Consider the following 117,791-nt stretch of genomic DNA (forward strand, 5'->3'; position numbering starts at 1 on the left):
GGCCGCTGGGGTGTCCCAGTGGAGGAGGGAAGGCAGAGGGCCCTTGAGTCAGGGGCATAGGGCCGCTCAGGCAGTAAGTCAGGAGTCGTGAGAGTGCACAGCCCTGTGCCCAGTTAGGGGCACACATGCTCCCCTCTCAGGCCTAGTCCACCTGCCTGGCCCTGCTCTGGCCTAGAAGAGGGTCCTTCCTGAAAGTGACCCTGGAACAGAGGAGGCGGGGAGAGCAGGAGGGAGGGGCAAGAGAGGCTGGCTGACCCCATTTCCCACAAAAGAGCCTTCCCCTAGGGCCACACCCAGGCTGCTGTCTAGAACAGGGACTTCAGAGCCAGCAGAGGACTCACTGGGCTCTGGCGCCCACACTCTTCTGAGGCGACAGAGCCGGGGTCTGTGCTGGGCAGGCCCTGAGGACAGAAGTTTCCAGCAGCCAGCTCTTGATCTAGGTCGTGCCGCTGCCCTGATCTGAGCTACTTAGTGTCCTGTGGGCTCCCCAGGCATAGGGTGTGGGCCTGTCCTGCGCATCTCGCTCACCGTGGTCTGTGGCTCACCCCAGAAACAACAGTAAGTGCTTCCTGAGTAAAGGATCAGATGAAGGGACTCGGGGCGGGGGGCAGCCAGGGCCTCCCCAACCGGGGGCCTTGGGCACGTGGCTGTCAGGCAGAGGAGCAGACCTGGTGGCAACCAGTCCTTGTTCTGGGTGGTTTTGCAGAACGAATGGGCACCGGGAGGTGGCCCGAGGCTGAGGACTACTCTGGCTTGGAGCAGGGGCCACCCGGGGGGAAGGAGGGCCTGACCTTGACCTCAGCGGTGCCAGGCCAGAGGGGAGACCACTTTCATGCCTCAAGCCGGGACCCGGGCACCTCCTAATGGGCAGATGTCCACCTGTCTTGGGGAGGTAGGCGCTGTGGGTGTTCAGCCTCACCTGCATGCCCGGCAGCCTTCTGAGCTCCAGAAGAAGAAGACAGTCCCTCGCAATAGAATACAATTAGCAAAACAAACAAAACAGAACTGTACCCCTCGGCAAATCAGACTCCCCCCCTGGCTGCCGCTAGACCCTTTGTGCTGCCGAGGTCACACACACTCCTGCAGCACGAGTCCAGGCCAGGATGAAGTGACATCAAAATCATGGTGACAGCTGACACTGATTTGCTTACATGCATTTTACACATACTCTCTCACTTAATTCTCAACCCCACAAGGCATATACCATTATTGTCCCCGTTTCTCTAGATGGGACAGCGGGGAGACAAAGGTGAAGTCACACAGCCAAGAAGTGGCTGGGACTCAACCCCCCCCTGCCCCCGAGACCCTCCCTTGTCTTGTTTATTTTCACACACATCACGCATGCACACACAGAATACACACTCACATGCACACATGCACACGTCCTGCAGCCCTGGGCAAGGGCACAGCAGCATTCTGGGTGGTCTGTGTTGAAGTCCCTCTTTTCTCTGGTTGGGGAGGCTGCCGGAGACCAAGTTTCCCGAGAAGTCAGGATCACTACAGGGGTGTGGCTTAAGGCCCCTGTTTTACTCCTGTCAGGAGCTGGGGTTCCCCCAGGTAGCCCCTCGTCTGGGCTGGCGTGTTCCAGGAGTGACGTGGAAGGACGCAGAGGAAGGCAGCCAGAGCGGGCTGATCAGGGCACCACAGCGTGGAGTGGTTGAGCTACCAAAGGGGCCCAGGCTACCCCTGCCTACAGAGCCCAACCCCCCACCCCACTCGCAGAACAACCTACTCTCCGCCTCCGGACTCAGAGAGCTCCTCCCCAGCAGAGTAGAGAGCTGGAAGGGAAAAGGGCTCCCAGCCATGACTCCTTCTGGTGCCCCAGGCCCCAGAAGCCCTGTCATCAGGCTCCGTCCCCCCAGCCCTCCTTCAGGAAGGGCCCTCTTCCACCCGCACCCCCGCATCATCTCTGCCTCCCACCTTATCCTCTCTAGCTGGTCTCATCGGCAAGGAGGGCTCTCCCTCCCAGGTGGCAGCTGGGGCGGGTGTGGGGAATATCAGTTCTGGGAGGTTATTGTTAGGACAGTCACCATGGCAACAAGCATCACATCTGCAGAGCCAAAAGTGCTGCACGTGGGGCTCATTTTCCCAAGGAAAGACACAGCCTTCCCTGTCCCCCTCACCTCCAGGAACCGATGTCACTGCCACCACTTCTCCCAGGCCCGGCCATCTGCCTGGAAGAGCAGGCTGTGGTTTCCCAGAACAGGAAGACCCTAATCCATCAGTCTCCAATCACCTGGCCCTTGACATGGCAGCAAGACGCTACGGCAGGTATGTGGAGGGATGATGGTAGTGATGGTGGTGAGAGTGGTGACGGTGATGGAGACGGTGGTGATGGTGATGATGGTGGTGATGGTGGTGATGATGGTGGTGATGATGATGGTGGTGATGATGATGGGGTGGTGATGATGGTGGTGATGGTGGTGATGATGGTGGTGATGATGGTGATGGTGATGATGATGGTGGTGATGATGGCGATGATGATGATGGTGGTGATGATGATGGGGTGGTGATGATGGTGGTGATGGTGGCAATGATGGTGATGGTGATGATGGTGATGATGGTGATGATGGTGGTGATGATGGTGATGGTGATGATGATGGTGGTGATGATGGTGATGATGATGATGGTGGTGATGATGATGGGGTGGTGATGATGGTGGTGATGGTGGCGATGATGGTGATGGTGATGATGGTGATGGTGATGATGATGGTGGTGATGATGGTGATGATGATGGGGTGGTGATGATGGTGGTGATGGTGGTGATGATGGTGATGGTGATGATGATGGTGGTGATGATGGCGATGATGATGATGATGGTGATGGTGGTGATGATGGTGGTGATGGTGGCGATGATGGTGATGGTGATGATGGTGGTGATGATGGTGATGGTGATGATGATGGTGGTGATGATGGTGATGATGATGGGGGTGGTGATGATGGTGGTGATGGTGACGATGATGGCGATGATGATGGTGATGATAGTGATGGTGATGATGGCGATGGTGGGGATGATGAAGGCCACAGCTACAATTTACAATGCACCTGCTACATGCTGGAAACTTCTAAAGTTTCAACACCCACCACTTCATATAAACTTCCTAGCAAGATACGGTTATCATTTAACCTCCTTTTACAAGTGAGCAAACTGAGGCACAGAAGGACTCTGTAACAGGGCTCAGGTGACACTGCCAGGCTGTGGCGAGACCAATATTGCCATTCAGATCCACATGACTTTATGGCTGGTGCTTTAACCACTGTGCTCTGCTCATGGGTGACCACCGGCTTTGTTGGTGTGGCTACCGGCTCTACCCAGGCACTGGGTCACACCAGGGAATGAGGTGGACAAGTGTGCTGCCTTTGCAGCGCTTACGCCCAAGACCAACAAGACGCAAGTCAGAAACCATTGAGTAGTCATATGTAGATTTAAAACAGAGTGGTTTGCTAGATTCTGACAGGGTGGCAACTTGAGAGTGGGTGCTTGGGGCCGGGGCAGAGGGGGACCTCTCAGAGGAGGTGACATTTCTGCTCAGATCTGAGTGACAGAGAAGGGGTGAGGGGAAAGGGCATTGCAGGCAGAAGCAGCAGCTGAGCAAAGGCCCTGTGGCTGGAACCAGGAATGAAGAAGGTGAACAGGGGGCTGCCAAGGTACCACACCCTGCCATTTGTCCATCTGCTCAGCACCTGAGTCCTGCAAGGGGGTGTGAGCCATCTGAGCGACTGACGAGCAAAGAAACAAAGCTAGCCAGTAAGCCAGCAGGACATGGGCGATTTCCCTGGGCCTGCACAAAGTTTCTGCCCAGGGCCCAGAGAGCACAGAGCCTCCAGACCTCCTCCTGCCTCACGAGGCATCCGAGCACAAGGTGGGTGGCACTGTGTGTCGGAAAGATGCCCACTCTCTGGGCAGAGGGCATCACTCCCCGAACTCCTACTGAGCCCACTCCCAGGCCAGGGGGTGGCCCTGCTCCTGCTGGCTTCCTGGCACCCCTCTCAGGCCTCTGGCTGGCCCCCAGCAAGGGGCCCTTCTTGTCTAATTTCCTTCTAGTTGGTGCCACTGCCAGCCTCCTAGAAATGCCTCAGGCCCTGGGCCCCAGAAGGCCAGGGATGGTCCCAGCCCAGTGCCCCAACCCGGTGTCCAGCTTGCACAGGTATCCCCAACAAGCGGGGCTGCTTAGGCCAGCAGAGACAGGCAGCATGGCACGGGTGCCCCCAATGGCCAGGAGGGGCCAGGGACGCACCCCCAGCTGCTGTTTCCCTCACCCTGAACACCAGGGACTTGTCGTGGGAACTGCCTCCAGGCATGAGTCAGGCCCTGCCCCGTGCCCACCTGCTCACCATCCACCCTCAAGCTTTGTGGGCTCGGGCTGCAGGCCAGGGGGTCCCCATGCGGATCGGCCTGGGGCTTCTATGAGACCGACAGAGGTGGCACCCCTGCGCACAGCCGGCTGGGCTCTGACCCTGACCCCAGTTAGGAGACTCCGCGTTGTCAGCATTTACCAATGTGGACAGATGCAACACATGATAAAGAAGACGTGCATCAATACGGGACAGCCTCTCTGGAGAACCATTGGCTAGTTTCTTATAAAACTAAACAAATACCTTCCCCGCGACCCACTAATTCCTCTCTTAGGTATTTACCTGAAAGAAGTAAAAACATAAATCTAAAAAAAAAAAAAAAAAGAAATTTGTATATCAGAGTAGCTACAACCAGAAGCGAGGTAAGTGCCCGTAAGCAGGTGCGTGGCTCAACAAATCGGTGTACATACATGAGAAAGAAGGACTCCTGGCTTACACAGCAACACGGGTGAGTCTTCAGAAGGAGCCAGACACAAAGACCACACACTGCAGTATCCCATTCCCACGTAATTCCAGGATAAGCCGTGGCTGCCGAATTCGGAACAGTGGCTGTGCCCACAAGGGGCTCGGGCTGTGCTGGGATTGACCCCGAGCGCCCAAGGGAAGCTCCTGGGGTGGGAGAAATGCGCTGTGTTTTCGACGTGGATACGTTTGTCAAAAGCCCAGCACGCCGCCCAGGTACGGTGGGTGCGTTTGTGTGTAGGTGTATTTACACGCCGGTTGCATTGGTGTCGGGGTCCCTTGCGGAGGAGAGCCCTCCCCCCAGTCTCGTGGAGGACGCTCCGTGCTTGGCCTGGCATTACGAGACAAAGGAAATCTCACAAAATCCTACAAAGGCAGGCATCAGTGACAATCGCGCATTGAAATAAAAAATAAATAATCAAAGGAAGCCAAATAAATCCACCCAACAGGAAATTTAAATTTCAAACTTTGGAAACTATCAAAATGTAACTTAGGAACGGACCCAAACGAGACCACCAGGCGCCATGTGTGATGGGGGCGCAGCCGCGCCCCACTCAGGGCGACAAGCCAGCTTGACTTAGTAGCAAACAAGCAAGACTGAAAATAAACCAAGGTTTACAGCTGAAGAAACTGGGAAAATATAACAAAATAACCCCAAGAAAGGTAAAGGGAGGAGTTTCATAAAACCAAACAGAAATTAGTGAAATGAAAAACAACCAATAGCACAGCGAACTTCTAAGACCAAAAGCTAGATCTTTGGGGAAAAAAAAAATTTTTTTTAAGCTTTTCTTTTTTTAACTCATCTCCACCCCCAACGTGGGGCTTGAACCCATGACCCCAAGATCAAGAGTCTCACGTTCCTCCAAATGAACCGGCCAGGAGCCCCTGAAAAAAATTTTTAAACAGTAAAATAGATCTTGGACAAGTCTGGTTAGTAACAAAAATAAGCCCCCAAAGTAGGTATGAAAAGGGGGGCAAAAGCAAAACAAAGAGATGAAGATTATAAAACAACACTATGCACAGCATTTGCCAATAAGTGGGGGAAAAAACATAGTTGAAATGGAAATTTTTCTAGGAAAATATAAATACTCATATTGACTCAAAAAGAGTAAAATGCCGTAGAAGAATGTAGAAGCCGTTAAGTGTGCACCACAAGAATGTCTTCACTTATTATATTTGTAAAGAGTGGAGAGTGTGGATGAAGGAGGTGAGCCCGGACAGCCTGCAGCTGTGAGGAGGGAGCCCGGCCTCTGCCCAGGGGCGCCGTGACCTTCTCCTGAACGTGGACGAGTACAACGTCAGCAGACCCGGGGTGCTTCTCCTTCACTGTTGATTCACGGCCACGTGTGCCCATGAACCTGGAAGAGCCTGCACTCCTGGCCCCCCACCTCGGTCCAGCCCCGCAAGGGGTCCGCACAGCGCGGGAGGGAAGGGCCAGGAAGCTGCGCTCGCTGAGTCCTAGGCCCCCCGGGCGGGTGGGGGAGGGCTCAGTTATTCAGGGTTTCAGAGGAAAAAAGGATTTGTAATAAAGACATGAACAGAGGTGCTATTTATAACCAGGAAAACTGGAAACAACCCAAATCGCCCCCACAGGGACTGGCCTGGCAGATCCACAGAGGGGGGGAAGGAGGTTCTGGCCACGTGACGCGTGGGGAGGGGGAGCTCAGTGGCGACAGGAGCCTCGTGCGTGGGGGGAGCCAAATATGATGCAGTTTGCACACAGCGACCGTAATTACGGGACACTGCAGGCTTGCGCTGCCTTACAGGTGTCAGGCCAAGGCCGAGCCGAAAACAGCCTGAGCAGCTCCAGGGGCGGCCCTCAGCCCGCAGGGACCTTGTCACCTCGCCGCTTGGCAGAGGCGGACACGGGGCTCTAAGAGGCCGGGTCAGGGGGCGTGGGAGGCCGGCGGTGTGCCCCGGGCAGCCCCAGCCGAGCCACGGGCAGGCCAGCGAGCGGCTTGTGCAGCATGCCACCGGCAAGGGCTGCACACGACGGAAACAGAAGTTAAGATCATGGGCCTCGGCTCAGGGAGGCAACGCCCGCCTCTGAGCGCCCCGCCGCCTCCCCGGCAATGGGGATGGTGGGTGTCCAGCAGCAGGAGAGGAGGTAAGACTTGAGGCTCCCCTGGAGAGTCTCCCACCCCCCCCCCGCCACATCCTGCTGGAACTCCCCCTGCTCTGAGGGGCACCCCAGGCTCAGAGTTTCTGCTCTGACGGTCTTCACCCAGGGACTGCAGGCTTCTGGACATGCGTCCATCAGGGGTCCTGAGGGCCGTGGTGGAGAAGGGCCCGGCAGGTGGACCCCAGCCAAGGTGTCTCGGCCTCTGCTGGCTGCTGCGTGCAGTTGGCCTCCCCCCCGGGCTCAGCGGAAGCTTCCCACGTGGACACAGCCCCTCCTGCCCCAGTCCCCAGGCCCTGCCCCAGCCGCACCCCCCTACCTGGCAGGTGCCACACAGCACAGCTGCAAGAGGAGGGCCTCCCTGGGAAGGTGACAACACAGCCCTTCCGCACACGGCTGGAGGGGTCGCTCTGCAGTCCTGACCGGGGGCCACCCTGCTGCCATCACCCCCAAGCCAGCTGCCGTCACAGCACCACGGCTCCTGGGCCTGGCGGGCAGGGGCAGCCCCTAGCCCCCACGGTCAGGCCTCTATCACAGTGTAGGCAGGGCTCTCTGCCCGGCTGCTGACCTCTGCGGGGACCCAGGGTCTCCTGAACGCTCCCTGCCTTCCCTAACCCTCCCCTGTCCCTGAGGGAAACCGGCGGGCGGCCTGCAAACCGCAGCCCTCACCTCCTTCATGGTGCTGCTGTTAAGACTAATAACAGGGGGTGCCTAGAAGGATCCGTCTGGAATTGTACTTTGGAATCAAGGCTTGGGGGCTGTGCAGCTCAGCAGTGAGTGTGGGGTCCTGCTTTGGGCAATGGGGTGGTGAGAGAGCAGTGAAGATGGGAAGCAAAGGGATGCACAGGACCATGGGCATGGGGTCAGGAGCCACAGCGCTGGGTGCCACCAGCAGGAGGGGGGGCGCCCGGGAAGCTGGCGTGGAGGCGAGGCCGCAGGAAGGGGCGGACGGAGGACGAGGGAACCAGGATGGACGTGCACGGGGAGGCCAGGCGGAGGCGTCTCTGGGCGGTGGGGCCGGTGCTGGGGCGCAGTGGGTCCAGGGCGCATGGGGCAGTGGGTGGACACAGAGCACTTTCCTCTCCGGCACGAAGCGGACGCGTGACTTTCGCTTACAGACATTACGGATTCGCTGGTACCAGACCGGCCCTCCCGCGGGAGGGAACCATCACCCGGGCAGAATGCAGGAGATCCCTGCTTTCAGGCGTGAACGCCAGACAGTGCCCGACTGGGGGACCCAGGGGGGGCAACTTACAAATGCTGTCGCCTGGGGCCAATCCCTGGCGGGGGAGTGGGGGGGCTCGCAGTGCCGGAGGGCAGAGGTCATGTGGACCGTGGACCAGACAAGGACCAGACGAGGGGACGTGGCAGCAGTGGGGTTGTGAGGGGCAGGACACCGGGGAAAGGGTAGCTGTGGGCGGGGTCCCCAGATCCTACGTGGGGACCCGTGAGTTCTCAGCTGCCCATACACCAGGTAGATCTGGGTTGCGCCAAATTACAGGGCCCGGGAAGCACCTCAAATTTACTGGGATCTGCAAGAACAAAGCACAGAGCCAAGTTCAAGGTCATCAGCCAGGACTGAACTACCTACAAAAGCAAGCATCAACAGTCTTCAGAGGAAGTTAACAGAATCTTGAGCTTCACAACGTTTCAGCCACCACGTCCATACACTGTTCAATTAAAAAAAAAAAAAAATCACTTAGGAATACAAAGAAACAGGAAGTTGAGAGCCCCAGGCAAGAAGAAAGTCGTCTACAGAAACTGAGACACTAACCCAAGATGACCAAGATGTTGGACTTTGCTGACTTTAAGGCCATTGTTACAAACCTATTTGAAGAATTGGAGAAGCTGCAGTCTTAGTGAACGGGTGGGAAATCTCAGCCCCCACACAGATCAGTGGGAATGATGTAACCTGCAGATGAAGGAGCACACGGGCTGACCTTGAAAAACAAGGTCACCCGGTCCCATGCGAGAGTCCCTGGAATCTCCAGACAAAGTGTGAAATTGAGGCAGAATAAATATTTGAAGACACTGTGTCTAGGAAACTTCCCAAGTTTAATGGAAAACATGCATTTACATATCTAATAACCTCCACAAGCCCCAGTGAGGGTAAATATAAAAAGAACAACAGTCACAGAAAGTTCTGAAAAGCAGAGAAGATCCTGGAGGCCGCCAGAGAGAACAGACGCATCACTCCCAGGGGATCCGTAGGAATCAGAACTGACTTCTCACCAGAAGCCGCCAAAGCCAGATGGTGACAACAGGGCATCCTCCCAGTGCCCCCCAAGTTCTCATCCAGTAAAAATGTCCCTAAAAAGCAAGGTTGACATAAAGGAGGCTAAGAGAAGGTACTAAGCGGGCAGTGCAGTCCAGGCCGCGGACGGCCCTGGCTCGAGGTGCACCTGTAGGAAGGAACTTCGCTGGGAGCAAGACAGAGGGACAATACCACCACTGATGAGGAAACGCGGGGGACGTGAAACAGGACTCGTCCACTAGGCAGCTGACCTCCGCCCTTCAAAGCCCATGAGGCCCGCGAGGCCAGGACAGCTGCCGACTCACAGGACAGCCATGTGCAGCGCGGGGTCCTGGGCTGAAAGCTGAGCTTGTCAAGGTCACAGTGAAGGCAACACTGATCCTGGCGTGGGGTCTGCGGAGCTGATGGTGATAGCGGAGCCAGATTCGTTCCCGATTTTGACCCTTGTACTGTGTTTATAAGGGAGAGGACCCTTGTCCCACACGAGGGCGTGAATGAATAATGGGGCGTCATGCCCACAGCTCATCGTCAGATGAGTCAGAGAAATGCTCACCCACAGAGAGAAGGACTTGCAGGGCAAATGTGGGGAGATGTTAACAGTTGGAGGGTTTGGGGCAAAAGCATATGGGAGCTCGTCTGCATTTGCAACTTTCCTATACATTTGAGATTATTTCAAAAGAAGGCATTTCACAAAGCAGCAGCTTCCTTGGGGCAAGAAGGAAGAAGAGACAGCAACAGAATGGACCAGGGGCCACAGAAGGGTATTTTTGCTGAGGTCTAACGTCTGCACAGACGAGTGCACAAGTCACTGACCCTCCGCCTGCTGGTCCCGTCTGGGAGAGCTGAACAACTGGAACTGCATTTTCTCTCGTGTCTGGCTTTTCCTCCTCAAAGTTATGTTCATGACATGCAGACGTGTTTCTGTGTCTAGGAGCCGCAACATTTTTGTGTTGGTGCAAAGTGCCTGATCGTGTGACTACATTCATGCATCCGTTGTGCTGCTGGGAACATCCTTGCTCATGTCTCAGGGAGCACACATGTGCAAACATCTAGGCGTGAGATTTCAGGGTCGCTGGGCACGAGTGTGCTCACCTTTCACTGACCCGGCAGAAACTTCCCGAAGCGGTGGCACGGGGTTACGTTCCCACAACACAGTGTGGGCGTCCCGGCCACCCCACCGTCTGGCCCGTGAGTCCTGGCGCTGCCGAGGTTGGGACATTCAGCCAGGTATATGTCACATGGCGATCTTAGCTTCCATTTCCCCAATAACTCGAGGGTGAGCACCTTCTCATGGTTTTGGACCATTCGGGCCTTTTTGTGAAGTGAAGCTGACGTATTTATTTGACAGAGAAAGACACAGCAAGAGAGGGAACACAAGCAGGGGGAGTGGGAGAGGGAGAAGCAGGCTTTCCAGTTTGTTTTTTAAGTGGGTTCCACGCCCAGCACGGGGCTTGAACTCACGACCCTGAGGTCAAGACCCGAGCTGAGATCAAGAGTCGAATGCTCTACCAACTGAGCCACCCAGGCGTCCCTGTTTCTCTTTTTCTTATTGACGGGTATGACTTCTTTATATAGCGTGGATCAGAGACAGTTGTCAGATGTATCTACTGCAGATGCTTCTCCCAGCTCTGTGGTTTGCCTTTTCACCCGCTGGCACATGATGAGTCACTGTTGGACATATATAAGTTCTTCATTTCAATGGGATCAAATTCACCAATGTTTTCCTCACTGGCACTGCGTTTGTATGTTCTATCTACCGACCTACTATCTGTCCTCTAGGTCTTTAAAGACACTTTTTTTAAAGATTTTATTTATTTATTTGACTGAGAGAAACACAGCGAGAGAGGGAACACAAGCAGGGGGAGTGGGAGAGGGAGAAGCAGACTCCCCGCTGATCATGGAGCCCGATGCGGGGCTCGATCCCAGGACCCTGGGACCATGACCTGAGCCGAAGGCAGACACTCAACGACTGAGCCACCCAGGTGCCCGTTAAAGACACTCCTAAGTGTTTTCCCTACTGCTTTATTGTTTGTGCCTCCTATTGACTTCTGTGACCGTTACAAACGAGGTGCGTGCCCATGTGTGTGCATGGGTGTGTAGTAAGAGTCGGCTCGAGAATTGCTTCCCACACATGTACTCAATAATTTTGCAAAAAACACTTCTTCCCCAGTTATAAGCGAGTGTCAGCTTTGCCCACGTCTGGATTCCATTCCATCGGTCTCTTGTCTATCCTTGACCAGGGACCAGTGCCGCCTTGTAAATCACTGTGGCTTTGCTGTGCGATGCCTGCCGGCCCCCGGCCTTCAGCTGAGCGGCTCTCGTTCCTCTTTACCCCCTAATCCATCCTACCTATTCTTGGTCCTCTGCAGTGTCAGGTAGATCCTCGTATCAGCTTGTCACGGAGACACACACACACACACGCCAGTATTCTGGGGGAGTAGTGTGCATTAAATTAGCTCAGGTGGTAGAGAATTAAAATTATTTCCATATTGAGTCTTCCAATCCACAAGCCTGGGATATACCCTTCCATTTATCTAAGTGAACTTCAGTTTACCTCAGTAAAGTTCATAATTTCCTGTGTAGAGGTTTTGCACATCTTTGTTAGATTTATTACTAGGTAGTTTACATTTTTAAAATCGTATTATAAATAATTCCTTTTAAGTTTTTTTTTTTTAATTAAGTAAACTCTACATCCAACATGGGCCTCGAACTCATGACCCCAGGATCAAGAGCTGCACGCTCTACCAACTGAGCCAGCCCGGCACCCTATTATCAATAATTCTTAACACATTTATAATTATTGCTGGTACATGTAAATAAAAATTTCAAAAGACTTACATTATAAACAGCAGCCTTCCTAATTTCACATACCCTAATAAGTTGCCTAAAATTTTAGGGGTGTTCTATGTACACAATAATGTCATCTGCAAGTAATGACGATTTTATTTCTTCCTTTCCAAACTTTTGGTCTTTTCCTACATTTCCTTTCGCACTGGCTACATTCCCTAAAACAATGTTGAGTAGTAATGGTAAGAATCTCATCGTGAATCTCAGGGGGAACATTTTCAGAATTTCATCGAGACATACACAGAAGGAGCCACGACATATGTGGCTCATGTTTTCTACCCCTTTATTGCCAACCTCTCTGCGCCTTCTATTTAGGGTGGCCCCTCATAGCAACGCACAGTGCACTGTTTAGTTTTGTTCCAATACAGTCTGTCCCCAGCCTTTCATTGAAAGTAATTAGTCCACTTACATTTAATGTTGTTCCTGATATACTTGAGTTTACACCTACTGTGAGCGCTTGTTTTCTATTTATCTCACCCGTTTTATATTTTAATCCTCTTTCCTGCCTCTCCTTGGATTGTTTTTTATTATTCCAACCCCCCAACTAGTAGCCTAATAGCTATGCACCCCTTTGCTATTACTTCACTACCTACTGTGCACATTCTTTTACTACTCACTTAGTGGTGGATGAGAACATGCACCCTTTACTTACTAGGGTCTGCCACAGGCCGGCATGCTTTTTTTAACCTCTTCCCAGGCCCTAGAACATTCTATTGGCTGCATTTACATCCTTCTCACTTCTGTTGTTGCTAGTGTCACACATTGTATTTTTACATATTTTCCACCACAGGCGGCATTACTATTGTTAGAGAATCAATATTCATCTCTGTTCACCCTTTCTGTCTGCTGCTCTTTATTCCCTCCTGAATTTCCACCTCCACTTTTGGGAAGAATATTTTTGCTGCAGAATTCTACAGAAGTGTACATTGTCAGGGTTTTTCCCTGGTTCTTAAAAAGTGTCATTTTATTGCCTTCTGACTATGCATTCGTGTTGGAGAGTCTGAGCTGATTGTTACTCTTTTGAGGCTGCTTTGTAGTTCTTCTTGTCACTCTAGCTCCTCTGAGACAACTTTGTGCTTCTCCTGGTGGGGTTCATGGAATTTCTTGAATCAGGGAACTCACGGCATTCTCTGGTTTTCAGAATTCTCAACCATTATGTCCTCCAACATTTCTTCTGCTCCAGGAAGAAATCTTTCTTTTCTTGCTTCTTTCTGGGACCCAGGACTTTTCAACATGTTCCACGATCTCTTACACTCTTCTCCATATTTTCTCTCTCTCTTCCATCTCTATGCCATCAGCCTTGAGACTTCCTCCAGTCCCATCTTAAAACCACTCATTGCATTCTAAATATAAATTACTGTTTTCAGCTCTAGAATATATGTTATTGAAATTCTTCATTTTATTATTTTCTTTAAAATATTAATAGCAGGGCACCTGGGTGGCTCTGTCGTTAAGCGTCTGCCTTCGGCCCCAGTCGTGATCCCAGGGTTCTGGGATCAAGCCCCACGCTGGGCTCCCTGCTCGGCGGGAAGCCTGCTTCTCCCTCTCCCACTCCCCCTGCTTGTGTTCCCTCTCTTGCTGTGTCTCTCTCTGTCAAAATAAATAAAATCTTTAAAAAATATATTAATAGCAATTATTTTAAAGTCTGTCTGATAACTCCACTTATCTGTGTCATCTGAGAATTTTTTCCCCTGTTTTTTTTCTTGGTGTGTCTAGTAATTCATAATTGAAACGTGGACAGTGTCCATGAGAAATTACAGAGGCTTTCTCCAGAGAGGGTCCACCTCGTCCTCCAGGCACAGCTGGGTGTGGGCAGACTCCCTCAATCCAGGTACATGAGGCAGGACTGCAGTCCTGATGTCTCAGTCTGTCCATGGCTCATGTCCCTCCCTAATGTGTAGCTGTCCCCAGGTCCCAACTCAGTTCCTGAACTCCAATTTTTATCTCTTCATAAGCATGAAATCATTGAAAACACCACTCAGCTTTTCATCGGCTACCTTATTAGCTTCTTATAATGTGTATTTGATATGCAGGTGAAGGCTTTGGGGGAGAAATGCCTGAGTTTGGGGCCTCCAGTCTCTTCAGTCCTGGCCATTTCAGCAGTGTAATTAAAATCATCTCTCCTCCTCCATGAACTTCCTCAAGCTCTGCTGGCTTCTTTACGTCTTGCAGGGGCAGCCCTAGGCTCAGCTTCCTACCTCTCTAAGTTAAGAATCAGTAAACACCCGGAGAGGTAGATAGTGTGCAAAATGTCCACTCACCTCTCTCCAATTCTCTCCTCTTTGGAGACTGGGCTCCTCAACTCCTGATCATCTGCAGCTGTCTGATTATCTAAACCAATTTTTTTTTTTTTTCCTCATCTGGGTTTACTAGTTCTTCTCTGTGGAAACAGTGATCAGCCCAACTACTCCACTGTAACTGGAAATGGAAACTCAAGGAAGGGTCATTTTATAGATAACACAAAATTGGATGTCTGTCTAGACAGAGTAAAAATAATAAAAATGATAGGGGCGTCTGGGTGGCTCCATTGGTTGAGCGTCCGACTCTTGGTTTTGGCTCAAGCGTTGTGAAATCAAGCCCTGAGTCAGGCTCCATGCAAGGTGGAGAGTCTGCTTGAAGATTCTCTCCCTCTGCCCGCCCCCCAGAAAGAAGTAAATATTTTTTAAAAAAGATTTTACTTATTTATTTGAGAGAGAGAGAAAGTGAAAGAGCACAAACAGGGAGAGCAGCAGAGGGAGGGGGAGACACAGGCTCCCTGCTGAGCAGGGAGCCCAATGCGGGACTTGATCCCAGGACCCCGGGATCATGACCTGAGCCAAAGGCAGATGCTTAACAGACTAAGCCACCCAGGTGCCCCTAAAAGAAATAAATCTTTAAAAAATTATAATAATAGGGGCACCTGGGTGGCTCAGTTGGTTAAGCGTCTGCCTTCAGCTCAGGTGGACCCGGGGTCCTGGGATTAAGCCCCATGTTGGGCTCCCTGCTGAGCAGGGAGTCCGCTTCTCCCTCTCCCTCTACCTGCCGCTCCCCCTGCTTGTACTCTCTCTCTCTAATAAAAAAATTTAAAAATCTTAAAAAAAATAAAAAATGGTAATAATAATAATAATAATAATAATGACAGTTCTTATGGTGTCCTTATCACATAACAGACTTTGTGTAAGTGGTTACATGTGCTATGCTATTTGATGTGTACAGTAACTTCATGAAATAGGTAATACATCTGTTCCCATTTTACAGAGGTGTAAACTGCAAGGTAAATTATTTTGTACAGGCAGTCTGTCTGTTCCCAAGAGCCAAAATACACAGGAAAAATTTCAAAGTCTTTGTTATTGTGATAAAACAATATGTAACCTAAAACTCGCACTTTCAACCATTTTTAGGTGTGCAGTTCAGTGACAGTAAGTATATTCACGGTGTCATGTCACCACCACCACCTCTTTCCAAAACATTTTTCTTGCCTCAAACAGAAACTCCTCACCCCTTCCCCCATCCCCCCAGCACCTAGGGGCCTCTAACCTACTTTGTCCCTATGAAGTTGTCTGTTCTAGATATTTCGGATAAGTGGAACCATGCAACATTTGTCCCTTTGTGTCTGGCCGATTTCCCTTTGCACAATGTTTTCAAAGTTCATCCATGTCACAGCAGGTGTCTGAAACGTAGTCCTTTTTATAGCTAAGCAATATTCCATTGCATGTCTACACCACGTTTCGTCTTTCCATTCATCAGTTGATGGACATTTCAGTTATTTCCCCCTTTGGGCGACTGTAATTACTAGTGCTGTGAGCAATGATGTGTGATCATCAGTTTGAGTCCCTGCTGTCGGTCCATTTGGGTAGAAACCTAGAAGTGCAGTTGTTGGGTCACAGGGTAACTCTGTGTCTAACTTTTGGAGGAACCACAACGCTGCGCCATTTTCACCACCAGCAGCCCACAAGGGTCCTGATTTCTCCAGGTCCTTGCCAACACTTTCTTTTCTTTTTTTAAGATTTATTTATTTGAGAGAGAGAGAGAGAACCAGAGAGCATGAGCAGGGGGAGGGGCAGAGGCAGAGGGAGAAGCAGGCTCCCCGCTGCGCAGGGGGCCCAATGCAGGGCTCGATCTCAGGACCCCGGGATCATGACCTGAGCCGAAGACAGATGCTTAACCCACTGAGCCCCCCAGGTGCCCCTGTATTTTTACTTTCTTGATAATGCCTTTTGATGCACAAGAATTTTAATAAAGTCTATTCTATTTGTCATTGTTGTTGCTTATGCTTTTGTTGGCATATATAAGAAGCCATTATCAAATCCAAAGTTAGGAAGATTCATGTTTCCTTTTAGGAGGTTCATGGTTTAACTCCTATATTTAGGTGGTTGATCCATTTTGAGTTAATGTTTGTGTGTGGTGTGAGGTAGGGGTCCAACTTCATCCTATGAAACAGGTGGATTCATAGGGACAGGAATTAGATTAGTGGTTGATCAGGCCTGTAGGTAGATGGGGTGATGGGAAGAGACTGCTGATGGGTGTGAGGTTTTTTGGGGGGTGATGAAAATATTCTAAACTTAGACAGTGGTGATGGTTGCATAACTCCGTGAATACATTAAAAACCACTGAATTGTACACTTTAAAAGGGTGAATTTTATGCCATGTGAATTATACCTCAATAAAGCTATTATTAAAACAAACAAACAAACAAAATAGAACAGCTGGTGGCCCGTAGGAGGGGACAGGCCTGGCAGCTCCCACCTCCTGCTTCCAGGGGAGCAGACATGCTGCCCTCCCGTGGCCCCTGTGGCTGCCGGCCAGGCTCCTGCCCTACACCAAACACGTGGCCCAGGCCCGAGTCTTCCTCCTCCTCAGTGCCACATGTCAGGCAATAAAGGGTCTTCTTTCATGAACTTTCCTCCCACTTTGGCCCCAAGCCCAAATGCTGTCAGCCCCATTATCCTGGCAACTCAGTCCAGAGAGTGAAAGAGGCCACAGGCAGCCGCTCCCGTGCCTGCCTCTCTTCCTGGGGCGTGGATGGAGTCCCGAAGGAAAGGCAGGGGCACCGGTGGTCCGCTGGATTCCTGGGTGAGGCGAGGCTTGGCTGGGCCCCGTGACCCATCTGTGCAAGGCGGGGCTGGGACTCAGTCTGTCCCCGGCCGTGAACAGAGCTGGTGAGCTATCTGTCTTCCTGCTGCCAGGGCAGCCTGGGACTGGGCGTGGGTTCAGTTTGTGACCAGGCCACCTTGAGTTCCAACTGGGCTCTGAGCATTTGGATTTGTGGTCGGGAGCCCGCACTTGCACCGGTCAGTTGCATGAGGCCTCTCTGTGGGTGCTTTTGGGGGTGGGAGGATGGGAAGTTCTCTCTGTGAAGGGCACAGCGCAGCCCCTGGATGTCGAAGGCACGGACAACCCACCGCCTTCCTGCACTTCAAGGGGCGGGGGCTTGGGCAGGAGTCGGCATTCCCCACCCCCCCGCCCCGGGCCTTAGCAGAGCCCTGGAGAGGTGACGCTGGTGGCTTCCTGGGAAGAGGAGGCTGACAAGGGCTAGAGAGGAGGAGCTAGGGCGCTGGGTGAAGACTGTGGTCAAGAGACCGTGTATGGCCCCGGGCACACACTGACCCTCTTGGCGTGGCAGAGGCCCTGGGGTGGGAGCAGAGGGCCCGAGCCAGCCTAGCTGGGCACTTCCCTGCCAGGCCGCAGGGGTTCTGAATTGTCTCAGACGTCCTGCCTCCCAGCAGGGTGAGGTTCCGAGGTGGTGCAAATGCAGGCTCAGGGAGGAGGTCCTAAAACTGCCCCTTAAGGCCTGTGAGGTCAGAAAGGAGAAGCGGGGAGGGCTGCTGTCCCCAGCCCCAGGCTGGCTCTGTGTCTTTTGTCTCCAAGCACCTGCTGCTCTTCATCTGGGTTCAGCAACCGGCTGGCCGCTATGGACCTGCCTTGGCATTTTAATTGCAGTCATTAAGATGCCTCCCCTTGCTGTGGCCACGTCGGCAGTTCCTGGCCTTTCTGTGCAGAAGCCACAAGCACCGCAACCTCAGCGGCCCCCCCGCAGGGCTCCTGACCGGAAGCACCAGCCCCTCCGGGCACAGGCTGGGTTCCCAGGCACAGCGCCTGGTGCACCTTCCCTGCCCCCGTCCACCCTGAACATTGCAGGGGTCAGGCCCTGTGCAGAGGCCACACTGACTGGCTGAGTGCAGGAGCACTTTCTTCTAGAAGGTTCCCTCAGTGGTGTGCCTCGTCCACTGTCTGCCTCGTCCCTCTGGCCTTAGGACCTCTGCTGGAACACATAGCCCCCAGGGGTGCTCAGTGTGGTGTCCCCTGCCCCTAGCCCACCCGGCCAATCTGGATGAGACACGTGCCCCTGCCTGTCTGATAGGGAAAAATAACCAGGATGTCCCTCTGAAAGGTGATGAGCCAAACGCCGGTCTCCCTGTGCCCCCCTCTAGGGCCTGGGCCCACAGCTGAGCGTCTCTCAGGAAAAGTCGTTCAGCCACACTTAGCACAAAATGGCAGTTCTGGGGTTGAACTCTACCTAGCAACAAGATTAGCAGCTGATTTTGCAAACTGTTATTTTTATCTCGGGGACTGGCACGGCTGAGACGAGTGGCCTCCTCCTGCGCCACCTGGGGACTGCGCCACCTGGGGACCCCGCCCCCCAGACACTCCTCCTGGCCCCATGCCCGCTCTGCCTCCCTTTTTCACTGGTGGGGATCTGTGAGTCCCAGGATGCGGAGGGGGTTCCCGAGAGCCTCCAGAGAGGAATGCCAGCCCCCAGGTCCCTGCCCTGCTCCCCTCCCACTCCTCAGCCCCCGTGTCCACAGCCCAGAGCCTCCTGCACTGCCCACCCAGTGTCACAACAGCCCCGGTACTTTGTGCTCCATGGACAAGGGGTCTGTGGGGCTGGGGGCCTCATCCCACTGCAGGATGCTCTGGAGCACTTCCTCACCCACTGCCTTCCTTCTTGCCACTGCTGTGGCCTGCATCCGCCAAGCTGCCTTGCAGGAACACAGAAAATACCGTGAACTTCCAGTTCTAGAAGAGGGTGCTGCAGGCAGTGCTCCCAGCTCCTCCTCCCTGTACACAATCCAACAGACACTACAAATGGACCCTGACATAGAAAAGAGAAGGCAGACAGGCCGGGGGCCTCGGGACTTGAGAACCGGGTGCCATGTGGTGCTGGGCACAGAGGCCTGCACCCCAAGCTGCCACCAGGCATCCACAAGACAAACAGAGGACAGGAGAAGCTGCTCTGGGTGAAGTGGGGGAGGGCAGGCAGCATCTGGGAGCCCCAGGCCCAGCCCAGCAGGAGTTCGCCCACCCTCGCAGGCGGCAGCATGGCAAGGATTCTGAAAACCAAACACCAGGACCACAACCCACAAAAGGAGGCCAAAACCCACATGTAGAAGCTGAGAAGGGGGGCTGCCTTGCTAAAATAGTGAAGACTGTCCTCACATAGCAACCAAAATATCCAGGATACAAGGGAAAATCTTGCATCCCACCAGAACTGGGAAAGCACAGTTTGAATGAGGAAAGATTATCCACTGATGCCAAGGCCAAGACAGATCAGATGCTGGGATGACGGGGCAAGGGTTCTAAAGCAGGCATCACAGAAATGCCCCAACGAGCAATTATAAATTCTCTGGAAACAAATGAGGACATAAAAAATCTCAGCAAAGAAGTTGCATGTTTCTTCTCTCTCTCTCTAAAAAAAAAAAATGTTCTATAAAGTAAAAATTAATGGAACTGAAAAATACACTAAAGAAGTTAAACACGTTGCCAGGCGAACTTGACAGCAGAGTAGAGATGGCAGAAGACAGAACCAGTAAACTTGGAGACAGAACCAGTAAACTTGAAGACAGACCGACAGTTTACTCATTCTGAACAACGGAGAGAAGGCAGACTGAGAAACAAGATGGACAGAGCCTCAGAGATCGTAGAACAAGAACACAAGATCCAACATTCATATCAGCAGAGTCCCAGAAGGTAGAAAGAAGGGGGGGAGCCAGAAAAATAATTAAAGAAATCATGTCTGAAAATGCCCCAATTTTGACAAAAGACATAAACCTACAGATTCAAGAAGCTGAGCAAACCCCAACAGGGAAGCCTAAAAAGATCCACGCTAAGACGCATCATGATTAAAGTTCTGAAAACCAGGGGCACCTGGGTGGCTCAGTTGGTTGGGCATCCAACTCTTGATTTCAGCTACAGTCATGATCTCAGTGTCATGAGATCGAGCCCAGAGTCAGACTTCCTGCTGGGCATGGAGCATGCTTACGATTCTCTCTCTCTCTCCTCTGCCCCTCCCGTCCTAAAAAAAACCCAAAATACAAAACAACTTCTGAAAACTGAAGACAGAAGAAAAACATCTTAAAAACGGCTGGGGCGCCTGGGTGGCTCAGTCGGTTAAGCGACCGCCTTCGGCTCAGGTCATGATCCTGGAGTCCCGGGATCAAGTCCCACATCGGGCTCCCTGCTCAGCAGGGAGTCTGCTTCTCCCTCTGACCCTCTTCCCTCTTGTGCTGTCTCTCACTCTCTCTCTCTCAAATAAATAAATAAAATCTTTTAAAAAATAAAAAATAAAAAAAAATAAAAACGGCTAGACAGAGTTGACGTATTTCTAGCAGAGAAGCACCATTCAAATGATGGCAGGTTTGTCCCCTGGAGCCATGGTGGTCAGATGTGAGTAGCCTAGTCTGCGCCGTACCACCCTGAACATGCCCAGTCTCATCCAATCTTGAAAGCTAAGCAGGGTCAGGCCCACTTACTTGGATGGGAGAAGTGAGTAGCCCAACATTCCTCAAGTGTTGAAAGAAAGGAATTGTCAATCACACACTCCACAAGCCAGTGAAAGTAGGGAGTGCCGGGAAATAAAAATATTCCCAGATGAAGTCTATCAGACTTATCTTTAGAGAATGGCTGAGGGAAGGTCCCCAGACAAATATTCTTTGGGGAAAGAATGATCAAAGCATGAAATGAAAGGCATACATAATAGACAGCTTCCCTTCATGAATTTCTGTAATCCTGTCCTAAGACTGAAGTTCTCACACCATCTGATGGGGCTCCTCAATAGAGAACAAAGACAACTACAGAACTGAAAACAGCTATACTTCAAAATTTTGGAGGCTAAAGGACATTAACAGAAGTAAGGTTTCTACACTCACTCAAAGTGACAGCAGTCATATGTGTATATGGAGATGCCTATGGCAACCCCCAAAAAACTACACAAGGCGATATACTAAAAACGTGACCGATAAATCAGAAGAGAATTGTAAAAAAAAAAAAAGGGGGGGGGCTCAAGAAGTCCACAGGAAGGCAAGGAAAACTAAACAGGAATTAGATGTGAAGAGAACAAACAGGAAGTGAATAATAAAGCAACAGAATAAAGCCTAACATAGCAATAATTACTTTAAATGTATGTGGTCTAAATACACCAATCAAAAGACAGGCTGGCAGAATGGATAAAAACATGCCCTAAATATGTGCCATCTCCGAGGAACCCAGTTCACAAAAAGGCTGAAGGTAATAGGCTGGGAAAAGATATATCATGTAGACGTTAATCACAAATTATAGCAGGAGTGGCCACGTTACGTTGAGGTAAAGTCGACGTCAGAGCAAAGAAAACTACCTGGGACAAGAACGGACATTACATAAGGATAAAATGACCAATCTAGCCAATAGGTACAACAGTCCTAAATGTGTGTGCACCAAACAACAGAGCTTCTGAATCCATGAAGCAAAACCAGGACAGCGGAAAGGAGAAGCTGACAAATCCAGAGTTAAAGTTGGGGACTTTCAGCAACTGATAATGCTACAAAATCAAGAATGGACCAGGATAGAGCAGAGTTGAACAACAACACCATCAATCATCAGGACTGAATTAATGTTTATGGAATACTCTCTCCACCCAGCAGCAGAATACACCTACTTCTTAAGTGCCCACCGACGCTCACTGACATAGACCATACCCTGGGTCCTAAAACAAACCTTAACACATTTAAAAGAATTGCAATCACACAGGCAATAATGGAATTAAAGTGGAAACCAATTAGAGAAAGACAGAAAAATCTCCAAACGCTTGATTGGAAATTTAACAACGCGTTTCTGAAAGAGGAAATCTCAAGGAAAATTAAGATATATAGAAGTGAATGAAAAAAAAATCAAAAGTTGCTGGATACAACTAAATCAGTGCTGAGAGGTAAATTTATAGCATTATGCTTACATCACAAAAGAAGATCATAAATCAATTACCTAAGTTCCCACCTCAAAAAACTAGAAAAAGAGCAAAACAAGCCTAAAGAAAGCAGGAGGCAGAAGGTACAAAAGATAGCAGAAATCAGTAAAATAGAAAACAGAAACTATAGAGAAAAATAATGAAATGAAAAGCTAATTCTTAAAAAAACAAAACCAAGAGACTTAATAAGCCTCTACCAAGATTGACAAAGACAGAAAGAGAGAAGACACAAATCATCAGTGTTAGGAATGAACTGGGATATGATGACAGATCCTGAAGCCATTAAAAGGAGAATAAGCGGGTGGTGTGGGCACTTTTACCCTCAGAAATTAGACAACTTAGAAGAAACGGATCAATTTCTTAAAACTCACAAACCACCAAAACTCATATCAAATAGACAACCTAAACAGTCTTATAACCATTTAAAAAACTAAACACACACACACAAGAAAACCACAGACAAGGGCGCCTGGGTGGCTCAGTTGGTTAAGCGACTGCCTTCGGCTCAGGTCATGATCCTGGAGTTCCAGGATCGAGTCCTGCATCGGGCTCCCCGCTCGGCGGGGAGTCTGCTTCTCCCTCTGACCCTCTTCCCTCTCGTGCTCTCTATCTCTCATTCTCTCTCTCTCAAATAAATAAAATCTTAAAAAAAAAAAAAAAAAAAAAAAAAAAAAAAAAAAAAAAAAAGAAAACCACAGACAAATCTCTCATGAACTGCTACACATAAACAGAATTCTCAATAAAATATCAGCAAATTGAATCCAACAGTGTATAGATCAAATGTGATTTATTGCAAGTATGCAAGGCAAGTTCAGTATTCAAAAACCAATCATTGTAACACACCGTATCAACAGGCTTTAAGGAGAAATCATATTATCATATAAACTTAGGCAAAAAAAAAAAAATTGACAAGATTCACAACCCATTCAAGAAAAACCTCAGCACACTAGGAACAAAGATGAATTTCTTCAACCTCATAAAGAGCATCTACCGAAAATCTAAAGCTAACATCATACTCACTGGTGAAAAACTGGACATTTTTCTAAGTTCTGGCATGAGGCAAGGAAGTCTGCACTCACCACCCTTAGCCAGCATATTTTCAGCCAGCACAGACACTGCAATAAGGAAGTAAAAATAAATCAAAGGCACCCAGATTGGAAATAAATAAATAGAACTATCTTTATTTGTAGATGACATGATTGAACACAAAGAAAATAGAATCCCAAGGAATCTACAAAAAACTCTTATAACTAACAAATGAATTTAGTAAGGTCACAGAATATAAGACCAACAAAAGTCAATTCCATTTTATATAGTAACAACAAACAAGAGGAAACCAAAATTAAAAATACAGTACCACTTACAATTGGCCCAAAGAACACAAAATGCTTAGGTATAAACCTAACAAAACGTGTACAGAGTCTACATGAGGAGAGTTACACAACGCTCATGAACGAGATGAAGGATCTAAATGCTTGGGAGAGACATACCATGTTCATGGATCGGAAGACTTAACATGGCAAAGAGGTTGGTTCCTCCTAAATTGACCCATAGGTTTGATGCAATTCTTACCAAAAGCCCAGTGAGATGTTTTTGTAGACACAGAGGGGCTGTTAGGAAAAGGGAAAGACTCCAGAATAACTGAAACAATGATGAATAACATCCACAGTGTCATGGCTAACCACACAGCTCGAGGAATGAAGACAGGGTGGTGCGGGTGGGGGGCAGACACGTAGATCGGTGGAACAGAGATGAAAATCCAGAAGCAGATCCACAAAAGTGTGTCCAATTAATTTATGACAAAGGGGCAAAAACAATTCAGTGGAGGAATGACAGTCTTTTCAATGAATGTTGCTGGAGAAATTGGTCAATCATAGGTCAACCTGACCCTAAACTTCACTCTTTACACAAAAATTAATTCAAAATAGATCATGGACTTAAGCGAAACACAAACCATAAGACTCTGAAAGAAATAAACTGGAGAAATCTTTGAGATCTACATGAAGATTTTTTTTAGATTTTTGGAGACCCTGAAAAGCATAATTCATAAAAAAAGTTTAAGACGTTGGACCTCAAGACATTAAAAGTTTTGCTCTGAGAAAGAGTAAGTTAAAAGGATAAGACTAATTACAGACTGCAAGAAATGATTTGCAGATCACACGCCTTACAAGGGACTTTTATCTAGCATATATTTTAAAGAGTTAAAACTTGACATTAAAACAATCAATCCAATTAGGAAACAGGCCAAGGACGGGGCAGACATCTCACTGAGGAAGACACGCTGGCTGGCAAAGGCTGTGACGAGGTTGACCATCTGGCCACTGGGGAAATGTAGATCACAGCCTGGCCAGGTGCCAGCACACGCGGGTCAGGAAGGTCCCCAGCATCAGGGTCCTGCTGCTGTAACGGGGCCCACTGGCCCCAGGGCGCGTAGCTGACCGTCCCAGAGGGCAGAAGCCCGAGACGGGTCTCAGAGGGCTAGAGTCAGTGTCCGCACGGCTGGTTCCTTGTGAGGCTCGGGGTGAGAACCCCTCTCCTCACCTTTCCCACCTTCTAGAGGCGCCCATACTCCTTAGCTCACGGCTCTGTCTGTCTTCAAAACCAGCCGTGGCCTTGCACCTTAGGATTTAAAAACCCTTGTGATTACGTTGGGTCCATTCAGATAATCCAGAATATTCTTATCTTAGGTCAAGGAATTCCTCCTTCCTTTCACCTGTGACCTTAATCCCCTTGCACGACCTATTCTTGGGTTCTGAGGACATCGCGGGGCCCTCATTCTGCCTGTCATGGCACCAAATGCGGGCGAGGACACAGAGGAGCTAGATCTCTCCTCCACGGCTGGTGAGAACATGAAATGATACAGCCTCGCTGTTTCTTGTGAAAGTTAAATGTGCATTTACCTGACCCAGCAACTGCACTCTTGGGCATTTAACCCAAAGAAAGGAAAACTTAGGTTCACACAAAAAGCCTACACGTGAATGCTCATAGTGCTTTATTTGTACCAGACACAGACTGGAGACCACCCAAGTGTCTTGGGATGGTGGGCGGCCCGTTCACATCCTGGGCCTGGCAGCCGGCAGGGACAGGCATCAGCAACCGACACGCCCTGAGCTCGGATGAACCTCCAAGTACATGAGTGGAAACCCGACCTCAAAGACACGGACAGCGTAATCCGGGAGCACGGCCTTCGTTTTGCACGGGACTGCAGGGGCGGGGAACCCATGAGGACTTGCAGGGGTTAGGAACAGGGTCAGCACGCCCGGGGAGACCCCGCGGTTCTGCGTCTCCACGGTGGCAGCAGGTGCACACCCGCTGGGGGCCCGGAGAACCAGCCTCTGAATGAGTTCTGTGGGCTGTCCCGGGGTCTGTCCCCTAGCTTGCCGTTGTCCTGCAGCCACGGGGGGCTGGTGGGGGGTGTCGGGCTGGCCACAGGGAACGGGGACACTTCACAACTTCCTTGACTCTACCACTGACCCCTGAACAACACAGGTTTGATCCCAGAAGCTATCCCAGACCCCGTTTGCTGAAGTGAGGTTATGTGGGGCCCCCTCCCAGTCTCCCCTCCAGCTGGCCAGCATGGACGCTGGGATCCTGCTTCTCGGAGGGGTCAGCCAGTAGGAGGGGGGTGAGGGTGGCCGGGGCCCCCTCCCCATCCTGGGTCCCCCTACACAGGCTCTGCTGGAGCCGCCCCTCCCTCACCATCCCCACAGGGCCCCTTCACCTGCCACACCCCCGTCAACACCCCCCAGGCTCTCAGGACCCGACTGGACTGATGGAGGCTCCGCGGGACTGAGCTGAGACCGGCCAGGGCCACGGGGCAGGTGGGGGTCTGGACCTCAGTCCTGGGTCAGCGGACGACCACTGGACAGGCCGGGCCTCACCGGCTTGGGACTTGGCAAGACGGGGTCCAGGACAGAAGCCACCGCCGTGGGGGGCAATCCCTCCACGACATGACCCTCGTGCCCCCAAAGCCACAGCCCACCCCCGGAGGAGTTTCTGGGGGTGCTGTAACCAACAGGCTCAGGGACTTCACACAGATTTATCCTTAGTTCTGGGGGTGGGAAGTCTGACATCAAGGTGGGGGGCACTCCGCTGCCTGCTCCACCCTCGGGGCACATCGCCCGACCACCCGTTCTGTGGCCACGTCCCCTTCTCTGACCCTGAGCCTCCGGCCCCTAAGAGGCCGCCAGTGAGGACCCGTGGTCTGCAGTCCGTTACCACGTAAGGGGACACAATCCAGGTTCTGCGCAGGCGGTGTAGACCTCTCCCGGAGACCCACCGCCCCCTGCAGCCCTGTCGTGGGGGCCGAGATGCAGGGCCCAGCCAACTCTTCACTCTGGGCGGCCCCTCACCCGTCCTGGGTGGCCAGCTAGGACCAACAGCACCTGAAACGGAGCTCCAGCCTCTGTGGCTGCAGAGTGGGACCCGCCACCAATGTCTGGCCCAGCCCCTCCCTCTGCCCAGGACCTAAATCCCGGAGCAGAGCCCTGTCTGCACTTGGCATCCGAGGCCCCTCCCTCTGGCCCCTGTGCCCCAAGCACATTCCTGCCCTCGGACCCAGCCTGGGCCATCCCTCCGCCAGGGCTCCTGGCTCAGCCCCGCGTGGGTGGGTCATAGGGGAGCCCATGGTGAGCAAGTGGCGTGGTGGGGCCGTGGGGGTCAGCTCTGCCCCCGTCACAGCCACAGCCGGCCGGGCCCTCCACCCCACACCCCCCAGCGCTGGCCGGCTCCCCAGTTTACAAGAGAGCCCAGAAACTGGAACGTCGGTAAAATCTCGTTTTCAACACCAGCAACCAACGAAAAGATACTTTAATGGGCATGGAGTTGTGCTCTGCGGAGATGTGACGGTTCCAGAGACGGACGGTGGCGGCGGCGGCTGCACCATGGGAATGTGCTCGATGCACCTGAACGTCACTTTGTACCCCGTGTCAGTCTCTTAAAGGGTGTGGGCCTCCTGCAGCTGAGGCCCCCAGGTCACCTCCTGCCTTGAGATGGGGGAGGAAGGGAGGCCTGAGAGGTGGGGAGGGGGAAGGTCACTGAAGGAGGGCTGGTGGTGACAGCTGAGACACTCTGGTGGCTGGGTCAGGAAGACACGGCTGAGGAGGGTGGGGGCCAGGGGTCTGCAGGGTCTGGCTCCTGAGGCCCCTGTGTGGGACCATCTTGCAGCCAAGGACACAGAGGAGCAGAAGGCCCTCTCCACACCTCCATGGTGCCCTCCGGCTCGGGGTGAGGTCAGGAGCCCCGCAGGCATGCCCAGCTCTCCGGTGTGGAGGTCTGCGGGGTTACAGCACCCCCAGAGGGGTCGACAGGTGCCTCTGCAGGACCTGCCATCCCTCACACCCGGGTGCTGCCCTACACCTTCCCGCCAGGCAGGGGCCGCTCCTCTCCAGTGCACATCAGAAGCTGCTCCCTGCCGGAGACTTCAGGAATTGGGGTCAAAGCCAAGGCCTGACCCTCACCTTCAAGACCTGAGCTGGCTGGACCTCTCCAATCCCTGTCCCGGCCCTGGGGTGCACAGGGCACTGGGGGCTCTGCGTGGCCTGCTGAATCCACCCCCAATCCCATCACTAGCCCAGGTCACCCGGGGTTCTGGTGACTGGGCCGCTTACCTCAGCTGTAAGCCGGGGGTGCGCACTGTCTGTGACTGGCATCAGGGGCGTTGACAATCCCCGCTGAGGCCAAGGGGGTACCCAGGATGCCCTTCGTGACCTCTGATGATGCGTCCGGTGCTCCACAAACACTGCCTGCCTCCCCTTGACTGAGGGGTTGACACACCTGGCCCGTGGGGGCAGTCCTGAGCCAGCCAGGTGTCCCCAAGGGAGACTTCACAGCAGCTGCCGCTCAGAGAGAGTCAGGGTCCCCAGGAGGTGGGAGGTGAGCCCCGCCACTTTCCCCACCAGAGAGGTCTCCAGCGGTGTGCACCCAAACCCTACACCCGACATCTTAGCAGGAGGGTGGTCTGGACACAGGGTCCAGACGCCCAAGCACCTGGGGGTTTAAGCGGGGAGGGGTCTGGGTGAGGGAGTAGCCCACGGAGCTGTGTGGCAGCATGTGGGACCTCTCCCCGGGCCCTGTGGCTGCTTTCACAGCGGGGCTCAGACGGTTCTCTCCTCCATGTCCCGGCCCCCCGCTTCCCGCGGCCCCTCCGTGGCCCGCTCAGCCCTGACAGCTGACAGGTGGTTGGGGGCTACGGCACCTTCCCCACCCCATGTCCAGGCTCCTGCAAACCCAAAACCCCTGCGGGCCAAGCACACGTTGGAGGGCTGCTTACTCCCCTGCCGCAGCCCCCGGGAGACACTCAGCCAGCCACGGGATGGTCCTGACCCCAGTCTTTGGAAGGTTACCACCTGGGCAGGTGCCTTGCAAGGGGTGGGCTCGGCTGCCCTGTGGGAGGAACCTCCCCCAAGCCTCCAGCCGTTCCATCTCTACACCCACACAGGGCCCCTCCTTGGGGAGGAGCGCCTGGGCTGCTTGGGTTCAGGTGGCAAACGACGCCGGGGTCCTACCCCCCCACCTGCAGAGCGTCCGCCAGTGCCAGGCCTGTGCCACGCGGATGGCAGAGGCAGGGGAGCCCCACTGGGGCAGGAACAGGGTCCAGCTCAAGCCTCAGGGGCATCACTTCCTCTGTGGCCCTCACACAGTGTTTGGGTCAAAACATCCCCAAAGGTCCATCCAACCCTGGCAAAAAAGCGCGGGAAGCGGCAGGACAGAGAATGCAGGAGGCCTAGCCTGGTTTCCTTCTCCAGGGAACACAGTCTCAGGCCAGCCCGCGGGACACCACTTACCCAGGACAGCCACGCCAGGCTGCTGGGCAGGCTGTCCACAGCCGGGGCGTGACGGTCCCAGGTCGTGGGGGGGGGGCCCAGACTCTCCCAGCACCGGCTACAGGGTCCCTGAACCCGGGCCTGTCCCCCGACACTGTCCAGGCAGGCGGCAGCAGCCCAACCCCTCAGGGCAAGCAATGGGCAAGGGCTGTCGCCGTCCACAGCAGATCTGAGGCGGCGCCCAGCACTGAGGCCCGGCACGCAAGCAGACCCCGGAAGCCAGGCCAGTCGTGAAGAATCACGGCGACTGAGACCACCACCAGGCTCTGGCAGACGGCTGGGTCCCCACCCAGCAGAGCCTGAAGGGACAGGATATTGGCGCCCGACCATGTCCACACGAGCGTCCCCCGCCTGTGGAGCAGACCCGGGTTGGGTGGCCTTGGGTCTGTCCCCAGGTGGGCAGGCCCGGGCACACACGTCTGCATGGTGGCAGCCGCCTCCCCGCCACATTTCCCTACAGAACACGGAGACTGTTTGCCCTCCCACACGCTTCAGGGCAAACTGTTAAAGATGGGGCCTCTCGTCCCTGGCAAGCTGTTTCTGGTCCCAGACATTTGTGCGCTAACACCGCCCTGCATCCTCCGTTCATTCAGGAAGCACCACCAGGTCCTGCCCACCGAGCACAGTCCCCGGGGACGGGGGCGCGGCAGACCCACTGTGCCCGGGAGGGTGCAGGCAGATGGGTGAGCCCAGCACCGCGGGGCCAGCACCACTACACAGGGCGCGGGGGGTCCTCTGGCAGAAGCTTCAGGATCCTGTGCTCACCTTGGGTTTTCAGGACCTGCTGGAAACCCATGTGGGCTCTGCAGCCACACTCCGTCGTTCTTCTTGATCAAAAGCTCTGATCTTCTGAAAACCCACAGGTTGAGACAAGCATAGTTCAAAAGACACAGGAATCCCCCTCTCTGGGGTTTGCTTTGTATGAGAGCCAGGGACCTCGTGGCTGGAGTTCCAGAAACGTCCACACGCACACACACGCACACATAAAAAACAGCCTCAGCAGCTGATGACACACACGGATGCCGAAGTGCTTAAATACAGATTTATTGCAAACCGACACTGGAGAGGGACTTCGCAGGCAGGCACCCTGCTCTCCGCGGACCTCGGCTGACGGAGCTCAGTGGCCAATCTGCAGCGGCCGCGTCTAGAGAGAGAAAACACGCAGGCTGCACCAGCTCCAGGGCCCAGGCCGGCAGCGAGGGGCAGAGGACGCCCGTGAGGACAGCCCGCCATCAGCAGCATGGACTAGGGAGCTGGCCCCGGCCCACCACTCCCAGACGCTGGTGAGCCGCTATCACGACAGGCGGGGCAGGGCAGAAACACAACACTGAAAATGACGTCGGGCAGAGGAAGACAATGGTCATAGAGTCCACGGCTCCCCGGTCTCCCAAGTAGCCGGGGTGCAGGTGCACAGCCCCCCTCATCACACCAGAAGACCCTCACGGCGTGGCCCAGGAGCCCGAGACCATCAAGAACAGTTCTCACACGAGACGCTGGTGACGTGGGACAGGTGTGCACATCCTGGGGGCCCCCGAGGACGGGTCTCAACAGCTCCACGACCAGCCTCAGTGCCAACTACAGGGTACAGGGCTGCACGCCCCCCGCCCAGCGATGCTCCCACCAGCCACCTGGTGTCTGCACCTCCCTCGATGTCAGCGGAGCCACCCCATGCTTCCCAGGGACTGGGTATTCAGGCCTCCATGAGCCACAAACCTGCCCCCACACGACTGACAAGCCTCCACCCACCTACTCAGGTGAAGGGGGGGCAGTTTCCGGAGGGACCATCGCCCAGAAAGGAGTCCTTGTCCGCCCCGAGGACAGAGTCACGAGGGGAGGTCCCGGGAGACCTGCCGTCTGACGGCCCAAGAGGGCAGGGGCGGGGCTGCCGCGCTCTGGTCTCCTGGGGGCACCCGGTCAGCTCTTTGACAAGAACCGGATCCCACGAGAACACGTCGAGGCCAGTTCCTGCTGCGCCTGGGGCCCCTTGGGGCTGTGTCCCCACATCCAGAAGCGGCGACCAGGACCCCGCTTTCTGCTGCTCCTTGACGGGGTTGAGCAGGCAGAGGACGCATACAAACGCCAAGCGACACCACACGCGCATGTGGGCAGGGAGAGGTCAAGGCTAGGGCTTCCCCGCCCCCCCGCACGTCAGCAGCTGGCCCAGCACCCACTCCCCGCCCCCAGCACGAGGAAAGCAAGCAGAGCGTGCGCACGGCAGCAAGAGGAGAGCGGGTGGCCGGCGCCCCGCTCGCCCCGCACTGCTCCCCGCAGTCTGGAGATGCAGGGCCGGGTGCCGCGGGTTCACCCTTGAAGGAAAGGATGGCAAGGGCAAACCCGCCAACGAGTCCCTGGCAGGAGGGAGCCGGGGGCACGGCCGCCACCCCGCCTCCCGGCCGGCGGGCACTTCCTTTCCTCCGGGCATTAAAACTGCACAGCCCCTGGGGAGATGTTGAACATGGCCGGGTCGAATCGCTGGCCTCGGAAGGGAGAGCCTTCAGCATCCCACCCCTTCTTCAGCATCTCATGGACTTTCTACAAACAGAAAACAGACACAGAGGTTAACGCAGGGCCCAGAGCAGGGCTCACTCTGCCTCCTCCGCACGAGGACCTGCTGTCCCTCCTGCCCGCGGCCCCTCTCCCCTGGCGTTAAGCCCAGTGGTGCAGCCGCGAGCACGGCGGACATGGGCCCGGTTAACGGATCACTGCCGACCTGGGGCGCATGGCACAGCCTGCGCCGAGGGCCTAGAAACCAGCCCCGCCCAACACACGCCCCACCCACCCCTCCTCTCCAACTCCTGCCGCCCCCTTCCAAGCCCCCTCCCCGCCAGTTCCTCTCCGGACAGAAGCCCCGTGCAAGCCCTGACCGCTGGTGAGGACTGTGTACCAGGGCCGTCCAGGGCCGTCAACTCCTGCTCCCCACACAGGCCCTGCCTCCTCGGGAGCCACCAGCCAGTCCTGCTGACCCCCTAGCCCCACATTTCCTCCTCCTGGGGACCTGTTCGAGCGTCCACAGCCATGTGACCTCAGCACCTCTGAGCTTCCCCAGATCTGGCTCCCTCACCACCAGCTCCCGGCACAGTCCTCCTGCCTTCACGCTCTCGTGGTCCGAACCCACTCCCCACACGGCGCTTCCCTCACAGCTGTGTGTGAAGACGGTCTTCCCCAAAGCCCCGCCGAGCCCAGAGGAGTCCTGGACAGCAGTGCTGGTGCCGCTCATTCAAGGGCAGGTCACCCGGGCAAGGCGCACACCCAGCCTCTGGCTCCTGCATGTCTGCTCAAAGTGCCCGGAAAGCACCGCTCGGCCCAGCACTCACGTCCCCCAGGGCCTCACGCTGTCCCCCAGCACGTGGCAAGTCCTTCCGGAGTCCCTTCCGACTCGAGGCACAAAGGCCCGTCTGTTAAGACTGCAGCATCTTTAAAGCTCTTCTTCGGATATGTCCCCATCGGCTGTCTGTCCCCGGGCCCGTTGGCGAGGGTCTCCTGCTCCCCATGCGGGCCTGGGTGCCCAGGCGGTGGCGCTCGAGCCCCTCCGTGGGGCCCAAGCTCACACTTTTTCTTCTGGTGGCCACAGGCAGCTGCCCCGTAATGGACCGCGGCTGCCACCCAACGCCCACAAAGGCGAGGCCCCCATCTGCGAGCTCGGCTGCGCCAGCCGGAGACACAGGCCACCTCAGCCCCCCAGCCCTGTAGGCCCAGGTGGTCAGGGAGCCCAACCAAGGGTAGGTTTGGAGACTCGGGAAGGAGGACAGAGGCAGGGACCAACTTGGGATTCAGGCCCCAGCCCTGCTGCCCGAGCCACCTTGACCGTGACCTGGCACCAGCACCCGATGCTCCTCTCATGACCCAGCCAGCCCTGCCCGACAAGCGGGCCGTCAGCGCTCCCTGAGTGACCCTCGCAGGAGCAAGGCCGTCTGCGTGGGGCCTGAGGAAAGGGCAGCAGGAGGGAAGACCAATGAGAACACCTCGGAACCCCGAATGGCATCGGGGGGGGGGCTCCCGTGTCAACACACGTGGAACAAAGACGACGCCCTCCCCTGCAAGACTTGACTTGGCCGGTGCCCACCACACCCGGGAACCAAAATTAACCTGATAAAACTGACCCTTCTTCCCCTCAACAGACACTCTTGGGAGCACTGAGCACAAAGAAGAATGAACACGCCCGGCAAATCTGCGTTCCTTTCCCCAGCACGTGCTGCGCGGTGCGGACCTCTGCCCGTGCGGAACCCTCATGTCCCCTCCCCGCTGGCCACCCGGACTTCTCTGGCCTCGGATGTTCCCAGGTGACTTGGAAGGATTCTCTCTTCCCATGGGCCCTGCAGCAGGGCTGGGCCTGGCTCCCCACAACTCTGCCGAGGGTCCTCGGAGGTTTGGGGGAGGGGCTGTCTGGGCACCGTTCCCCCCGCCCCACAGCCCCGGAGAGCCCCGATCACGTGCGACGTCCCACGTCTGTGTGGACCAGCTGCACATCACAGCCCTGCCACCTGGGCTCTGAACAGGGGCAGAACCAGTGCCCCACCCCAGAGGGTGACAGGCGACCAGGCCAGAGCCACCTGCGAGGACCCTGCTGCAGACTCCCCCTGCTCGCAGTGTCCCCCACCGCCCCCGCCCAGCACGCCTCCTCACCAGCTCGTGGCTCTGCGGCTTGCCCTGCAGCTTCTGGTGGTAGTCAAAGGTGAGCCTGTCCAGCACAGCATGCTCCTCCTCGTCCACCGTGGCCATGGAGCGCTCCTTGTTGATCTTGTCGATGTCGATGTGCTCCTCGCCCTCCAGGACAGCACTCCACCAGTACTCGCCCACCTTGTTCAGGCTCACCTGGGACACACGGGCAGACAGTGTTCTGTGTGGGGGCAGCCCTCATCCCCCCCAACCCCAGGTTCTTTCGGAGGCCAAGGACCCACATGTGTGAGCGCCCCACACCCGCTCAGCAGCCAGGACCCCAGCCCAGCCCCCACTGCAGCCTCCCTGCACCACCGGGGAGACGAGCCTCTGTCCACAGGCTTCTGCCCGCCCCTCCCCAGCTTGCCCACCACACACCCAAGGACCTCCCTTGCCTCCAGGACGCCCCGCCCGGGGTCAGGGGAGCGCATGGGGGAGGCGGGGCCCAGACGGCACACGCCTCCCTGTGGGCTGGTGGCGGAGCTCCTCGGGGGGGCTGAGAACGGACTGGTGGGCGGACCACAGTCCCTCACACTGTCCACTTAGTCTCCAAAGGCACAAAAGCCCCAGTCACACCCCGAAGGCCAGGAGGCAGGGCCTGCAGCCGGAGCAGCTCTCACTCAGAGCAGCCCCACCCCCACCCCGCCCCGAGCAGAGGGCTCCTGGCCGGGGCGTAATCATGACTCCACAGACCCGGGACCGGCCCCCACCAGTGACGTCTGGGAGGACCAGACGTGCCTGAGCACCCCCCAGCACAGCAGGGCTCCAGCCCGGTCCCGGAGGACTCGGGGTGTGGGATACGGGGCAGGCCGCACGGTGAGAGGGTGTCTGGGTGACAGCATGGCGTCAACATCTGCAGGACGGAAATAAGCCTCCCCGCAGCCGACTACCCCGGGGGGGGGGGGGGGCGTGAAGACGGGGCGGCCCAGACCGCAGGCTCAGAGATGAAGGACTTCTCCCTGCCAACGCCATGGCTGACGTCTGGGGTAGATCTGGTTTCCAGATGCTCCGGTCAGCTGCTTCTCATGGACTCTGCTCCCCAGTTGGTGTGCGGGGACCTGACCTGGCCCTCTGAGACCCCCATGTCGAGAGCGCGGCCCACCCCCGCCGAGGTGCGGACCTGCGTTCCAACACAAGCAGCACCTTCTGAGGGGGAGGGTGTTCCCGGTCTTCCTATATCCCCGTTATTCCTGGAGAGCGCTCCGAGGCACTTACAGGCCTCTCTGCCTCTGGGGACAGAGACCCTCAGGCCCTTCCCACCTGTAGGACCTCCTCACCACGGAGGAGCTCTGCACACACCCAGGAGCCAGCGGACCGCAGGGCCAAGGGCAGAGCCACTCTGGGCCCATCAGCGCCCCTCCCCCAAGGGCACAGCAGGGGTCAGCCCCGCACCACCAGGGGCGCTGCCGCCCGCCCCTCCACATGAACCGCCAACCACACACAGGGTTTCTGGGCAGGACGGGCTGATCCTGCAGACAAGGAGCTACTGGGCCTTGCTACCCACATGAGCCCTTCGCAAACCCAACAAAAATCAAGATGAGCTGAGCATCACTTTTAAAAACACTGTGTTTTGAGAGGCGCCTGGGTGGCTCAGTCATTAAGCGCCTGCCTTTGGCTCAGGTCATGGTCCCAGGGTCCTGGGATCGAGCCCCGCATCGGGCTCCCTGCTCGGCGGGAAGCCTGCTTCTCCCTCTCCCACTCCCCCTGCTTGTGTTCCCTCTCTCGCTGTGTCTCTGTCAAATAAATAAATAAAATCTTTAAAAATAAAATAGAAACACTGTGTTTTGAGGGAAAACTCATGTAACACAGTCGATCATTCTAAAGTGAACAATTCAGTGCATTTAGCACATTCAGTGTTGGGCAACCACCACCACTATCTGCTTCAGAGCACTGTCCTCACCCCAAAGGAGCCCCGTGCCCACGACCAGCCCCTCCCCACAGTGTCGTTATGCTTCCCGGCTCCCCACTGCACACACCAGGTGTCCTTCTGAGCCCCCACTTCTTGCACTCAGCGTGCTGTCCCCATGGTACGTCCACGCCGCCCAGCAGGTGGCAGGAGGTGGCGTTACTGCTGTGGCTCTGCTTCGTGGTTCCGTGACCAAAGACAACGCCATCCTTCCGTGTGCTCATTTACCATCGTGTTTTTCTGAACATTTTATTTGGAATAATTTCAAACATACCCGTGTGTGTTTGTCCTGGGCTCCCCCACCAACATGCTACCCCTGCTCCGTCATGGCACGTGCGTTGGATGACATGCATAACTCACAGTAAGTTACACAATCTTGCCCGGAACCACCCCGATATCTCAACGTGCGCCTCTTCCTGGGGACAGGGATGCTCTTTTCTTTCGCAGAACTTTCCCTCCTGCAGAGGATCCAGGCTGGGGTCCCAAATGCACCTTAGTGGTCCTGTCCCCGCTCATCTGGAACATTCCATGGCCTCGTACTTAAAGACCGTTCTTCATCTGGGGTTCGTCTTGTTTCCTCCTGATTAAGCTCAGGAAGGCGCCCCCAAGAGCGTACTGCACAGGTGACGCCGTGCCCCGTCCAGGGTGTCACTCCACCACATCCACCGGCTTCCTCCCTGAGCCCGTTTCCCCACAATGGCGGCAGGGCCCTCCTCCCCCACGGTGGAGCCATTTAACCGCCGTCAGCACCCACTCCCGGGTGCCCAAAATCTTGGTGGCTCCCGCTCAATCCCATCCCTCATTACGCAGGTGTTGAGAGTATCCTAACTCGCCGCCCACCTTACCTGGCCTCCCTCCAGGACCCTCACATCGACGTGATCCCAGAACTCAAATCAGTTTCCCAAAGCGTCCTCGCAGAAACTTCCAACCCCGCGTGAGTGAGCTCAGCACCCGCACAACCTGTGCGATGACTCAGCAGCCTCTGCCTCCCCTCCGACGACGACTCAGCAGCCTCTGTCCCCCTCCCCCCTGCCTGGCAGAACCACATCCAAGCAGGGTGGCCTTTTGCCTGACGAGGGGGACACCATGAGAGCTGAGGACGGTGCTGGCCACGAGGCAGACGGTGGGACCTGCTCCCTGCAGGCACCTCCGGAAGGACATGGGTCTGCATCCAACCACCGACCCCGGAGCCAACCAGGCGCAGCAGGACGACGGGCAAGCGCCTGGTGTTTTGTGCCGTCAACGAGCTTTTTAAGCTCAGAGGTCAGAGCACTGTGTGGGCCGGACAGAACAGGGCCGGGGCGTGGCTGTGCCGGTGGGGAACCCTGTCTGTGCTCGCCTCGCCCCAGGACGGAGGGACGACCCTGTGTCCCCTGGGAGCATAGTCCACTGGTAGTGCCCGGCACCTTCCTGCCGCTCGCCCCCCAGAGCCACAACTCCTCCCTGCTGGGACTCAGGGACTGCCCAGGGACAGCGCCACAGTGCTGACCGTCCCAAGAAACGCCCAGGGTCCTGGGAGATGAGAGCGCCAAAGGCCATTCCACAGACTGGCTTCCAGGCTTCCGGCATTTGCCAGAACACTGAGGTTATGGAGCCCGCAGCTGGGATGGAGGATGCGCTGTGACTCCGCGGGAAACACACATCCTCATCAGCACATGGAGAGGGACAGAGCAAGGAGCGCGGGCAGGGCAGCCAGGGTGAGTTTGGGTCGGCAAGCCCGCGCTGGCAGCCACACGAGGACCTGGCCGCACACACACAGGGCGCAGGACAGCGTCCCCTGGCAGATGGCCAAGGACTACGGTGAGCCTGCAACTCCCGGCTGCTGAGAACTGAACTCCAGGAGAGGATGCGGGGGCACAGCCCGCACGCACACACTCGGGGGAGCGCTAAGCTGGGCAGGGACCAGCCCAGGAACACTTCGCCCCGGCAGAGGGGGCCGTCAGCACCGCGGGGGGGGGGGGGGGGGGGGGGGCGGGGCAGGGACAGGGCGCCGGTGCACCTCTGGGACAGCATGGCATGGGGGAGGCGCTGACTCCCCGTCTCTTAGCCGAGAAAGGAGCCTGCCTGAGAGACAAGGAGCCTCGTTTAACACTCTCGAGTGTGGGAGGGAGGGAGGTAAGAGCTGTCATCCGGTTTTAGCTGCCACCCCTGCCCGCTCTGAACGCCTGCTGGGCGCGTCTGAGGCGCACGCCCTCAGGGGACGACGGGGGCTGGGAAGCCAGTGGCATCACCCGCTGGGAGGTCAGGCGCAGACCAAGGACTCTGGGGAGGTGACAGGCAGCTGTGGGGTCGCCCCTCATGGTCCATGAGGCCCTCAGAGCAGTCTCACCCCTCAGGGCCTGTCCTGGTGCCCTGGGGCAGCCAGGGGCCTTGATTCTCTCCGTCTGGAGGCCGACAGGTGCTGCAGGGCTGGGCTCCCTCCGGAGGTCTCCGGGGACCGGCTGTGGCTGTGTCTCCCCAGCGTCTGCCTGTCTTCACGTCACTCCTCCTGCCTGTGTGTCCTCCTCTGTCTCCAACCGCCCTCTCGCTCTCTCGTAAGGTCCCATTCGCAGGTTCCAGGCTCTGGCGAGGACACTGAAGCCCTTTCTGGCCCTCTGCAACCCTTGGGACGTGCGCCCTTGACCGTGTTCCTCAGTCGCCCTGGTGCCCAGCACAGGGCCTGGCCCTGAACCGTCAGCAACCTACAGACGTCTGGGGCTGGACCAGCCAAGGCTTTCAGCCTCACCCTAAGGGTCAGAAATGCAGTTCCCGTGCAGCCGATGGGACTACCCGAGCCAGGCAGTGCCGAGCGGAGCGGAGGCCCAAGGGACGTGGTGTGTGCCCCCAGCAGCAAAGGCGACCAGGGTCTTCATGCGTCATGGCAATGCACTCACTCGGCTGCAGTATCATCTCAGATATACGTGACCCCAAACGTCACATGAACCGCGACGCCCAGAACATGGCCCGTGGTCGGGAGGGGAGGCAGGGGGAAGCCCCACACCCCATGGGCAGGGCACGCTGGCTGTGCCAACGGGTGAGCTCAGGGGAGGGCGTGCGAGAGCCTTCCCCACGTAACACCAGCTGCTGATGGTCAAGCCGCCCCGAGCACTGCGGGCAGTACTCGTCCGGCACCCACGGACCCAAGGGCTCCCACACGGACCTGGCTGGCAGGGGTTCAGCGGGAAAACTCCCAGAAGCCATGTTCACGGGCAGCGCCAAGTGCACCTCCGCCCGCGGCCAGCTCTGCACAGCTGAACTCACCGAGCGGCAGGGGCGTGGCAAAGGCAAACTAGGAAAGTCAATGGCAGCGGGCATGGTGCGGGCGGACGGGAGGGAGGCCTCCCACAGGCTGCACACATGCTCCCCCCCCACCCCCTCCAGGGCACCCCGCAGCTGGGAGGCGGAGAGGCAGGGAGCCGGCGGGCTCTGGGGCAGGCGTGGGGCTCCGCCTCGGGCGAGTCACGTCCCATGGACGAGCTTTGGAGAGTTAAAGGGGCCCTGAGCGTGCTCACAAATGGCAGCCTATGACAAGGAGTTACCAGTCTGCCACGAGCCACAGCCGTGTTCAAGCACTCGCACACAGAACACACAAAAAGGCAACGTGGCTGTGAGGATGTCAGTCACGGCTACCAACTGAAGCCCCCATAAGACGAGCTCAGGGATCACGTTTCCACAGCGGACACGGAAACTACACGGGCGATAACCCTGACGGACGCCAGGGCAGCGGCTGGGAGCCCTCAGAGCACCAGCGAGCCCTCGGCCAACCTGTCCACGCAGGGATGCGGGCACACACATCCTGGCGGGGGCGTCAGGCAGACTGCGTGCTTCCCGGGTGGGACTCCCGCTGGGGCGCTGCTCGAGGGCCACCCCCCCACGCTGTCCGCAGGCTCTCACAGCTCCACCGGCACAGGATGAGCTGCTGGGAGGCTGGGGGTGGTGGTGGTGAGGAGACCCTGACTTTACCTCCCACAGCCCCGTGAAGCACCAGTAAGGCCACGACCAGGAAGGCATTCTGCAATGGGGCCGGAGAGTGGGGAATGGCTCAGGTGCACTGGGGGACAGGGAGGCACAGCGTGATGGGAAGAGGGGCTGAGCCCCAGGATGACAACGGTCACAATCCCACGGAGAGGAGCAGGAACCTCGGAAGAGCAGGGGGGTGCAAAGCAAGGTTGAGAACAAGAGCTGGGTGAGCTTGGCCTGTGCCCCACAAGCCGGTGTCCCCATCACACAGACGGCCCCGTGAGTGCGCCCTAGCAGCCCACACGACAGACCCCTCTCAAGCCAAGCCCTCCGGTCAGCGCACACAGGCTGGCCCACTGGTGCCCATCCTGCGAACATGAAACTGGAACATTCTTCCTCCTTCCTTCTGGGCACATGTGAAGAATGGGTCTGTGTAAAATGCTGAGTTCTGTCCACAGACCTGGTCTGTTCCTGTTGACTGCACTCTCTCACCAGACCCTGGTTGGGCACCCCCTGCCAGACCGGGTGCGAGGGCCCCGAGGAGGGGGAAGGAGCCACTGAGGACGCCAGGAATGGGAGCGTCAGAGCAAGTGGCTTGGCTTCTGCAGCCCCAAGGAGCTCAGCCAGCTGAGATCCCCTTTGTCAAATAAGCCGGTCTGTTTGGATCTATTAACTCTGCATCCTCCAGTAGGACATCTGTGAAATTCAACCTGCCTTCCAATTTGTCACTTATGTGGTTCTGCCTCAGATGTAACCAGGTCGCTGGCAAGCACAGCCATGCTCTGGGGATGACCCCGCAGGAGCTCCTCTGCGGTGCGGTCTCCACGTGCGGTCACCATGTGGGCACAAGGGCGGAGGACCATGAGTTCATGCTCTGCTTCAGAGAACCAACTGGTGGGACCCCAAGGGGCCGAGGCCAGCAAAGGTGCCCCCTGAGCTGTGCCCCAGACAGCAGGAATCCACACCCCCACAGCCCGAGGAAAAGCCCCACAGATGGTGTGACCCCCCCTCCCGGAGCTCAAGCACCGACGCCCACACTCACCAGGACGCACTTGCCAGGCTCCAGGCTCCAGAGAGAGCTCTCCGTGTTGACCTTGTGGGTGAACTTCCCTTCCATGAGGACGTGCTCCCCACCCTCCTCCAGCACAGCCACCCGGATGGAGCTGCTGCTCAGGGCCACCGAGACCTGGAACCGAGCAGAAGGGAGTCACTCTGTGCTGGAAGGTGGCGCCTAGCACGCTCCCAAGCAGGACCTGGCCACAGACCACGGGAGAGCAAGATGCAAGGCCATCCTAGGGGTCCACAGGCACTCTGGACGAAGAGAATCCTACCGACCCGGTGACATTGGAAGCAGCCCGTGCACCGCCATCTCCTTCAAGTAAACGTACTGGAAGTCCCGTTTCAACGTGCGTAGTGATGACGCAGGGAAAACTACTGGTGTTCCACGGAAATCCCTTCTCCATCAGTGGAGACTGATGGCCATGGATGAAGGCAAGCGTGGCCGGCGCAGGTGGGGTTGTGCCTCCCCACCCCCATCTCGCTGTTGGGCCTCATCAGCAGCACAGCTCCGGAGGATGCCCAGGAGGGCTGAGCCCCCACACGCCCACTCTGCCTCCGTCCGCAAGCCGCTGTGCCTTCCCCAGGGACAGTGAGGCTGGCTCCCCTGTTCTCAAGAAACCCAGCCTCTCAGCCCACCATTCTCTCCTTGGGGACACTTGTCCTGGACAGTCTCTCCCCTCTCCCCCGCAGCTGTCTCCACAACCACACTGGGACCTGCTGGGACCCTGGCCTGCAGCCTCCAAAGCTCGTGAACCCCTGGAGGTTCATCAGATCAGTAACTGGAAGAGGGAAGCACACAGAACTCCTGTTTTTATTCCATTTCAATTCTTTTTAAACTCTAAAATGTGTGTCTAAACTGCAAAATCTTTTTATGACAGCATCTGCATAATGCGTGCATTAAATGAAAAGACACTGGAGGGGAGAACTCAGGCCTAAGGGTGGGGTTCCATCTGCTTTTGTTTGGAGACGACCCCCCCCCACATGGCTTGTAAGTGCTCATTAAACGCTCATAAAGCATCGAACAGAAATTCTCAAAGTCACAGAATATTCGAGCGTGGCTCCTGTAACCTAACTGTACTGTAAAAACCCTCGAGTAAAAGATGGACAGTGGGGGGCGCCTGGGTGGCTCCGTCGTTAAGCGCCTGCCTTCGGCTCAGGTCGTGATCCCGGGGTCCTGGGATCGAGCCCCGCGTCGGGCTCCCTGCTCCGCAGGAAGCCTGCTTCTCCCTCTCCCACTCCCCCTGCTTGTGTTCCTGCCCTCGTTCTCTCTCTCTGTCAAATAAATAAATAAAATCTTAAAAAAAAAAAAAAAAAAGATGGACAGCGGAAGGGGTGCTGTTCCAGAGTCCCACCATCAGGCAGCTCTCAGGCAAGAGAGGAGGAATCCCTGAACTGAGCCGGGGGTGCAGGAGCCGGGGAAGGGGACAAAAGCCACAGACAGAGGGACCCACAGCCCACACATGCCCACACCCAACCTCTGGGGGTGTCCTGTTCGCCCGGCTCCGCAAAGACACGGGCACGACCCGGGCTTACTCGGCATCCAAAGGCCAAATTGGCAGCAGCCTGGCATACTCCCAGACGATGTCCCTGACCATGAACTTGGATGTGCGGTGGAGGCGCCACAGGAGCAAGCTCACTTTAATAAAATCCTCCCAGCCAACTTTACATAACACGATAATTTCCAAATTTGGGCAAGCTTCTCACACGGCGAGGCCTGCACAACAGGGGATGAGCCAAAGCACCGAAGGGGACCCAGATAGGAGAGGCTTCCAGTTCGAGATGTCACTTTGGGAAGGGTGATCGTGCCCCAGCCTCTGTGACCCACAGAAACGACAGGAACAAAGCACAAAGAGAAAAACCCCAGACAATGCAAAAGGGAGGAAGGAGGAGGAGGAAATGCGGAGACAAAGGAGAAGAGTGTGGGGACAGACAGCATGGAGCAGGGACGAGTGAGTGGTCTGCTCGTCTGGGCGTGGGGCTTCCGGCTGACAGTCAGCAGGCAGGGAGGACGGGAGCAGAGCCGCTCAGAGCCAGCCCTGGGACAGCTGCGGAAGCCCCACCAGAGGGGACAGGACCCCGCTGTGGTACAGACCGACGGGGGCAGCGCTCGAGGCTCGAGACACGGAGCAGCAGTCTGAGGGGCGGTGGGGGCGGTCGGCCCCACGTGCTGTACGGAAGGCTGGCCGGTCGGCCCCTCGGCTTCGACCAGACCTCAGCCACATAATGGAGAACACCATCAACACCATCCCCTCCTCAAAAGAATGGGGAAAATACGTTTAATTAAAAAAACTACCAGGGAATTAAGAAAGGCACCCTTAAAGCAACAGCATGAAAAAACAAAGACTACAGAGCAAATAGGAAAAAAGGAAATTCTAAAATATTTCCAGTATATATCCTCAGAGAGGCGTGAGAGGTGTGACTATGGAACCAAAACGAAATATGAAAATAGAACAATCACACACATACACCACTTAGAATTAAACACACAGAAGCTAAAATAGAATCTGTAACAGAAAGACTGGAAAACAAAGTCAAAAAACATCAAGGTAGAGACAAAGACCCATCCAGGCTGTGGGGCGGTGTGCCGGAAACCATGCAGCAACAAGACAATGCTCTGGGGTCGAGGAAAACATGCCTTCGGACAAAACCCCACTGAGGGCTGTGCAGAAGGAGTAAAACACAACACACACAAACTCGTGGACTTGTAACACCGAGAATTCAAAATAAGGCCCTAAAAATTCCAAAGACCAGGGATAAAAGTTTACTCACAAAGAACCTGAACAGAAGAGATCTCTAGAAACAGTTAACACTGGACATTAAGATGAGAGGGAAGCAATGTCTTCAATTTTCTAAGGGGAGAACTTTTTTTAAAGTTAGATTTCCATACACACCCAAACCATGAAATAACGGAAAGTTTAAAATAACTACATTTTAAGACATTCAAGAATTCCTTATTTACAACATACCTTGAGAAAGTTCCTTGAGGCTATAGCCCAGCAAAATGAGGAAAAAAAAACAAACCAGAGGAAGATCCTGGGGGAACGGGGTCAAAGGCATAAACGTCCAATAGGAAGGTCAGTGGGGCCTGGACCTCCTCCACAGCACGGTGACCGCAGCTCACAACACGGTACCGGGCATGAAGAAGCTGCTAAGAGAGAACGCCAACACTCACCACACACACAGACACGAAACCTTAACTATGTATGGTGACAAGTGTAACTAATCCTACCCTGGTGACCACTGTACAATACAGGTATCAGAGCCTTATGCTATACCCCCGAAGCTCAAAGGCTGTCATATGTCAATTACACCTTAATAAAACTGAGCGGGGTGGGGAGGGAGATCCAAAAGGGGTCCAAAACACTGAATTTAATCCAGAAGTACAGCGAAAGGGAGCTCCAGGATGGAAACTATACAGCAGAACTGAACCATAATTGGTCCAGGTGGGAATCAGAGGTGAGAGGGCCTTAGGGAAAGCGATTTCTAGACAATATTCTTTACTAGTGCGTCTAGGTGATTCGGACATTATGATGAAAAGATACTATTTTTTACAAGTTAAAAAGACACACCAGGAAAACAAAAAGCTACACAAGAAATTCCTAATCCAAAAGTGAAAATTATAGAGTAACACCTCCAAAAAAGCTCTTTCAAAAAGCAACAAGAACATAAAAATTGTCAATATGTACGTTTTCTGAACTTTGAGAACTAATCAAAGGTTTGCAGGAACCCAGAGAGCATTGAGTCAAGAAAAACAAGCTTTATGACATTTTAGCTGACCCTGGGCCCGTTCTCACTCTCTAGCCCCTTGGTAACCCACATCCCCAGCACAGCCTGGCAGCCATCAGAGGGAGCACAGAGGAGCTGGAGCTCCTCCAAAACTTCATTCTCAAGAACTCGGATTACTTGACCTGTGGTATGGTTCCCCAGAAGACCCCACTTGTTAGGCTGTTTTTAAATGGACTTGGAAAAGCCTTTTCCCCAGGGAGTGTTTGTTGAAAACAATCAGAGGCAAGTATTTTAACTTCACAGCTGACTGAAACAGTGGATAACAGCTGAGGCAAACAAAAGGAAAAGTTGTGGAATATAATGTCCGTGGAGGTTTTGAAAACTTGGACACATGAATGTGCAGGCTTAGAAAAAAACCCTTCGGTGAGGCCCTAACTCTCACCACTGGTTGACTTTGAGACTCTGCATGAGCAAGTGGAGGCTAAGGCAGAACTTTCAACTGCTAGGCTAAGTGTTAAAGGCAGGCCCTAATACATACACAGAGTTCCCTGGGAAAGAAATTCACTGGTCCTAGGTGTTTAAGAAAGTCTGTCCAATCATTTGCTGATCACTAAGTTCACCAAGTAGAGACTTCACTGGCCACCACAATAAAGAATACAGACTTTAGAAAATTAGCTCAGAAAAGCCATCCAACAAACAAGAACAACTACATCAAGTACCAACAGCAACAAACCATGAGAAAAAGGGAGAATCTGAGTTCCAGAGTTGCCATATTGTTATTTAAAATGTCCATACTTTTCAACAAAAAATTATAGGACTCACTAAAACAAGAAAAGAGAGTCCATATACATGTAACAAAAGCAAACAATAAAACCTGTCCCCAAGGAAGTCTAGACATGGGCTTAGTAGAAAGTCTGTAAGTCAGCTATTGTAAATATACTCATAAAGCTAAAGAAAACCATGTGCAAATAACTAAAAGAAAGTATGAGAATAATATCTCATGAAGAATATCAATAAACAGATAAACATTACTTTAAAAAAAAAATACAAATTCTGGAATTTAAAAGTAACTGGGGAAAAAAACTGAAGCAGAAAATCTACTAGAGGGTCCAAAAGCAAATCACAGCAGCTAGAAGAAAGAATCAGAAAATCTAAAGACAGGACAAATGATGGGGCGCCTGGGTGGCTCAGTCGTTAAGTGTCTGCCTCCAGCTCAGGTCATGGTCCCAGGGTCCTGAGATCGAGCCCCGCATCGGGCTCCCTGCTCAGCGGGGAGCCTGCTTCTCCCTCTGCCTGTGTCCCCCCCCCCCACTCCCCACTCATGCTCTTTTAAACAAATAAATAAAATCTTTAAAAAAAAAAAATGAAGAACGAGAGAAAGAAAGAAACCATGCAGGCTAGTAAGCAGTGGGTGGGAATATTCAAAGGGTGAAGGGAAGGCATGTCAACAAAGAATTCTATATCAGGCAACACTATCCTTCAAAGTTGAAGGAAAAATTAAGACATTCACAGATTTAAAAACCAACAACAACAACAACAAAACCCTGAGAGAATTCATCCCTAACAGGCCTATCTTTTCTTACACAAGCCCTGCAAGAAACTAGAGAGTTCTTCAGGCTGAAATGAAAGGACACTAGATAGTTACTTGAACCCGCATGAAGAAATAGAGAGTGCTGGTAAAGATAAATAGAAAAGACAGTATAAGTGTACCTTTTGTTAACTCTCTTTCTCTATTTAATTTAAAACAACTGCAGCACAAAGGAGCAGAGAACAGAAGTTATCATATAAAAGCCAATTCCGGATACACATTAAAATTAAGTTGTATTGATCTGAAATAGATTGTAATCCCAGAAAAAACACTAAGACAATATCCCAAAAAATATAGTTTAAAAAAAAGAGAGAAAGAATTAAAATACTACCCAGGGTGCCTGGGTGGCTCAACCGGTTAAGCGCCCGACTCTTGATGTCAGCTCACATCATGATCTCAGGGTCATGGGATCAAGCCCCACTTGGGCTCCACACTCCCAGGGATTCTGCTTGAGATTCTCTCTCTCCCTTTGCCCCTCCCTGGCATGCTCTCTCTCTCTCTTCTAAAAGAAAAAAATCTTAAATAATAATAATAAAAGTAAAAAATAAAATACTACACTAGAAAATTTCTATTGAACATAAAAGAAAGCAGTCATGGAGAAAAAGAACAAAAAATTTCAAAACTTACTACAAAGATACAATAATCAAAACAGTGTGGTACTGGCAAAAGGATGAACATACAGATCAATGGAATAGAATTTAAAATTCAGTAATAAACCCATAAATTTACAGTCAGTTGATTTTAAACAAGGGTGGCAAGGCAATTCAATGAGGGGAAGAACAGTCTTTTCAATAAATGGGTCTATGACAAATGGATATCCACATGCAAAAGAATGAAGTTAGACAACTCCCTCATACCTTATCCAAAAATTAACTCAAAATGGATCAAAAACCTGTATGTAAGAGCTAAAACTATAAAACTCTTAGAAGACAAAAATGTAATTATCCATGTCCTTGGATTAGGCAATGGTTTCTTAGATCTGCACAAACAACCAAAAATAAATGAGTAAATTCTAGGCCTTATCAAAACTAAAGATTCTTGTAATTCAAAAAACACCATCTCTTAAGAAAGTAAAAAAAGGGGCGTTTAGGTGGCTCAGTCAGTGAAGCACCTGCCTTTGGCTCAGGTCATGATCCCAGGGTCCTGGGATCAAGCCCTGCGTCAGGCTCCCTGCTCAGTGGGGAGCCTGCTTCTCCCTCTGCCTCTGCCCCCAGCTCATGCACATGCACTCTCTCTCTCTCTCTAATAAATAAATAAAATCCTTAAAAAAAAAAAAAGCAAAAAGACAATTCATGGAGGAGAAAATACCTGCAAATTATCTGACAAGAGTACAGTAACTACACTTAAAAAGAACTCTTAAAATTCAACAATAAAAAACCTCCAATGTTTAAAAAGTTAAAGGACTTGAATAGATCTATTTTTTTTTAAAAGATTTATTTATGGGGCACCTGGGTGGCTCAGTCGGTGAAGCGTCCACCTTCGGCTCAGGTCAAGATCCTGGGGTCCTGGGATCAAGTCCTGCATTGGGCTCCCTGTTCAGTGGGGAGCCTACTTCTCTCTCTGCCCCTCACCCAGCTTCTGCTCTCTCTCTCACATAAATAAAATCTTTTTTTTTTTTTAAGATTTGTTCATTTGACACACAGAGAGAGAGAGCATTAGCAGGGGGAGAGGCAAAGGGAGAGGGAGAAGCAGGCTCCCCCCTGAGCAGGGAGCCCAATGTGGGGCCCGATCCCAGGACCCTGGGATCATGGCACGAGCCGAAGGCAGACGCCCAACCATCTGAGCCACGCAGGTGCCCCAGTAAATAAAATCTTTAAAAAAAAAAAATACAAATAAAAAGATTTGATTTAGAGAGAGAGAGCAAAAAATCGCGTGTGTGTGAGGTGGGGGGGGCAGCGAGAGGGGGAGAAAGAATCTCAAGCAGACTCCCCACTGAGTGCAGAGCCCGACTCAGGGCTCGATCCCACAACTCTGAGATCATGACCTGAGTCGAAACCAAAGTCAGACACTTAACTGAGCCACGCAGCAGCTCCCCAAGATAAAATTTATTAAAGGGCATTACTGTTTTATTGTCTATTTCCAGCAGAAGACTGGAAACAACCTCAGTGCCAATTAGCAGGGGACTCGTTTAGTAACCAGCTTGCTGCCTGACGGGACAAAGGCAGATGGGAGCCCTGGGTGTGAGGGGCCGTGGGGTTCAGGGCACCTGCATGTTTGGGTTTCTGGCAGCCTGAGCAGGCACGCTTGGGGCACGGGGGACACAGGAGCCAGTGCCAGAGACCAGAGCCGCCCCGGTGTGGCCAACACTGGGAAGAGGTGCGCGAACGTGTCATCGTGCTGAGGGGGGGTGTGACGGTACATGCTCATACTTGATCACAAACGCGTCTATCTGCCAGAACGTCCCGGCAGCTAGTACATGATGCTGGGGGCAGGGCGGGGGCTGGGAGAGGACGAGAGGGCAGACGCAGGAGAGACACTTCCTGCCATCAGTGTTTACAGTCCTGAAGAGACCAACGTCCTGAGCATTCAAACACTGTACGAAGCAGACATGGAGCCTATGAACCTCCTGTTACAGAAGCTGCCTCTCTAAAGCTCCGGCCGACATTCGTTCTAAACACCTTCTAAGAAGGGAACCCTGTGGTACAGAGCTTTCAGACAAACTCCATCAGCTGCATCAAGCTCAGGGGCAAAGCACTGCTGTACAAGACATGCTCAGAAGCCTTGGTGCTGTTCTGGAAGGTTCCTGTGGTGAAGACACAGGCGGCGTGAGGCACGGCTGTGAGCCCACCAGCCAGCAGGTTGGCACAGACCACCCACAACTCCAGCAGGAAGCAGCATACCAAGGAGGAGAGAAATCTGCTTGTCGTCCAATGTACTCGGCCATGACTTTGCAGCAACATCATGACACTGTCCACCCGAAAGGCAACGAGCTAATGCAGCCGGGTCCTGGTCTCTGCTCCGCCACCGTTTTACCAGACAGTCTGCGGCCCTGTCATCAGCAAAACAACAGGTTTAGACTCCAAATCTCTCAAAGTCCCAGCATTAAAATGCTAGGGTTCAGTGAAATGCCAGGTTCCCAACCAGCCCCAGGTGACACTGGGGATCGCGCCAACACCTCTGTGGTGAGCACACCACTCAGTGCCCGCACTGAGGACAGGAAGGAGAACCTGGCTGCCTTCCTCAGCAGAGTGGACGGAGCAAAGAGCTGACCACGTTTCCCTCATGCAGGAGACCAAAGCTTCCCTGCGAGTGTTTCCTCAGATTCTCCAGCAGAATGATAAACAGCAAAAAGGCTGTGTGAGGCATTGCGCACATGCTCTTTCCTGTCCTCCTCGACACCCAAGGGGCAAGTCCGCTTCTAGGAAAATCGGCCCCAGAGGCGATGCTCTGCTGCTGGAGAAGCGGGGGCGCAGGGGCCCTGTGTCAGCATGCAGCCCGCCCCCCGCACACCCCCCCACACACACACCCCCAATCTGTGACTTTGTCACCATGCTCCTGCAACCGCAGCTACCAACACGATGACATCTGACAGGTGCCACAGACAAATCCCAAAAATCAACACTGCTGATGGGTAGCTGGGACAGGCACCTCAGGCACCTCAGAGAAGAGCTGGAAGGGGGCCAGTCCACAAAGAATGCGGCAACTCTGAGAAAAAACGCTTAGACCGGCAAAAGCCAAGACACACAGAATAAACCTATTCCGAAGTTTTAAGTGAGTCATGGCTAAAATGCTTAGATCACTAAAAAAAATGAGAGACCACAAAATTTTAGAAGGCTGCAGCGTGGGAATAACAGGGAACGTGGAAGTTGCTAAGAGACTAAATCCCGAGAGTTCACGTCCCAAGAGAAACAACTCCGTTACTATGTGCAGTGACAGGTGTTAACCAGACTTCCTGCAGACAGGGGGATCAAATCGCCAGGCTGTGCACCTGAAAGCAGTACGTCACCTTACCTCAGCTACAAAGACCAAACAACACAGTAACCTGGACAAAGGACACCACTGAAGGAGGGGGAGGCTTCCCTCACGTGGGCGATGAGGCCAGACTGGCAGAGACGCGGTCCGCAGGGGTCACGCGGAACACGGTTCCTCCGGTGCGGCGCCGAAAACACCCAGGCTTGCGTGCACACCTCTGCGTGCCGGGAGCGCTGGCCCCAGAGCACGCCAGCCCGGGAGACCCTGGACAGGTCACTCTCCACCACGGCCTCCAGTGTGAGCCACAGATGCCTCGGAGGGCTGGAAAGAAGGGGGCCGGGCAGGGCCCGAGCAAACGGACCACCAGCTGATGCACCACACGCCACCTACCACCCCCCGGAGCGGCCCTACCGGTGCCGACGGTCACTGCCCGAGCCCCACAGGCGTCAGCCCCAGAGCAGCAATCCCGGCCGAGTCCTGGGGACCATCACGTGCCCAGTAAATGTCTCATGCAAAAACAAGCAAAACCCAGGGCTGCACTGGGTGAAAGCAAGGGCATATCCTCCCAGAGACCAGGACACCTGCACTTGAGGGAAGTGTGGATCTGACCCCCTGGTACGATGGCCTGTCCCTTCGGCGATGTGATGAAGGGCAGCAGGACCCCACGATACAGTGCTCGTGGCAGAGCAGAGTCAGAAGACACACTGACATCACCAGCATGTCCGCCTCCCGGGCAGAAAGGACAGTGGGAGAGGCCAGGTCACCTGGGTCTCCAGAGTCAAAGAGAAAATTACTAGTTTTGAGCTGGGTATGACACAAGTCCTTCTGGAGAAAGCTCCAGAAGTTCATAGACAAGTTAGAAGGCAGACAGTAGACCAGCAAAGTCCACAGCCAACACTTTTCATAACTCCTTCACCTACGCACAAAGCAATCCCACCAAAAAAATAAGCCCTAAATCAACACCTGCCCCATAAAACCCCAGAAGATGCCGGGCAAAGTACTCCCCCAGGAAGGTCAGCCCGCACCAGCCGGCCATGACCCTACCAGCACCAAAGGGGACATGGTCACTGGAGCCAGATCCCGGGGGGATGACCCCTAGTCACCAGGTCTTGCCTTGGATCCCGAAGTCCACCTGACCAGGGGTCACGGACGCCAGTGAGATCTCCTCAGACAGGGTGGGAAAAGGGGTAAAGGGGGAAACGAGTGGACGGTGTCATGACAGCCAGCCACACACCAGACACGGAGCCACAAAGCCTGTGCGGCAGAACGGGCCGCCTTCATCAACGCACAAGACGGGCCTGTTCCAGGTAGAGCGTGGGCAGTCTGGGGTCAGCACCTCAAGATGGGGGACCCGGAGGGGCTCACTCACCGCCCAGCCTGGCTCTCGCTCACACATATCCAGACCAGCAGGAGCCGGTGCCACTTCACGTGGTGGCCGTTTCCAGAAAATGTACAAGAGCTCACGGACGAGCTCCATTTTACGCACTGTGGGACCTGCTCTTGGAAAGAAGCCAGCAGTGCTGGTCTTTGACTAGTGGGAAAGCAGCCTGAGCTTCGGGGGCTAACACCCCTGCGCCAACCATGGCCTCATCCACCCATCGCCACCCAGACACACTCCGAGGGCGCTCAGTGTCCAGGCACAGCAGGAGTGGGGGACACGGTGAGCTCGCTGTGTCAGCTCGGGAGGCTGAGCAACCCCTCGGCCTCACTTTCCTGCCTACGGACATGGAAGGTGTGGCTTGATTTGCAGGCTCCTGTGAAGGCTGATGAGAGGAGGGCGCGCTTTCCCCGCAAGTATCGGAATTCTTTACGTTGAAGGGATTGTAAGTTTCACAAACCACATGGGGCTTTTTCCTTTAAAGTGAAGCCTACCTACTTAGAAAAAGTAAACATCTCTCTCCCACTGAAGGATTAAATTTCTACTCATGCTCACGGAGGTGGAGAGACCAAGTGGAGCTGTGAGTGCCACTGTTCCCACCTGATGTGGCCCCTGCTCCGATGGGGGAGCCTCACAGAGCACAGGACCGGGCGTCCACATGCCACTGCAGAGCCCAGGGGCCCCTGCTCGGGACACCACCTTCTCCATCTGTGAAACGAGCATATCGACCACCCTACCTCCTTTGTGGAGCTTTCCGTGAAGACGCCGAGCAATGACCCACAGGACAACAGTGGAATGAACCACCAGCCCCCAGGTGTGCCCGTGCAGCACAGCAAGGCTGGGGGAGGGTACGTCTGGAAGACAGGCCAGCCTGGCTCCGGCACAGCTGCCCCTGACACCTGTGCCCAAAGACAGAAGCCGAGCAGAGAAGCTGGAGGCGCCCCTCGGTTACCTGCCTGCCCTTCACCACGTGCTTGGGCACCGGCACCTTGAGCTCCAGGTCGGTGTAGTCCTGCGACCAGGTGTAGTTCTCACGCACGGCACCGTTGTAGCTGTCGGGGTTTCTCTGGAACTGCTCCTGCCTCCTGGGGAAGAACAACAGGTGAGATGCACCCGGCCCCATACGCAGGAGCGCCACGGCCCCACCGCACGCCCAGCCCCCACCGCATGCCCGGCCTTCCACCACAGACCCGGCCCCCACTGCACGCCCGGCCCCCACCGCGCACCAGCAGACCCCACCGCACGCCCAGGCCCCCACCGCACGCCCAGGCCCCACCGCACGCCCGGCCCACACCGCGCACCAGCAGACCCCACCGCACGCCCGGCCCCCCACCACCGCACACCACGGCCCCCCCGCCACCGCACGCCCGGCCTTCCACCACAGACCCAGCGCCCACCGCACGCCCGGCCCCCACCGTGCACCAGCAGACCCCACCGCACGCCCGGCCCCCCACCACCGCCCACCACGGCCCCCCCCCACCGCACGCCCGGCCTTCCACCACAGACCCAGCCAGCGCCCACCGCACGCCCGGCCCCCACCGCGCACCAGCAGACCCCACCGCACGCCCAGGCCCTGGCCACATACCCACACCCACACATCTCCAGCATCTGAGAAGCTGAGTCTCGCACTTCCTGACCCTCCTACTCAGGCCTCCTGGGAAAGCACGGGGATGAAAGGACGCCGCAGAGAAGCCCCTGAGGGCAGCGCCACGGGTTGGGGACAGCGCCCACAGCCCGGCTCCACAACACGGCGGGCCTGCTGGCGGGCTTCCCAAAGCTCACAGACCAGGCCCATCGCTCAACCAAAGGGTGGCAGTAATGAAGTCCCGGGGCTCCTGCTTTCTCACCACCTGCCCGGCAGGGCCTAGCTCCACAAGACAGCAGAACAACTTCAGCCCGCAGCTGCTTGGCTTCCACCCTAACCCTCCACAGCCCTGGCTCTCTCCTGGTAAGGAGCGCACAGGGAGGGCAACACAGCAAAGCACAGGCCGCCTGGAAAACCCACCCGCCACGCCGCCTGTCCCTGCGGGGCCAACCCAGCACAGATGCGGACACGCCTGGCCACGCAGCGGAAGGCACAAACAAAACACGAGAAAATGCTTGCTGTTAAATGGAACGGTGCTAATAACAGCAAAAACAGCTTCATAAAAGTTTGGACTCACAAGCCCACTACGGTGAGTTTAACACCTAAGGTAAAGACAAAAGCCCAGTGATGGACGTGCAGCTCAGCCACCTTCTCCAGCCCTCCGGAAGGAAGCCCAGCGGACACTCCGTGGGGGACACGGCATCATGCAGGTCTTCCTTGGTGCACACGAAAATACGTGGAAAAGGCTCAGAGCGCATGCAGGCCGCCAGCCCCTCACCTCTGCCAGGTGCTGGTCCACGGGGAGGCATTTTTACTGGCTGAAGCATGGGGACGAGAACGTGTTTACCTCCTGTGCGCATGCCTCACACGCCTCAGATGTGAGGCTGGCATCCACCACGGCCCAGCCGTCGGGGCCGCCAAGTGGCTGCTGTTAGGGGCTGAAGTGTGACCCCCAAAATCCTATGTCGTCCTAACTTCCACCACCTCAGAATGTGCCTTACGTCCAAGTTAAAATGAGGTCATCGGGGGTCGTGATCCAATCTGTGTCCTTCACAAGGGGGCACCAGGACAAAAAGGATGCGCTCAGGGGGATGACGGTGTGGACACGGCCGTGCGGCCGGGGCCACGCGGGGTTAGGGCTGTCTGCCTCCGCAGAAGCTAAAAGGGGCAAGGAGGACCCTCCCCAGAGTCTGGAAGGGAGCTCGGGAGAGCGCCGCAGAGAGCAGGGTAGAAGAGGCAGGAAAGGTCAAGGCCAGGCACGCTGGACACAGAGGCCACAACACACACCCGTACACAGGCTGCTCAGCACCAGGAGCAAAACATCCGGCGTACGGCTGAGTGCGGCCCAGGCCCGCTCCCTAAGAAGGAACACACACGTGTGTCCGTGCCCAGGGACATGCCTGTTAAGTCTCTGTGGGGTCTCCGGTGGAAGAGCAACAAGCAGTTTGCCTTTCTTCTCTGTACCTTTAGGCATTACCCAAGTTCCTCACAATACAGACATTTGATCAAGAGAAAAACAGCTCTTTTGAAGACAGGAGGTGGCAATCCGCCCTGCGGCCCCCCCCGACGGGCAGCTCTCCCATAACCACACCAGCCTGCTAAGCATCTCCACACCTCAAACGGGGCCCGGGGAGACGGCACCTGCACCCCCAACCCGCTCTAGCACCCACTGCAGCTTGAAAGCTCACATCAGATGGACATGCTCGAATGTGCAGACAACAGCTCCGGCAAAGCCGACCAGGATGAAGCCGGGAGACGCATCCTCACTGCACGGCCTTCTGAACTGTGTGTATTAACTGTTTAAAATCATCAACAATACGGAAACACATACATAAGATATACACAAAATAAAGGCCAACACGGGCAGAAATCGAGAAATAAACCGCGGGACCTCTCACAGTGGTGGGGTGTCTGCGTCCCACACCCAGCACGGAGCCCTCATCAGCTGGGGTCCACACGACCCCTCAACCATAACACGCAGCACACGCCGCCAGAGACGCCACAGGGCCACGCTCAAGGGGCCACCTGCCCGTGGAGCTGTGTCGAAGTAGCTGAGCTGTCCCAGAGCTGGGTACTCACAAGAGGGGCTCTGGCCACACAGCACTGCAGGGCGGGCGGCCAGGAAGGCACCCAGCCAGCTCACCCCGAGCGGACCCGCAGCCTCCTCCCCACGGAGCCAGGCACACTGCTGGGTGCTTTTTTAAACACTTGGAATCCACATTCTCTTTAAATAAAGTCGATTATTTCCAGCCAACAATGTGTAAAAATAAGCCTCCTGTCATGTGCAGGTGCTCTGGGCCCCCCTCGCCTTGTCATCCCCGCTGGGCCTGGAGCCACGCCCCTGCAGCTGCCAGCGAGCACACTGGGGGTGGGGGGAGGGGAGGGGAGGAGCGTGAGTCAGCAGCCCGGGTGCAGGCGGCAGGCAGGCCTCCCTGTGGCGCCCACGTCCAACGAGCCCATCAGCCCCATGACAGCGTCCTGACCGTGTGTTAAAGGAAAAGTCAGGCCAGGTTCCTCGCGCTGCGGGCGCCACAGCCAGCAGCACCTGCACCGGTGGGAGCTCTGCTCGGCCCCTCCCTCCATGCCCCTGTGCGTGGCAGGAATCCAGGGGCCTCCTTCCTTCCTGGGTTCAGAACAGTAGTGGTCAGGACGAGAAGTGGCGGGTAAAGGGGTCACAGACCCAACATAAAGGCGTCTGTGCAGGAGGCTCAAGTGCGCATGGGGAATAGGGACCGGTGTATAACTGGGGGCACAGGGGCCGCCCTCAGGCCCCTCCCCAGGTTCTGGGACGGTGGGTGGCTCCCCGACTATACCCAGTGGGAGGGACCAGGGCCTAAGCGTGCGCATGTTTAAGCAGTTAAATCTCTCCCTTCCCGGACATCTCCATCTTTCCCACTGACCTCCTGCTCACTGGTCCCACCACATCCGGCCCCCAGACAGGAGCCATAGCAGGTGCGAATGCAGGGATTCTTCTCTGGGTTTCTGCATTTCGCAAGCTGGAAGAGGTGAGCCCACCCTTGGAGGCGAATGCCCTGCTTCAGAGCCTCACGCCAACCATGCCCTCCTGGAAGCAGGTCCACAGGCCCCATCTCAGCACCGAGATGTGACTGCCACACTCACTGTGCAGCTTGGAAAGGAAGAGTCCGACTGCAGAGTGTGTGCACAGTGACCCACCCAGAGGGCTCTGTACCAGGCAGGCCCACCGCGCTCACGGCCTCCCTTCCCAGCAGCACCCACCCGCCCTCCTGCCCCCCCCCCCCCCCCCGCACATACAGGTTCCTTTCCAGTGGCCACCTCTTCCCAGCTCCTGGAGCAGCAGAAGCCCATAGCATCGGGTGCCCTGCTCCAGGCCCAGCCACCCGCACACCAGCTCCATGCGGTCCAGGCGCCTCCCTGACATCCACTGTCCCCTCCTGCCCAGGGTCACTGTCGCCCTCACACTTGGTCACCATCCTCTTCAGTGCATTCCCGCCTGGAAAGACAGTCTGGCTCAGGACACAGGCTTCTCAGTCCACTTTCACGAGGAAAGAAGGCTACCTGGCCCTCTGGGGCAGTTGGGGAGATGAGCTGCACATCCTGCCTGAGAAATCTATACTTTACCCTTTCCCTTCTTTAAAATCTAGCTTCAATAATTTTCTCTCCACCTAGTATCACCAATTCAGCATCTACCACCAGTCTTCCCAGACGGGAGCGGCCCACGTCACACAGGGACCAGAGCCTGAGCAAGGACACCACTCAAAATGAGGAGGCCCCAAGAAAGGGACACACGAGCTCGCCCAAGACGAGACAATTTGAACCTCAAAAGAGAACAACGTCAGGGCACAGGAGTGCCTCAATCACTTTGGGCGTCCAACTCTTGATTTTGGCTCAGGTCAGGTTCTCAGGGTTGTGAGACTGAACCCCCTGTTAGGCTCCGTGCCGGACGTGGAGCCTGCCCAGGGTTCTCTGGCCTCCCCCGCATCAAAAACAAAAACAAACAAAACAACAACAACAACAACAACAACGTCCACAAAAGACTGAAGCATGTGATGTAGTCAAAGGTCCATAAGCTCATGAAACAAAAGCCCATCAGTCCCCTTGATGGCCAGAGTACAGCTCCACCTGAAAATTAATAGAACGGTTGTGCAGGAACCAGAATTTCAGGAAGCCAAGTCCCTCTATCAGGACTCCAGACAGTCAATGAAGAAGGCAGACCAGCATGAGAAAGTCACCATTTTGTCACCTGCACTGGAAACTTGCTTCTGGGCAGCAGGGTGGACGGCGGGGGGCGGGGTCTGCCCACAGAAAGGTCCAGAACACCAAAGTCCACAATGCTAGACACCAGGCACGATCCTGCGATGTCCCCACCTTTGTGACAGTCCCCAACACCAGGCCAAAAACCCACTGCATCCCGCCAGGGCACGTGGGCAGGAGCAGAGAACACGGTCACCAGAACCGTGAACGTACTGGCAGCCCTGTCCAGAACGTGGGAAAGTCTAACAGACAAAGTTCCAAGTTTCTGTACAAATAAACAGCAAGAGATTAAAGAAGGAAGGGGAAGTATTCTAAATCAGGAGGCTGAGAAGACGCAAGCAAATGCCACACTGGGGCCTGCTGGCATGCGAATCTGAAAGACCAGCTGTGAGGAAGCTCCGTGAGACAATCAGGAAGTGGCCATGGACTGGGCGTTAGGTGACCCTAAGAAATTCACGACAATTACAGTAAGCTTCAGTCCTCTATTTTTACTGAAGTATGTATGGGTGAAATTTCATGATTTCTGGATTTGTCCTATCAAAACCAAAACCAAAACAAGTCTGGGGTAGGGAAAGACGGAACAGGGATTGAGAATGCCAGGTGAGGAAGCAGAGGGAAGCTTCGTGGGCACTGCTGGTGTGGTTCTCTCCTTTCGTGGAACTGTGAAGATCTGGGGGGGTCTGTCCTGGCTGTGCACCCGGCAGGGGGCCTGCTGGCCCGGGCTGTGGGGGGAAGCGTCCCACTGAGAGAGCGCCTGTGGATTTCCAAGGCCACCGCACGACCCAGCCCCTGCAGCGTGCCCACGTGGCGTCCTGCAACCCCCAAGACCCCTGCCCACTGAGCGCACAGGAAAAGAGTGTCTCAATGCGACCTGCACTCACGTTCCCGTGTGTGTCCACGCTTACTGGCCACATCCTCTCACTTCTGTGATGCTCCTGCCACGGCTTCTGTTGGTGCTTTCCCTGGTTTGCACAAGAACCCTATGATGGGGGGGGGGGGGGGGGAGAACTCTGTCGGCTTCAGAGTTCACAAATGCCTTCTCCCGGTGTGTAAGCGGTCCTCATACTTTCCTCATGACATCTGTTTAACACAAGCCCCGTCTCTGGAATCAAATGGCTCCTGGGGCCCTCCCTCGCCAGGGTCGCTCCTGTGGCCTATAGGGCCCCCTCCTGGGCTTTGATCCCTACGCCCCACAGTCATCAGCCTGTGTCCAACCTTGCTCTCATGTGTTCCTGCTTCGGCCCTGACCAGTCATACCAGAAGCCCGTGTGAAGAGAGAGCATGCGGCTGAGGTGCCCAGAATGACTGGTGGGGACTCTGCCCACCGGTGTCAGGACCTAATACAAAATTCTTGTAACAAGTATGTTTTGACAATCTGCTTTTAACATTCTAATTTCGTAGCACGATTATTCTTTACCTAAAAGAATGAGATGATTCTTTACCTAAAAGAAAAGAGGCAAGGTTCATGAAGTCCGTCATAATACGCCCGTGAACGATTTGATAGGTTTTAATGCAAATTGCGGGAATACCCGTGACGAGCTGTACGGACAGTCAGCCAACATAAACAGCGTCGATATTTACCGCACGCTGTTCTCATTCACCGAAAGGTGAAGTCTGTTATAGTGAGACTTTTTCTTAAATCACGTTCGTTACTTGAACAAGGGTAAGAGCATCCCAAACATTTTACAAGCACGTGACTGTGAAATAGACATCTTCCAAGAAAAGCGAGACAACCTGTGCCACAAACACGCCAAGTGAAGAACACTGAACTCTGACCCCCAACTCAGTTTTCTTCCCCTCAGCATCCAAGATCAATTGCATCATGACCAGCTTTACTGCTGCAGCTCTCAACAGACCGCCCAACCGAGCAGCAATCGCACTCGAGGAGGTACCACTAGGACTCCCGCACCCACCCGCCGGAGGGACGTGGCCCGCGGCACAGCCCCGGGGCCAAACGTGCGCACCACACGCAGAGAAACCACGGCGGCAGGAGGCCCAGTCAGGGTGACAAGGAAACCAGAGAGCCCCAGTATGAGGCCCGGTGCTGCCCCGGCCTCTCCCCGCCCTCCGGACAGCGGTGTCCCCAGAGCCATCCACTCTCCCACAGACGTACACTCACCCCTGTTTATAGGCAGCCTCCAAACCGCTCCTCAGACTGGGAGCCCAGGGGCACCCCCTCCTGCCCACACTCTGACGCCGGAAGACCTCTGAGAAGCTGTCCCTGAGGCGAGCCGCCGTCAGCGGTGTCGGGCCGGCAGGGCACGTGGTGGTTTCTGGGGCCACCGTGTGCGAACACACCAGGTGCACACGCACGCACACGGAAGGACTCGGCGGGGCGCCGACCCAACAGCCTGCTGCCGGTGGGCCACGGTCTGAGAACCAGAAAGTTCCACGATGGAAGAGCCGGAGCAGGTGTCACTTTTATGAAAGGTGAAGCAGAAAAGAACTGGGGGAAAAGGAAGCTTGAGAGGCTGAGACGAGTGGTGGGCCTTCCCTGGCCCAGGCAGGGGCGGGGTGGCTCCGTCCCGCCGACAGAAGCAGCTGCTGACATGCGTCCCGGCGCGCTGGGCACAGGCTGCCCTGGACCGAGGAGGGCTGCGGCGGGGAAGGGAGGCCCGGGCGGAGGGAGCGTGGGCACAGCGGGGCGGGAGGGAAGCCGTGAGAACCCAGGGGACGAGGCCGGGGCACAGGGTTCTGGCGGTCACGGAAAGGCTGCCGCCAACAGGTCTGCGCCACACGGGCAAGGAAGACCTGGGCACAGAGGCCCGGCACCTCGTGTCGTTCCCCCGCGCTTCAGTCCCATGGCGCTTCCCACACGCTGCAACTCCCTGCGGTCTAGGTCTGCGGCAGCCCTGCATCCGACCAGCTGTCATCGCTGTCCCGCACACCTGATGCCAAGCCCACCTGCCCAATGCGTGTGACAAGCAGTCCTCCTTGCAGTGTGTGTGCTACGACATGGAGCGCGTGTCCCCCGCGTCACATGACACATGTCCCCTGTCTTCCCCGCCTGGCCCTCACCACCTGCGTCGAAACCCCAGCTTTCGTGCCGTGGGGGCAGCCCCCCCTCACCCTTGCAGGGTCAGCAGCCGAATCCTCCGAAGACGGACGGATCCTACCAACAGCAGCCCTGCAGAAGGGCTCTGAACAGACAGAGGACCTCAGCACAGCAGGCCCGGGGGCCCGGGGAGCCGAGCACTTGGCATGAAGAGGGCATCCATGCCGATCCAACCCCCCGCCCCCCAGGAAGCCTCCACGCTCTCCAAGCAGCTGTGTCACCTGGTCCTCGTCTGCACGAGCACCATAACCTGGAATGACCGACTGGTTCTCCATCTGGACCCCTGGGCACACACCTCCTTCACCTCACACACATCACCGTTCTGTAAAGCACACGAGAAACTACAAGGTTTCTATTAAATGAACATGTTCTCCAGGATTAGCACAAGTTAACAACCACCGTACTTAGTGGTAGAGGAACCTCCTTCATACACAATCCCACAAAGATGAAAAAGAGTCAATTATCCTGAAATAAGTTATACCCTGTTTTTAAATTTGCCTGGATTTCATCTCGTTCTGCAAACAAAACATGAGTTCTCGACACATAAGCATTAGAAACAAATAAAGAAACAAGACCCACTCAAGAGCAGGAAAAAGCTTTAACTCAGGCTTTAAAAATAAAAAATAAATTAAGTCAGGAATTCTTAGTTCAAATTCTGTTATCACAAGGTTAAAACAAAGTTTTAAAAACTCTTTTCTAAATTGAAAAACAGACTTAAAAAGCAACCAATTTATACCACAGAATCCCCAACTGCTGAATCGGGACACGAGCCCCCTCAAGAAGAGAAAGGTGGGCTGGGTACGGGGAGGGGTGAGACCGTGTCCAGAGGAGGGGCCCATCCCCACTCCACACCACCAAGGGCACCGGAGGTAGAGACGCATCTGTGTGCGTCCAGCCTCTCACAGCAAGACGACACTGAGCCAGGATATGAGGACAGCATATTATTTACAGAACAGCGGCAACGATCCCTCTCAGAAAACAAAGAGCGTGTGGCAATGAGTAACGATAGCAAAGGAAGAGCCAACTCGACACGAGGACCAGCAGAGACAGCTGAGGAAAGATGCAGGAATTTCCCAGGAAAAAAACAAAAACAGAAAGAGAGAATATAGAAGGAAGAAGCTGGGACACTGGAACCGGGAGCTGAAGAATAAAGAAAACAGAAGGGAGGCGAGAACCAGAAAGAACGAAGGAACGTCTGTGGAGACGCAGGATGGGCGTCGGAACTGCAGGAGCACCTGCGCACTCGGGGGACCCGGGAAGGGACAGCTGCCCGCCCAGAGCAAGAGTCACCGCCTGAGAGGTCATGGCCAGCCTGATGTGCCACAGCTCCAAAGTGTCCACCGCGCACAGGCGAGGCCCAGGCATCCCGCGCGGTTCCCGGGCTTTCCTCCTTTCAGCACTGGAGTCCCACCTGGTCATGGGCAAACCGTGAAAGTCCCTTATCCCATGACCCCCGGAATCCCGGGAAATCAGGGAGCCTGAGGTCCCAACAGCTCCTCTCAGGGCCACTTTCTCTGCAAGGCACTAGAGGACGTTCCCAACAGGGACAGGGGAAGGGCAAGGGCCTTAGATCCCGTTGCACTTAATGCTGAGTCTGAGCCCTGTCCCCGGGACTGGTGACCGAACAAGGGGCCCGCTCTCTGCACTCCTACTCAGTATTGTGCCGGAGGCACCAGGCAGGGCAACAAGGCAAGAAAATAAACAAAAGGCACTCAGATTGGAAGCTAGAAGTAAAACTCTATTTGCAGACAATACGACCTTGTGTAAATACATAAAATCCTTAAGAATCTATTATATATTTAAATAGAGTTAATAAATGAGTTAAGCAAAGTTGCAGCTTACAAAACCAGTATGCAAAAATCAACTGTATTTCTATATAGTAGCTATGAACGATCTAAGAAAGGCATTAAGAGAACAATTCCATTTACAACAGTATCAAAGGGGCGCCTGGTGGCTCAGTCCGTACAGCATGCGATCTTGATCTCAAGGCCCTGAGTTCGAGCCCCATGTTTGGTGTACAGATTACTTAAATAAGTAAAACTTAAAAAATAATAATAATAAAATACTGAGGAACAAACAAAAAAAAAACCTCTACAAAACTGAATCTTCAAAAACAACAAAACGTGGTGAAAACAACTGAAGAAGAGCAAATACAATAGAAAGGCACCTCAAGCTCATGGGCTGGAAGACTCCCCAGACTGATCCACGACCACTGCACCTCGCTTCTGTGCAGAAACGGACAAGCCGATCCTAAAACCTACATGGAAATGCAAGGCCAGAACAGGGGTGTCTGGGGGACTCGGTTATGCGCCCAACTCTTGATTTTTTGCCCAGGTCATGATCTCAGGGTCCTGGGATCGAGCCCCGTGTTGGGACCTGTGCTCCGTGAGGAGTCTGCTTGAGAGCCTCTCTCCCTCTCCCTCTGCCCCTCCCTACAGTGCTCACATTCTCTCTCTCAAGAAAAAAAAAAAGCCAGGGCGCCTGGGTGGCTCAGATGGTTAAGCGTCTGCCTTCGGCTCAGGTCATGATCCCAGGGTCCTGGGATCGAGTCCCGCATCGGGCTCCCTGCTCCTTGGGAGCCTGCTTCTCCCTCTGCCTCTCTCTCTCTCTCTCTCTCTCTCTCTCTCTCTCTCTGTCTCTCATGAATAAATAAATAAAATCTTTAAAAAAAAAAAAAAGAAAAAAAAAAGCCAAAACAATCTTGAAAAAGGAAGACCAACTGGAAGACTCATACTTGCCAATCTCAAAGCTAACTGTAACAGCCACAGTACCCAAGACAGTGTGGGACAGGCATGGACCTTCAACAGAATAAAACTGAGGGTCCAAAAAGAAACTCTCTGATTCATGGCCAGTTGCTTCTCAACAAGGAAGCCAAGTCCCCTGGACAAGGAAATAACAGTCTTCCCAACAAATGGTGCTGGGACAACTGGATATCCACATGGACCACAGCCTCAGACACACAGAAATCAACTCAGAAGGGCCAGAGAATGCAAGAGCTAAAATATATAAAACTGTAAGAAGAAAATACAAGAGTAAATCATTGCAATCTTGGGCTAGGCAGTAGTTTCTTAAATACGACACCACAAGCACATGCAACCAAAGAAAAATGAGATAAATCAGACCTCATCAAAATTAAAGATTTTTGTGCATCAAAGGACACTGTCAAGAAAGAGAAATGGGAACCCACAGAATGGAAGAAAATACTGGCAAATCATTTATCTGATAAGGGCCTCGTATCCGGAATACATAAAGAACTCTTCTATATCTAACAATAAAATGACAACCCAATTAAAAAATGAGTGACAGGTCTGAATAGGCATTTCTCCAAAGACGTACAAACGGTCAGTAAGCACATGAAAAAAATATGCAACATTTTTAGTCACTGGGAAATGCCATCTGAACCATTAGGATGGTTACAACCACAAAGACAGACATTGACAAGCACCGACGAGGCTGCGGAGAAGTGGAACCCTCCGCGGTGCTGGTGCGCAAGGGGGGGCAGCTGCTCTGCACAAGTCTGGCGGCTCCTCAAAAGGCTGAACGCAGAGCTACTGGGGGACTCCACAATCCACTCCTAGGTGTGTCCAAGAGAAAAGGAAACGTGTGTCCACACAGACACGTGTGCACAAATTTTCACAGCACCGTTCCTCATACAGACAAGGCAAATGTCCATTAACCAGTGACTTAATAAACAGGGTGGTGCATCCACACAACAAAGTCTGACTCAGCCAGCACAAGGAACAAGGTCCTGATACTTCCTACAAATAAGGCTGAACCTAGAAAACGCAATGCTGAGTAAAAGAAACTGGACACTAGGCCACAGATGGCATGATTCCAAGCATACAAAATGTCACAAGTTATAGGCACCTGGTGGCTCAGTCGTTAAGCGTCTGCCTTCGGCTCAGGTCATGATCCAGGGTCCTGGGATCGAGTCCCGCATCGGGCTCCCTGCTCGGCAGGAAGCCTGCTTCTCCCTCTCCCACTCCCCCTGCTTGTGTTCCCTCTCTCGCTGTGTCTCTGTCAAATAAATCAAATCTTAAAAAAAAAAAAGTCACAGTGGCAAAACTACAGACACCAAAGTAGACTGGCAGTTGCCTATGGCTGGGAAGTTAGGGGGGAAATGGGGAGGGAAGCTCTTTTTGGGGTAATAATGATGTGCGGGAATGAGCCAGTGGTGAGGGCTGTGCAGCCTTTAACTATACTAGAAACACTTAACTGTACCCGCTAGAGAGGACTTCTACAGTGCCTGGGTGATGTGTTCATTTTTAAAAGCTGTCTGTGTGTGCGCATGCATGAGCATGAAAAAGGTATGTGAGGAGATTCTCCATGCTGTATAACATCAGCTACAGAATTAGGTAGAAAACTTATTTTTACACACAGGTATTTGTAACTCACCTGTTACTGTGGCCAAGTATTTTCTAATGTTAAAATGCTCTAACAAATAGCAAACATAAGTTTTTTTTTCCTAAAGATTTTATTTATTTGAGAGAGAGCATGGCAGGGGGAGGGTCAGAGGGAGAAGCAGACTCCCCGCCAAGAAGGGACCCCAACACGGGACTCGATCCCAGGACTCCAGGATCATGACCCGAGCCGAAGGCAGTCGCCCAACCAACTGAGCCACCCAGGCGCCCGCAAATATAAGTTTTTAACTGGAAATTCAACAAGATACCAATAGTGATGAAACCTGAACAATTTTCTGTTTCCCAAATTTTCTAGACCTTGCTTTTATTACTTGTATAATTAATTACCTGCTTCCCTGTCACAAGCTGTAACATAGTGGGAAAGATGCCATTCCTAAATGCAACACACAATAGTTATCAACTCATCTCAGGACACAGGAAATCTGTATCGAATTCTCCAGGGTAACTTTCCATACCCGAATATAACAGGAGAAGAAAAGGAAGCCACAAACAATGCAATGATTTCAACAGCACCGTTAATGAGAGGAGATTCAGTAATATTCCTCAAGTTAAGATGCAGTTTCACCATGACATCAACTAAAGACCGCAAGGGTATAAAAAACAGAAGTTAACCATGTGAAGTCACATTCATTTTAAAGGAATCAAACAACATTAAAGAACAGTCTTGACCCCTTTCACAGACAAGAGAATGGTATGTCCGCTCTGCGGCGTGAAGGGAGACAGAACTTTCTAAAATCTAACAAAGGAAATCACCGAAGACAAGACACATGATCAAATCCCCACACAATTCAGGGGATCAACTGGAAAAAGGAAAGCAGTGCACAAGAAGGCACGTGAACTTTATTTATAAACCCGAGAGAAGGGCAGTGGCCAGAATCCAGGTGCTGGAGCAACAAACAGAAGCAAACACCATGGGTAAATCATGGTGTCGAAAACCTCATCTCTCTTCTCATTAGAGCGGCACAAACTAAGCGTTAAGGTAGCATCATGCAGGTCTCAGTACCACCGAAAGCCCACTCATTGTCCCCGGCAACTCTCCCGGGACAAGCAGTCAGGAAGTCCCCCCCACACCCGCACAGCCTATTTGCGGAGCACACCACCCTCAACCACAAGCCCTTTCCAGTAAGCAGCGGTGTATGGAGTATTGCCACCACCAAAGCTACACTAACCAAGGGGAAAAAAAAAAAAACCACAAGAAGAAAAAACAGCTTTCAGCCCTGACGCCTGGTGACCCTTTCCCTCTACCCGAAGGACATTAGAGAACCAGCCACCTCGAACGAGTAGAGGAAAGTAGGAGTGCGGGAGAAATCCTTCATAACCCCATTGTAGGGAAACCTTTCTAACTCAAAATCCAGATGCAAAAGAAAATAAATAAGTAAAAGACTAATGATACATTTTATAATAAAAAGCACCTCTGCTCGGAGAAAAAAAAAACAATCATAAGCAATATCAAAGACAAAAAAAGACAAATAAACTGGAAAAAATATATTACAAATAAAGATCTAATTTTCCCATTATATACAGAAAGCTCTAAAAAATTGAAGGACAAAATAACAAACTCCCACAGAAAATGGGCAGAAGACATAAAGAGAGCATCCTCAGAAAAAAAGGCACAGCGTGAAAATACAACGTTACACATAACACAAGAAGTAAGCGCTCAACCGTCAGGGCGCCCCTCTGTTGGGCAAGCACGACTTCCAAAGCGTAGTGCACGCCCCCCAGCCCAGCTGTGGGGACAGGCTGTCACTCGTTCTGCAGAGCTGTCCACACGGGCTGGGGTGGCCTACCTAACAGAACAGGGAACAGGGGGAGATGGGGGGAGGCCCTGGGGAAGCTTCCACTTCTCTCTCATTTGGAAATATCTCGTTCTGGGTGGTGACTTAGGGCAACGTTCACTTTGTAGGAATACATCAGGCTGTACTTGAAGCTACACCCACGTCAGAAGTGGGTGGCATGTCATCTTGGCTAAGGGGGCCCATCTTCCCGCACCCCCTTCCCGCGCAGTTCTGAGTCAGTCAGAAGACGCCTGAGGACAACATGCAAGGCTCGACAGGGCTGCAGCCCCGGCCATCAGGCGCACGACAGGCACGGGCTCAGTGGCACCGCTCACAGGCGGCGCAGGGCCTGCAGAGAAGGCAGAGCACGACCCCCACACACAAGGCAGTGTCTGCCGGGCTCGTGCACATGTTCTCGTGTGTGCACGCGTATGCACGGGGCAGCCTGTTTGCATGCTCAGGCGAGTGAGCAGGCCCGGGGGGGGGGGGGGGGGGCAAAGACTCCAAGCCCAGCTCTGTGCATGTGGCTCCTTCCCATGCATGCACGCTTGTGCACCGTGCGCACGCGCACACACACACGCACACACACGAACGCACACACATCTGAACCAGGCGGCACAGAGCCCAGAGCACAGCTGGGAGACAGACGCCAGGGCTCCACTCCCACAGCACGGTGGCTGGCATGGGCCCCCAGGTCGCCCCCCAAGGGCTGGAGAGCGCAGTCCCGGAAAAAAGTGACGGCCTTCACTGGCGCTCCCGGGAACCTGGAACACACAGCTGCAGCTCACCAAACCCTGAGAAAGCCAGCTTCCCGGAGAGGCTGAAGCCGCAGGACGCCACGGCAGCCATGGTCACGGGGGACACTGGGGAGGGACACAGACAAATGCATCAGCCGCTGTCTGAACAAGTGCAAGCCATGCTCGCTGAAATGGAAACAGCACGGCTCAGAAGCTGAACTCAAGAACAGTCAGGACCTGTGGGAGCGCCCACAACCAGGGGCGGGTCTGTGGTTCCACATGAGTGTCTTTGTCACCGGTGCAAAGAATAATGAAAAATCGCAACAAAACACACTTTCTAGATGAAATCAGAAGGATTTAGGTCTTCTACTACCTTTTAGGTTCCTCCAGAAAATAGTCCCTCAAGATGACAGCAGGCTAACCGGGAAAGAAAAGGCCCCATGGTCCAATTCACATGGGAAATGGGGGTTACCTCACAGGTCGCTGGGTGACAGGCACCTCGGCAGCAAGGGTCACAGTACTGTGTGCCGCGGACACCGCCAGATGTGCACACCGGCCCTCACTCCTTCCTACCTACACACCCGTGGTCATCCAGAAAGAGGACCACTGCCACCTCTTGGCCCTCAGGCTGCAGAGCCCCCAACAGTGCTGGCTCTCTCCCAGCACAGGCGCGGCCCACCCCTGCCTTCTGACTGCGCAGCTCCACCCCTGCCAGCAGGGCACGTGTCGGCCACAGCAGCTGACTCACGGCACCTAGAAGGGAAAGTTGGTTCTAACTCTAAGTGTCTGCAGGACAGAGGGGCCCAGACTCAGTGGGGCCCAGCCAGGCACAATTCGGCGACCACAGGGTACACAACGGTCATTCCCAGTGTCAGGAGACACTTAAAAAAAAAAAAAAAGTTATTTATTTTAGAGAGAACACATACGTGCGTGTGAGCATGGGAGGAGGGGCAGAGGGGAAGAGAGAATCTCAAGCCGACTCCCTGCGCGGAGCCGTACACGCAGCTCGATGCCACAACCCTGAGATCACGACCTGAGCCGAAACCAAGAGCCGGACGGACGGCGCCACCAGGCGGCCCTCAGGGGACACTCTTAATCCTTTCGTCTTGATTGAACGTGTACTTCCTAGTTTTCCTCAATGAACATGTGCCACTTTGGGAAACCTCAGGGTCAAGTGTTCGGTCCACGCTGGGCCGTGATTCCAGAACAAGGCCAGTGGAGAAGACACCAAGCCGTGGGCACAGCCCGGCAGGGCACCCTGGGAAGTTGCTCCAGAGAACACACAGCACCAGCGAGGCTGCTGTGGATGTGTGTGCACGATGCACTCTGTACGCAGCACGGCACCGCCATGCAGACCAACCGTGGGCAGCAGGGAAGTGCGGCGGCACGTGGGGAGACCTGGAGTGCTGGCAGGGGTGTGCGAGAACTGTGCCCGCGCACCTGGGCCGGGAGCCCGTGGCGAGCAGGAAGAGGCGCGACCCAGCGTCCGCCTGCCTTCACACTTCTCCCGAAAGGCCTCTCCGAGGAGAGACGGAGGCAGGGGTCCTGGTGAAGGAGACGGAAGATCCACCGCACCCCCTTTCCCACTGCCACGATCTCTTCAAATATCTGCAGGCAGCATTTCCAAAACGCCAGTAAAAAAAAAAAAAAAAAAACACTTGGGGGGAAAAAGGAAGCTCCAAGGCTGGAGAGCTACCATGGAAACGGATCTAAATACGGGCTGCAGCAGCAAAATCCAAGGCGCCCAACCAGACAGAGCGCACGGGGACGAGACGCTGGTGCAGAGAGGCGGTGTGCAGCAGTGACCACTGGACCCGGGTGGGCAGCCGCTAGCCCGCAGCCAGGACGGGCCGCCAGGCCAACTGAGCATGCCGTCCCAGGGCCCCCTCAGCGGAGGTCCTCGCGACGTCCCTGTCATCGAGCACACGCATCCTCAACCTGAACACCACGGCTAGTAACAGCGAGCTCTCCGCCGGTCGTGAAGAGGCCCCACTGACCTGCTGGAGCAGACAGCACAGCTACATGTGCGGGCCCTCATGGGGGGCTGCTTCCCTCCTTCCTGACTCTGACGTGGGGTCTGCTGCTTCTGCCGTCTGAAGAGTTCGGGGCTTGTTTTCCTTGCGGTGCAGCAGGGTTCGCTCTGTTCTTACGAGGGACCCGAGAGAGGGGGTGGGGGTGGGCAAGCAGCCCCGGAGCAAGTCGGGGAGTCAGTAACTGCCACGCCCAGCCCGTGCAGCCCCCCTCCAGCTGGGGCACAGGCAGCGGGTCATGGCGTCAGCAGCACTGCCGTCCGCACCGGGAGGAAACGAGGACCGGGAAGTGCGTTCTCCTGGGAGGACCCGAGCATCTGAAATGACAGCCCTCCTACTGTACTCAGCTTCCCCAGGGACTCCTGGAACACGCTCAAGTGTTTTTAGGTCACAGGCAGTCCTCCCACCCACTTACCGCGGAGCTCGGGCAGCAGCGGAACAGAAGGCTCTCGGGGAGCCTGCCTGCACTGGAGCACCGTGCGCGGAGAAGGACTGGACCCGCTGGGGGACCAGCGCAGACTTGCCTCCCCCGACCCCCACAGGTCCCGGGAGGAGCGCGCCCGTCCCCCCGTGGAGAAGATGCTGCCCAAGCACACGGGGGGCCACTGCTGCGGACCCCTGAAGGGCGCCGGCCGCCTTCCAGCCAACGGCCCCTCGCCGCCCCCCAGGCTCTGCCTGACGGAAGCCACTGCATAGCCCTTGGAGGGGAGAAGCTCCTTCGGACCCCACGATGTGACAGTGCCGCCACAGGAAGCAGCGCCGCTTGCATCATGGGCGATGGAGGAGCGCCCACCCCTCTCTCCCCACGGCCTCCGGTCAGAGGCCCCGGCAGGCTGGCGCTCCCGCCCACCGCCTGGCCCAGGCCCTGAGTCCAATGACACAGGCACCGCTGGGCACCGCTGGGCACCGCTGGGCGGAAGCAGAGGCCCCACCCTCGGCTCCAGCCAACACTGTCCCTGCACTGCCTCACACAACCCTGCTGAGCCTGGAAGCCCAGAGCACCCCCCCCCCCCGCCCCCAGTTGCCAGGTGGGAAAACAACGGCCCCAAGGCCAGCGGCTGAGTGACTCAGAGCTGGCACGTGAATGCAGGGTTCTTTACTCCAATCTGTACCCCACATTTCATGCAAGGGGAAAGAAGGCTGCAGTCAGGAAGTGAAAAGCCAAGCAGGAGGGTTGCAGAGGGTGACCAAAAAAGCCCAGGAAACGGGCATAAAACAGGCCTGGAGCCCAGCCCCAGACCCCCGTTCTCGAGTCAAAGGCCCAGGCTGCCCACCTGCCTGCGGGAGGACCTGCACGTCATGTGGTGCGGGGACACGGAGCCAGGCCCAGGAACAACGCCCATGCGTCAAAAGGACGTGCCCACTGGAAGGGGCACTGCGAGTAACAAAACCAGGGAGGGGACACCAGTGAGGACACATGAGCACACACAATCGCACACACAGCTGAGAGAAGCCTCTGCTCCCGGGATGATCTCCATCTGTAACTGCAGAAGCAAGGATGGGAGCAGAATCACGCCCCGGCGGCCACCTCACCAATCACGGTCACAGGCGAGAACAATCAATGGCTGCTAAGGTTCGTGGGCAAAAGTACACAGGGAAACAAGATGCACACTGAGTGTCAACACAGCTCCGACAAGAGACCTACGGCGTGACAAAGGGCACACAGGAACGCCTCAGCGGGGAAGCGCGGCGGCCACGGCCACCACCTCGGCTGGTCACAGGGGCACACCAGCAAAACCACACCGAGGGACATCCCGCCAGGAAAAATGGAGTCTGTGCTCCTGACAAGTGCCAAGGTCCTGAGAGACAAGACGGAGGAACTGTGCCCCGGATGCAGTGATGACTATGGGTCGCCCCCGGGCTGGGATTAGGGACACTACAGGAAGGACAGGTGACATGGGAACCAGGTTCAGAAGAGCTCTCAGCAGCCCCTGGCTACAGAAGACACTCAGCAGCCCCTGGCTACACGGACGCGAGAATTCTTTGTATGATCTTTGCAACATTTTTCTTTGCAGACCTGAGTTATCTACAAACAAGAAGTTTTTTAAGAGAGCACAAACAAAAAGAAGCTGAGAGGAACAAGACAGAGTACATAACGGCCTTGCTCAGCAGATCAAATCCAGGCCTCCACACCTGGCTCCTCGGCTCATGGCCAAGCAGACACGCCGACGCACAGTCATGTGATTCCCAGGGTCCTCACAGCAAGCTTCGAGCACCCAGGCCCTGCTTGAGGCCCCAGCCCTCCATCAGGCAGACGCCCAAACTCTGCCTGTCATACACTGGAGGCATCCCAGAGGGTTCCACTTCTAGGCACAAGGTGCGTAGTCCACATTACTCCCACCGCCTCGATCTGGCTCGCAAGCCCGAGGCCTGTGTGGAGCAGGGCCCTGGCACACAGTCCTGGGCTCTGTCCCGCTGGGGCTCATGCTGCCAGGGAGCCCGAGCAACTGCAACTGACCTCTCAGGGAAATGCCACAGCAGCTTCAGGGCCCGGCTAGGGAGTGTGAAGAACATGGAGTTGCCCCAAAAGGCGACAGGGACAAGCAAAACAGATGCCAGTGTGAAAGGCAGTACTCTGAAAACTCAAGGGGCGCAGAATGTTACTAGGTCACAGCCTTCCTTAGGTGTGCTCAAGTTCAAAGGGTTATTTTTTGACCCGACTTTAAACCTGAATCATTCATGCACTCAGCTGGCACCAAGTGCCAACTATGTGCCAGGCACGTTCCAGGCGCTGGGATGTAGGGTGAACAAGATAAACAGGGCCAAAAGCATTGCCCTAATACCAAATTCAGACAGACTCCACTGAAAAAGAGAACTACAGGCCAATATCACTGATGAACACCGATGCAAAACTTCTCAATAAAATACTAGCAAACCGAATGTAGCAATACATTAAAAGCATCATTCACCATGATCAAGTGGGACTTATTCCCAGGATGCAAGGGTGGTTCAATAATTTGCAACTCAATCAATGTGATTCATCACATCAGTAAGAGAAAAGATAAAAACCATGATTATTTCAAGGGATGCAGAAAAAGCATTTGACAAAGTACAACATCAATTCACAATAAAGACCCTCAACAAAGTAGGCTTAGAGGGAATAAACCTCAATATAATAAAGGCCTTATATGAAAAACCTACAATATCCTACCCAATGGGAAAAAACTGAGAGCTTTCTCCCTAAGGTCAGGAACAAGATAGGGAAGTCCACTCTCACCATTTTTATTCATCGTAGTACTGGAAGTCCTAGCCACAGCAATCAGACAAGAGAAAGGAATAAAGGGCATCCAAACTGGTAAGGAAGAAATAAAACTCTATTTGCACATGACATGACACTAGATATAGAAAACCCTAAAGGCTCCACCAAAAAGCTACTAGAACTGGCAAATTCAGTAAAGTTGCAGGATACAAAATCACCATACAGAAATCTGTTACATTTCTATGCACTAATAATGAAGCAGCAGAAAGAGAACTTAAGACAACAATCCCATTTACAACTGCACCAAAAATAATAAAATACCTAGGAATAAACTTAACCAAGGAGGTGAAAGACCGGCGCTCTGGAGACTATAAAACACTCATGAAAGAAACTGAAGAGGACATCAAAAAATGGGAAGACATTCCATGCTCGTGGGGTTGGAAGAATGAATATTGTTAAAATGTCTACATATCCAAAACAATCTACAGATTTAATGCAATCCCTATCAAAATACCAAGAGCGTTTTTCACAGACCTAGAACAAACAATCCTAAAATTTGTACAGAACCAGAAAAGACCTCCAAATAGCCAAAGAAATCTTGAAAAAGTACAGCTGGTGGCGTCACGATTCTGGACTTCCAGCTCTATTACAAAGCTGTAGTGATCAAAACAGTATGGTACTGGCACAAAAATAGACACATAGATCAATAGAACAGAACAGAGACCCCAGAAATGGACCCACAACTCTATGGTCAACTAATCTTCGACAAAGCAGAAAAGAATATCCAACGGGAAAAAGTCTCTCCAACAAATGGTGTTGGGAAAACTGGATGGCAACATGCACAAGAATGACTGAACCACTTTCTTACACCACATACAAAGATAAACTCAAAAATGGATGAAAGACCTAAATGTGAGACCTAAAACCAGAAAAATCCTAGAAAGAGAGCACCGGCAGTAATGTCTGACGTCGGCTACAGCAACATTCTTCTAGATATGTCTCCGGAGGCAAGGGAAATAAAAGCAAAATAAACTATTGGGGCTTCAATCAAAATAAAAATCTTCTGCACAGCGAAGGGAACAGTCAACAAAATAAAAGGCAGCCGATGGAATGAGAGATGTTTGCAAACATACCTGATAAAGGGTTAGTATCCAAAATCTATATATAAAGGACTTATACAAGTGAACACCCAAAAACCAAGTAATCCTGTTTAAAAATGGGAAGGAGACATGGAACAGACATTTCTCCAAAGAAGACAACCAGATGGCCAACAGCCACATGAAAAGATGCGCCACATCACTGATCATCAGGGAAATGCAAATCAAAACCACAATGAGATACCACCTTACACCTGTCAGAATGGCTAAAATGAAAATGACAAGAAATATGGTGAGAATATGGGGAAAAAGGAACCCTTGTGCACTGTTGGTGGGAATGCAAACTGGTGCAGCCATTGTGGAAAACGGTATGGAGGTTCCTCAAAAAGTTAAAAACAGAACTACCATATGATCCAGTAATTCCACTACTGGGTTATTTACCCAGAGAATATGAAAATGCTAATTTGAAAAGATACGTGCACCCCTGGGGCGCCTGGGGGCTCAGTCGGTTAAGCGTCTGCCTTCAGCTCAGGTCAAGATCCCAGCATCCTGGGATCGAGTCCCACAGCAGGCTCCCTGCTCAGCGGGGAGTCTGCTTCTCCCTCTCCCTCTGAGGTTCCCCTGCTTGTGCTCTCTCGTTCTCTCTCAAATAAATAAAAAAGATATTAAAAAAAAAAAAACAAAACAGCCACCACCACATTACAATAAAGCCCTGGTAAACAGTCACTCCTGCCCCGGGAATTTGTTCCCCAGATACTCACACACATTGTCCAAGACACACGTGCAGCATCATTTGTGACAGCAGCAGCCCGGAAACAACCTAATCACACTCTAAACAGTGACGCCACAGCCCAAGGGATACTGGGAGGCTGTTGGGAGGAATCTCACTACAGAGTCACCTGGAAAGCTTCTGAAAATCCTGACCCATGGCCTACCCAGGACAATGCAATCAGACTGCTGCGGGGGAGTGGGGGGGGCAGGAATCAGCACTGTAAAGCCCCAGTGATTTCAAGGCCAACCCCGGTTCCACTGCTCCTCTCCAACATTCTCCAACACAGCCAGGCCGGGTCCTTCCCTGCAGCATGGGGACCTGACCAGGGCACCGGGGGACACAACAAAGCAGATGCACCAGGACACCCCCCAGCACCCTCGGAGGTGTAACAGGAAGTCCACACACAACACAGTGTACAGAACGGGGGACAGGAGAGAGACTATACATGCAAATATGAAAAATAAAATTTGTATAAGACATAACATTTGCAAAAGAAAGCATGCACAATGGTCCCCTTTAGGGAGAACTCACTTCCACTATACTCTCTTGTAACTTTCAAAAATACCCTAAATTTAACTGCCAATTTACTTCACCGTATAACAATCAGATAGTGGGAAACTCAACATACCACAGCGTGATGTTCTTTCAGGTGAGCTGCATGCCGATATCGGGCCTGAACTCACGACCCCGAGATCGAAATTCACATGCTCCACCAACTGAGCCAGCCAGATGCCCCGGGTTTGTTCTTTTGTTTTTTGGGGTTTTTTTTAAACAAATACATTGTGAGAAAATAAAAGAGAAATAAATGATGTGTGGCTGGAGCCTTACTTGTAGATTTCAACAAATCTTTATTACTATTTAAGTAGGATACAGAAAAAAAACTGGAAGCTTACTTTTTTTTTTTAAGATTTTATTTATTTATTTGACAGAGAGAGAGAGAGCACAAGCAGGGGGAAGAGTAGAGGCAGAGTGAGAAGCAGGCTCCCCGCCAAGTAGGGAGCCTGACATGGGGCTTGATCCCAAGACCCTGGGATCATGACCTGAGCCAAAGGCAGACACTTAACCAACGGAGCCACGCAGGCGCCCCTAAACACTGGTTTTAAATATTGACGCGAGCACATGGGGGTTCACAGAGCACTGCTCTCCTCTGTATTTAAATTCTACCTAATGCATTTTTTGAAAGATGCATATATGTCTTTTTCAATGAAAAAGAAACAAGCTAGCATACAAAGTTACATTCTCTAACGTTCTAGAAAAACATTTAACTACAAGCAGGTCCTGTTACTTCTAAAAAGCATCTGTCAGATAGTTCTGGTAATAGTTGCTTTTCTCTTAACACAGCGAAGCAAACATATCCAAGTTCAGGCCTCTGAGCACACGAACTCTTGCTTGAGTCCCCATAACCCTGGCCCTAACTCCTAACTGTATGATTTTAAGCAAATCTCTTCCCCTGTAAAAAGCAGCACACTGGGTCCTCCATCTTGAAATACACACTTCCAGGGGGACGAGCTCCCCAGGTTTCCCACACCCCTCCCTCCGACACACACGCGCACCCCCCGCAGCCCTCCACCCTACAGGCTAGGACGCCAGGTCATTGCTCCCACACACTTTCAGTATTGAATACAGGCAACAGAAGTCACTGTTGTAAGATGTGCAGGCGAACCTCTTCTAAAAACGAAGTCTGTCAGCTATAAATGCATTGCAGAATTAAAAAAACGCAGCTTCTAGAAAGAAAGTAAGTACTCGTAACAGACAACCGAAATCGGATTTCCTGCCTCGGGATCTAGATCACAGCTTGTGGAGGGCTCGGAGGTCCAAAGTTCGTAGAGAAGGGGCAGTTTCAGAGCGAGTGCTCAGAGGGCCAGGCAGCAGCTGCTACCCCAGAGGCCACAGGTCACTGACCCCTGAGCAGGCAAGAGTGCCTCCACAGGGAAGGCGGGCAGACATGCCCACGGTCCTGGCTTCCTGGCCACTGCTCTCCGAGCGCAGGATGACAGCCAACACCCTCGTGTGAGCACAACAGCCTCCTCACGGCACAACGCTCGACAGTGGATGACACGAATTCAGATCAGCAACAGGGAGGCAGGGAGGCTCGGCATACAAGGTTCAGCAAGAAAGAAGCCAGCGTAATACGACCGTGTAAACTTCTATGTGTGCGTGTGTGTACGCTAACACACACACATGTTCACAGGCACAGAAGAAACTAGAAAATCTCCCAGAACGTTAACAGGGAACAGCGGGGTGCTCTTATTCTTTAGACACCTGTCTGTATTTTCCAAATAATCTCCCTTGTGCATAACTAGAAAAGAAATGGACGGCTTGTTTTCGTTCAAGAGCAGTAGTACTGTTAACAGCAGCCCGCACCCACGTGAGTGCTCCCTGCGCACCAGGAACCACGCTCCGCAGGCGTGACGCACGGACCTCAGCCAATCCTCTGCATCAGCCGATGCGGTGGGAATCCGGGGTGGCGCTTCGGTATGTCCACGTGACTCTATCAAGGGGCCTCCTGCCACAGGCACCTGAAAAGGCCAGGACCAACAAGCAAAGGACCCGCTGAGAGACAAACCCAAGAACCCAGCTCTTAGGCAGCAGATGCCCCGGCAGGGAGCAGCACCTTCTGCTCTCCTGGCAGCCTCCCTAGGGCCATCGAGGGCCCAGAACCGAGGGAGAGGTGCTGAGCCCCCATCAGGGGCCCCCCTCACACAGGGCAGAGGAGCTCTCGGCCCCAGCACTGAAACACGTGGGAACGGGCAGCGCAAGCGGACGGCGAGATGCGACACGGGCTCGGGGGAGGCCCAGCGACCTGCAGGAGAAGGGCGGGCTGGAGGCGCTGCAAGGCTCTGCTGAGGGGTGGGCGCGGACAGGAGCACTGCGGAGCGAGGCAGTGGGCCCGGGGAGGAGGAGACGAGGACCAAGCCTCTGCGGAGGGTACGACTGGGAAGCCCGAAGCCTCCCCTCCAAACCATGCCGCCCCTGCCCAGGAAGCAGCCGTACCCCCCTCCAGCAGCTGCACACAAAGCCCATGCCACCAAAACCAGAGAAAGCACCAAGCAGCGGCCTGGCACCCTGTGCTCTCCCAGGCCTCCGGGAGGGGGTCAGCACGCCAGTGGTTCCCCGACACCCCATCCTGTGCAGGGGGCGGACAGCCCGGTATACCCAGCACACACTGCTGCTCAACACCAGCAGCATGGGAGCACCTGCCCCTCGTCCAGCACAGCTCCCAGGGCAAAGACACCACCTCCACGTCATAATGTACTCTCTGCTGCTTCTCCTTTCTCTTTCTTCTCTTTTAAAGAATTCTGTTTGTGACTTACGAAGGCAAAAGCCAGACAAGGCACAACAGCCTCTGGGGATTCAGGCAGACAGGCCGGCACCAGCAAGTGCAGTTATCACCGCGTTACCTACAGCGACACCTTCCGGCCTAGAGGCGGGCTGCAGGAACTCCGACGGCCACGGCGCGGACCAGACCCCAGGCCAGGGAGGAGCGCCCCCCCCACCACCGTGCAGAACAAGAACCCCAGCATGGAACACAAGAGGGGAGCCCCACCGAGCTCTGACAGGGGCCTGACGGGGCCTCTGATGCTGTTGGCTTCTGTCCCCCTCTCCTTTCACGGTACTAGTGATGCTGAGCAGCAGTTCTGGAAGCGTCCGAGCACCCCAGGAGTCCTCTGAGCCTGTGGCCTGGGACTCGAGGCAGCACCTGGTAGGGGTGTGTGCTGTGGACGACTCCATGCAGATAACGTCCTCAAACGCCACCCTGTGTGCACAGGGAACTCTGTGTGCCCAAACTCCATCTCCTCTCTAAGGAATAAAACTGAGCACTTGAAGCAGTGGGGCGGGCCCCATTCCCCATCTTCCCTGGAAAGGTCCTGACAATGACAGCAGGGCAGGACGCAGAATGAAATTCACAGTGATGGGAAAATTAGACCCAATTCAAGTTTCCCTCAAATATCCCCTCAATGACCCCCAAAATACTAGTACGTGTGGTTTTAATATAAAAATCAGTATATAATTACGTACAAAAGAAAGTGTACCCTGCACCAACTCTGGGGAAGAAAACAGAGCTATGGCTGGCAAGGCCTGGATGGGGGACAGGGTGACTCCAAAGAGGCAAGCAGGACCCTGGCCTACAGAGCCCCGTCTGTCTGGAGACAGGCACGCCACGCTTAAGTACGCCCCATTACCGTACTGCACACAACAAACAGCCGATGACAGACGCACGCAGAGGACACAGAAACCTACACCTGCACTGTCTGACTTCGTTCCCTGGTGTGCAGGCTGAACCTGTTTAGATCCAAGAAGCGTACGTGCGACTCTCCCGGCTGACGGGGCAGGACCACCAGCAGGGGGGTGGCAAACAGGAGTAGCAGCAATCAGCCAGCTCAGGCCCAGACTGCAGGTAAGCCGCTTCTGGATGGGGGGGCGGGGGGGCAGGAGAGGCAGGGCTTCTGTGTGCTCACATACAGAGCCCCCCCGTTACGTCATTCAGTCAGCGGGGCCCCAGAGAGCTACAGTTTATAGGACACACGATCCTGGGCACGGACGGGAGGCATGAGGGTACCACTAAAGGGAGCACCAGTCTCCAGACCCTGCACGACACCGCCCAGCCGCTGCAACGAGACATGGGAGGCACGACTTCCTGCCGTGTTCACAGGAAGCCAGTGACAACCAGAAGGCAAAGAAGGTGCCCGTGCTGGTAAGGGTCAGTCCTGTGGCACCAGATTTCCCGGAACACACCCCGTCACTCTGGACCCACGCTGGCACCAAACACATGCCGCTCGCTCTGATTCTAGCCCAGGACACAACTTGTTGGTTCAAGAATAGAAAAACCAGGTCCCCATGAAACAACAGGCAGCCATTCCTAACCCGGGAACCAAAACCACATCCTCTCTTCGAAGAAGGACTGTAGGAATTCTTTTTTTTTTTGACAAAGACTTGACTTTTTTTTTTTTTTAAAGATTTTATTTGTTTATTTGAGAAAGAGAGAATGAGAAACAGAGAGCACAAGAGGGAGTGAGAGGGAGAAGCAGACTCCCCGCTGAGCAGGGAGCCCGATGCGGGACTCGATCCCGGGACTCCAGGATCATGACCTGAGCCGAAGGCAGTCGCTTAACCAACTGAGCCACCCAGGCGCCCCAAAGACTTGACTTTTTAATATCATCAAGAACATAAAAATTTTGTAATAAAAATTATTCCTACTGATGTAAATTCTTTAATGTCATTTTAGGCCTGTTTCCCATGCCCTAGAGGTAGCATCGGGGAGCAGTAAGAAAGCCATGACTTCATGAACAGCAAACATAATTGATGAGAAACGATTTTAAAAATTATGTATACATGTCAAAGTACAGTTATTAGTTTTGTCAGAAAATAATCTCATTGTTGAAAATTCTTGTCACTCTTGGGGCGCCTGGGTGACTCAGTTGATTCAGTGTCTGACTCTTGATCTCAGTTCAGGTCTTGATCTTAAGGTCATGAGTTCAAGCCGTGCACTGGGCTCCATGCTGGGCATAGAGCCTTAAGCCACTCTTCCATTTTTTCAATAATTTGCTCACTTTCCTTTCCTCTTCCATGAGACAAGATAAGACCTTGGATGATAAGCCAATCTCCTCTGTAACGTAATGGGGACATATGACTGTCTCACAAGATCCACTCTCGTGCCGGGAACGGCCAGCCATCCTTTTACCAACGGGTGAAAGATGACCCTGAACTTTGCCGTGAAAGAGAGAAGGCAAGGGGGTCAACGCTCCGAGACGAAGACCGTTTGCTCTTCTCTGCTCCAGCAGGAATTATTTTTAACATGCAAAAAAAAGGGGGGGGCACCTCGGTGACTCACTTAAGCGTCTGCCTTCAGCTCAGGTCATGATCTCAGGGTCCTGGGATCAAGTCTCACATCGGGCTCCTTGCTCGGCGGGGAGCCTGCCGCTCCCCCCTGCTTGTGCTCGCTCTCCCCCCTCCCCACGTCAAATAAATAAATAAAATCTTGAAAAATAATAATAATAAAAAAATGAAAAAAAAATCAGTAAAATAAACTGTATGTTCACTGCAGGAAAATTAGGAAACAGAGTACTGGGGGGGAGAGGACAATGAGACCCAAACCCACCACGTCCTGACAACCACTGCTCGTCACCGATTTCCTGCTGGCCTTCTCTTCTGCAGGCCTACAACCTCAAATGTTTTCAAATTCATCATCACTTTGAAAACTGCAGTGGTCAGACAACATTCCAGGACAAGAGTATCTGCGTACATCAGGGCTCACCCAGAGACAGAACCGGCAGCATACCCGCACACACATTCAGAGACTCACGTCGGCAACAGGCTCACGTAGCCGTGGTGGCCGAAGCTGAGCCACTCTAAAATCCACAGGGCAGGCCAGAGGGGCGTGAAGCTGCCATCCACGGCGTGGATTTCTTCTGCTTCGGGGAAGCCCTGGCTCTGCTTTCAGTGCCCTTCAACTGACGGTTAAGACCCACTCGGGTCACCCAGGATGATGACCCTTACCTGAAGCCACCTGGTCGTGGACGCTGAGCACCTCCACCAAACACCCTCACAGCAACACCCAGGGATGGGGCCCGGCCAGGCTGCCACAGAAAATGGACCGTCACAATCCCCACATCGGTCAGCTTTTTTAAAACAGTTTATAAATGTCCATAACCTTTCCCCAAATGAAAATGCAGCACTTCTTCCAAAATAGTGCTGAAACGAATAATGCTAGAATAAATAAAACTAAAGTGAGTAACTGTATGCTCAGTCTTCATTCTGATATCTAAATATTTTACGCAAAGACCCCTGGAAGAGGGCAGCTACACACAGAAAGAACTCAGAAAACTGCACAGCGTCTCTGGGTCTTTGCAGTCAACTGTCCCCATGTGAGTGTGACGCAACGGGGAGGGCAGGCACTCCTGGGAACTAGCCCGCATGACCCCAAAGCTAACAAAGGGGTGGAAGGTGTTCCCGTCTCAAGCAGCAACAACAGAACATTCTGGAGAAGCCAACAGGGCCATGTTCTAGAACAAGGAGAACTAGCTGTAGAATCAAAGTTGCTATGGACACACCCACACAAGTTTAAAAACAAGCTTCTGAAAGATCGTATTGATCCGCAAATAACTACCTTTGAGAACAAAACTCTTTAAAGGAAGAAAACAAAACCCAGAGATGCAGCTACATAGCATCCACAATGGCAGGCATCCAATAAAAAATTACCAAATATGGGTCTTCTGGGTCGCTCAGTGGGGTTAAGTGTCTGACTCTTGATTTGAGTTCAGGTTGTGATCCCGGGGTCCTGAGATCAAGCCCCGAGTCAGGCTCCTCGCTCAGCACAGAGTCTGCTTGAGATTCTCTCTGTCCCTCTCCCCCTACTTGCACACGCACACACTGGCTCACTCTCAAGTTAAATAAAATCTTTAAAAAAAAAAAAAATTACCAGATATGTAAAGGAGGGAAATGTGACCCAAAATCAGGAGAAAACAGCCAACAAAACAAAACATTACAGAAATGATGGAACTGGCAGATCAAGACTTTAAACAGCTATTATAAACATATTAAACAACTTCAAGGGAAAGGATGAAGATAGAGATCAAAGCCATAGAAGAGAACCAACAGGAAATGCAAAGCCAAAATTTCCATTATATGAAATAAAATCATACTGAGGAGTTTAACTGAGGATTGGACACTAAAGGAGAAAAGATAATAAAGGTGACGACAGGGCAATCAAAACTGCTCCAAAGAAGGCACAAAGAGAGTCTTAAAAAGGGGTACACACAACAGGGGCAGAACAAAGCCCAGAAACCCCAGCGGTACATACTTGGAGAACACCACCCCGAAACCGGTGGTAACCAGATCGCTGAGACTAATCATAAATACCTTACAAGCACCCGGGGGACCCATAAAGGGGAACAAAGAACATTCACTTCTTATCAGAAGACAACAGAATTCTTTAAGGTGTTGAAAAAGAAGCGTCAGCCTAGAATTCTAGAGACAGCAAACACATTCTCAGAAACGAGGATCAAATAAACATTTTCAGACAACCGAAAGCTGAAAGAACGCCTCAGAAGCAGACCCACACTACACTACAGGAAACGTCGGAAAAACTTCTTTGGGCTGAAAGAAACTGTCGGATCTCTGCCTTCTGCCCAAGAGCCGGCCCACACCCAGGTCCCCGACCCTACTCTGCCCCTTCCTGCCCCGAGCTCCATACCGACGCCCTGCTCTTCGGCACCGGCCGACTCGTGCACCCGACACCGCGGTCTCTGAGCCCCTCGGTCCAGCCTGGCCTCTCGCCTCTGCACTTCTGCCTCACATCAGCTTCACAAAGTGTACCCCCCCTCCACTCTGCGTTTTATGTCGCTGCAGGCTGTCAGCTTTGCTGCGCCGTCCAGGAACCAGAGAAACACGAGAAGGGGTCAGTCAGAGACAGTGCGCAGGGAAGGAAGACCCACAGGGAAGTTAAGACGGGGACAACGGCGGGCGCAGTCCTATCCGAGACGGAAGACGGTGGACTGTGCTAGAACGGAGCAGGCCGGGAGCATCAGGCTGCCTTTCAGAGCCCGCCACGGCACCCGCACAGGGAGCGAGCAGGATACCTGCGCGCCCACGCGGGGCAGTGAAGGACCGGCAACCAGGGTGCCGCGCCAGCCGCACGGCCTTGGGCCCAGTGACAGCGGCAGCAGCCTGAGGCAGGTGCCGGCGCTCTCACCTCCACTTTACGAAGGACAAAACCAAGCCACAGGTAACACTGCGTGGCAGGTAATCCATTTACTAAGGGGCAGTCTCCAAGGGGACTCTGGGCCCACGGTCACCCATCCCACCGACAGGACTGGAGGCCCCAGCAGTGCTCTAGCGAGAAAGGACAGAGCCGAAACCCCGAGCCACAGCCGCCACACAGGCAGGCGGGTCTCAGGGAAGGCCTCTGGGCGCCCAGGGCTCTAACTGTGGCTCTGAACTGGCCGTACGACAGGCAGCTTACTACCTTGCCTTAGAGGGAGGAAAAGACAGCAGCCAACTGACCTCCCGTCCCGTGTGACCAAAGCACCGTAACGTGGTTTACAAACATAAATGCAGACCCAGAGTCGGAGTGGTACCACGTGAGAACCACTAATGGACCAAACCAACCACCAGCTGCCAAGCAAGAAAGGAACTGCAAAGTAGAAATTCTTACTTGGGAAGACCTGGGGGTTCCTTCGGAAGTTCGGCGGCACCCGCCTGAGCTCCCGGAGGCTCTGCCTCCCCCGAGCTGGGGGCCACCTCCGGCCCGGCACCCCGTGGGCCCGGTGGTCCCTGAGGCCCGCCCGAGTCTGCGCCGGGGCCGACCTCCACCTCCTGTCCCGGGACTGGGACTGGCTCTTGCTCGGCGGCGGCCACCACAGCCTCCTCTGCCTCCTTCCTCCTGGCCTTCTCCTCCAGCTCCTTCCTCCTCTTCTCGTCGTCCTGACGGGCCATGTGGTCAAAGGCTGTGAATACCTAAAATCAAACAGCAATCCAGCAATGAGTTCGGCTGCCCAGTACTAGCCCACACGTGCCGCAGCTCAGAAGAGAATGACAAAACAGGAGACCACAACGCGTTCCCACTAGCACAACGCAAACACACTTCAGCTTCACCCGAAGCTGCTCCCAAGCAATCTTTAACAGGCGTTCCAGTATCAGCAGAAGTGAACCCCTGTAAGCCATGATACCTACATGCGCACGAGCCCAACTCCGGGGACCAAAGGACGCGTCACTATGTGGTCTCTCTGTCCTCCTTTTATTCACAGCGCCCAGTAAGACTCGTGTGCCACGGAAAGAACACACCGTCCTGGTACCAAGAGCTGTAAAGGTGCCAACAATTCAGGCTCAAGAGAAGATGAGAATCGAGTTGAACCCACAAAGCATGGAGAACCAGGCTGCTGCTGTCTCCCCACACTGCACAGGTGCAGGGGACATGTGGCTCTCAGAAACCTGGCAACGGGGGCGCCTGGGGAGGCTCCGTCAGTTAACCGTCTGCCTTCGGCTCAGGTCATGATCCCAGGGTCCTGGGATCGAGTCCCGCATCAGGCTCCCTGCCCAGCAGGGAGTCTGCTTCTCCCTCTGCCTCTCCCCTGCTAATGCGCTCTCTCTCTCTGACAAATAAATAAATATGTAATCTTTAAAAAAAGAAAGAGAACTTGGCAATCAATTCCACAAACAACCATGTGCCTACAGCGGGCAAGGAACACAAAAAATCCAAACGACAGCTCCCACCCTCGAAGAACTCGACATTGTGGTGTGAGGACCAGCCCTTACCCTTTCCTGAGACACAGTGACATCCATACAAGCGCTGGGACTCTCCACTCACAAAGGACACTGGAAGCATGGCGTTTTGTGTGCACCTTTCACGGACACAGACCCACTCACGGCAGTGCCAACAGGAGGGGCGTGAGGAGCAGCTGTGCTCCCTCACGATGAGCATACAGATGCACACTCCAGTCCCGGAAATCTAAGAAAGTTCCTTGGGAGGAAGGGGCTCTGCAGCAGACCATGAAGAAAGGCACATGTTCCCCAGAAGACTACCGGAGGAAATGCCGCAGCTCTGAGACATGGGGCCATCTACGGTAGCTGGAGGCAGGAAGGCTGGGAGAGCCTCCTTGGGGGGCTGGGGGGGGACAAGTGTTACACCCCATCTAGCAACCTTGCTCCCTGCTATGTCCCCAAAGGAGTTGAAAACACATCCATACAGAAACCTGCTCACGGGTGTTACAGCAGCGACATTCATAAATGCCCCAGGTCGGTAGCAACCAAGGTGTCTGTCCGTGGGTGAACGGTCCATCCAGACAAGGGAATATTTATCACTCTCTGCTAAAATGGAATGAGCTATCACGCCGTGAAAAGACCTGGAGGAAACTGAAATCATGTTACTAAGTCAAAGAAGCCAATCAAAAAAGTCTATACGTATTCTGCATGACTCCAGTTCTAGGACATTCTGGAAAAGGTGAAACGACGGAGATGGTAAAGATCCATGGTGGCCAGGGTGGGGTGGGGGGAAGGAATGCGTAAGTGGAGCACGGGAGACTTTTTCAGCAGTGGAACATACTCTGTGTGGTGCATACCTGTCGTCATATGTTTGTCCAAACCGCAGAAAATGCGCATCACTAAGAGAGAACGCTAAAGCCAACCAGGGCTTGGGTGTTCCGGGGTGGAAGGTGCGCGGTTTCATGGACTGTAGCAAAGGCCCCCTCTGGTGGAGACAGAAGGTGCTCGGGAACTCTGTACCTGCCCCTCCATTGCGCTGAACCTAAAACTGCTCTAAAAAAACGGTGACAGGTGGGTAGGAGCCCCGTTCCAAGAGGCTAGAATGCACACATCTATCAAATAGTCCCATTCCCTGCACAGAGCAGGAAGACAAAACAAAAGGTCACGAACTACTGAACTACGCCAAATGCTATCATGTTCTCTCAAAACCTTCAGGAAGATGCTGTGAGCGAGGCAGCACTGATGTTTCAAAGATGAAGAAAAACTAAGCCCAGAGAAGCTAAGGAACCGCCGGAGGTCCCGCCGGCCAAAGAGGAATACAAGAAGTCATCCAAGTGGCACTCCACAGAAAGGCCACACACGCAGAGGAAGACCCATGTGATGCTAAGGCGGAAACCAGGCATTGATCCCAGACCCGTTTCTACTCCCTCCGGGAACCTGAGCCCCGGACACGACACCTCCCAGCCCCGTGTTTATAGCACCTGACTTCACCCGCAGAGCCACTCATCCTAACTCTGTCCCCTCAGCCCCGGGAGCTCCCTGGACGCAGGGCCCGACGCTCCACGGCATCTGCCGACTCTGCCCCCCTCCACCCTCCTCTATCCTCTAACCTGCCGCCTGCTTTGCCTCTCCCGTGGCTCCACGCTCTGCAACCACAGCTCTGTGGGGCTGACAGAGATGTCTGTGACCTCCGGTCGACCTTCTCTGCTGACACAGAGGACTCTCCCAGCAGGTTCAATGAGGCCCAGATGGAGCCGTCTTTCCTGATTCTTGGGCAACAGGCCTCACTAAGCAGGCTTCTCAAACCGGACCCAGGACGAGCACAGGGTATCAAACAGAGAACAACAGCTCCCCGGGACTCGCCCTCAGCTGCCCAACAAAACATCCGGGGCACGTCTGCTCTCTTAAAGGTCCTCAGGCACCGCAGACTGCGGAGAACCAACTCCAGAAACGCTGGAAAGCGGCCCCGGGGTTTCTGTGCACCCTTCTGCCCTGCCCACTCCCTCCAACCCCAGCCGCGCATGCAGCCCCCTGCTTCTCCCATCCCTCCGCTGGATCATCCCCTAGGAGCTGCCCTCCACGGTCAGCTCTTCTTCCCCTGAAACCACTCTGGTTCCTCATCTCCCACAGCACCCTGTCCCATGGTTCCAACAGCCCACGAGCAGGGACTTCCGTCTGCTTTTCTAACTTGTCTAACACTAAGCTTCTCCCCCTCAACTCAGGGCACAGTTCAGTGACATTATCATTATTTCAGTCACCCAGGTTTGAAACCACAGGTCATCTCCGACTCATGCCTTCGTTAAACTGGTCACCAAGCCTGAGACATAACAGCCATTTCATACACTGTGACCAGATCATCTGTAAAACAAGGGCAAAGACCAACCTTTCAGGTTCGTGGGATTAAATACAGTAACACCTGAGGTGGCAACTAGTACATACTAGGTGCTCAGTAAACCTTCTTTCTGCTTCTCCACATCTTTCCTGCAAGCTACTGATGTTCTCCCACCCTGCTATGGACGAAATAATAGGGCGGAAAGATCCGGAATCCTAAAGATGAGGTTCTGCGTTCCAGCTCCGTGAGGAGTTTGGTGAAATCACCTAACCCTGCTGAAAAGGCACTTCATCTGCCACAGAAGGCTGGACCATATCTATTTCACCGGGACCTCCCTAAGGGCCTTTGAGAAGCCCTCCGACACTTTCCGACCACTGGGATGGCACTCGGCCGCTGAAGCACCGGAACGGAGCCTATCATCTCTGGTGGTCCCTCCACCACCCCGAGCTTCTGCGTCTCCACACACAAGCACTGAGGAACGTGACACCCGACCAACCGCAGCTTGCGGCAAGACCTCAGGAGACACCATCGGCTAGCGCCCAACAAACTATAAAGCGCTACGGAGCTGTGGGAGGTGCCACCAGCAGTTCTATCTTCTCAGGTTCCTACCGACAGGCTCAACCCCACCTGCCCCGCAAGACGTTTCTGTGACTTCCAAACCACCGCTTCTACCCCGTTCCCTGGCCGGCCCTGCGCGGTTCCGTCACCGTGTCGGGACCACGCGCGGCGACCACGTCCCAAGAAGAGACTCGTCCCCGACCAGGCTCATCGCCGGTGCTCGGCCGATGCGTGCGGCGGCTGACGACGCACACACCGTCGGTAAACACCTGCTCGCTGCACCCTGCCCGCTCCCCCGTCCCCAGCGCGGAGGCAGCGCGCCCCGCGGGGACGGCTGTGACCTGGCCTCGCACCCACGGCCGGACCCCTGACCTCCCCGCCCGCCCACGGGCTCCCGCCCACACCCGAGCGCCCCGCGCGCCGGCCGCTCCCGCTCCCGCAGGCCAGGAACTCCAGCGGCGCCACGGCGAGCTCGCGGGCGCGGCCGCGGGAGGCGGGGCCGGGGGAGCGTCGGAGGGGGAAACTGAGGCCGGGAGAGGAGGGCTCCCCCTGCCCTGCGCCCCGAGCCCGGGGCCGCCCGCCCGCCGCGCGCTACCTGCAGCACCAGGGCCTGCGCCGCCCCGGGCGGGAAGCCCATGCGGTCGGACGGGTGGCGCAGCAGGCGGTAGAAGTCGGTCTTGCGGTAGAGGAAGCCGAAGAGCACGCGCAGGAAGTCCTGGACGTTGCCCACGTGCTGCAGGATGCCCAGCAGGGCCTGGTCGTACAGCTCGGCCGCCCCGGGCTCCATGGCGTCGCCGGCCGCAGAGGCGCTGCTCACTGCGGGCGCGGCCCGGACGCCGGCCCACGGCCACTTCCGGCACGCTGCGGTAACGGCTCCGCCGCCAGCGCAACTTCCGGTCCGCGCCCGCCCGGCCGCCGCCCGTCGGGCCCGGCCGGGAGGCACCGGGGCGCCCGTGCCGCGAGCCCCGCCCCCGCCCCCCGCCGGCTTTCCCGGGCAACCTCGCGGAGAACCCCACGCCAGCCCCTGAGTGGCTCCTAGGCGCGAGAAGGCCCGGGACGGCGGGACCGAGAGCGCCCAGCAACCATGTTGCAAACGGGCGGAAGGGGCGGCTCGGGCCGCGTCACGTGAGCCCCGGTGTTGTCACGTGGTGGGAGGAGCTCCGCCCCTTTCTGGGTAGAGAGCCGGTCTTGGGGGCCCGGGTCCCCGCAGCGGGCGGTGTGTGTCCGGTTCACGGCGCCGGGAGTGAATGCACGGTGACGAGGGCACGAACACTCAGCGGAAAGAGCTCGGCGCAGAGTGGAGACTCTGCCGTGCCATCGTCGTGAGATACACACATATACGCGTGGGTAGCGTGCTCTGGCGTGTGCATCGTCTGCCTACATAACGCACGGCGCACGGGATAGCCTCGGTGTCCGCCCAGGTGCAAACGGAACGCCCGTTCAGACACCGAGTGAACACATGCCAAAGATGCCGTTCAACGAGGCTGAATTAATGAAGGGAGCAGTGACATAGCAGGACTGGGTCCGAGAGCATTTGGAGGAACTGGGCATTTATACACACTTGGACAAACAGTAAGATTGTTAGGTTGTACAAAGCTGGCAGGTGTCCTACAAAATGATAAACCTGTACGTTAACTTCTCTAGTGGATAGAAATGCTTTGCATCTCGACTGGACTAGGATCTACCAATGAACAGGTATCTTCATAATCTAGGGGCTCTAATTAATTGTAAATAAAGTCAGAACCAGATGAATTGCCGTAGGGCAGTGGTTCTGAAACTTCTTGGAGTCATTTTCACTTTAACATTTATTGAAGACTGCGAAGACCTTTTATGTGGGTCGTTCTTATAGTTACCATATCAGATATTAAAACTGACAAAATGTTTACATACTTATTCATTTTTAAATAACCATGAAAAGCACATTACATATTAACATTTTTATGAAGGAATAATGTTCTTCAAAGCAATTAAGATTGGGGCGCCTGGGTGGCTCAGTTGGTTAAGCGACTGCCTTCGGCTCAGGTCATGATCCTGGAGTCCCAGGATCGAGTCCCACATCGGGCTCCCTGCTCGGCAGGGAATCTGCTTCTCCCTCTGACCCTCTTCCCTCTCGTGCTCTCTATCTCTCATTCTCTCTCTCTCAAATAAATAAAATCTTTAAAAAAAAAAACAATTAAGATTACTGAGAAGAGTAGCATAGTTTTACACTTCTGCAAATCCCTTTAATGTTGGGCTTCATTGAAGATAGCAAGATTCTCGCATCTTTTGCGTTCACTGCATTGCAATATGTTGTTTTGATGGAAATGCATGAAGAAACCCCATCTTAAACAGATTGTAGTTGGAAATGAGAGGAGTATTTTCATTGTCTTTTCAAATAAAAGCATTATTTTTTGTAACCAAAGTTGAACAGGTGGTAGTTTCTTAAGAGCTGTAATATGGAACCTGAAACATCAATCAGTGTTTCATAATTGTAACATTAATACCCATTGGTCTGTCCTGACTTTGAATGGATCTTTCACAGGCATGATTTTGTAACACCAGACTGGAATGCAGAATGTAGCAAAACAAATCGCATCACAAATGTGTGAAGCAGCCTCACTGAAGGGTCTGGGAGATAAAAGCCTGACCTAAGTACGTCTGGAAATGAACGGAGTCTAAGACTAAAGGCAAAAGAAGCTAAAAAGAGATGCTTCATCCTAAAGTTGTTTCCCGTGGGGGTGTGGGCTATCATCTGTGAAAATACTACCCACATACAAGGGAGGTGAGCAATCAAGCAAGTTGTGCGGGTGGTGGAATGAGGCTTCTCACTACTGGCATGGGAGCTTACTTACAGAGAAGCCAGGGAGGAGTCCAGTATGATTCCGTGCGGCGATGAATTAGAGCTGGAAGCATCAGCATGAACCTAAGTTAAGCTTCCTCTAGCTACAGATGGCTATGTGTATAGATATTTATAGAAATGGGCACATACATACGTGTGTCAGTTTACACACATATATTTCAGTGCTCTCCCGGCTGAGAGAGCCCAAGAGCAGCAATGCCCCAGCAGCAAAGTGCACACGGAGTGCCAGATCCTGGGTTTGAATCCCATCTCCAACTGAAGGGCCAGGACTTCTTGGAGAAATGGCTGATTCTCGGACTGGGACAGAAAATATACAAGCTGAACCTGGACCAACTTGATAGTAGCACCAAGGAGCAAGGAAAAAAGGAAAAACATTCCATGATGGGAGTATGACAAAGGGACATAGGAGCCAACAGAGAGAGCTCCCAATGGCCCAAGCTGGAACAATCTGAGCAACACAATGAAGTAGTATCATATTAGAACCCAAACTACAAAATGAATATCCATGGGTCCATACAGTACATATCATACTGAAGGAATAAACATACGGAGGGAAATAGACTATTTTCCTGTTGAGAAGAATTCCAAGTAATTTATGTAAGTACTCTGCCCTCCAGGACGTGGAGCATAGCTCCCCACTCCCTAAGTGTAGGCCACACATAGTGACTTCCCTCCAAATAGCACCACGTGAACAGCATGGAAGGTGGGAGCGTAACTGTACCGAGGAGACACGTGACAGACATGACCTCGGCCAGGTGACAAGAGTCCATGCCAGCAGTGGGAAATCAGGGGGATAGCATGCACCCTTTATAGGATCTGCTGAGAAGGACGCTCCACCTCTGTGGGGTCTCGGCCAAAAACCCATAACTTCAGTCTAGTTAGGAGAAGAACACCAGACAAACCTCATTTGAGGGACGTTCTACCAAATGCCTGATCAGTCCTCCTGGAAACTGTCAAGGTCATCGCAAACAAGGGAAGTCTGACAAACTGTCACAGCTAAGAGCCTGAGTAGACATAACAACAGTGTCCCGTGCTATCCTGCATGGGATCCTGGGACAGAAAGAGGGATGCCAGGTAGACTCTAAGGAAATCTAAATAAAGCATGGGCTTGAGTAGTCATTATCAATACTGGTTTATGAACAGTGCATTGATGATGTACTAGGCTGATATAATATGTTCATCGGGTAAAATGGGTGTGAGGTCTATAGGAACTCTGTACTATCTTCGCAATTTTTCTGTAAATCTAAAACTATTCTAAAATTTTAAAAAGTTTGCTTTTTAAAAATGTATTTTAAAAAAATGATAATCAGGGGCGCCTGGGTGGCTCAGTCGTTAAGCGTCTGCCTTCGGCTCAGGTCATGATCCCAGGGTCCTGGGATCGAGCCCCGCGTCGGGCTCCCTGCTCCCCGGGAAGCCTGCTTCTCCCTCTCCCACTCCCCCTGCTTGTGTTCCCTCTCTCGCTGTGTCTCTCTCTGTCAAATAAATAAAATCTTTAAAAAAAAAATGATAATCATCCATAATCCTACCCTTTCCCCCAAAGAGCAAGTGAGATGTACTGTGTTGGTGTTGGTCCAGGGAGGGAGGCCCCCTCATCCACTGCTGGCAGGAGTGTGAAGAGGGGAGCAGCTCTGGGGAGTCTTTGTTTGTACCCGTACATTACCTTGCCAACACCACCTCCAGGTAGCTCTCCCACATATACACCAGGAGACCTGTAAATACATGCTCAGCCTCATAGAGTTTCCTGCTCTGTACCTGAAATCCCATACGTGAGATAAATTTCAGGAATTAGGTTTTTAGAAAAGTAATATGATGCTTATGCTGTTTTAGATAATACACCCCATCAGTGCCTGTGCCTGCACACAATGTAATCAGACTCATCAACGGGCCAAATGTCTGGCCACTCCCATCAAGGACAGCAAAGGGTATAAATAGCCCATTCATGAAACATATAAATAGACACATCTTGTCTGGTCAGTTTTTGCCACCAAATGAGTTTGTCCCAAACTAACAAAGGAAAAAGACAACAAACTAGATTTTCAGAGATTTGGGGATTTGGAAATTCCATATGAGTGATTATCGAGGTGTAGTGGAAAAGTGATTGGGGGCGTTGTGCCCAGCAGCAGAGGGAGGGATAAAACCACCGTGTTGGTTCACACAGGGGAGTCCGGTGGGGCCACCGCGACCACTGGGCAAGGTCTACGGGCCCCCTGTGAATAAATCTAACATGCGTGTGGCCTGGGAAACGCGCTGTGAAAGTGGACGCCAAGTATGCTTCCACTTATGAAACATTTTTAAATGTGAAATAATACTATATATTGTTTACATACAGATATATGGAATTAAAGTTTAAAAACTCGCAGGAGGAAGGATCTGCTGAGAAGAGGACGCTCCACCTCTGTGGGGTCTGGACACACGCCAAGTTCGAGAGGCAGGAACCGGTCACCCCCACGCTGCCGCTGGCCACCTTCAGCATAATCGTGTCCTCATGGGTACAACCCGGTGGCCAGAGAAGGTCCCACCACAGGCACCCCCGTGGGGACAGCCTCTCCCAGACCCTGTGTGGGAGAACAAGTCAAGAGGCCCCCACGAGGGGACCCGGGTGGCCCCCGCTGTCATCAGAACTCGTGTCCACTGCGGGGCAGAAAACCGTAAAGGCCGCTCTTGGCGGGAGGTTCGAAGCCGTAGTTGACGTAGGTGCTGCTGGCCGTGGATGTCGGGCTCGGGTGGCTCGGGCAGGAGGCCATCCTGGCCCTGGCAGCCTCTTCCATCTGCTTCTGCTCCAGCACTAGAGCTGCGTTGACATCAGGCCCTGCAGGGGAACAGCCACAGAGGACGGCGGTCAGGGGGCCATGCGCTGAGCAGGAGGCTCCTCCCTGCCCTGAGTCTGTCAGCGGCAGGAGGAACGGCTTCTCTTAGCAAGGAGGGTTTGCTGGGTGCTGCCACCGGACGTTCCAGGAAGAAAGGAGAGAGGGGTTCGCAGGCGGGCGGGGATCTGCTCTGCAAGACAGATGTGGGGGGCGATAGGAGGGGCGCGGCCGGCTGTGTGGGAGGCGCCCTGCTGGGCTGGGGCGGGGGGGGGGGGGGCAGGGGGCGGGGCCGCCGTGTGGGAGGTGCCCTGCTGGGTGCAGGGGTGCGGCAGGCCCTGCCCCCGTGCGCAGGCGCCTGGGCACTCACCCAGGTAGCTGAGGACCACTGGCAGGAGGACCAGGCCGTGCAGCAGGCCGAGCACGGTGATGAGGAGGTTGAGGCGGAAGAAGAAGATCTGGATGAGCTGCGCCTTGGCCAGGCCCAGGACGAGGATGCCGGGCAGGTTGGTCATGGCCACGCCAGCGAACACCTGGGGGGTCACAGGCAGGCGTGAGGCCGGGCCCGGGGCGACGGGCGGAGGGGTGTAGGGGGGCGGCGGGCCCACTCACCGCGCTGCCCATGAAGACGGTGGCCTCCTTGGCCCTCTCCAGCCGCGTGGGCTGGGTGCTGACCGCAAAGGCGCGGGTGATGTGCGACACGAACTCCACGGAGATGCCCACCGCCTGGGGGCAGAGGGGGGGGGCGTTAGGCAAGGGCCGGAGCACGGAGATGCCCACCGCCTGGGGGCAGAGGGGGGGGCGTTAGGCAAGGGCCGGAGCGCGGAGATGCCCACCGCCTGGGGGCAGAGGGGGGCGTTAGGCAAGGGCCGGAGCGCGGAGATGCCCACCGCCTGGGGGCGGGGGGGGGCGTTAGGCAAGGGCCGGAGCGCGGAGATGCCCACCGCCTGGGGGCAGAGGGGCGCGTTAGGCAAGGGCCGGAGCGCGGAGATGCCCACCGCCTGGGGGCAGAGGGGGGGGGCGTTAGGCAAGGGCCGGAGCGCGGAGATGCCCACCGCCTGGGGGCAGAGGGGGGCGTTAGGCAAGGGCCGGAGCGCGGAGATGCCCACGGCCTGGGGGCAGAGGGGGGGCGTTAGGCAAGGGCCGGAGCGCGGAGATGCCCACCGCCTGGGGGCAGAGGGGGGGGCGTTAGGCAAGGGCCGGAGCGCGGAGATGCCCACCGCCTGGGGGCAGAGGGGGGGGGCGTTAGGCAAGGGCCGGAGCACGGAGATGCCCACCGCCTGGGGGCAGAGGGGGGCGTTAGGCAAGGGCCGGAGCACGGAGATGCCCACCGCCTGGGGGCAGAGGGGCGCGTTAGGCAAGGGCCGGAGCGCGGAGATGCCCACCGCCTGGGGGCAGAGGGGGGCGCGTTAGGCAAGGGCCGGAGCGCGGAGATGCCCACGGCCTGGGGGCAGAGGGGGGGGCGTTAGGCAAGGGCCGGAGCGCGGAGATGCCCACGGCCTGGGGGCAGAGGGGGGGCGTTAGGCAAGGGCCGGAGCGCGGAGATGCCCACCGCCTGGGGGCAGAGGGGGGCGCGTTAGGCAAGGGCCGGAGCGCGGAGATGCCCACCGCCTGGGGGCAGAGGGGGGGCGTTAGGCAAGGGCCGGAGCGCGCGGGCCACGGAAGGCAGCAGAGTGTCGAGTGAAGACGGGTTACCGTGACCAGGTTGATGAGGGACACGGCGTTGTAGCTGATGCCCCACAGGGCCATGAAGCCCACAGTGTCCACGAGGATCATGATAATGGAGAACAGGTTGAGGAGGCCCGAGCGCAGGTCCATGCCCAGCAGCAGGCAGCAGACGATGAAGGTGGGCAGCAGGCAGATGGCCAGCATGAAGAGGCCCTCGGGGACCACGTTCAGGTACTGCTCGTAGAACACGTTGGTGATCCTGTGGGGGGCGGAGCGCTGTCACCGCTGGGGCGCGTGGCCTCCGTGTTGGGCTCCGCGCGCCCCGGGGACCCTCTCTGCTCCTGCTGCCCTCGCCGCCCCCACCGCCGGGCCTCACGTGTAGGGGAAAACCTCGAAGGCCGGGTCGGTGCCCGGCACCTGCCGCAGGTGGGCGGTGATGTTGGCCGCCAGCGCGCGCGACGCCCGCAGAGCCTCCGTGTAATCCTGCGAATTCCGCAGCGGCTTGTGGTAGGCCATGAACCGCGAGGCTGCGCCCGCGCGGGGGGGGGGGGGGGGGGGGGGGAGAACACAGGAAGGGCAAGGTCAGAGCCCCCTGCAGGCACCCTCAGACCCTGGGGCACACCCGACTGCGACCAGGGTGGGGAGGCCACCCCGATGGAATATTCTTCCGTTGTGAGCAAGGGGCCCAGCCTGCGGGATTCACACTGCAGCCCTGCAGCCGGTCCTGCCCCCGCGGGAGCCCCGGGCCCAGCCGGCCTCTGCCGGGGGGACCCCTAAAGACACCGCCCAGATAAACCCAGATGCTGCTGTGCTCTAGGGTTTCAAAACACGCATTGGATTTTTTCAAATTAAGTCAATTACTTTTCCAATGTGCATCTTCCTAGAGGGAAGATCCAGAAGGAGAGGCAGAAATGCAGAAGCGGTTCAGCGGATAGGGTGACTGCAGGGCAGGGGCAATCGTCATCCGTTTAGCCAGCTGCCCACATTTGCGGTGATTTGTGCATGTGAGTAAGGGGTGTGGCTAACCCCCCAGCACTGGAAGCGTCCAGGAGTGTCTCCCTGACTGAGGATTTGGGGGCGGGAGAAGGAAGCAGGGCAGACAGGGGTGAAGTCTGAGAACGGGGAGCTGGGTAACATGGCCTCTGAGGACAGGGCCAGGGCAGGTGGAAGGCTCCCAATGAAGGAGGAAGGGGAGAAGATTGCAGATTGAGAGGCTCTTCCCTGGGGCTTGTGGTGACCCCCAGGGCCGCTAACTCTGACCTTCCCTGCCGGGTGAGGCCACACTTACCTAAAATCTGGCCATTGGGTCCCAAATGCACGGAGGTGTTATACGCTGCCAATCCCCTGCAAGGCCGGAGCAAAGGCTTAATCAGGGACCTCGGCCACCCTCGCAGACCGTCTGTGCTTCCCACCCCAGGCTTACCCTTTAGGACACCGGATGTTGGGCGGGTCACTGAGGAACCAGGGAAGGTACTTGTGAAACTGCTCCTCTGAGGGCCGGAGAGGGCCCAGCGTGAAGTTCATGCAGTTCTTCCAGCAGGCCAGGGAGTCTGCAAAGACAGCGGGGGCTCTGGGCAGTGCCCCCCCCCGGGCTGGGCAGCCCCCCATTGCCATCCAGGTGCCCAGGCACTGCCGCCCCCGAAACATGCAGCACGCATGTGGCACATGTGCTCTGGAGGAGGAGGGGTTCCCCTCTCGGTCATGGAAACCACCAGCAACTATAGCAGGTGAGGAAGCCAAGTGTAGGGCAAAGAAACGACCCCCTTCGGCCTCCCCACTCCACCGACAAATGCAGCTACTCGGGGCCAGAGCCACATGCTACACTCGGCTCTCCCCCTTCTACCACCCGTGAGATCACAACTCGGGGGGTGCTCACCCCCACAGGTGCCCCAAGCCTGTGCCCCCACCCTCACTGACCCTGCGAGAGTGCGGGAGGGGCTAAGAGGGCCTAGCCATGCTCCCCTCGCTTGCCTCAGTTTCCCCAAGCTGTGGTAGGCCGGAAGCCCCCAGAGGCCCTGACTCACTGACGGTCGAGGGGCAGAATTCGCCTTTATGAGCACCAAAGGCATAAAGGCGGCAGCAGGAGGATGGCGTCAGCCAGTCTATGAAGTCATCCACCCAGGAGGAGGCAGGGATGGCCAGGTAAGACCTGAGGGTCAGGGGAGAGGACGCTGGGGGGGCAGGACCTGCTGGGCAGGCAGTGAGTCCTTCCCGGGGCCCACCCCCCCCCCAGGCACAGGGCAGTGGGAAGACAGGTGGGTGAGGTCAAGGAGTCTGGAAGGGGGGGTGGGGGGCACAGACAGGGCTTGGCTGGGGCACTCACTCCTCAGGGAACTCGGTGGCATACTGTATCTTCTGGGTTAAGGAGTAGCTGTCGCATCCCGCACTAGAGCAAATGGCATTCATACCCGCCTTGCTGGAGAAGTCGTAGCCCCCCGTGGTGACAAAGTAGACTGGAGCTCCCACCTCAAAGTAGTGGTTCAGATTGAAGAAATAGTCCAGCAGGTATGAATCCTGAGGGGACGGAGTAGAAGGTACCAGGCACCCATCCCCCCACCTGGACACCCCTGCGCCAGAGGCACCTGTCTGATAGACATAGTTTGGAGCTCAGGGGTCTGCTGAGGGCTTGCAGCTCCCAGGGAAAGGCCCAGAAGCTGAATAGTGGTCAATGCCAGTTGCCTTCAGCGCTCAGCATGGTAGCGGCTGCCCGGCCACACGCGGGCACTTTGCACACGGCTTGCGGGGCCCAGCATGGGACAGGAGCACCCCGGCCCCTAAAGATCACGGGTTTGCACTCTGATTGCTGAGTGCTGCTCTGATTTCAGTGGTGCAGAGTCGGGCTGCCACCGTCAGCCCCCTCCTCGAGCTGGCAAGCCTGCTGAGATGTTTAAGTGACTAGTGATAGGTTTATTAATTTTCCTCACCATGTTTTCCCTTTTCTCCCTTTTGGCAGGCAGATGTAGAAGGAATGGGACATTCAGAAGCAACCACAAATACAAGAGAAGTCACCGCATGTTACAGTACCAGGGAAAGGCTCAGGCTCAGAAAAGGTCTGATAAGTCTTTAATTTTACTCCTCAGGCTAATCTTCAAAACAGAGACACCAGCAACAATCACATTTCTTTTTTTAAAGCAAACCCCCTGGGAAGGGGGAGAATCTGATCTTTAGAGTTACCATACGATAAGACTCAACTGTCCATTTCTCAACAACAACCATCCCAGACACTCATCAGACACTTTAAAACACCTATCTTAGGGATGCTCAAAGAGCATCCAGACAAAGCCAAGAAAAGAAAGTATGGACAAAATGGAATGATCAACCAATAGAAAAAATAAAACAGAATCCAGAAAGGAATCTTGGAGCTGGAAAGTACGAGGACTACATGAAAATTTCTGGTCATAGATTACATGATCTTACATACATGAAACTCTAAAATTCCATCCCAAACCCCTTAAAACTAGTAAATAAATTGAGCAAGATTGCAAGTTACAAGATCAAACATAAAAATCAGTCGCATCTCTATACACGAGCACTGACTAACCCAAACAGGAAACTAGGGAAAGCCTAGTTACAATAGCATAAAAAGAATAAGGTACTTAGGAATTAATGTTGCCCAAGGGGTGAATGGACTGCACACTGGCAACCACACAGCATCGCCGAAAGAAATTAAAGAACACACAAATAAGTGGGAAGACATCTGCGTTCATGGGCCAGAAAACTGACTATGGTCCGCTACAGAGTCTCCAGATTCAGTGCAATCCTGTCCAGATCCCAATGACCTTTCTTGCAGAAATAGAAAAATCCATCCTAAAATCCACAAGGGACTCCAAATAGCCCAAACAATCTTTAAAAGAAGAATAAAGTTGGAGGACTCAGGGCGCCTGGGTGGCTCAGTCAGTTGGGAGTCTGACTCTTGATTTTGGCTCAGGTCATGATCTCAGGGTCATGGGATCCAGCCTTCCATTGGGCTCCACACTCAATGGGCACTCTGCTTGGGATTCTCCCTCTCCCTCTGCTCTTCCCCACGTTCGCTCGCTCTCTCTCTTTCTCTCAAATAAATAAATAAATAAATAATTTTTTTTAAAAAGTTGGAGGACTCACATTTCCTGATTTCAAAACTTGCCACAAAAATACAGTAATCAAAGCAGTGAGGTGCCAGCATGAAGACAGACACATAGAACAACCAAATGGAAGAGCAAGCCCAGACATAAACCTGGGCATATATGGCGACATGGAATTTGACAAAGAAGCCCAGGCCATTCAGTGGGGAAAAGAAGTCTCCTCAACAGATGGTGCTGGGACATTGGGACATCCACACACAAAAGAATGAAGTTGGACCTTCAAAAATATACACAACTATAGCAGCAATGTCCACAAGAGCCAGACTGTGGAAAGAGCTCAGATGTCCATCAACAGATGAATGGATAAAGAAGATGTGGTACATATATACAATGGAATATTATGCAGCCATCAAAAAGAAGGAAATCTTACCACTTGCAACAACATGGATGGAACTGGAGAGTATTATGCTAAATGAAATAAGTCAATCAGAGCAAGACAAATACCATATGATCTCACTCACATGTGGATTATAAGAAACAAAACAAAGGATCACGGGAGAAGGGAGGGAAAAATAAAACAAGATGAAATCAGAGAGGGAGACAAACCATAAGAGACTCTTAACCTAGAAATCAAACTGAGGGTTGCTGGAAGGGAGGTGGGTGGGGTGATGGGGTAACTGGGTGATAGGCATTAAGGAGGGCACGTGATGTAATGAGCACTGGGTATCATATGCAATTGATGAATCACTGAACTCTATCTCTGAAACTAATGCACTGTATGTTAACCAAATCGAGCTTAAATTAAAAAAATATATATATATATGTTATATATATGTATATAATTACATATACATAATTTTGGCTATATACTATTAAATGATTATCAAAATATCTATATCTCTTTACAAATATAGATCTGTACTCTTTCTAATGTGTTATCTCATTTATGTAAGTACATTTTCTTCTGTGATCAACTTTTACTAATGTAAAACTTGCTTTGATTTCTGTGTGCCTCATCCTAGTCAGATAATGAAGCAACTATGCAATCTATAAGAAAAACAGTTATATAAGGAAGTGTTTGTGACACAGGTATGATAATTTTTTACATTAAAAATGTAATCACAATACAAAAATTATACACAACTCTGGGGCGCCTGGGTGGCTTGGTCAGTTGAGCATCTGACTCTTGACCTCAGGTCAGGTCTTGATCTCGGGGTTATGAGTTCAAGCCCCATGCTGGGTTCCACACTGGGTTTGGAGCCTACTTAAAAAAAAAGGAAAGAAAAAAAATATATGTAACTATGTACAAAAATTAACTCAAAATGGATCCAACACTTAAGAGTTGAATTTGTAATACCCTTAGAGGAAACATAGGAGAAAAGCTTCAAGATACTGGATTTGGTGATTATTTCTTGAATGACACCAAAAGCCCAGTTAACAAACAGAAAAATAGGCAAATTGTACTTTATGAAAATGAAAAACTTTTTTTTAAAGATTTTATTTTTAAGTCATTGCTACACCCAACGTGGGGCCTGAACTCAACAACCCTGAGATCAGGAGTCACATGCTCTTCCCACTGAGCCAGCCAGGCACCACAAAACTTAAAAACTTTTGTTTATCAGAGCACACTACTGATAGAGTAGAAAGGCAACCGATAGAAATGAAGAAAACATCTGCAAATCATGTATCTGATAAGGGATTACTACCCAGAATATCTAGAGAACTCCCAAAATTCAACAAAGAAACAAAACAACAACAATAAAGCAAGCTGTAAAATGGGCAAAACACTTGAACAGACATTTCTCCAAAGAAGACACACAAATGGCCAATGAGCACATGAAAAGATGCTCGATATCACTGCTCATCAGGGAAAGCAGATCAAAACCTCAATGAGATGCCCCTTCACACCCGTCAGGACAGCTGCCATTGAAACAGAAAAAGAAAAAAGCCAGAAACAAGTGTTGGCATGGACAGGGAGACATCGGACTCCTGGAGAGCCATAGAGGGGATCATAAAACAGAACAGCTACGTGGAAAACAGTATGGTGGTACTCAAAAAACTAAAATTAGAATTATGATCTGTTCCAGCAGTTCCACCTCTGGGAACACATCCCAAAGCAGGTTCTGGAAGAGACAGCTGTGCACCCGTGTTCACGGCAGCGTCATTCCCAGCCGCTCAGACCCGGAAGGAACCGTGTCCGTAGCAGACAAATGATGGATAAACAAAATGTGGGGTGTGTGTATGAAAATCCTCAGCCTGGAAGAGGAAGGACACTCTTGACACCTACTCCAGCGTGGATGAACCTGGAGGACGCGATGCTGAGTGGAATGAGCCACACACACAGGACACACTGTAGGGTTCCCATTCTGGGAGCTCAGATGTCCATCTGAGAGGCGTCCAATCCACAGAGACGGAGAGGAGACGGTGGGCACCAGTGCAGGGGGACCACAGGGGGGTCGGTGGGTGTCCACAGGCAGGTGGGATCATCCTCGATGCTGTCCCCCTCAGATCCTACATGTGCTCCAGCCCCTCACACCTCTCTTCTACCCACGAGGCTCTCCAACTCCTTGAGCCACAGAGTCTTGCCTCCCACAGAGCCCCATGGGGCCTGGGCATTCACGAACTGATTCAGCTTCCCTCCCCAGGTCAGCACTGTGAACAGCCCTGTACCGCCCACCAAGCCCCTGGCCCCTGCCGTCCACCAGCCATGTGCGCTGACCCTCCTGAACCCCAGGGGAGCAAGGCCACCAACTAGAGGTCACCAGGCGCAGCTCACCTTGGGCAGGGCCAGCTCCTGATCCAGTCCCACGCTGATGTGGCACATGAAATAGAGCCCCACTCCAAACAGGCCCATGAACAGCAGTAGCTGAGGAGGTAGGGGGATATTCTGGAGCTGGGCAGACTTGAATCCCAGCCACCCCTGTGCTTGAGCCCCGGGGCCTGGGCAAGCTGTCGACCCCTTCGCAGGCAGGCAGGACCAGGGGCCAGGCTGAGCAGACCCTCCCATCCCCGCTGCCCCAGGGGTGGGAGGACCCCCAAGCCGCGCCTCCCACCCCACTCACCACAACCACGCGCGTGACCCTGTGCAGCAGGAGTGGGACATAGAACTTCCGGAAGAATCGGAGCAGGAGCCCCTCGCTTTGGTCAGGTGGGGGCAGCTTCGGGGCACCAACGCAGGGGCAGACATCCAACCGGGAGGCCTAGAGCGAAGCAGTCCCTCGGGGTGGCCCCAAAGCAGCCCTGGGCACTGCCTCCCCCCACCCCCACCCCCGCCCCGCAGAAGTGCCTTGCAAGGGGACGTGCCAGAGTGCTGTGTTGTTTGTTTTTCTCTCTTGATTAAACACCTCTAAACTTTGCACTGTCGCAGAAACACTAGCTCCCCGTCAACATCTCACTTCCATTTTTTTCTAGACCTTTTGTACTTTGCAGGTTTGATCATATTCCCCTAAATCACCTTTTCTCTGGGGCCCTGGGGGCTTCGTGGCCCACACATCCCAGCATGCTCTCCCTGCATCCAGCCCCACTCTCTGATCCCTGCCCCCCATCCCCACAGAGATGAGGCCAGGCGGGCCCCTGGGTCCTGCACCACCCCTACCTCCTGCCTCCTGCTGTCCAGGGAAAACAGGGCCACGAAGGCGGACACCTGGAGCAGGAAGTCGAGGATGATCGCAAAGCCAGAGGTCAGGGCAAAGGTTCTCACAGCTGGCATGGGGGTCAGGGCCCCTGGGGGTGCAGGGGTGAGTCTCAGGGCGAGGCGTCTGCTCAGAGCAGTGGAGGGAAGGGGGCTGCCCACACCTAGTGCCCCCAGCCCTCCTGTGGCCTGGCGGGGAGGGGCTGCCCAGGCTCACCAAGAAAGAAGCAGATGGCCTCAGACAGGCTGCAGAGCAGCATGCTGGGGGCCACTCTGCCCAGCGCGCGGCCAGTGTGCTCCTCTCGCCGCTCTCCAGGCCTCCGAGGCAGCCTCTGAGTGGGCACATCAGGGACAGGGTCCAGAGCCGGCCATGGGCAGGGAGCTGGCCCGTGCCCGTGCTCCACCCCACCCCACCCCCGTCAGGAGCAGATCCCTCGAATGCTCTGCTCTCTGCCTTATCCACTTTGCGGGGTCTGGCCCAGAGACACGCTTGGCACGTTTGGGGACGTCCATAGCTTGTTCCAACATATCCCCAGGTCCCTCAATGTCCACCGACAGGAGAGCCTAGATCAACTCAGACTGTGCGTCCGTGGCATGCCACGGAGGAGGCCGTGACGCTCATAGAGGGCATGATGGCCCGAGGGAGAGCGAGTGCAGGGGACACAGGCGCCGTGAAGTGACCCGGAACCCTCTGATCTCTACAGGAACCTGGGACATGCATGCACGAGCAGAGCTGGCCAGAAGCCCGGGGGGTGCAGGGCCGCCCCTGCGAGAGGGGGAGACCGCCCCCCCGCCCTCTCACCTGGTACTCCAGAACAAAAATGAAGATGTTGTCGGCCCCCACGGCAAGCACCAGGAAAGGCACCACCTGAAGGATCACCAGGGAGGAGGGCACGCCCAGGTAGGAGAAGAAGCCCATGGCCGCCGTGACTGCTCCCAGCACCACCGCCACCCCGCCCAGGCCCAGCGTGACCTTGGAGTCCACCTGCAACGGGACCAGGCTCAGCCTCCGGGCTGCACCCCGCGGGAGCCTGCGCCTCTCCCGCAGCACGCCTTGTTGGGTGTTCTAAAGCTCAGCTCTGCGTCTGCTCCAGGGCGGCCTGTCCGAGAGCAGGACACCTCCAAAAAGCATTACCCTTCGGGAAGCCCCTGTGGGGAAGGTTCTGGATGTCTGGACAAGCCACCCCGCCGTGCCCCCGCCCCCCCCGAGTTCTCACCAGCACCCGGCGCCAGCTGGAGTATCTGCCCAGGGCCAGGGAGATGTACAGGAAGATGACGATGTAGCTGATCCCGAAGATGGGCAGGTCCTGGGCCGTGGTGCGGTTGATCTCGTCCTCCAGGGAGCGCTGCAGACACACAGCCCAACAGCACTGACCCAGTGGGGCTGCGGGACGGGGAGGAACCCACCTGAGGTCCCCCCCACACCGGGGTCCTCCGCCCCCGCAGAGCCAGGGACCCCGAAACCTACCTCCGCCATGAACGCGACCTGGAACCTGCCAGCTGAACTCTGCTGGAAGGCCTTCACCTCCTTCAAGAAGGCCGCTTCCCAGAGCTTGGCGCTCTCCAGCCGGGGGTCCCCAGGGGCATAGTTGTTGAGGGAGAAGGTCATGAACAGGGCCTCTGCCTCAGAGTAGTCCTTCCCTGGGATGAGAAATGCTCAGCCACCCTCCTTCCTCACCCCTGCTCCCTTCCCCGACTCCAGCCTCACCCCTGCTCCCCTCCCCACTCCAGCCCCACCCCTGCTCCCCTCCCCACTCCAGCCCCACCCCTGCTCCCCTCCCCACTCCAGCCCCACCCCTGCTCCCCTCCCCACTCCAGCCCCACCCCTGCTCCCCTCCCCACTCCAGCCTCACCCCTGCTCCCCTCCCCAACCTTGCGTGTCCAAGTCATTGTCTAACCCCTCCCCCGACCCCCCTCTCTCGGCCAAGAGCAGGTGGCCACCCCCAAGCAGCAAGATCCCATCACCATTCCTTCCCACCACTCCTCCTGCCCCATACTGCCCCCTCGCTGGCCTGCCCTGGGGCCACCAGGCTTACCTTTGTAACCCCCCACGGCAAGGAAGGGGAAGACCGGGCCCCCGTAGTCAGCTATGCAGCTCAGGGCTAGGGCCGTGCCATCCTTGAAGGTGAGCGGGGCGCTGGGGGCAGAAGGAAGGATCTTTCCCGGCCCTGTGCCCGCTGACAGACCCGGCACCCAGCCCCAGGCTGTTAGCGCCAGCACCTGCCCCCGTGGTCAGAACCATTTCTCTCAAAGGACTTCATGCGGCCCAGCCCACGGTGGACCCTCTCCCCACACACCTGCCCGAGGCTCCGGGCTCAGGGACACAGCCCAGACAAGGTGGGTGGGCATCACATACATGGCCCCCTGGGGGGACCCCAGGACTTCGCCCCTGGAGTCAGCACAAGACAGCTGCCCGGGCCTCGCACTGCTCAGCCTCTTCCCTCGCCAGCCTGGAACCCTCCAGGCCCTGAGTTCAGATCCTTCTTTCTGCGGACAGGTGACCAGCCCAGGACCTTGGGCACGTCTCTACTAAGCCTTCCTGCAAGCATACCTTGGGCACCTGGACAAAGTGCTCTTTGCGAGTGACCACGTCGGGCACCAGCTGTCCTGGGCGTGCTGGTTGCCCTGTAACCTGGAGCAGCTCACTACACCCCTGGGCCCATTTTCCTGTCTCGAATGGGGATCATCAGGCCACCCAAGAGCTGTTGTGAGCATCCAACACCAAAATAAAGCCAACATGAGGACTGCGCCTGGGGCCAGAGCTTCCACCCTGACCCGCTAGTTCTGAGGGCCAGCTGGGGCCGAGGCACAGACTCTGGGAAGTGGCCCAAACCATGGGCTTCCCCAGGGGGTGGAGCCCTGGGTCTCTCTCCTCTAATCCAGTGGTTCTCAGTGTGGCGTCAGGGCCCAGGGTCTGCAAGGCCAAACCTATTTTCATGATAACACTACGATGCTCTTTGCCTTTCCCCCTCATTTGCCCTCGGATATAAGGGGTACAGACGGTTCACCAACATGGCTTCAGACTCCATATTGCAACTAACGTCTAGAAAACAACCACCTGCTGACTCTGACATAGTATCAAAGGTAACCCCAGGTATGTCGAAGGCTGTCGCAACATGCCTCCCTCATCTGGCCACACAGGGGCGAGGTCAAGTGTTCTCACTTGCCTCCGACCAACAGACCACATGCAGATGCCAGGATCCAGCTGTCTTCTATTAAGTGAGACACTATGCTACCTCTGTGGACATGCAATGGGCTCATTACTGTGATTTGTAAAGAACTAATACAGATTTTTTCATTTCTCAGTTTTGCTTTCTCGTGTGGGAGGTGTCAGTAGATAGAACCTGTGTTCTGTCTAGAGCTCTGTGGGGACTTGGGTCTCTCCAGACGCTGAGAACCTCTGCCTGCTGCAGCCTCAGAGAGCCTCAGCCACTGCCTGCCCACCTGCTGCCCTCCAGGCCGTGGTGGCCCGGGAGTCCTCACTCCCAGCCCCGAGGCCCAGAGGCCTCAGCATCCTGGTTCACACTGCGGCAGAGTGGAGGCCGCTGGGGACCGAACCCAGAAAGCACCAGGCTGTGTGGCTGCCTCCTGCACAGGGGCACCCAGCCCAGGTGCGTGGAACCTGAGATGAGCCCCAGCCCCTGCCCTGGCCCGAGAGCACCTTGCGGGGGACCCTGCTGGCCTCAGGGGCCCGCACAGAAGCCCACGCACGTGTGGGGCTGTCACATTGCTCTGTAACACACAAAGCAAGGACGCGCAAGGGTGCCACTGCTATGTCCGAGTGGAGTCGGAACCAGGGAGGCCGAGATGGCCCCCTGCAAATCTGCAACAGCGAGTGGGGCCCGTGGGGGAGGCTTGGGGGGAGAGGGTGTGGTGCAGCCCCTGAGACCGAGACGCTGAGCCACGCAGCAGCCCAGGGGCTGCGAGGCCCTGGCGCCCACCACAGCCCCGGCTGGGCACTCACTTGGCGCAGTAGAGGAAGTGGTCCCTCCAGTCCACCTGGGAGGTGTGCCCCATGAGCGTCTGGTTGGCGGTGAGCAGCAAGCGCGTGCGGTTGTTCTGGAAATACTGCAGGAGGCTGTTGACACAGCAGTCGGAGAGACTGGCGTTGTGCGGGTTGAGGGGCGCGAAGCAGATGTCCTGCAGCGAGATGTTGCGCTGCTCCGCGGGCGACCACACCTGCAGGTGCCGCAGCCTCTCCTGCAGCTCCAGTAGCTCCAGCAGGAGGTCCGAGACCAGGATCCCGCTGAAGTTCTTGGGCCCAAGCAGCAGGGAGTCGTAGCGGTAGCTGGGCTGGTTGGGGGCCCGCAGGATCACCTGGTTGGTCCGGAAGAAGGGGCCGAAATGCTGGTCGTGGAACGCCTTCTCACTGCGGGCTTGGCTGCTGGGGGCCGACCACAGCTCCACGGGGTCCGTGGTCAGCTCCACAAAGGCCAGGCCTCCCGACAAGGCCACCACCACTGCGATGGACAGGAAGAGGACGGTCAGCGGCCACGAGGCCACCCACGTGCCCCAGCCCTGGAAGCACCGGCTAAGGACGGTGTGGGTGGTGAGACTGAGTCTGTCAGACAGGCTTATGCCCGCCTTGGGGCCCGGCGTCTTTTCCCGGCGGCGGGCCGAGGCCAGGCAGGTCCCCACCAGGAAGGCCGTGAGCAGGGCGAGCGCAGAGCAGAGGATGATGACGAGGACCAGCCCGCCCGCCATCCGGCCCAGGTAGAAGGTGGCGTCCAGGGCCTGGGGCCGGGGGATGACCGGGCAGGACGCAGCGCAGTCCTGGCAGGAGCAGGCCTCCATGCCATTCCCCTGGGACTCGTTACAGGGCCTGACCTCTGTGTTCAGAGGCTGCATCCCGCTCCCGGGGGCCTGGCCCAGCTCCAGCAGGTGGAAGGTGATGTCCAGGGGGGCCAGGCCGTTCCCTGTGTCCCCCTGGAAATTGAGCCAGCGCTGAGCGTTGCAGAGGGCGGAGCCGTACACGCCGCACATGGTGCCCACGGCCAGTGTGGCAGCCGAGGGGATGCGCACCCGGCTGCAGGAGTCGTAGGTCCGCTGGGCGAAGCTGTTCTGGTAGAAAGCCTCGTAGGCCACCACGGCCTGGGGCCGGCTGCCCCCGCCCCCCACCACGCGGGTCACGTTGATGAAGAGGCTCTGGTCGGGGCTGCAGGTATTGTGGCAGTGTAGGTTCACGAAGTTGTCGGAGCAGGCAGGGCAGCGGGTGAGGAGGGCCTTGGTGACCGTCAGGCTCACCTCCAGGGACACCAGCTGCTTGGAGGAGCAGCAGGCGTAGGTGGTGTTGGGGCCCGTGTAGAGGCCGGGGCAGATGCGCTGCAGGAGGGCCAGGTGGTCACCTGTGACGTGGACGGCGGGCGTATTGGACAGGCAGGACACGTTCGACAGAGGGGCCAGGCCCCCGGACAGCTCCGGGTTCTTCCCACACTCATCATAGAAAGCGCAGTAGCCAGTCTGGTGGATCGGCGTGTACAGCACGCCCTGGGCCTACGGGGCAGGGCTACGTCACCACGGGCCCCAGCACCAGGCAGCGCCTCGGGAGGCTGGCGGGCAGTGCGGGCGGGAGGACCCAGGGCAGGGGCATGCGTGGGGTGGACCGCTGGGGGACCCAGGGAGAGGTGGGGTGCCTCCCACTGTGTCTGGGGGCGATGGGTGGGCAGGCACAGCCGGGCCTTCATCCTGAGTGGCGGGGGTCACTGGAGAGGGAGGTGGCTGGACAGACCTGCATTTAGCAAGGTCACGGCGGAGGGTGAGGGGGCAGGTGGGGAGAACGGACTGGGCTGGGAGAACCCTGGAGGCTGTGGCGTGGTCCTGCCGGGACCCGGTGGCCCGGCAGGTCGGGGGCTGAATCCAAGTGGCCCTGTGCCCTCGGGGCACGGTGGCTTCAAAGGTCCCGCCATCTGCCGGAGCTGCAGCCCGCGCTCGGAGGCCCAGGGCCCCTCTTGGAGATTCTGTGCAGAGCTTGCCCTGCCCTCACCTGCTTGGGGCCGAAAGCCTTCGCCCGTCCTCAGGGACATGCGAGCGACGGAGAAACTCGAGGCAAGAGCACCAGAACTCCCCCGGCCTCCAGATGCTAAATCCTCGTCAGGTGACCCCCCCTGAGCCCACCCCACAGCATCCCAGGACGGGCCCCTCCCTCACCCCTGCGCTCCCACCTCAGGCCAGGACGTCCATGGCGCACCAGCGAGGGGAGGCACCCCGTCATCCCCGGTCCCCGGGACCCCTACCTGCACCCCTGCTGGGGCCACCTGGGATCCCTCATCCGTCCACAGACCAGCGCCTCAGACTCCAGGCCCTCCTCGCCGTGGCCACGCCGCCCCCCACACAGCACCCCCCGGGCAGGCAGTGGCGGAGGGGCCGCCAGCACCCAGACTCACCAAGTGCAGGACCAGTGCCCATAGCAGCCAGCCCCTCAGGCCGGCCTCCGCCATCCCAGCGCAGGGGAAGGGGTCCGAGGGCAGTGGGGCTAGGCCACAGGCACAGCCGGGGACAGCCGAGGGCCGGCTCTTGGAGACACACAGTGCTTGTCTGGATGGCTCATGTGCTGAAACTGGGGGTGTACAGCTAGGCAGCCTCCCCGTTACGGACAGCCTGGCCTGACTCAGCTGGGGCCAATGGGGCTGAGCCTCACACCTCCCCCGGCTCCCAACTAGTTAATGATCCACCTTCTTCTGCCCTCCTGCCTTTGTCCTACTCTCTCAGTGAGCCTCCTGGTGAGGTGCTGGGGTCTCCCCTTGGCCCACTTCCCAGAGCCAGAGTTGGCCCTCCAAACCCCCAGCCACCCACCCTGCCCACCCTCACCCTGCCCAGCCTCAGACCCCCTCTCTGCCCAGCCCTCTCTCAAGACCAAGCCAGCTGTGGCTGGGATACACCCTAGCACTGTCAACCTTAGCAACAGTTGTTAATTAATATTAACAACCTGATAACAGAGGGGACAGTTAGGGGTGGAGTGACCAGTGACAAATCTCCTCCTCTGGGTGGAGGGGAAGATCAGCCCCCCGAGGCCTGACAGTGCACAGAGATCCCAGATGCGAGAGCCACAGCCTCCTCTGCCCACCTGGCTCTCCCACCCTGTCCCCCTCCCGGGCCAGGCCTGTCCCTGCCAACCCTGCAGGGGCAGTGAGACTGGGAGCCCCACGCAAACAGCACAGGTGCACGGTACTCACCTTCTGCTCCCTCCCTTGGGCTCTCCCTATCACCGGATGGACCAGACCTTGGCCCCCACGCCAAGGCTGAGCTGATAAGGGAGACTGTGGGGAGCACCTTCCGTGTGGCCGCCTACCCAAGGCAACTGCAGGAAGAAGCCTGCTATCTCTCAGATCCTGTGTCTCATGGACCCTGGCCTGACTCAGAAGAGCCACCCTAGACGTGCCAGGGAAGACAGAAGCCGAGGGGGCTCAGGCCCACCCTGAGTCAGCTCTGAGTCAGCCGTGGGTGGGGAGAAGAGTCAAGGGCCCAGGGCTGCCTGTGTGCCACCATCTGGTCCCCTCCAGGCCCCGCCCCCATACACCTGGCTGGCCCATGCGGAGACTCCAGCCCCCACTCAGGGTTTCTGTCCCTGCTCCAGGATCTTCCCCCTGAAGCAGAGCCTGAGATGGGGATTTCACTGCACATAGTTTATCACAGGTGATCCCAGATGACCCCAGCGGGGGAGCGGGGATGAGCCAGGGAATGGAAAGAAGACTGTGTGGTCTCCGGGGTCTTAGCTGAGACTCAGCCAGGCTGAGAGCAGCACCTGGACCCTGAGCAGAAGATGGACATGCTCCCCACAATCTGTGCGCTTCCCGCCAGGCCGTGTCCTGCAGAGAGACAGATCCAGCTCCTGGAGCCAGAGGCCAGCCAGTGCCAGCATGTCATTATGATGCCTTAGTTTTGGGTTTGTGTCTTTGTGCCCAACTGTAGTTCCTCGATCTTGCATTGATTCAGACCCGAGATCCTAGAGAGGAGATCAGTGTGCCAAAAGGCGCCAGGCTTATGCCCTAAGTGCACGGCTCACAGTGTCGGGTGAAGGGCTCAGACGATTGACGCCCCTGGACTGAAATGCTTTCCGCTGACACCAGCAATACCCAAGCGCCCTGGTCAGCAGCCTCGCCTTCACAGTGCACTGTCTCTGTTGTCAGACTGGAGGCCTCAGTTTCCCTTTTCCTTCGTGACGAGGGAGATGGGGTATGCCCGCTCCGGCCCAGAGAGGATTGAACGGGAGCCAGTCTCCCAGCTCAGGAGACGGCAGGGAGAGAAGCCTGCTGGGGTCCAGGTTGGCGGATGCCGGGCAGTCCGCCCCAGGCAAGTCCTGCCCCCCCCCGGGGGGGCCTTTGAAGAGTCCGAAGTCTGGGCTGAGAGGTAGGGGTCAGGCTGTGGCACTCAGCCAGAGGCGGCCCGGGCACAACACCTGGCTGGGTGTGCGTGAGACACTCTGACCAGCCCGGGTGCACTGTTGGGACTCCCTGGGCGCCAGCCTACAGGGTGAGATTTAGGGTCTGGAACCCTGATGCTATTTGCCGAAGGCCTGTGTCTGCAGTGCAGGCAAGAGATGCTTCTCTGCCCTCCCAGCCTCCTTTGCAGCTGCCTGTGGCCCTGTGATCTGGTTCTGGACAGTGTGAAGGCTTTTTTTGTTTTAAATGTCTTTTTTTTTTTTTTTTTTTTTTTTTTGGAGCAGTCTTCTGTTTACAGGAGTTCCCATACACTCCGTCATGTGCCCACAGCCCCCGGTACTAACCTCTTGCATCAGTGGGGCCCATTCGCTGAAATCGTCCTCATCCTTCTTGTGAACGGACAGAAGGTCCTCGCGCTTTATCCCTGCTGGAGCGGGCGTCAGAAATTCCTTTCCTGGGGCGCCTGGGTGGCTCAGTCATTAAGCGCCCACCTTCGGCTCAGGTCATGACCCCAGGGTCCTGGGATCGAGCCCCGCATCGGGCTCCCTGCTCAGCAGGAAGCCTCCTTCTCCCTCTCCCGCTCCCCCTGCTTGTGTTCCTGCTCTTGCTGTCTCGCTCGCTGTCAAAATAAATGAAATCTTTAAAAAAGAAATTCCTTTCCTAAGGCTGAATGCTAGTCCGTGGTGTGGACAGACCACATGGTGCCGATGAACGCCTGAGCGCTTCCACTGCTTCTCTACTGTGAGTAATGTCATGACCACGGGTGTGCAGCTTGCCTTCCAGACCCTGCTGCAGATCTCTGGGGTATGTATCTAGACGTGGGATTGCCAGGTCAATTGGCAACTCTATTTTTAACTTTTTGGGGAGCCAGCATACTGTGTCCCACAGTGGTTGCACCCTTTCCCACCCCCACCTTTTCACACCTTCCACAGGCGGCTTGCTGCTGTTTCGGTGGCAGCCATTGTGATGTTCTCATCTGCAGTTCCCTGATGATCAGCGATGTTGAGCATCTTTCACATGCTCACTGGCCATTCATACATCTTCCCTGGAGGAATGTCTATTCAAGATCCTTGTCCACTTTGTAATCAGACTGGGTGTTTTGTTCGATTATTTCTTGCTGTTGCGTTTAGGCATTGTCTATAAAATCTGGATATTGATCCTTTATCAGTTATGTGGCTTGCAAATGTTTTCTCCTGTTCTGTAGGTTGCCTTTTTATGCTATTGACAGTGACCTTGGATGCACAAAATTTTAAAACTTTCACGATGTCAAATTTGCTGATTTGCTAACTGTGCCTTTGATGTCATAGCCAATGACTCACTGACAAATCCCATGGCCCGAAGTTTTTGTCCTGGTTTCTTCTAAGAGTTTATAGTTTTAGCTTTTTTTTTTTTTTTAAGTAGGTCCCATGCCTAATGTGGAGCTTGAACTCATGATCCTGAGATTGAGAGTTGTGTGCTCCACCAACTGAGCCAGCTGGACACCCCTACAATCTATGATCCAGTTTGAGTTAATTTTTGCATATGGTGTTAGTAAGGGTCCAGCTTCATTATTTCACAAAATGGATATCCACTTTTCCAAACATTTCATGAAAAGACTGTCCTCTCTCCATTGAACAGTCTTGGCAGCCTTGTCGAAAGTCATTTAACCGTATATGCAAGGGTTTGCTTAGAGGCTGCTTATTCTGTGCCATCCCATTGGTCCATAAGACTGTCTTATGCCAGCACCATTGTCTTCATTGCTATATTTTTTTTTAGAGAGGGAGAGAACAGGGGGAGGGGCAGAGGGAGAGAGAGACTCTAAAGCAGATTCCACAACCAGCACAGAGCCTGATGCAGGGTTTGATCTCAAGACCCTGAGATCATGACCTGAGCCAAAATCAAGAATCAGATGCTTAACTAACTGAGCCCCTGATTACTATTATTTTGTGGTAAGTTTTGAAGTCAGGAAATGTGATGTCTTCCAACTTTGTTCTTTTCTCAAGAATTTGGGGTTTTTTTGTTTGTTTGTTTGTTTTTTACTATTTGAGGTCCCTTAAGATTCCAATATGAATTTTAGGATAGATTTTTTCCATTTCTGCAAACAATGACATTGGGATTTTGATAGGGATTGCATTAAATCAGTAGCTCACTTTGGATAATATCAACTATTCCAACCTGTCCATGAACATGGGGTTCTGTTCCAGTTACATTTCCTTTAATTTCTTTCAGCAATGTCTTCTCATTTTCAGTGTATAGATCTTTCACTTCCTTGGTGCAGTTAATTCCTAAGTATTTTATTCATTTTGGTGTTATTGCAAATGGAATTTTTTCCTCAATTTCCTTATCAGTTTGTTCATTGTTCTTGTATAGAAATGCAACTGATTTTTGTGTGTTGACTTTGCAACTTTGCTAAATAAATTTATTTTTTTCTTTCAAAGATTTTATTTATTTATTTGACAGAGCGAGACACAGAGAGGGAACAAAAGCAGGGGGAGTGGGAGAGGGAGAAGCAGGCTTCCCGCAGAGCAGGGAGCCCAATGCAGAGCTCGATCCCAGGACTCTGGGATCAGGACCCGAGCTGAAGGCAGACGGCCAACGACTGAGCCACCCAGGTGCCCCATAAATTTATTTGTTCTAACAGGTATTTTTGTGAAGTCTTTAGGGTTTTTTACATATAAGACCATATCATCTGCAAACAGAGATCATCTCACTTCTTCCTTTCCAGTTTGGATTCCTTTTTTTTCTCCTTCTCCCCTAACTGTTCTGGTTGTACTACGCTCGATGGGAGTGGTGACGTGGGCATCACTATCTTATTCTTGATCTTAGAGGAAAATCTCTCAGTCTTGCACCACTGAGTATGACGTTTGCTGTGGGTTGTTCTTAGATGACTTTTATTTGTTGAGATATTCCTTCTACTCATTGTCTTTTGAGTATTTTTATCATGAAAGCATGTTGGATTTTGTCACATGCTTTTTCTCCATCAACTGAGATGTTGTAAATAGGAAACTTGATGGGCTTTCCCCCTACATTTTGTTGATGTGGCGTATTACACCAATTGACTTTGCATGGTGAACCATCCTTGCATTTGTTTAATAAATCCTACTTAGTCATGGTGTTTAATCCTGTTAATATGTGCTGAACTCTGTTCACTAGTATTTTGTTGAGGATTTTTGCATCAATATTCACAAGGAATATTTGTCTGTAGTTTCCTTTTCGAGTAGTGTCTTTGTCTGGCTTTGGCATCAGGGGAATGCTAGCCTTTTAAGGTAAGTTAAAAGTGTTTTCTCCACTTCAATTATTTTAAAGATTTTATTTATTCATTTGACAGAGAGAGAGAGAGACAGAGACAGAGACAGAGAGAGAGGCAGGGAGAGGCAAGAGAGAAGCAGGCTCCCCGCTGAGCAGGGAGCCCGATGTGGGACTCGATCCCAGGACCCTGGGATTATGACCTGAGCCGAAGGCAGACGCTTAACTGACTGAGCCACTCAGGCGTCCCTAGGGTTCATTCATTTTCTATACTATTTTCCTACTCTCTATTTCATTGATCTCTGCTCTTATCTTTATTATTTCCTTTCTCCTACTAACTTTGGGTTTAGTCTGTTCCTCTTTTTCTAGTTCCTTAAGTTGTAAAGTTAGGATGATGATTTCAGATCTTTTTTTTCTAACGTAAACATTTATAGTTGAAAATTTCCCCCTTAGCAATGCTGTATTTTTATTTTCATTTATCTTTAAGTATTTTCTTCTTTCTTTTCTTTCTCTTTTTTCTTTCTTTCTTTCTTTCTTTTTTCTTTCTTTCTTTCTTTTCTTTCTTTCTTTCTTTCTTTTCCTTTTTTCTTTCTTTCTTTCTTTTTCTTTCTTCTTTCCTTCCTTCCTTTTTTTTTTAAGATTTTATTTATTTGACAGAGAGAGCACAAGTAGGCAGAGAGGCAGGCAGAGGGAGAAGGTGAAGGAGGCTCCCTGCTGAGCAGAGAGCCTGACGCGGGGCTCGATTCCAGGACCCTGGGATCATGACCTGAGCCGAAGGCAGATGTTTAACCAACTGAGCCACCCAGGTGCCCCGTTTCCTTTCTTTTTTGAGAGGGTTGAGGGAGGGGCAGAGGGAGAAGGAGAGAGAGAATCTCTAGCAGACTCCCTGCTAAGCACAGAGCCTGACACGGGGCTCAACCCCATGACCACGATCATGACCACAGCCTAAATCAAGAAGTCATACTCTTAAGTGACTGAGTGACCAATCTTTAAGTATTTTCTAACTTTGTGATTTGTTCCTTGAGCCATTGGTTGTTTATGAGTGTGAAGTATAATTTCCGCAAGTTTGAATTTTCCAGTTTTCCTTCTGTTTCTAACTTTAGCCAGTTGTAGTCAGAGAAGATATATCATATAATACCTATCCTTTTAAATGTTGGGATTTGGGCGCCTGGGTAGCTCAGTTGCTAAGCGTCTGCCTTCGGCTCAGGTCATGATCCCAGGGTCCTGGGATGGAGCTCCACATCGGGCTCCCTGCTCAGCGGGAAGCCTGCTTCTCTCTCTCCCACTCCCCCTGCTTGTGTTCCCTCTCTCGCTGTGTCTCTGACAAGTAAATAAAAAAATCTTTAAAAAAAAGTAAATAAATGTTGGGACTTAATTTGTGACCTAATTGCATGTATATTTGAGAAGAATGTGTATTTTGTTGCTGGTGGGCAGAGTGCTTTGTATGTTAGATCTAGTTGGTTTATTGTGTTGTTCACATTCTCTATTTCCTTTCTTACTGTATGTCTGGATATTCTACCCATTATTAAGAGGGGGTCTTGGACTCTTTTACTATTGTTATAGAATTTCCTATTTCTCCCTTCAGTTTTAATTTTTGCTTCATAGATCTTGATGGTCTGTCATTAGGTGTATAAATGTTTATACACACTAATCTTTCCTGCGCTGAACCTTGTATTAATATATAATGTCCTTCCTTGTCTCTTGTAATCTTTTTTTTAAAGATTTTATTTATTTATTTGTCAGAGAGAAAGAGAGCACGAGCAAGGGGGAGGATCGGAGGCAGAGGGAGAAAGAGACTCTCCACTGAGCAGGGAGCCTGACGAGGAGCTCGATCTCAGAACCCTGGGATCATGACCTGAGCCAAAGGTAGCCGCTTAACCAACTGAGCCACCCAGGCGTCCCTCTTGTAATCTTTTTGATTTAAAGTCTATTTTGTCCGATATTAGTATGTCTACCCCTCAACTCTTTTGGTAACATTTGCATAAAATATCTTTCTCCATCCTTTCACTATCAACCTGTGGGTTTATTTGGATCTTAAATGAGTCTCTTCTGGACAGCAGAGTTGGATGTTTTCTTACCCATTCTGTCAACTTTTGACTTTTTATTGGACAGTTTAATTCATTTACATTTAAAGTAAGTACTTTAAATGTAGTAACTTAAAAAGGAGGGACTGGGCACCAGGGTGGTGCAGTTGGTTAAGCGTCCGACTCTTGGTTTCAGCTCAAGTCCCAATCTCAGGGTCATGAGATCAAGCCCCGTGTCCGGCTCTATGCTCTGCATGGAGTCTGCTTGGGATTCTCTCCCTTCCTTTCCCTCTGCACCTCCAGCTCATGCTCTCTCTCAAATAAATTAAAAAAAAAAAAAAAAGGAGGGACTTACGTCTGTCACTGTGCATTCTGACTTCATGTCATTTGTTTTCAATATACCCTATAGCTTTTTGTCCTCATTTTCTGCATCCCTGTCTTCTTTTGTGTTTAGGTTTTATTTTATAGTGACATGTTTAAATTCATCTCTCGTTTCCTTTTCTGTATATTCTATAGCTATTTTCTTTGTGGTTGCCATGGGGATTACACTTAACATTCTGAAGTTATAACACTCTGATTTGAATTTATACCAGATTAATTTCAATAATATACAAACTCTGCTTCTTTGCAGCTCTCCCCCACTTCTTTCAGTTCCTGATATCACAAAATTACACCTTTATATGTCATGTGCCCAAAACATAAGCTTATCATTCTTTAAAATGCCTTAGTCTCTAGGGACGCCTGGTGGCTCAGTCCGTTGGGCATCTGCCTTCGGCTCGGGTCATGATCTCGGGGTCCTGGGATCGAGTCCCGGGTTTGGCTCCCTGCTCGGTGGGGGGTCTGCTTCTCCCTCTCGCTGTCTGCCCCTGCCCCTGCTTTTGCTCTCACATGCGCTCTCCCAGATAAAATCTTTTAAAAAAATAAAATAAAATGCCTTAGTCTCTTAAATTATGCAGAAAACAAGATTTGTGTTGACAAGATATTCTGACTTTTAATTGTTAATAATTGTTTTTTAATTTAAATTTATTAGTTATTAAATCACGTAGAAAACAAAAAGTGAAGGTACAAACCATTGTTACAATGAAATAGCTTTTATAATTACCCCTGTATTTACCTTTATTGAGACCTTTATTTCTCCTCATGGCTTTAAGTTACTGTCTAGTGACCTCACTTCACTTTGCAGAACTTTACTGAGCATTTCTCACAGGGCAGGTCTAGTGGTTACAAACTCCATCAGGGTTTGTTTATCTGAGAATGTCTTAATTTCTCCCTTACTTTTGAAGGACAGTTTTTCCAGATATGATTCTTGTTCCTACTTGGTTTTCTTTTGCATTTTGAATATACCTGCCCACTGTCTTCTGGCCTCCAAAGTTTCTGATGAGAAATTTGCTGATAATCTTTTTGAGGATCCCTTGTATGAGATGATTTTCTTTTCTCTTGCTGCTTTCAAGATTATCTCTTTGGCTTTTGTAAATTTGATTGTAACATGTCCTGGTGTGTGTCTCTTTGAGTTCATCTTACTTGGAGTTCACTGAGTTTCTTGGATGTTTACATTCATGCCTTTCATCAAGTCTGGGAAGTTTTCAGCCATTATTCAAATATTCTCTCTGTACCTTTCTCTCTTCCCCTTTTGGGACTGCCATGATGGGTGTGTTAGTATGCTTGTTGGTGTCCTACAGGTCCTTTAGGTTCCACCTGCTTTTCTTCAATCCTTTTTCTTTCTCTTCCTCAGACACAGTAAATCCCATTGTCCTGTCTTTAAGTTCACTGATTCTTTCTTCTGCCTTGAATTCCACTAGTGAATTTTTCATTCCAGTTATTGTACTTTTCAGCTCCAGAATTATTTTCTAGGTTCTCTATTTCTTTATTGGTATTTCCATTTTGTTCACACAATATTTCCTTGACTTTCTCTACATCTTCCTTTAGTTCTTTGAACATCTTTAAGA

At 54.2% G+C, this 117,791-nt stretch overlaps 2 protein-coding genes across 8 annotated transcripts; both read right to left on the bottom strand.

The window, feature by feature from the left end:
• Nucleotides 1-30,083: 30,083 nt before the first annotated feature.
• NUDCD3 (NudC domain containing 3) lies at nt 30,084-88,172 on the bottom strand. Of its 6 annotated transcripts, XR_003516425.2 has the most exons (7): nt 87,811-88,122; nt 83,280-83,581; nt 52,174-52,306; nt 40,601-40,744; nt 33,681-33,869; nt 30,804-31,589; nt 30,084-30,201 (listed from the first exon to the last, which is right to left on the bottom strand). XR_003516425.2 is itself a non-coding variant. In XM_027573645.2 (6 exons), exons 1-6 carry the CDS (start codon nt 88,000-88,002, stop codon nt 30,175-30,177), a joined length of 987 nt encoding a protein of 328 aa, XP_027429446.2. In that variant the 5' UTR covers nt 88,003-88,151; the 3' UTR covers nt 30,084-30,174. The 6 variants fall into 6 exon arrangements, 4 of the variants coding, with proteins under 4 accessions (XP_027429446.2, XP_027429445.2, XP_027429448.2 ...); XM_027573645.2 differs by lacking the exon at nt 30,804-31,589 and having other exon boundaries at nt 87,811-88,151; XM_027573644.2 differs by having other exon boundaries at nt 30,084-31,589.
• A 4,175-nt stretch (nt 88,173-92,347) lies between these two features.
• Nucleotides 92,348-108,975, bottom strand: NPC1L1 (NPC1 like intracellular cholesterol transporter 1). Of its 2 annotated transcripts, XM_035723322.1 has the most exons (19): nt 108,602-108,967; nt 106,183-107,711; nt 104,255-104,355; nt 103,687-103,859; nt 103,436-103,564; nt 103,021-103,203; nt 102,436-102,550; nt 102,183-102,310; nt 101,650-101,787; nt 101,364-101,453; nt 96,850-97,040; nt 96,551-96,675; nt 95,950-96,076; nt 95,815-95,870; nt 94,903-95,053; nt 94,554-94,785; nt 93,471-93,584; nt 93,229-93,391; nt 92,348-92,863 (listed from the first exon to the last, which is right to left on the bottom strand). In XM_035723322.1, exons 1-19 carry the CDS (start codon nt 108,653-108,655, stop codon nt 92,670-92,672), a joined length of 3,993 nt encoding a protein of 1,330 aa, XP_035579215.1. In that variant the 5' UTR covers nt 108,656-108,967; the 3' UTR covers nt 92,348-92,669. The 2 variants fall into 2 exon arrangements, 1 of the variants encoding a protein (XP_035579215.1); XR_004819464.1 differs by lacking the exons at nt 92,348-92,863; nt 93,229-93,391; nt 93,471-93,584; nt 94,554-94,785; nt 94,903-95,053 and having other exon boundaries at nt 96,498-96,675; nt 108,602-108,975.
• Nucleotides 108,976-117,791: the final 8,816 nt, after the last annotated feature.

The sequence above is a fragment of the Zalophus californianus genome, chromosome 12 (genome assembly GCF_009762305.2).
Source record: "Zalophus californianus isolate mZalCal1 chromosome 12, mZalCal1.pri.v2, whole genome shotgun sequence".
NCBI classification, from domain to species: domain Eukaryota; kingdom Metazoa; phylum Chordata; class Mammalia; order Carnivora; family Otariidae; genus Zalophus; species Zalophus californianus.

Bases quoted from the DNA above. Each gene is read 5' to 3' on its own strand.
- NUDCD3 (XM_027573644.2), bottom strand. From the start codon at position 88,002: ATGGAGCCCGGGGCGGCCGAGCTGTACGACCAGGCCCTGCTGGGCATC. The intron at 52,307-83,279 runs GTAAGAATTTCT...GTTCTTCCCCAG, and splicing joins GAACCCCCAGGTCTTCCCAA to GAGGCAGGAGCAGTTCCAGA. The intron at 31,590-33,680 runs GTGAGGAGGCGT...TTCTGTTTGTAG, and splicing joins AGCCGCAGAGCCACGAGCTG to AAAGTCCATGAGATGCTGAA.
- NPC1L1 (XM_035723322.1), bottom strand. From the start codon at position 108,655: ATGGCGGAGGCCGGCCTGAGGGGCTGGCTGCTATGGGCACTGGTCCTG. The intron at 103,565-103,686 runs GTAGGTTTCGGG...GTGTGTCTGCAG, and splicing joins AGGTCGCGTTCATGGCGGAG to CGCTCCCTGGAGGACGAGAT. The intron at 101,454-101,649 runs GTGAGTGGGGTG...CTACCTCCTCAG, and splicing joins GGGTCACGCGCGTGGTTGTG to CTACTGCTGTTCATGGGCCT.